A 144,179-nucleotide genomic window follows, 5' to 3' on the forward strand; every position below is an offset into this window, starting at 1 on the left:
AAAACCAGGTAATGGATTGGAAGAGAGGGACATACATCTTGATACAAAAATTAATTGGAAATAAGAGATTTGTAGATCAAACAAGACATGGGAACAGGACTTTATAAAATGATAATTCAGCCCACAGGGCTGCTCATGGAATTACCACCTGTGAGTGCAGAGCAGGAACCACTATTCCCAGGAAGCCCGCCCCCCAAAATAAAAGAGAGACTGCAAATGTGTGGCAAACTGAGTTCACACAGGAGAGATCTAGAATATAAGGTCCTCCACCTTTTTTGATTTCCTGCAAACAGAGGACACTGCAGCCTAGCAACAAATTTCTCTGGCACACAAAGGGGTGAGTGACTGCTCCCTCCCTGATGGGCAACTAGATTTTTGTTTTGTTTTGTTCATTTTTTTTCTTCCTCCTTTTCTTCTTCATTCTCTCTCAAGTACCACAGCTGCTAACTGGACCCTCTAATGACAACAAGGTTAGGGACCTGCCACGGCACTGAGGATTTCTAGTGAAAAAACACAACCCCTCCTGCCCTACAGCCAGCACAGTAGAAGGGCTTGGTCCACAGACACAGGTGCAAGCTGTGGCAGTAGGGACGAGGAGTGGGAAATTAGCTGTTCTGTACCTTTTGATCAGCAATGAGTGGCCCAAGCACTCTTGGGCAAGGAAGTCAGCAATCCCTCCAATTTGTAATCACCAGTCTGGGACAGACTTGTGAGCACTAGCACAGGACAAGGAGGGAAGCATGTGAAAAGAGCCAGTGGTATGCAAAGCGCAAGACGAACCAACTATATGTGGGACTGGGAGCAGCTTTGGATTGTCTCTTTGAAGGCACCACAGAAACCAAGAGAGTAACAGAGGCAAACAGGGTAAAGAGACTTGGGTAGGCCATACACAAAGCTGTGGACTACAGAGTGGCCACAGCCCCCACATCCGGAAGCCAAGATCAGCCCCACATCCAATCTGGCACTTACCCTACTGCAGGGTTGGTGGGACACTGATTTGGACACTAACACAGAAAAGTGGCCACCTGAGGAAATTTGTTTAATTTTTTCTTTGTGTGTATCATTTTCCTTCTACTGTCTGGTTAGGGCTTTTTTAGGTTTATACATATATTTTTGCTCTATTAACTTCATCGTCTTCCTCTCTATACTAAACTACCTCTCTTCAGTTTGCAATATCTTTATGTGAGTGAAAATTGTCTCTAGTCTTTCTGATTCAATTTGACAATCTTTGCTTTCTCCCTCATTCTTTCTCTCCTGCCCTTTTCTCCAGTTTCTCAAAGGTTACATGAGCATCTTTTGTCCTCCAGCATTGTTTCAGCTATATTTCTCTTCGGTTATCTCTCTGTTGTGTCCCCTATACCTCTTAAACTTACCCACTACAGGATAAATCATTCTACTAGGGGAAAACTCATTGCATACAACTTTCTGATCTATGCTGGATTCTATTATCTAACTGTAGATCTTCCCAAATGGCTAAAGATATCAACTCAAGACCTACCACAATTTTTCAGTTTCTAGGCCATGCTTGTTAATGTTGTTAGTTGTACAACTTTAGCCAGGAGGTCATACTTGTAATCAGTTGTTCTCTCTTCTATAGCAATACTGTGACTGTCTGGGGTTATAACCATTAACACAGTCCAGTATCACAGGACTGGGTGCTGAGCCAAATAGTAATATCTCATCCTTAATAAACTGGAAAGGTAAGATCTTGGGACAGACACAAAAACCAAGAACCTACACATAGAAGACACCTCTAAAGAACAGACATTTCCTAGGGAGGCCCCAGTACTAGTCATAAATCTATCTACTATAAGAAATTTATAGGCATCAACAGAGAAATCAAATTAAACTAAATTGAAAAGTAGAAAATAACAAGACATAGAAGTAAAACCCAACCCAGCACCTTTAGTCCACCCAGGAAAAGTCCAAGGAACAATGCAATGATAATAGCAAAAGTTGAAAAACAGGTTGAATGTAACTACAGAGGAAATCAGATCAGAAATAACATTCTAGGTTAAAAAAATATTAGATGATAAGCATAAGGAAGGATTACTCAGCAAGTCTAGAGTAAACACACATTTTTAGAAAATTAAAGAAACATAAGAAAATGATGGAAATCATGATTACCCAACATAGAATAAAAGTGGAATCCATGATACCTAAGAAATTAAAAATTCTATTGGAAGATTGCAAATTGCATGAATAAAAGTGAAGACAGAATGTCAGACCTAAAAGACAGGATTGTAGCTGTTAATCACAAAAAGAAACATCTCTTAAAAATAACAAGGGACCATGAAAAAACAATCCAACAGCTATAAGATAATGTAAAGAAGAATAATATTAAGATTGATCAGAGTCAATGAAAGAGCAGGAGTCAGCACAAATAACATAAAAAATGTTTACAGAAGTAATGGCAGAAAACTTCCCAAGTATGGAAAAAGAAATTGACATAGACTTATTTCAAAGTGAGGCATATAGAACTCCAATTAGTCATGATCAAACTGAATCTACATCAAGGCATACAATAATCAAGATTCCAGAAATTCAGTATAAACTCAGAATATTAAAAATGGTTAGAGAAGGGAAACAAATGACTAATAAAAGAAGGCCCTTCTGAATTACAGAAGACTTCTCAACACAAACCTATAAGTCAAGGAGAGATTGGTATGAAGTATTCCAAGTCTGGAAAGAAAATAACTTCCAACTCAGATTGACATAGGCTGCTAAGCTGTCTTTCAGAATCAGTGGAAAAATAAGATACTTCCCAAGACAAAGAACAGCTGAAGAAATTAATGATCTCCAAACCAACTCTACAATGTGTTCTGAAAGATACATAGAGATAACAATGTGCTCAAATCAAATGAGCATGAATAGAAAGAACAATGTGTGAGGCCAATGTGATAACCACTACACTATGGAAACTGATAGAACAATGTGCACAAATCCAATGAACATGAATAGAAATAATCCACTAGGCAGGAATAAACCAACACATTTTAGCTATAACCATCATGTGAATGGTCTCAATTTACCAATCAAAAGAAACAGACTTGGCAGAATGGATCAAGAAAGAAGATCTAACGGCATATTGCATATAAGAAATACATTTAACTCAAAAAAATTCATAGACTGAAAGTCAAAAGATGGAAAACAATGTACCATATGACATGACCTAGAAGCTATTCTATTTGTAGATAATGTGAACATCAAGCCAAGACAGATATAAAAAGATAAAGAAGGTCACAATACTCTTGTTAAGGAAAAACTCCAAGAAGAGATAACAACCATTAATACATATGCAACAAATACAGGAACAGCTAACTGCAGAAAATAAGTACTAATGGATATGAAAAATCAAATAATACTAACACAGTTGTAATGGGGGACTTTAACACACCATTGACACAAATGGATAGATCAACTATACCAAAAAAATCAACAGAGAAATATCAGAACTGAACCAAATGTGTGAACAAATGGATTTAGTAGCTGTCTACAGAGAATTTGATACCACAGCATCAGAATATATATTCTTCTCAGCTGTACACAAGATGTTTTCAAAATAGATCACATACTAATCCATAGAATATCTTTACTTATATAAATGCAAAGGAATTGAAATTATCCCGTGCATATTAACTGATCTTACTGCAACAAAATAGGAAGTCAACATCAGAAGAAATCACAAAATTTCCACAAACACAGGAAAATTAAATAACACCCTACTGAGCAACAAATGGGTCACAGGTCAAATTAAAGAAGAAATTTAATAATATCTACAACTAAATGATAATGCTAGCAAAACATACCAGAACTTATGTGACACGATAAAAGCAGTCCTAAGAGGGAAATTCATAGTGATGAATACCCATATCAGGAAAATAGAATGAGCTCATATAATCAACCTAATGTTGAATCTCAAAATTCTAGAGAAAGAAGAACATGCCAAGCTCAAAGCTCATACAAGGGAAGATATTATGAAGAGCTGAGCAGAAATTAATGTAAGTGAGACTAAACAAACAATACAAAGAATCCATAAACCAAAGACTTGGTTCTTTGAAAGATTTGGTTCTTTGAAAGATGAACCCTTAGCCAGCCTTTTCAAAAAAGGAAAGAAAAGACTCAAATTCAAGCACTTAGAAATACAAAGGGTGAAATCACAATAGATCCTGTAGAAATCCAGAAGATCATCAATATCTACTTTGAGAACCTTTACTCTAATAAAACAAAACACAGATGAAATGGAGAGATTCCTAGATATATGAACTACCAAAAATGAATCAAGAAGATGTAAAAATTCTAAATAAGCCAATATTAGTCAATAAAATTTAAAATGTAATTAAATTTTACCAACAGAGAAAACCCCAGGTCCTGATGGACTCAGTGCTGAATTCTACAAGAAATTTAAAGAAAACACAATACCATTACTTCACAAACTCCCTAGTAATATTGAAAGGGAAGCAATATACTCAAACTAATTTCTGGAAGCAAGTGTTACCCTGACACCTAAACTAGAAAAGGAACTCACCAACAAATAGAACTACAAGTCAATCTGCTTAATGAACATAGATGCAAAAGTCCTCAGTAAGATACTTGCAAACAGAGTACAGTAAATTATCAAGAAGATCATACACCATCATCAAGTAGTACTCATCCCAGGGATCCAGAGGTGATTTAACATATGCAAATCAACAAATGTAATACAGCATATCAACAGAGCTGAGGACAAAAAAATCACTTGATCATCTTTTTTTTTTTTCCAGTACCGGGAATCGAACTCATGACCTTGTGCTTGCTAGGCAGGCGCTGTGCTTCTGAGCTAAATGCCCAGCCCCTTGATCATCTTAATAGATGCAGAAAAAGCTTTCAACAAAGTCCAGCACCCATTCGTGATTTTTAAAAAACCTACAAACATCAGAATAGGTGGTCTTTATCTCAATCTGATAAAAAGACTTCTATGATGCACCAACAGCCAACATCATACTAAATGGACAAAAAGTAAAAGCTTCAAGTCTAAAATTAGGAAAAAGACAAGAATATTAACTATCACCAATCCTATTCAATATAGTTTTAGAAACATTAGCTGGAGCAATTAGACATGAGAAAGAAAAGAAATAAAGATAGGGAAGGAAGAAATTAAATTACCATTATTTGCAGATGACATAATACTGTACATAAAAGGTCTGAAAAACTCCACCAGACAACATCTAGGTTTAATAACCAGATTCAGTAGCACAGCTGGAAACAAAGTCAACACTCAAAAATCAGTAGCATTCCAGAACACAAATAACAAACTAAGAGAGAAATTAGAGAAACGATATCCTTCGTAATAGCATAAAAAATGAAATATTTAGTAATCAATCTAACAAAGGAAGTAAAAGAATTCTACATTGAAAACTATGGTACTCTGAAAAAGGAGATTGATGAGAACATTACAGAATAGAAAGATATGCCTTGCTTTGGACAGGAAGAACCAACATAGTGAAAATGGCCTTACTTCCAAAATTGCTCTACAGAATAATGCAACCCCAATCAAAATGCCATTAGCACAACTCACAGAAATAAAGAAAATGTTTGTAAAATTCCTTTGGCACCAAAAGAGACATAGAATACCAAAAATAATTATTGGCAATAAGGCAAGTCAGAGAGCATCCCAATCCCTGACTTGAAATTATACTACAGAGCTACTGTGATTTAAAAAGAAAAAAAGCATGATATTGGCAAGAAAAACAGACCTGAGGATCAGTGGAACAGATTAGGGGATGCAGAAACAACTTCATACACACTCAGACAACTGATCTTTGACAAAGAGGCCAAATATCTTCACTGGAAGAAGGATAGCCACTTTAATAAATGGTACTTAGGAAACTGAATTTCCACATGCTGAAGATTAAAAGTAGACCATATCTATCACCATGCACTAAACTAAATTCAAGGATCTAAATATTAAAACAGAAATATTAAATCTTCTGGAAGATGGAATAGGTAGAACTCTGGAAGACATAGGTGTAGGCAAAGACTTTATAAACAAAACCCCAGTCACCCAGGAATTATCACAAAATATCGACAACTAGGATTTCATCTTATTAAAAAATTTTGCCCAGCAAAAATATCACCAACAAAATGAAAAGACAACCCATAGAGTTGGAAAAAAATTTTGCCAACTGTTCCTCAGACAAAAGACTAATATCTATAACATATAAAGAACTCAAAAAAGTCAAACACTCCAAATTCAAAGACCTAATTTAAAAATGGGCATCTGAAATAATAGACACCAAGGCTAAACTTTCAGGGATCATTCTATAGTATTTAAAAGCATCATACCACAACAATATATGTGCACCCATGTATATAGCAGCACAATTTGTAATAGCTAAGTCTTAGAACCAACCCAAATGCCCAGAAACCAATAAATAGATAAAAAGATGTGTCTTTTTTCTATAATGGCATATTATTCAGCCATAATGAAAGATAAAACTTAGACATTTATAGCTCCATGGATGGACCTTGAGATCATAATCATAATGTGTGCCTGAAATAAATCAGACACACATATGTAAATATCACATCATCTCTCTGGTGTGAGAAACAAAAAATATCAATAAGAACTAAATTGCACAGTAGATATTCTGAAAAAGGAAAAATTTTTCAAAAGGAAAAGGGAACTAGGAAGGCAGAAGAGGAAAAGGAAGGATAGGAAAGAAAAAATAAGAAAATGATAAAATGAAAATTTTTAAAATGTGAAGGGGGAGCGGTGGGGGTTTGAAAGGAGGGGATGGAAATGGGGAAACAAAGGTAATCAAGGTATATCATTTACAGGTCCAAATTCCCTTGAATGAATTCGATCATTATGTATACCTAAATTGTACCAACAAATTTAAATAAACTAAAAACTAAAAAAAAAAATAGTAATTGCATGCTTTATCTAAAATAAAACTAGAAAGGAGAAAAACAATACATAAATAAGAAAAGCAAGCATTAAAATAACAGATTAAAACCTAAATGTGTCAAAAATACGTTAAACAGGAGTAGAAGAGTTACCTCAGTCTATGATTGTCATGCCATTAATTTGTTCATGAGATGCACAATGTACACAAAATCATATATATAATGAAAGTAAAAGATATACAAATATATACATGACACGCTGACCAAAAGAAGTAAAACTCTGCAACGTGGGCCGTGTAAAATCTGGCAACATAGGTGAGGCTCTTTAGGACCTGGACTCACAATACTTGGATAATGACAAATGAACAAAGACAAAAGAAAGAAAACTTGAAGAAAGAGCTGATGGGAAAACTAGAAATCACAGAGAAACTGAACACAGCATAGCAGAAAAACAGGGAAACAGGATGGACAGCTGACCCTGGCTCCTGGGGAGGGGACCCATTTCTGCAAAAGCATGGAAAACCCTGAGAAAATTGGCAGCCACAGAGAGAAAAAAATAGACCTGGCTGGCAGCCCCAGCCCTGAAAAAGCCCATGACTGTTATAGACAGCATATACACCATGGAATTTTACTCTGAGTATTTCACTGTGAGAGTGGCTAATTAAGAGTCATTTGGGGAAGTGGTTAATTATTTAAAACAAAACTACTCAAGGAATCAGAAACCAAACAAACTGACTTCAGGATTCCAGGGGATCTACCACAGGAACAGGAAGTGAGATGGCCACAGGAACAGGAAGTGAGATTGCCGCAGGAAGCTCTCATGGAATGGGGAAGTGTAGTCACAGATGTCCTGAGTTTAAGCAGTGATGAGTTCAGGCTAGTAAGGACATAATAATACTTCCTCTGTAGTGAGAGGCCAAGCTGGTCCTGTGTGATTTTTGGAGGCAGTTGAGACTAAAAGTACTACTCACCTCCTCTGCCCTCCTGCCTACATCTAACACAGAACTCAGTGATCTGTTTGTTTTCCTTATCTGTCAATATGATGGCATGAACACATCAGCTTGGATGACTGAAGCTTGGGGGTGTACAAGAGGGATAGCTCAAAAGCCAACAGGCCATAACACTTGGTATAGATAGCCATGACCTGGGGTGCACAGAGGAACAGGGACAGTGGGAGCAGCTAGAGTAAACCTAAGGCAGACACCACAACACTGATTGACCTCGTTCAGGAGGAGAGGTGGAGCAGGAGTCACCGTTTATATACACAAAAGTGAACATACAGGCCAGGCGCAGTGGGGCACACCTGTAAGCCCACACTCAGGAGGCTGAGGCAGAAGGATCGTTGCAAGTTTAAGGCCAGCCTAGGCTACAAAGTGAGTTCGAGGCAAGCCTGAACTGTATAGAGAGACCCTGTCTCAAGAAACAAAAGGTGAGCGTAAAAACAAAGTAGAATTTAGAAGTGAGTGATTCACTATTCCCCCAGTATCTCTGCTGGATTTCAACTGCACAGGCCCCCGAAAAAAACCACTCATTCAAACATACAGATAAATATTTTAGGCTCATTTCATTTTTTTTTCCTGTGTTGTCTGGAGTGTTTTGAGGGGATTTTTGCTTTAGTTTTCCTCTTTTTTTGATAATTTTCTTTTTCTCTTTTGATGTTTTTCATTACTTTAATCTAATTCTATTAATTTTCTCTTATTCTTCAGTTAGTTCATATCTCAATTTTCTCCCCACCTCCATTTTCCTTCCCCTTTATTTTTTCAAATATCCTTTAATTTTTTAGCTCCCACTCCCTGCATTTAGGATTATTATAAAATTTTATTAATTTGTATATATTTACTTGACATTAGGGTCTTATTGTTGAACTCTTCTGTGGTTACTGGTGATACAGTTGTTGCATTTAGTAGATATTTGCTGCATATCAATATTTGTTTGTCTTTGTGTCCATATTATTATAATAAATCTCTATTCAATTGTTAAGGCTGGTACAGTGGTAGCTTTTATTGGTTCTTGTACGTTAACATCCAGTTTACCTTTAACTCTATTACTGTTTCTGATTACTTTGCTATTGACAGTAATAGTGTAATTGTTACTATGTTTTACTATACACTAATATCTGGTTTGTCCTTCTGTTATCTCCATTACTGTAGTTTGTTTTCAAGAACTGGGTACTAATCCAATTTCACTATACTCTCCCCTCCCCAAAGTAACTGAGGTAGTCAGATCTTGGGATAGAGAGAAAGGCTTATGGTTAGCCATGTCCAGAGCATGGTTTGCAGCCAAGTGCAGGCCAGAGGACCATCTGGACTGACAAGCCTCCTTGCTCCTAGGCAGGTAACTGAGCAAGTCGTAGGAGTGACCAATTCAAAGAGCTGCAGTTAAACTCATGCCGTAACATACCTGGAACTGTGAAATCACTTAGATTCAGTGTTCTATCAACTGTGTGGGTGTTTTTGGTTTTTGATTTTTCTCTTTTTCCTTTTTTCCTCTTCTTTCTTCCCTCTTTCTCTTTCTTATCCCTTTACTGTCACTTTCTTCTATTTTCCCTTTCATCTGGTGACAGTATATGTGCAAAGAAGAAAAAGAATTTACCAGTGCTTTAACATGTTCCTGCCAGCTCGAACCACCAGAGGTACGAGCATGACTGTACCATGGGCTTGTTTGTACCACTGGAAGTACAAACAAATTTAATTACTTTTATTGACCTTTTTGTAAATAAAATTAATAAAAAGTCTGTAAGTGGACCAGATCTAGTTAGTTGCTTGAATTTGAATATTTACTGGTAAAATATAACTATTAATACTATTAATACCAATTAAAAATACAGCTATGGTTTGTGTCTGGATGTCCCCTCAAAGCCTCATACAGTTATGGGATGGGCTTCTAGAGTTTATGATTGATTCATGGTCCAATGCTGGGATTAAGGGTATGAGTGCTACATCTGCCCTGGGACAGATAGTTTGCATATGTAAGGGAGAGAAAGAGGCTGCTTGCTGCCACTCCTCCCTTTTGCTATTGCTGTTTTTGCTGTTTTCCGCCTGCCATGAACAGTTGTTCTCTGTCTTGTGCCACCCTGCCTTGGAGCCAGCTGTGTATAGACTGAAACCTCCACAGACTGTGAGCTAAATAATCCTTTCTTTCCTTAATATTGGGCATCAGGTATTTTGTCCCAGCAGTGAGAGAAAAGTAACTAAGACAAATACTATAGTAATAAAAAACAAATTTGTTTATTTCATTAAAGTAGCAAGTTCATGATGGGGCTGTAATTCTTGTCTTGCTGCTAAGCAACTGGAATCACTGGTGGCATATGCAGGATTGTCCCATTGGGTGGCTTTTTGTTAATATTATTAGTAAAACGACCAGTCAAAGCGATTAGGTAATTTGTACCACTAGTGGTACAAGCTGCTTAATGAGATAGTCCTGCACTGCTGTGGCATAAGCCAGTGGGGACATGTTAAAAGAAATTTGTGTATATTCATAAATTTCTTTAAAACATATTACACATTAAAAATGGCTGATTTGTACAGAGTGCACAAGATAACATAACATGTTTGGCCTTTTTTTGCAGCACACTTGAACTCATTTTCTTCAGATAATTTTTGAAAACATTCTCTGTATTGCTTATGGATCCTAAATGAGATTCTATAAAATGAATGTTTGTTTGAGTACTTCGAACCTTTGGCATTTCTTCACAGGTTAACAGTTTATCTATAACTAACTCTCTAAATTTTAACATAGACACACGAATACCCCGTTGCTGGTGTATATATAATACCTCAGTTTACAAACAATTTTTTATGGTTTTGGGGAAAATGGTTATATTTGTGTTTGTGTTTGTGTTTGTATTTGTGTGGGGAAGATGGCGGTAGTCATGTTTGTCACCTTGTACAGAGTTTGCAAACAGAAGCAAAATGTTACCAAATGCTGTTGTTTCTGAACTGAATTATTTGCAAACAAAGCATTCTTGGACAAAGGTATTACTGTAATGTGCATTATAACTGCTGTGTCTTCAAATTTGCTGTGTTATAATTTTTATACCATTTTAATGTTTACCTTAAGGAATGGTAATATGATGACATGTGGCTTGCTAAATCAACACTTTTCGTTGGATTATTGTAATCAAAGACAAGATCAAGTTTTATCTTTCCAGATTTTTCTTTGATCAATGTACATGTATGATTTTTACAAGTTGGTGTTGTAGTAACAGTTATTTTTTCACCAATTTATCAGTCCATTTAACAAATTTTACATCAGAATGATATTCAGAGTTTGTTATTCCACCATAGTTTTGTTTTGTCTTTGCTTTTACTGGTAAAAATTTTCTCTTTGGGGGCCAAGGATGTAGCTCAGTGGTACAAGCGCCTGCTTGGCAAGCACAAGGTCCTGAGTTCAATTCTCAGTACCCACAAAAATAAATAAATAAATAATAAAAATTTTCTCTTTGGCTGGCCTATGTGGCAAAAACACATTTCTTTTTGTAAAAGTTCTTGAGCTAGTGGCATACTGAATAATAAATACCTGCATATATTGTGCATTCTTCAAATAATAAGCCTTTCATGAATTACAAAACAACACCGTAAGAATGCCCATGCTTTAAAAGGTTTTCACTTTTCCTGATATAGACATGTAAATCATAGGTATAACTATTAGGTAAACACAATTTACATAATTTTACCTTGTATTTGTGCCTTTTTTAATTTATTGGCAAAAATAAAGACATCTTCAGCATAAAATTATACTTTCCCCTATCACTACATTTTTCCAGAATTTACCACAATCTTTAAAATGCTGATAATTTCTTCCACAATTCTAGATTTACTCAAGGGACCATCAGTTTTGCATGTGGTATTGCCGGGGAAATATAAACACTTCAAAACTATTTTTTAAAAAGTGTTGCATGGCATTCTTGATATGTCTGTTGGCATATATATTATTTTTAAATCAATAAAATCTAATATCTCATGCTACCTCTATAATTAATATACCTACAAAAATTATCATCTCAGTAATTGCAATTAAGTCTCACCATTGCTGATGTTTTCTTCATTGTCTCTAAAGCTCCATTCTATGACACGCTATTTATTTCTTCAACTATAATTTTGAGCATATTTTCAAATATAATTAATTTATACAATGAAAAGAATATAATTAATTTATACAGTGAAAAGAATTTATACAATGAAGTTAATTTATTACAATGAAAAGAATCATTTTGATTAATATTTCTTGCAGTTCTGTATTTTGCAGTTCCATCTGCTAATGTTCTATTACATTTCTTTCTGTTATCAGCTGGCCTTCTTCTTGATCTACATTCATATCCAGATCCACACTACTTTCTTTGAATGCATTGGCCACAAAATTACATGCATCCAACTCTAATGCCTCTTCACCTGAAGAATCATAGATAGGTCATAACCTTTTTCCTCTGATGAGATATGATTACAGATTCATCTGCTAAAACATCCATTTCTGTACTTGATACTAATGGGAAAAACTTTACAAGTTTAAAATACTCTTAAGATTTAAAAACAAATACGTTATAGTATACATATATGTATATAAAATTTATATATTTCTTAAAAATGAAAGTTGCACATGAAAATGAGAAGAACAGAACCACCAAGGAATAACAAACAAATGAGAAAGGAAAAATTTACCACTGACCTTATTAATAATCTACCTGTGAAATAATAATGTTTTGTTTTAGAGTCTTATATTAGCAAAAGAACATACCAAGGTTAGCTATATAACATTTAAATTCATTTAAACTGAATTTAAATCAGAACGCCTGGTAGCAAGACATATGAATTGAATCGGAACCATCCGGCAATGAGACGTCAATTATGCCTCCATCATGAATGTGTTCATATAAAGAGTACTATCAGGAGCAAGTAACGGTACCCTTAAAAATGGTCCATAGATGATCTAAATGTAAGCTAAGTACCAAACGCAGTGACAGGTTCTGACCCTCTCACACCATCCCTCAATCTCTAATTACATGTTCCTCCCTCTGCCTCTCCTTCCCTGCTTACAAAATATTGTCTCAAATCTCAACACTGACCCTTTACTCAGGCTATTAAAATTATTCCAAATGTCTTTTCAAAAACCTGCTGACAGTTCTCTCCTTCTCTTCTTAATGAATTATCCCCTTCCATTTGTCTTTGTTTTACCTTCTCCCACCCCCACATCCCATTGTACATGCTGATAGCAGTATATTTACAGTCTATATGGTGCAGTAATTAAAGGGTGAAATTGTTAAAATATGTTTTAGTGTACCTGATGTATGGTTGGATCTGTTGACACTGACATAATTGGTAGGGATTTTCTTTGAAGCACATTGACTCAGTCCAATCCTACTGAATTGAGTAGTTTGAAAAGGTTGACCAATACCAAAATAAAAAAAAAGAAAGCCAAGTCTATATCACTGGATAGAAGACACTAAGGAAATCACCACACTAACAAAAATAGCCATGCTAATCAAGCTTCAATGCTACACAGAGAAAAAGAGGGTCAGAGAGAGAGGGAGATGTGAAAAGAAGGCAACAAAACTTCTGAGAACTCCCAACTACCCAAAATTTGATCCAAGCAGTATCAATAGAGAGAAAATAATAACCAACTGAATTACATGAAGTGATAAAAGAAGACACAGGCACATACACACACACACACGCACACACACACAGATAAATAAGATGATTGCTGAGACCAAAGATGATGTGACCAAATAGATAATTTACTTAAACAAAACGATCAACATGTTTAAGGAAGAGATAAGGGCCCGGGGATACAGCTCAGTGGTATAAAGCCTGCCTGGCAAACACAACAAGGTCCTGAGTTCAATTCCTGACACAAAAAAAAAAAATTAAGGAAAAGACAAACAGCTAACTGATTCAACTGAAAGTATACAACATGAATGATCATTTTGGCAAAGAACCACCATCCATGAAAAAATTCCAAAGAGAAATCCAACAGATAAACAATTCTACGGAAAATATAGGAAGCAGAAGTCACTGATGTAAAGAGATGAAGTCAGAAGTGGAAGATAGGGCTGATGCAGGTGAAATTATATAATTTTAAAATTAAGAAGAGTTCATAGGAGATGGATCCAACATCTGCTTAATGCTGCAAAGAAGACTAAGCTAAAATAACTTAGAATTAATGACTGAAAGAAGATGGCACAAATAGCATTAAAAAGCTTGTTTACAAAAACTGTAGCAGAAAATTTTCCAAATACAGAGAATGAATTTAACATACCGGTAACCAAAGATTATAAAACACCAAATAGCCACAATCAAAAAATAACTTCACAACAAATCTTGTAAAAATCTCAGAAATCCAATACCAGAACAGAATCTTAAAAGCTTTTGAGAAAAAGCAATAAATCACTTATAAAGGTAAACTGTGAGAATTACAGCAGACTTTTCAACACAAACCTTCAAGGTCAGAAGAATTTAGAGTGAAGTGCTTTAAGCCTAAAAGAAAATAACTTTCAACTCACATTTTTATAACTTGCAGAATTATTAACATTGATGGATAAATAAAGCCTTTCCTTGACAAAGAGAATTTCAAGAAATTCAAATCCATCCAACCAGCAGTCAAAAAAATTCTTAAAGATATCCTAAAGCAAGAAAATGAGGCCATAAAGGATGAATACTTCATATAGGGCAAGCAGTTAAGTGAAAGAGGAGAAAAAAATCAATAACAGTAAAATAATGTAATAACAAGAACACATCCACATTTTTCAATAATAATTTCCAAGGTAAATGCCCTCAACTCCCCCTCAAAAAAAGACAGATTGGTAGAATAGACCAAAATAAGAAAACAAAGCACTATGCTGCATACAAAAAACACATATTTAATCCAAAAAGCTATTCACAAAGTAAAAATTAAAGGGTAGAAAATAATATTCCACATAATAGAATCCTTAAATAAAGCAGGAGTACATATTTTATTTTCAAAGAAAGTGGCCTTCAAGCCAAAACTAAGAAAAAAAGGAAAAGAAGAGTAGTACATATTGTCCAAAAGAACAATTCAAAAGGAAGAAATAACAAAAAGAAATACATGTGCACCAGTGCACATAACTTCCTAAAAGAAATGCTCATGGACCTAAAAGATCAGATACACACTAACAAAGTTACATTAGGGGACTTCAATACATCAATACAAAGCAGACCTATTAGGCAAAAACAAACAAAAAACAAAGAAATACCAAGTTGAACCAAACTTTGAACAAATGAGCTTAATAGATATCTACAAAGTTTTCCACTCAAAAACAGAAAGTACATTCTTCTCAGCAACACATGGAATTTTCTCCAAAATAGACCACACGTTAACCCATAAAGCATGCTTAAAAATACAAGAGAATAGAAAAATTGTGTCAAGAAATGAGAAATCATTTACAATCTTTACAGTCATTGTCTCTTGGACAAGGGACTAATATCTAGATTATACCAAGAATTCAGAAATTTAGACCACCATCCCAGGCTACTCCATCAAAAAATGGACAACTGAAACAAGTAGACACTTCTTAGAAGAAGAAGTACAAATGGCCCATAAATGCAGGAAAAAAAAATATTCAACATCTCTGACCACTATGCAAATTAAAATAACACCAAGATCACTTCTTACTCCAGAAAGAATGGCCATCTTCAAGAAATCAATGAATAACAGATGCTGGAGAGCCTACTGAGGAAAAGAAGTACTTCTACATGGTTGGTGGGAATGTAAACCAGTACAACCACTGGTGAAATCAGTATAGACAATCTTCAAAAAACTATAAATTTAATTCAATACAGCATTCCCTTTCTAAGTATCTTCCCAAAAGTGTCAAAGACATCCTATTACAGTAATACCTGCATACCCATGTGTACAGCACCAAAACTCATAACAGTTAAAATATGGAAGTGGTCCACATGTTTACCAATAGATTAGTGGATAAACAAAATGTGGTATTTATATACTTTGGAGTACTACTCTGCCATAAAGGATAAATTACAGTCATCTGTAACAGAATGGATGCACCTTGAGACCACAGTATTAAGTGAAATTAATCAAACACACAAGCTAAAATATCAAGTGGTTTCTCATAAGTAATTAATTTAAAAAATAAAGTAAACTACAGATAATAAGAAACAGGGAGATCTTTTGCAAATTCGAAAGGAATGAAGGGACAGAAGGAGGGAGGGAGGAAGGAGAGCAAAAGGACATGAAGGGCATATGTGTTACGTACAGACACCAACTCCTCACAAAGAACGTAATGTTCATGACAGTAATAAAAACTAAAAATAAATTTTAAAACATAGTAATGCTGGGCATGGTAGTGCACACCTGTAATCCCAGAACTCTGCAGGCTGAGGCAGTGAGATCACTGCAAGTTGGAGGCCAGCATGGGCTACAAAGTGAGTTCAAGGCCAGCCTGAACTGCATACTGAAACCCTGTCTCAAGAAGACAGAAAAAAAATACAGTCCTTACTGAAACAATATTTGAACTGTTATGCATTCTGGTATGAACATAAGTTGGTAGAGCCACTTTTAAAATGTTTGGGCATTTTTTATTAAATTTGAGTATTGATTTCAGCTAGTTAGCAATATACATATATGCATATATATATATATATATATATATATATATATATATATAAAGCATATTTAGGTCCACAAAATGCAAAAGAATCATCATAGAAGGATGAAAACAGTCATAATCTAAAAATTATATTTAGTGATAATAGAATTGTAAATATTTTGAATATATTCATATAATGAAATGCTTTCCTGCAACTGGGGTAAACAAACTAATGACGCATGCAATAACATGAAGAAATTTCTCTTTTATCTATTTTCCCCCTAGGGATATTATATGAATGCATATATTATTGGGAAAGTGAACAAATGCATGTTATAATTCAATGTAAGATCACTGAAGATAAATATTTTACTATGACTGTTCTATTGAGAATCACCTAGAAAGTAGGTTATAGTAGGTTATACTAGGTTATAGACTGTGAGTTATAGTACAGGGGCTGAAGGCCATTACCCAAGTACTGGGTGATGCTGACTTCTACCTGGTAGGTCTGTTTCTGCGTATGTTTTGACAAAAAAGAAGAGCGGATTTGTTGATCATCATGGAGGCCAAGATAGGATTCATAGATAATTCACAGTACTTGATTTTTTTTGGACATTAAGAAAGACTGAGATCTAAACTATAAGAGGGCAGGATGGTTTCACCCAATAAGAGAGTCGCTCAGTAGTAATAAGTGAGAAGATTGTTGATGACAGAGATCTGTGAAATATTCTCTTTAAAATATTTTGATTTTTCCAGAGAAATTGGAAGCAATTTCATCAGCAGAGAGCAAAGGCTAGGCAGGAGATGATGATGGTGCCTGGAAAGGGAGAGAGAGAGAGGAACAGCAATAGTTAGCTAACACAGTGATAGATGGGTAAAGATGTGAGAACCAAGTGTGATTGCTTAGCAGTGCTAAAGTCCTTTTCTGCTCACTCACATAAAAACAAAACTAATAAACATGGTAGCATATTTTTCTCCAGGAATTCAGCTGTAGACATCCAGTGCATAGAAACTGTAGAATAAGATCTACACTGTATACTGACTTTGACATGAAAGGGAAAATAGTCAAAGCGAGAGAGAGGAGGGCATCTACTAGAAGTACTTATTGTACTTAAATTGCAGAAATAACAAAAGGAGGGCAATGAAAATGTACTGAGATGAATGGATTATAAATCCAAGTGGGACTGTAAAATTTGGAAATTTAAATTTTTAATTATATGTTACACATTTAATGTATTACAAAAACATCATCATTGTTACTCTTTTTTGGGGTTCTTTATTGTAAGAGAATCAAAAATAAGAAAAAACCATAAAAACAATGAGAGATATCAATCATTGTTAGTCTTCCTCTATTCCACTTGCCTTCTAAACTAAATCTCTAGTCCCTGAAGGCATCTTTCAGGATGTTATCCATGAGTCTCTTGGTAGTAAACTCTGAGAATTTTCCTGAGAATAACATGGTTTTGTTCTTATTCTTGAAATATATTTTTTGCTGGAAATACAAGTTGACAGTTATTTTTTTCTCATTTCTTTGAACATACTATTCCTCTGTCTTTTAGCTACCAGAGCTATCATTCACAAATCATTCTTCATTCTAATTATGATTCATTTGTGGATAATTTCTCTTTTCTCTGGGATTTTTTAAAAAATCTTCTTTTATTTAACTTGTTCTATAAATTTAGTAGCATAGATCTAAGTATGGATTCACTTTTATTCAGCTTACTTTGGATTTATTGATCAATCTGAATCCAAAGATTGTTTTTGCCCAAGATATATTATAAGGACAAAGTTCTCTTTAAACATAATCTACTGCTTTTTCAAAGGGGATTAAAAAGCAGGGAGGGACTTCATACATAAGTGGAGTTGGTCTAGCTCTATTCATGAAACTCAAAAGCAACCTAACAACCCTCATTTTAATGTTGCCAAATATATATACAGCTTACTTGTGTCTATACCTATGTAAGTTAATATGAAGATTCTTAGAACCATGACTCACACAAGGCATGATTAGTTCGTACCACATTCATTTTTCTGAGTGTCTATCTTGCTTCATTTTTGGGGGTGGGTCAAGTTTAATCCTTTTCCTTGAAATGTTTTTCTAAGTTTATTACATCCAGAAATGTCGATCTGATAAGAGTAAATGAGTTTTAACTACAATGCTTTTTTCCTTACCATTTAAGCATTTGTTTACCTTTTGATCTTTTCTCTTCTAGGATTGAGAATACTTGCCACCAGTTAAAGGAACTCTGCTCAAATAGGTAAGGAGAGTTGGGGAGTGGATGGAAAAAGCAAATAGTACATGTGCTGATGTCTAAGAGGCTTTCCTGAAACCCTCATATGCATATAAATGTTAGATGATTCCTACCTTTTAGGATGAGTTAAAAATAGCTGTTCTTCCTGGCCTCACATTGCTGAAGAGTTGTTAAGAATGCAGATGTTTGTTGATTTCTGTGTTTCAGAGAAAGTTTGGTGCCCTAGGTCAGGTTCACCCGACAGAATTCCTTTTTCAAAACCTCCTTTAATCTTCATTCCTTTTCAATGTCTTCTCACTTCTATGTACATTTTATTATATTTTATTTATTTAAAGGACTAATGAATCACTATTTATACCTGGTAAGTTCAAATTCATAACTATTATTTTAGTCTTTTTTTTCTGGTACCAGGAATCGAACTCATAACCTTGAGTTTGACAGGCAGGTGTTGTGCCTCTGAGCCATGTACCCAGCCCTATAACTATTACTTTAAAGTACAATGACTCCATTAATATTTACTTAAAACTACACTTAAAATAAAAATTATAAATAAAATCTAACTTCTGAGTAACTGAGGTATTTATTTTATATTAAATTTTAGAGGTGTTACTCAAAGGTCTGTGTATGAGGATAACTTAGATTGCTGAATTATCATCATATAATTCACTTGTGAATTTTATTTTAATTAATGGCTATGGAGTTATTTTATTTCTGTGGATAGACATTACCACATAATTCAACTTATACAAAAAGGACAAAAATTCAATAAACAGGCAATCTACTCAATTGCTGGCATTGGCTATTGAAGAAAGCAGTGTGTTTAAAAAAAAATCCTGAATTCAAGGTTTGTAATTAGAGCTTTGTTAAAGTTCATGCGTGGACATGTGTTGTTTAGGAAAAGTTACACAATTCTCCTAAATTTTACTTTTCCTCATGAGTTTTGTGACAGTAATTACCCCACATTGCTCTGTAGGACACTATCTAAATCAATAGACAAGCACTTAGCCTAATAGTTAGGATACAATGGTAGTTATTTTTATTTTGAAACTTCTTATAAATAAGGACCAACTAAAAATTCCAATCAGGCTAAGCTTGACAGTCACAAATAGATAATACCTTTGTTTTATTGCAAAGAGAAAATTCTATTTCCGAGTTGGACTAATTATTTTAAGAATATTTTGGCTTGAATTTATACAAAGATGTGACTATTTGAAAGACTCTGGTTCTATACAAAAAGTTAAACTGTGTAACAAAATACAACTTTGTGAGTCAATACTATAATTTGGAAATAAAGAGAAGGAAATAGTATGGACCAGGAACACACGCAATGATAATTATCAGGAATACATTGCAATTCCTTTAACATTCTTTTGAAGTAGGAATAGTATTGTATCAGAGCTTTATTTGCTCAAAATCAAGGAGGAACATATTTTCTAACTGTGGCTCCAAATCATGTACTGCATGCACTGTAATAAAGGAAATGCTCTTGAACATGTTCCAGTCATCCTTATGGACAGTGTGGAATGTTGTATCCTGAGAAAGTAGAAAACTTCTCATGAGAATGTTTGAAATGTCACTCCGGTTCACTTTAGATCATAGTGCAGGTGGCTCTACAAAGTGTTTCCTGGAGGCTTCGTGTTTACACAGTTGTTGCTTCCAGGATGGTATTGATTGGTCAGGCAACTAATAAAACAAGCACCCGGCTTTCATCTACGATCATTGTGAGGCTTCTTAAAGATAGGAAAATGGTTTTAATTAAGATATGTTCCCTTCATGTATTTTACTTTTTAATTCTTTCCTCTTTATTTGACCATTCCATTCCAATATACACGCTTCTTGTATTTCAGGATCTCTGTGCCTGATCATGATTCCAAATTCCCAGATGCTTTAGAAGGCAGACAATCTGAGGAAAATATTCTTCCTGGGTCCTTCGGATGGGAAAAAAAAATTAACATCAATTAAAACAAAATACTTTATTTTCTCCATTTCTCTCATTTGCATTTAGGGTCATTCTCTTTACTTATATTTTGAAGTTATATGGATCAAAGTGTCTCACAAATGAACTGAAATTAATAATGAAATCTAAGAAAAATACTCAAAGACTATCTACAACTAATAACCGCATGGAACTCGTGTACTCTGAATTGACACACACACCCAATTCAGAAAGAACCTTAAATATATAAATTTGTATTTGGTTTTTAAAATCTTCCCTTTTATTTTCTATAGCTTTTATTCTTAATATATTTTCATATTTTCTCTCACTTTTCTGATTGCTTTCTATCGCCATGTTTAAGTCTCCTTTTACACTTCCCAGATATATTTTGTTTTTTTTTTTTAAAGGACGGACAAGGAAAATTAAGCACACCCCTAAGATATAATTCAGACAATATAAATAGAGCTTCTTATCAAATTCCTGTGCAGAATTTGTAGTGAAGGGAAAAATCAGTTGCTTTTGTCTAGGGAATTAAACTGAAAAATAAAAGAAGATGAAATATATTAAAATCTGACCACATAAACTAGCAAACAAACTGGATGTTAAAATTTTCAAAAGAGGAAGAGGAAATGTAAAAGTGATAGTGTGTGAATTAAATAACTGCAATCAGATTGGTATGAAGATGAATTAGCATATAATTACTGAGTCTTTGTCTCCAATAAGACAATTCCTTCACTTATAAGTAAAGTGGTTCAAGAATCTAAAACAAATGACAAGAATTCATTTTCACCGAAGTGAAGCTACACTTTAAAATATGAAGTTTGAATGTTGAAACATTTCTGGATGATGCGATTGAATTAATTCTAAAGGAATTCATAGATAATCAAAATCCTGGGGGAAAAGACAGTAGATAACACTCCAGTGTTTGTCACCGTGTGTACTCCCTGCACCAGCAACACTGGTCATACTGAAACACGACTTCTCCAGCACCATCTCAGACTTATTACATCAGACACTCTGGGGTAGGGCCTGAAATCTGTGCTTTTACCATCTCTAGAGGTGATTCTATTGCACTCAGTTTGCGAGTCACTAAGAAACTGATTAGTAGCTTTTCTAGAGCTAGACTGACAGTTCCAAATTCAACGTTCTTATCAGTTAGCTGAGTGGCATGGGTCAAGTGACCTTAACCTTGTTCTTCTTTAAAATGGAGCACAGCATCTATAATTTCATAACATTGTGAGAATTAATTACTACATAGAGAGAATCTTGGCCATTTTCTTGATGCAAAAGAGACACTCAGCTAATTTTGTTAATTGCCTTCATGTGTTGGAAAACAAGTCCCATTGAAATGAAATGGTTTTGTGAGTGCACACAGCTAGTGTCACAGTTTTCCTCACTTAGGTGTGATGTGCTTTCCACATCCTTGAAGCTTGTGAAAGTCATTAAATCTTATACAAATGATCAAATAATAATTAATCATTTAGGTACTCAGTATTTTTATAATATATATATGTGTTAGCCTTAATCTTCATTTGACATTTTTAATTATATGCTCTGATATAAAACTTTGAAGAAGTAGTAACTACTAGTTTCTTTTTACAACATATTGACAAACATAAAATTACCTTTACTTCATGATCAATGTGTGTGTGTGTAACAGAAATTGCATACTGGTTAGTAGGAGGAAAATAATATGATCAACACCTTAACACCAACTATTACAGCAAATAAAAAACTATGGCTTGTAAGTTATACCAGTAAAAAGAGAGTGAAGTGAGTTCTATGTTACAGAATGTGGGGAAAGAAGAAAAGAAAAAGGTGAAAAAAGTCTACATTCATGTAATACTAGATGCAAATATAAAAATGATACATTTCAAACACAGTGGAAATACATCTCTAGCCCATGCATTCACCCCAGCACTGTAGCTCTTAAATTTCTGAGAGATTGTCTCCATCCTAGAATTCAGTGAAAAATCTTCCTTCCTATATCTCCAGGGTCTCCAAAGGCCTTATTGTAATCTGTACTCTGTTCACAAACAGTGAATAAGTGGCCAAAGCCACTTTGAAAAGCCTCGTTGCAGAAATAATGCACTATCCGTTCTTGCACCCAGAATTCAGTCATCTGGTCAACCTTAACAATAAGGTCGCTAAAGCCGAAGGATCAGCTCTGTATACACCACAGTGCATTTACCTATCTGGTGCCGAATGTAGTGGCAGTTATTTGATAGGTAGATGATAAATTTAGAGAGGACAATCAGAAATATTCGCTCATTCATAGAGGTAAATACGATATGCTTAAAATTCTTCAGCTGGTAACACAAGAAGAAAAGCTTCCTTACCTCATACCAACATTGTGAGGCTTAACGGAGAAGTTGTAATATTTCATCTTAGTCTAGCATCTTCACTCATAAGTGGTTCACATATTTTATACATAAATTTCTTTTTAAAAAAAAGGAACAGAGGGAAAGAAAGAGAAAGTATACAAATTAATGTCTAAATTCAAGAATTTAAAGCACCTGGGCATGGTGATGCCTCTCACACCATAACTCCAGGAGACTACCGCAGAAGGATCCCAAGTTTGACCCCAGCTGGGAAACTTAGCATAAGATTCTGTCTAAATAATAAAAGATAAAAAAAGACAAAGGGCTGGAGATGTAGCCTGTTGCAAAAGTCCTTGGTTCAATTCCCTGTATTTCATACACATGCACACATTAAAGTAATAATTTGGACGTTTTAATATTTATCAACATTTTTTTAAATAATCACTTTAAATTACGAGCACTTTTAAGTTTTTGTTTCTTAAGGTACTCTCACTCAATTTCAACTTAGCACATACAGTATTCTTTCTCTGCTTTAGAAGCTACCTCTGGATTCAGAGTCTGATTCCATGACCAAAGACCCTGAATCCCAAAAAGAGCTTGTTTCTTTATTTCCAAATTGGAATGAGTTGAGGATGCACAGCACCAGTCACCTTCACCTTCATGAAAGGTGACACAAATCACCTTCATGAAAGGTATTTTTCAAAAGTAGTATGTTTAACTCAATTCAGTGACTTGCTATCTAAATATCTTTCTTCAAAAAAAAAAAAAACTTCAATTAAAGCACATGCACCAATAGATGTTTGAAATATAATTTTAAACTCTTTATCATTCAGACAGAATAAACAGAATATTAAGCCCGCATATTGAAAACATGCCACCTGGTCTACGCTAGTCAGTAAAGACCTCAACAGCTCATGCACTACATGAAATCTTCACAGAGCGTGAACATCAGTATCTGCAACCAGGTAACTTTCATCTGATCTTGAGTCAGATGCCTTGACCTTTGTACCAGAGAGCCCATTTATTATTAAATTATTAAAATATGCCTAGCAATGTCAACCCAACAGTAATTTTATAATTAAAAGTCAACGAGAAATAAAATTTAAAAAGAATGCTCTGACCTAGCTGCACAGTCTATATTCATAAAACAAGAAGTAACTAGAAAGTATTTTAAAATTCTACTGAAAGAAATCCCTGTTTAGAAAATCATGAGGCTGTGTTTGTTGTCTCTACTCATCTCAAATTGTGCCTCCAACCTCAAGAAAACATTCTCAAGAGAAAATAGGAAATAATGTAATATTTAAACTAAAATAGCACTTTGGAATACATTACTTCTTTTGCTATTCTGCAAGTTCAGTACATTTCCACATAGAATTTACTGACTAAAACATGCAGGACAGGACTGGGGATACAGCTCAGCAGCACAAGCAACTGCTTGGCAAGCGCAAGGTCCTGAGTTCGATTCTTGATACCAAAAAGAAAGAAAGAAAGAAAGAAAGAAAGAAAGAAAGAAAGAAAGAAAGAAACTAAAGCATGAAGGAGATGAAAATACCCCCAAGTACACCATGATGCAAAGCTTTACCCAGTGAGCGACCGGGACCAATGAGGAGCCGCTTGCGTCCCTCCATGGAGGCACTGGATTAGAAGAAGTGCCACTTCCACTCGGCCACTCCCGTCATGTGTGTGGACTGTGCTGTACCTACAAGAAGGTACAGAAATTATATATCACTGTCCCATGGGAACTCAGTGTTCTCAGATAAACAAAACCTCCAGGGAGTTACACACAGGACAAACCCAAGAAACCACTTCAGTTTTGATTTGGAATTTTCAGATCCCCTCCCAACACACACACACACACACACACACACACACACACACACACACACTTATACACTCAGGACTTATCTACTCTCTGCTAACATTTGCTCACTTCACCTCTAAATGGCCTTCAGGGTAGCTGAAATCTTTAGAGGCATCAAACTAACATTTTACAATATTATAGCAATAGATGCAAGAAATCAGCTCCCCCTTGTTCAACAAATGTGAGTTCATTACTTCCTTATCAGAAATAGTTACACTACTGTTTAAAAAATCTTAAATTTTGATCTTTTTAAAGTCTAATGCCCTAAAGAATAAAATTATGATGATAAAATCTGATTTTATAACAGGGGTTTGGGGAAAGATCCAGGTGTAGTCAGGGTCTGAAGAAATCAGATCTCATATAAATTGTCACCTTCTTATGCACAAAGATTTCTTCCAAAATCAGTGTTTCAGAAATCACTATTATGAAGAAGTGGGGGCTTCCTTTCAACCCCTACTAGAAGAATATCTTTGTTAAACATTATGGGGCTGGGGATTTAGCTCAGCGGCACAGCGCCTGCCTCGCAAGCGGAAGGTCCTAAGTTCGATTCCTGGTACTGGAAAAAAAAATAATAATAATGATAATATATTATGTCATGCACTCTCATGTATGATGCCTGATCTCTGTTCTTATCTCTTCCCAGAAGTCAAGGATAAGGTACCAGTACCCAACCATGTGAAACTAGCACTATCTGACATCCTTTCAATTCTATCAGCTTCCAGGATACTTCATGAGGAAATTAGTAGGCCCTGAACTTTTAATTATTCTTAATTGCATTGATTGTCAGCAGAAAGTAAATGTAGTGCCTGTGCTATTTTCAGTAACAGGGTTTGCAATTCCGCAAACAATAAAGTGGAATACATGAGCAGGCGGAGAAGAAACTCATTTTAAAAAGTGTTAGATGTCAGTTCTAATCAGAAGTGACCCACTCCTGCCTGCGTGCAGGCAGCTCACTCAATAGCCTGCCAATCCCGGAGACTTTCTTGACCAGATACAGCTATCGCTTCCAGAGTTCAAAAAATCAATATCCATTTTCTAAAGGGCAGGTAGAGTTGGAGTGGGAGATATCTGGATATTTCTATTCAGAAAACACTAAACTATAAATGTCTTATACTAATAATAATAGCCAGCGTTCTCAGTCTCATTTTATATGCCAATAACTTTTTATACTTGCCCTCATTAATACAAATGTGTAATTATTATTTTAATTTTACACATATAAAAACAGAAGATGTCTAACAATGAAATTTTATTTTTATTTTGATTAAATTTCTTCAGAAACATATGCACACAGAGGCATAAACAAATCCTGATTTCCACGCTGCTATGCCTGGGACAGAAACTATTCTCTTTGTCTCTTTCTGGAAGTATGCACCACGCAGTACAATGATTAAACTGCGTAAAGTAAAGTACAGTCTTCACGTTTGGCCCGTATCACAGAGTAAGCCACATTTTGTGATGCAGCCCTATGATTATATGGGGAGGCTGAGGCAGGATTACTGTGGGAGGCTGAGGCAGGATGATCACAAGTTTAAACCCAGCTTTGGGTAACTTAGCAACTAAGTGAGACACTGTTTCAAAACGTTTACTATATAAAGACAACCTACCTGTGCACTAAATATATGAAAATTAAACTTCATGTATTCAACTCTCTTCATAAAAGTCAGGCTCTACAATACTAACTTTTCAAAATAAGTAAACTTTCATGGGCCAGTGATCCCTTGCAGATGGGAATTGAGAAAAGTGTGGTGGAGAAACTATAAAAGGACAACAGGAAACTTTTGGGAGTGACAGATATGTTCACTACATATATCTCAAACATTATGTATTGTCTTGTGTATGTCGGTTAGGCCTTAACAAAGCTACAGAAAGAAAAAATGAAAGAAGAAAATAATAAGAGGAAGTAAGAGATAAAAGAAGGAAGGGAAGAAGGATTGAAGAGAAATTTCATGATTTTCTAAAGTGTAATCAACTCTGAATTTGAATAGGAATGAAAACAACAAAATGCCAAAATATTTATTCACTCGCTCTAACTTGTCTTCTTCCTTCTTGAAATACTGGGGATTGAGCACAAGGCCTTCTCAATAAGCAGTGCCCCTGTTCTGTTTATGTTTTTTATTTTTGAGACATGGCCTTAGTAAATTGTGGGGCTCAAGTGGGACTCAAACTTGTGATCCTCCTGCCTCAGCCTACTCTGTGTAGACATGATTATTTACACAGCACACAAATAAATGGGGCTGATAGAAATAAACTGTGTTTGTACTTTCTTGAGGTAAAGTTGAGGAGACATCCACATCAATAAACTCTGTATTTTAATGAATTGGAAAGTATCTGATGATTTGAGCTCTGCCCACCAACTTCATTTTTATTTTCAAAATAAAAATTAAATTAAGAAGGGGGAAATTGTAAAATGCTGTACACATGAACAAATCCCTACGAAGGGTCCAAGAGATTGAAAGAGATGGAGAAGAGGTGGGAATAGGCATTTTAAAAAGGATTAAGGAAGCTGGGCATGGTGGTGCACACCTGTATTCCCAGCACTCGGGTGGCTGAGGCAGGAGGATGATTTCCAATTTGAAACCAGCCTGGGCTACAAAGTGAGCTCAAAGCTAGCCTGAACTGCATAGTGAGACCCTGTCTTAAAAAGACATAAAAAAAAAAAAATTAAGGAATGTTGTGTACGTGTCCCAACTCCCCATGAAGAATATAATTATTGGGGCTGGGGATTTAGCTCAGCGGCAAAAGCGCCTGCCTGGCAAGCGCAAGGTCGTAAGTTCGGTTCCCAGTACCGGAGAAAAACAAACAAACAAAAAAAATTATTATATACCATAACCATGTACCAATAAAAAAAGAACCTTACCTACCACAATTGTAATTCAAATGTAAATTTCCATATACTCCTCACTTTCAGTTCTGAAATGTAAATAATACCTCATAGTATAATTCAGTTTCTTGATAAACTATGCCCAATAATTCTTATCATAAATATTTTATACAGGCTGTTGTTATTTGGTGATTATTATCTGAATGGATTATAAATTAAAAATCAGAATAAGCAAAAACGGTTAGCATTCTGTATGCTTTAGTATAAGCGGATGTTTTTCCTCATTCAGCTCTTAATTTCTTCCACAAACTTTCATTCATTTCTTCCATTAAATAAGACACCCACTGCCAATGAGACAAGTGGTGAATAAAAATAAAGCTTTTTGTGACTAATACAAAACATGACCCTAAAACATTCCAAGGTATTCTTGTTTATTTAATTCATAACAGGACATCACATCTGTTAAAATAATGGATTTTACTTCTATCAGTTCACTTTTAATTCTTTAGGATCCCTGTCTAGCTGTAACAACAGATGCCTAGGAAACAACGTGATCCAGTTTGTTTAACCGAACCAAATCCTCTAGTTCTAATGTTCTCTTCTCTCCACCCTGTGTACTTTGACGTTGTCCTTTTCTCCTACTTGATGAAATGTATACACTCAGAACTTTAAGTAAAATATGCACTGATATAGAATTTAAATCATTGCAAAGTTCTCTGGGCAAAAATAACATTAAATGCAAAGACTACTTACTAAGTTTCCAACAATTTTCTTGGTACTTTAGCAGTTGGGGATATTGGGATGAATAAAAAATAAGCCTAACATCCATATAGTCTTGCTGGGTGTTGAAACTATGTACATAAAACAAGTTCTCTCCCTGTTCTCTGAGCACTTTCCAATCACCCCAGCAGCCACGGAACTGGATTGACCCAAACTTCTCCCAAATCTAGCAACTATTCAGTTAGTGGGTACCACAAGCGAGGAGCTCCTGCCCTTCACTAGCAGATGTGGTAGTTATTAAATATGACTAATATCAATACTGGTCACCATGTGCATTCATTTGTAAGACGTGTTTTGGGAGACCCAAAGATGAGATGAATTCAAACTCTGAAGATTTGGGTAGCCTGAAGAAATCAGTTGAAATACGGGTTTGGTTGTCACGTGACAAAATAGACCTTTCTCCTCTTATATAGTCCTTTCATCTGTGATGTTTTGAATTGACTCTATGTTAGGAAATAGAGCTGTTATTTCATTTGTTTGTCTTTAAGAATGGTGAACTATAAGACAAGTGCACCTCTGATCATAAACTATGTCTGTGTGCAGCTTTGATCTTGAGGTCTGGAGCCAGGATCTGCTGTGGTACAGGGGCCATTTCATGGACTCACCCAGTCCTTCTCAGTCATTAGGCCAAAATCTGGAGCAGGGGACTTCAGGTAAGGAACCACATACCAAAGGCACTTGGAAAATGTTTTCAACATAAAGAGAATACCAACATCAGCTTTACAACATCATGATTAAACTCAAATTATATTTGACATCTATCTTTTTGATGCAACCGTACTTACTAAATTTAGGAATGCTAATAAAATAAAACCCAAGATTTTATCCAGTATTTCTATTAGTCGAAAATCTCCAAGGAGATTTTGCAGTTGTTACCCCTCATGCGTGCCTTGTAATAGGAAAACAATAGAGGAACATTTTCAGAAGAAAAGTAAAGAGACAAGTAATTTAAGCTTAGTACTTAAAAGCTCTGTTGGGTAGGAAAGTCCAGTATGAAAAAAAAAAGCGATATTTTTACACAATATTAAAACAAGAAATCTTCAATGATAGTTGCTTAAAATGTCTGCAATTATATAGAACTTGGAAGGGCCACCCCCCGCTGTTTTCCATTCAAATAAATGGGAAGCACATGGGTAAATTACTGCCTGCAGTGCATGATAGCGGACATTGTACGCAGCTGTCACTGTAGCCCTGTAATTATGCAAGTATCCTTCCACTATTATACAATTAGAAGGGCCTATCTTTCTTTTTTCCACTAGGTAATGTTTTTGTTGATGTCAAGAGCACGGAACCATCTCTACTTGTTCAGTCGCTTGTGTCTGGCTTGAACACAGCTAGTACAGTACACAGAGCTCATTGTTTTTCAACATCCGTTTTTGTGTCCTGTGAGAAATTTCTATCATAGTGAGAAAGCTGGTCTTATTCCAGTTACATCTTATAAAAACAAACTCAATTTCTATCTCCTTCATAGTCATGGGTGCTCTTGAACCCTGTTAGCGTGGGAGACAGGGAAGATCACACATTATGGAAAACTTTCAATGTCTTAAATAGATCAGAGGATGGAATAAAATTCTAAAGCACAACCACTGTTTTTTCTGTGTTACTTTTTAAATTAAAAAATAGATTTAAAAAATCTAGGGGTTCATAAACCTTTCAAATGGAAGTATTTCAAGAGGACTAAGGAATAGATATTTAACAGACTTAGATAATCCAAAATAAATTGTGAAATATCAAAAAGAAAAACATGAAACATATATCTAAAGGCACCTTAACTAAAAAGATCTATACTTTCATTTGCCTCAAAGTAACTTGAACAGAGAGCCACATAGAGACTAAGCATTCATGTGTCTGATTATAAGAAGAGAAGAGTTGTGTAGTTGGCTGTTTCTATATGGCATTCATTAGTAACACTGGCATATGTTTTGATTGCTATCATTATACTTCTAGTTTAGAGCCGAAAATACACATACAATTCCTAATTTCACTCACTATGCACTAGAATTTACACACCATTGCTAAATAAAACCTATTCAAGTGTCACATAAAAAAACCAGAAAGGGTCACTTTGAAATGCTGACTAGGTATTTAGGAATTTATACTTGGTATACTAGAAAAGTAAATTTCAAAACAAATTCAGGATCATGTGATTATAGAACTTGCATTGATCCCCCACATAATCAGTTTTAATTAGACAATATCAGTAAGACAACATCGTTAGCGCTTCCTCGATTTCTTAGCATAGATGAAGGATGCACAAAATTAAAACCAGCACACAAAGTTTAAAAGTGCATTGTTCCATTTTAGTAAGCTTCTGGCTTCAAAATGACATTTTCATTAAAATGACTACATTAGTGTTTGCATTGTAAAAATATAAAAATAAAAAATAATTTCAGAAACATTGAGAATCCCAGACTGTTTTAGTTTCTTAATCTGAAAAAATAATAAACTCCACAAAAATATAGTTCAAAATGATGCTTCTTTGTTATAAGGCACTCTTGCATGGTATTTCAGGGAAGAATATTATAAATTTAACACTGAGGGCTTTAAAATTCTTCTCAGAATTTAACAGTAACGTTCTTTAAGACTGAATCATTACAGTGATCTTAAAATTCTCTCTCTATTGGACACTGTCAATCCCCAGTTCTCCATAAGTAAATCTCCATAACAAACGAATAAGATAAATATTTTGTATCCCTACTTTTCAGAAGAAGACATCGTGGTTCAAGGACTGTAAGTAATGGGCACAAATCAAATAAATAATTAGTGGACAGGATAGAATTTCTGTCAATGTCTGTCTGACTTCCATCATCCTTTACATTGTACAACATAATTCAGAAGTCTACCTACCTGGGCCAAACTGCTTCACATTGCCTCAATAAAGCCTTATCAATAGCTTAATGGTATTTATATAAGTATTAACAACTTATTCATAAGATATCATTCTTACATTTTAGGTGAAAAGTAACTTTTTATGTTTTTACTTGCATTTTCGTCCAAACAGGACCATATTCATCAGGGTATGCCTTAGAGTTTAATATGCTAAGTCCCAGTGTCACACCTTTAGCTCCAGTCCTCAAATACCTCATGCCTTTGTTAGTGTCACGCCCCTATGCCCCCAAAAAAGTTTTTATTTTTTAAATAGTGGAAAATTTCCGGCTTTCTTCCTTCCCTTCCCCACTCTCTTCTTCCCTTTCTTTCTTGCGGTACTAGGAATCAAGCCCAGGGATTCTCTACCTATAAGTCACTGCCCCAGCTCTTTCTATTTTGTAGTCTGAAACAGATTCTTGCTAAATGGACCAAGCCAGCCTTGATCTTGCACTCTTCCTGCCTTAACTTCCTGAGTAGCTGGGATAAGTAGCAGGCACGGCACCATGTCTGGCTAAATAGAAGAAAATCTCAACCCCAACACATTTGAGCCTCCAAAGTCTTTACTTCCCAAGGTAAGTAAATTACCTAAACATAGGTTTGACATTATAAGTCCATTTCTCTTTACCTCTTGGCTCTGAATTCGCTTGTTGGCTTCATTTCAGACTGGGAATGTCTTCAAAGTACCTAGTAACATGACTAATACCAGTTATGGGCATTTAACTTAAAGCCAATGAAAAAGAAAGCTCTTCTTCCCCAAGCATTTGAGCTAAAATCTTGTGCCTTAACTCTGCCCCATTGAAATTGGGTCACATGACCTTCACTAAAGTGATGAAACCATCTGCCCATTAACCAAGTTCCACTCACTCACTGCCTAAGACCTGAAATGCCATCAAGAATCCCAGAACCGCAGAGGCCTCGAATAAAAAAGAGATTTTTTAAATAGAAAGAGAGCACTGTCTAGTGGGAATATAATGTGAGCTACATGTGTAATTTTAAATACTTTAGTAGGTGCCTTAAAAATAAGAAATATATGGGAAGTTAATATATTTCATGTAACCTAATGTATCTAAACTATTTCAATTTCAATATTTTCTTAATGTAAATATTTGTTGATGAGATATTGTTAAATATTCTTTAAATTTGGAGTAAGTCTAGTGTATGTTTTACTCTTCCAGAATCACCCAATTTATTCAGATATACAATTCTTTGATTGAACTGGTCTCAGTTCAACTGCCCAGTGTCAACACTGAATTCCATACAGCGTTTCATAATGGATTTCTTACTGCGCAGCACGTTCTAGAATCTAGAGGACACTTGAAGTGTAATGTCATCATATGGAACATAAATGCTATTGGTTGGTGTTATGGTTTGTGTCTGGATGTCCCCCCAAAGCCTCATGCAGTCACGGGGCAGGCTTCTCGAGTTTATGATTGATACATGGTCCAATGCTGGGATTATGGGTGTGAGCGCTACACCTGCCCTAGAGCAGGTATCCTGCATACAGTGTAACAGAGGGAACCTGGCTTGCTCTCTGGCATAGATTTTGTTGTTTTCTGCTGCTATGAACTGTTGCCTTCTGCCATGTGCCACTCTGCCTGGAGTCAGCCAAGTATGGACTGAAACCTCCACAGACTATGAGCTAAATGAACCTTTCCTTCCTTAATTCTGGGTATCAGGTATTTTATCTCAGCAATGAGAGAAAAGTAACCAAGACAGTTGGTAAATAACACAAACACACCAGAGCTTCCTAATTGGGTTGCTATTTTTGGTCTTTCAATATTCTGGTCATATTAATACACAGGCCAACAGTAAGACCAAGAAGTTCAAAAATGTAGACAATACTTTCAATCCCTTTACTGATTTGTCTCATTGATCTTCTGAAACTGACTCATCATACTTCTGTATCTATGTTTTGACCCAACCTGGAAGTTGGATATACTACATAGCTACATATTGCTTAGACATCTGTGTAGAAGTGGGTATCATTTACAAATATCTGCCTAGGAAAATTGTGTGCCAGCGAGCCAGTTTTTACTGAATTTAGCAATGAGGATTTGCTATTGGTCCTTAATGGTCAGGTTCCAAGGATGCTAAACATCTTGCAGTGTATAGGAAAACATTGCCCAAGGAAACTTTTCAGATCAAAAACTTTACTATTGTTGCCAGGTATGAAACATTGGTAAACTGGTAATAAGTATTATTGCTTATTTCCTAAATAAGAAAGCACTGCTCAAATTGGAAGAATTTGCCAGTTTCTATGGTGCAAATACTCCTATGATGGGTAATTTCAAGCTACCAAGCTAATTTTTAAAAATATAAATATAAAAATTGCCTGGTAAATGTAGATCTTAATACCTAGAAATATGCTTAAACAATATGTGATAGTCAACCTTACACAAATCCTTAAAAATTCTGAACATATAATATCTAACAAGAAGGGACTGACACTTGGAAAGCAAATTAAAAGTTGACTTTATTTTTTGTTTTGTCCTTTTGAGACAGGGTTTCACTACGCACTTCAGACTGGCCTTGAACTCACTTTGGAGCCCAGGCTGACCTCGCACTCATGGTGTTCCTCCTGCCTCAGCCTCCTGAGTGCTGAGATTACAGGCATGCACCAGCATGCCCTGCTATTATTTAATTTGATTTTAACCAAGAGTTAGTTTAGTAATGCAATACTTCTCCATGGAGATGAATGGAGGAAAATCATTTCAATAAAACTCTAAGGCACTAGCAATTGTTGCACTACTGTATATGGAAACAGAGACCATAGCTTTTACACCAGAGTTGGCCTAATCTCAGTTTCCTTATATTTGCTTGAAGAACTGCAAAAAAGATGTATCCCATTGCAAAATAGTCCATTCTTATCCAAAACTTTCAATTTTTAACTTAGACATTTAATTTACTAAATGTTTCATCCTATAATTGATCTGAATTTTAAATTCCATATACAATATTCAAACACTATACACTGGAAGAACACTATATTCAGAAAATCAAGTAAATATGAAAACACATTTGATTTTAAAAATTTATGCCACAGTTATTTAAAGATTTCACAGTTTTAGCGTATTATATATTTAGCTTATATTTATGCTAAATATATACTTTTGTGACTTTTCACCTTAAAAATTAACTCTAAAATACAGTATGTGGTATTCATGACAATGTATAGCTAAAAGATTGGGATTGCTTTAAAAATACTTTGGAATGGTGAAAAATTGCTCAGTTTTGTTTAGGACACAAGTCATGTTTTGAAAATAATATCTCAGAAAGAAGTATAATTCTTTGGATCTTTTATCAAATTATGAATGTGCACATATTTTGAAATAGCTATAAACTCATTTTCTCATGAGAAATTAAATCTCCCAAGATTACACAGTGAGGTTTATTTTCATTGCCAGTACTATCAAAATACAACAAATATGTTTAGAGAAGTATTCTTATTTAGAGAAGCATTTTTACCACGCAGAAAATCCACGTTTTTACTATGAAATGACACTTTCCATCAGAGAAAAACCAAAACATGGCATCACAATGCCCCCTATTGTTTGAAATGAGGCATGCGTTAAAATAATTTGCAAATTGCATACAAATAAAAGGAAATTTGGTAATTTACTGTGACGTTCAGAACATATATAAACATTTTAAAAGAGCCCCAGGCTTTTAAAAAGAACATTTTTAAAAAAATTTAAGGTTTGTAACTTGAGTAATTTGCCTATTAAAAGGAGAAATTCTAAGAGCTCCAGAAGAAACAGATTAAAAGCCAGTGAGGTCAATAACAGTAAACTTATTTTCATATCTATTTTGAATTAATGTATTTAAATATTTGTTATGTTATTAAATAATGACCCCCAACGGACACTATTCTTGCTTCAAACGTTCAAGCCATTCAAAAACAGGTGAAAATCAGTCTCTCCGAGAAAATGGTAAATTGTGATATACAAAGCAGCCACATGATGGCAGCATGTCACCATATAAATGCAAATCAGACAGTACTTAGAAAGGAAATCCCCAGAGACAGTGCTTAACCTATGAAATACTTTCTATAGTGCAGAAAATATTGCCTATGAGTGTTTTCTTATCATTTCACAATGTCTATCATACCTCCAAGTTTAAATTAACTCTTTCAGGTTTTACACCAGTGAGACAATGTGGTGCTTGCACATGCAGGTCTGATTTATTTCACTTATGGTCTCTGTTTGTGACCATTTACCTATAAAGGCCTCGAGTTTATCTTTATTTATAGCTGAGTAATATTCCATTCTATAAAAGTACCACAATTTTCTTATCCAACCCTCGGTGGATGGACAGTTGGGTTGCTTCCACAATTTAGCAATTACAAATTGTGCTGCTATGAACATAGTTGCACATACCTCACTGTGATACGATGTTTTTAGATCTTCTTGGAAAATACCCAGAAGGGGAATAGCTGGGTTGAATGGGACCTCTAAACCTAGTTTTCTGAGGAATCTCCAAGCTGATTTCCGTAGTAGGAAAACGCTCAAGGGTAAAGGGCAACTGGGATGTGGGAAAAGAGAAGGGAAAGAAGGAGAAATTTTGTATGTATGTATATACAGGATAGTTAACATAGTTGTTCTACTGTCTTCTATTTCTTTACTGAAAGAAACTGTCAATGAGTCCTTGATTGATCAATATTGCATGTCTCTATCTGTTTTCATGAGAAAACACTTTGAAGATATCAATATGTAATACAGCAAGCATTGTTAATTTCCTACCACTTTGCTTGTAACTCTGTATTGTCTGTACTGTTCTTTTGCTATTATGTAAAAGGTCGTCTGTCTGTTAATGTTTTCCTCCTTTTATTTTTAAAATAAAAAAGAAAGAAAATGTTGCCTAAATTCCTACACTTTAGTATGAGTATACTCTTGTTATCAATTTTGTTCTGTGGCCAAGTATATTGATTTCTGTATATGCTACTTTTTGTAATATGTACCATGAATATATGGTACATGTAAACTATGTGCCTTATTTTAACCTGTTATAATAGTCTATTACATCTAAAATTTCAGCGGATGAGGGATTTGAGCACTCCGTAAAAAGTTAGGAATTATGGAGCTCTGCGCTAGCTCTGCGCTCTCTCTCAAATATGTTCCTAACTGTGGTCCACCCGCTCCACCCTGCTCCTCACTGCCTTCCTCCCTGCACCTCCCTTCTTACTGGGAGAATCCTGAACGTCTTCTGGACTGGGCAGCTGTTCTCGGCATCAAAATTGCAAATAGCTTGAAGGTTAGAAGAAAATCTGATTATGCTCTCTTTGAAGTTACTAGAGTGTGGGGATAAGACATTCCAGGTTCTCCTGACAGCTGGACCCAAAGTGCTTTCCTAAGAAATTCTTCAACTGTTTATGGTATTGTTGACAATTAAACAATTAAATCCATAACATCTAAAAGAATCAAAGATAAATTTGATTACTCATTGTGCTAAAGATAAAAATAAGCAACCTATTTTTCCATGGAGTAGATATAAATGTCAAATTTTTAACTGTATCTAGGGGCCAAAAGACCTACTTTCTGAAGTTTTCTAATATATGTATTAGTAATTCATTCATATATTTATTAAGTGATGTTGGTGAAACCTCTGTATGCATTAGCACATAGTCCAGATCAAACATGCTATTTTCCTAGAAATTACCTCACATCGCCGTCATTCTATGAGCAGGGGTCAGGGTCCCTAACCTCTCACAAGTGGGTACCTTGTGTCAAAGAGTCAAGCAAGAAGACTAGTAATATCTGTACAAACCCATCACTATTGAAAGAATAATCCAAAAGTTGCATTTCCAAAATTGACTAATAGCAACATTTTAGCTCAAAGTACATGCATGTCATATCACTCAGAAAGGACTTACAAAACAATAAGTGATATACACATATATATGAGAATTTTTATATATAACATTTTGCATGACAGATTAGTAATGACTCAAGGGCATAGCAATAATGAACACTTCAAAGAAATCAACTTTGTCTAAAATATTTATGACACTTAAAAATCATTAATGTTTTTGTGTGTGCACATGTGTATACTTTGCATGGTTGAAATTATGGAGCAAAAATGAAAGAAAAGATACTGAATTATTCTTGAACATTTTTTGTTTGTACTCAAAATCCTAGAACTTGCTATCTCCTAAAAACAGATGACAAAAATAGTGCAAGAATTCAAACATATTAAAAGGCTACTAAATATATTTATAAAATAGTTACTCTTTCTTGATCACTTTTGCAGCAGAATATTCTTTAAAGAGAATTTATTTCATAAGGAAAACTTTGGTTAATAATTTCATTTTTATTTAGCACTTACACTGAACTTAGGATGCTGTGCCAATGTATGTCCATAGATCAGGGATCTGTTGAAATATCAAATTCTATAGGTTGGACAGCTGAGGTTTGAAAAGCTAAGGATTAAATTTTGTGCTACTGAACCATTTCAGAGAGAAAAGAGAAGCATCATTTTATAGGAAATTTCATAGAGAAATTTTGTTCCTTAGCAGTGAAAAGCATATACCCATAAACACTGATAATCACATTGCTTAATTATACAATATATACATATTCAAGTGATTATGTATGTAAATTTTTCATTTACTATTTAATGAGGATAAGGGAAAAGATTATCAGCTAGTAATTATCATCTGAGTCTTTAAAATTATTTCATAAATATCTTAAATATCAAAACAATATTTTTTGTTTCCATACCACATTCTCCTCACTAGATGGCTCTGCCATAAAAATTTTTCTGTTCTTAGTTTTGAACTTATATGTTGGAATTATGGATGTGAGTGCTACATCCACCCTAGGACGGACAGTTTGCCTACAATGTAAGGAAGGGAAAAAGGTTTGCTGTCTACCGCTCCTCCCTTTTGCTCTTCTTGCTTTTGCTATCTTCCATTGCCCTCTGCCATGTGCCACTCTGCCTTGGAGTCAACCAAGTACGGACTGAAACCTCCACAAACTATGTAATAAATAAATCTTTCCTTCCTTAATTGTGGGTGTCAGATGTTTTGTCTCAGCAATGAGAGAAAAGTAACCAAGACACCCCTCCTAACAGTTTGCTATAAACTCGTGAGTGGAATAATCCACTGGTCCCACAATCCAATCTACTCTTAAAAGTCTCACTTCCACACCCATGAGGCTTTGCAGGTGCATCAAGGTACAAGCCATGATGTATGCATATGTGTGTAAGTGTGTGTGAAGGAACACATTGCACAGGCATGTTATTAATCCAATTGATTCCTTTGATAAATACTACTTGGTCATGTCAAGCTTTCTAGCTTGACAAATAGTGGCTAGACTTCTGATGGAGACTAAGAGAAGGGTGTGAGTGAATCTGGGAGCTAGGCAGTGAAGGAAACCTGTAACGCATTGGAGGCCAAAGTAAGGAGCTTGAACATTTTCTCTAAGGACTTCCATAGCCATTAAAGGGTTTCAAGCAGAAAACTGACATCATATAAATTTGGATTTTTCTAAGACCATACAAACTGAAGAAGAAAGGTCTAGAGACGTGGTTATTGCATGAGTTGCAAAAGCAGATACAGTAATAGCTTGGTTTCACGAGCACTTCTGTTCACAAACAATTCAACTCATGAATAGAAATGTTCTGCAAAATTTTGCTCCTGTTCCTGAACTCTACATCCAGTGATGAACACATGACCTTGGCCATCTTCCCCAGAATCATGGAACGAATTAAGTTTGTGAACCAAGGTACCACTACATCTTTTAGTAAGAGCATTTATATTTATGAAGTATGTCCTTTGCATGCCTTAAAGACTGAAATTTGAAATAACTGTATAGAACAGATTGATCAGTCAATGAGTTAGCAAAACACTCCAAATAGGTTTCTATGAACAAAACCTGAAAATAGATTTCCACAGTATAATGCCAGTTCATGTGCACATATTTAATATTTTTAGAAGGTACAGAAACATCCAAGTTATGAGTTATTTAAGAAAAATGTAAGGATTTTTATGGATTTAAAAAGACTGAATAGTATGGTGGTCTGGTGCTCCATGATAATCTTGAAAATCATTTAGCTTTTCAGAATCTATAGTTTTCCAAACCCACATCAATAGCTTTCTCAGTGTGTAACTCTAATTCGCATTGAAGGTAACAATGTAATTATGGCTGGTAGTTAAACAGTGCATTATTTTATCTCCTAGAATCTCTTCTTCTCAGATGAATAGTCAATTTTATTTTGCGATCACATTGCAGCATCCTATTACCAATAAATCCAAGCCCTCAGTTTCAGCAAATGCCAGATTTATAATCAACTAAGGAAATTCTAACTGTACTGCTGATGTCTGATGGTATATTGAAAGGAAAAGTTAATGCTTAAATTTTTTTTATATTTTGACCAATTTTGCATGCTTATATCTGGTAATCTGAGCAACAGCTTTGAAGACAACAATATACAGTAGAACAACCATTGGTGAGTTCCTCCCATCTTGTCTAGTGAAATTCTGTATTGTCTCTAAAGTTTTATTTAATTATTATTTTATTTTTTTTTTATTCTTTTTAATGGTTTGAACAATCTTGCATTCTTACGTCTGGTAATCCGAGCAATGTAGTTGAAGATAACAATATGCAATTTAACAACCACTGTGAATTGCTATCATTTTGTTTTAAAACCCTGTGTCATTTTTAATATTCTTGCTTTGTTTTATTTATGTCTGTGATGTTGGTATGTTGTTATTGTTCTTTTTTTTTTTTACTACTGTCTTTAAAATAAAAAAAGGAAATTCTAAATTTCATAAAAGATATTTTATTCTAAAGTAAAATTCCTGTGTATGTTGCTTCAGGGGAAGATTCGGGGTTTTCTTCCTGGTCCTTTTTGTGTGATCGTGTGTGGCTTTCATTCTAATGTCAGGATGCCCAGACAACTCCGTATGCTGCCCATGCTTTTCCTCATCACTCCTTCTTTGAAGAAACTAACAACATCAATATCCAAATGTGCACCTGGAACTGAAAAAAAATTGAGAAGCAGTTTTGTTGGTGGTGTTGTACATTCATACTTACTTGTGCCAGTTAAAAGACAAGGGTAGTCATAGCTTTTAATTTTGTTCCTTTAACTTTACTCTTCTGATTTACTGTAGGATCATTTGACAGATTACAGGAAGTCAATTCCAAAATTATGTCAAGGCCAAGGGATACAGAATTTGGCAGTTTTACCTATTTCAGAATCCATCTGTACGAGGAGCTATGTTGCAGCATGCAGAACCCCGGACTGGCCTGAGATAATTCCGTTTGCTAAATGCCCACTTGAACTTTTTGGCCTCTCAGATTCCGTTGAGGCTTTACCTTTCTACCAACCTCCAGCCGCCTCTGGGGCTAGTGTCATAGTCTATGACACCTGTGCCTGTCTCACAAGAAAGATTTCATCCTAAGGAGGAAGAAAGGACAGGAACTTGGTTTAATAATGAGTTCATCTCAGATGCTCATTTCTGGATCGGGCCTTTGAATTTGGAGGGGAGCTGATGTTTTTTAATTCTTTATATGTTCTAGATAGAAGCCCTTTGTCGGAGGGACAGTCTGCTAAAATTTTCTCCCAATTTGTGGGTCTTCTTTTTACTCTGCTGGTGATTTCTTTAGATGTGCAGAAACTTCAGTAGGATGAGATCCCAGTTGTTGACTCTTTGAAGTATTTCACGTGTGATTTGGTTTTTGTTTATAAACTCTCTGCCTGCACCTATGTCTTCAAGATTTTTACCTACTTTCTCTTCCAATAGACTTAGTGTTTCTGTTTTAATATTGAGATCTGTGATCCATTTTGACTTCAGTTTGTTGCATAGTGATAGACTTGGGTCTATTTTCAGTCTTTGTCAGGTGGCAAGCCAATTTTTCCAGAAAGGAAGAGTTAATGATTAATTATTTGATCAGTCTAATATGTCTATATTTGTTTTCCTGAGTAACCCCTTTGAACAAATCAATATGTAATACAACAAACATTGTTAATTTCCTATCACCTTGTCTGAATTTCAGTATTGCTTGCATTGTTCTTGTGTTATTTTGAAAATGTGTGTGTGTTTGTTAATCTGTTTTCATTCTTTTATTTTTTTAAATTAAAAAAGTAATAATAATGGGTAGTTCAAATGATCAATGTAAATTGAATGTGAAGAGCATCTACACTGTAGGCACATTCATAAGTGGCCTTGAAAGACATTACAGAAGAAGAGTATTCTCAATGGGCTGAGCTACAAACAATGCCCTTGATCATCTATTTTGTGTGAAAGTATTACTGTGTTTTGGGGTGCTGGAGTCTCCTTCTTGAGGTGGTGTCTAGGTTCTATCTTGAGCAAGGAATTGGTCAAGTGCAAACGTTAGCAAAAGTTTGCATTTATGAAAGATAGGGAAAAAAGTAGCCTCTGCAGAGCAAGTTTGGGCCAAGCAAAAGCAGGAAAGTAAGTGCACTCTACAGGACAGAGTGCTTGCTGTGAGAGAGCACAGCAAAAATTCAATGTGCTTAACATCAGTTCTAGGTCATCCTCTCAGAACCCTGCTCGAGCTCTCGCAAGAAGACCAGGTGCAAGGCTTTGGTAATTGTACTGCACAGACTTCTTAGATTTTGCAATTAACAGGTCACACCTACTTTCCCAATCAGTGTTAGCACATTTTAATCACTTGCCTCAGAAGAAGTAGCCAAAGGTGAGAATATGTACAGATTCTTTGGTGGTGGCCAACTGCTTGGTCTGCCTTTCTGAAGACCAAAAGGGAAGAGATTGAGAGATCAGAGATGAACAAAAAGTTATATAGTCCTAGTTTGGACATATAGGGTAGAGAGAATCTGTGTATGCTTTTGAATCAGTTTTAATATCCATCAGGAAGCATACCTCCTGATAAAAGGGCTGGAAAATAGAATTTCTTGACCAATTGACAGTAAATGTCATCATCAGTAGCTCCTGATGTCGTATAGAAAGCACATTAAAGGAATGATCACATGTGCAGAGATGAAAGTGCCACATGACTCCATGGGGAGACACTCCCATTTACCAAGTTCCCTATGCTACTCTTGCTTCTGAACCTGTAACTTCTTCAACATCAGAAATCAACTGTGCACTGATGGTTGAAAAAAAATTCTCCAGTGTCTGAACATTTCACTAGCAGAAGCACTGGTTGCTTTTGTTGAGACATCTCTATTTGATGGTGGTTTTATAGCAAATACTCTTGATGGATCTTATCTCTTATTGGAACAAAGGGCTGGTTTGTATATTGTTCAGTGCCATAATGACGTCTTATTTACTTTTCTCTCATTGCTGAGACTAAATACCTGACGCCCAAAACCAAGGAATGAGAAGTTTATTTAGCTCACCATTTGTGGAGGGTTCAGTCCATAGTCAGCTGGCTCCAAAGCAGGGTGATGTGGCAGAGGGGTAAACTTTCATGGAGGCAGAAGACAGCCAAAGCAACAAGAGCACAAACATGAAGAGCAGAGAAAGCAAACCTCTTTCCCTTCCTTGTACTGTATGCAGGCTACCCGCTCTAGGGCGAGTGTAGCACCCACACCAATCTCAGCACTAGACAATGAACCAATCATAAACTGTAGATTCAGTTGCCTCCAAAAAGCCCACCCCCTCATGACCACATGAGGCTTGGGGGATATCCAGACACAAACCATAACAAATGATAACACCTCCCTCAGGAGAGATAAAAGCTTTGTCCCTTTCTGAAATATCTGGGTTCTGTAAGTTTGTCCTGCAACTCAATTCACTGCATGAGAATTTTTCATAAACCTCACTGAAAATTGGGGGTAAGGAAAGCAGAGCAAAACCAATAATGTGTTCAGAAGTAGCGAGTAGGATAACTATGCCAATTTTTGTAGCGAGGGAATAAACAGGAGACAAAAAGGGAAAAGGACATTGCCGTTCAAAGGAGGCACAATTTCAGTGAGACAAGCAGACTGTTTCAAAATTCATTACACAACAGGATTAATATAGCCGATAATAAGATATTGCATATTTCAAAATAACTGAGTGTAATTTCAATGTATCACCACAAAAGTGTTAAGTGAAATGAAAGGTATATTCATTACCTAGTTTTAATCACTCCCTGAGGTATACATACCCCAAAATATCACCTTGTACTTCATAAATGTAACACAAGCATAATTTCGCAATTGTCTTGGTTACTTTTCTCTCATTGCTGAGACAAAACACCCAACACCCAAAATTTAGGAAGGAAAGGTTTATTCAGCTCACAGTTTGTGAAGGCTTCAGTCTATAATCAGCTGGCTCCAAGGCAAGGTGGCAGGGCACAGGGGCAACACTTCAAGCTGGCACAAGGCGGCAAAAGCAGCAAGAGCAAAAAGAGGAGGAGGAGCAAGCCTCTTTTCCTCCTCATACTGTGTGCCTGTTACTCGCCCACACCCACACCATCTTGGTACCCTCTGCTTGCACAAGCTCACGATGCAGAACTACTGAGCCACTCAGTCAAGCCTCTAGACTCCTCAAGTTGACACAATGTATCAACCATAACACCAACTAAAAATAATTTTGTAAAACTGCAGACATTCTGGCTAGTACTATTGCAGTAGGTGATAAATGTTCATTGTCTCTAATCTGAGAATCTTCTATCATCAGCCAGCTTATAAGAAACAACAGGTGGATTCATTAGATTGCAAGTCAAGTAGAATGTTATATCCTTCATAATTCTTGACATCAATATGGCAATCTCAGTTAAGATCAACTGGCCACTTAGACGGAGGATGACAACTCTGATCCTTTTCATACAGAAAGACCATTAATACATTATTTTTAAAAGGACAGATGCCTCTTCAGTGTGTGTTTTTTCCATTCCTACCCTCCCAGTTTCAACCAGCACTGCCTTCTAAAGGTTTATTAAACTCCTGATCCAAAGCAAGGATTTCACATAACATAGCATCTGAACACAGGCCACATTTTTTGGCAGTGAGAAAGGTTTGAGTGGACTTATGACCACAGAACCCACTAGGAAAATGACATCCCAGCTGTCCAAAGGTATATAACTTCATGCAATGTTGAAACAGGTTTGCACAGCTTCAGAATCAGGCTGGTGACAATTCTCTTAAAGGATGAGATACCATTCTTTGGTATCTATTACAACCATTAAATCACAGTCCTCTGTATATTACTGTTTCTTCAGAAGTAAAAAATACATAATTTGAGAATGAAGGGGTAGAAGTAAGATTGAATGCGCTTACCATTCCTCTAAATGACCCACTGGAGGATTTCCCATAGTACAGGCTATGCAGGAATGGAGGTCCTGAAACCCAAAAAGGTATGCACTTTCCAAGCAAAATAACAATGTTTCTATTCAATTATAAAACATAGTGCCACCAGGGTACCTTGTCTTTCAGGGCTCTCTGTGTCTGGAGCCAGGGGAAAAGATATGAATCACCATGGTAACAGGGGTAATTTTCTGTGAAGCAGGAGAAGGTAGAGATGCTTTCTCAAATCACTGAAATGGGCTTCTCCTGTACTCCCTTGCCTCACTGAATGGTCACTTGCAGCAACTCAGACCTGAGAAGGGTGTGATCATTGAACAATCACGTCACCAGCAGCAAACTCTGTCACACTGTCAGGTAAGCAATAAGGATGTTCTAAGATGACAGCTCAACACAGCATGTTTGCGATGGATTGTGTAGGAGGAAAATCATGAATCCTCAGGCCAACCTGAGGTCAGCTGCAGTGACTGGGGTTAGAGTTCATCCAACATGTTTTTCTTGTCTGAGTTTCCTCTCAAGTAAGAACCATGAGAAGCTTCTCCCCAAAACAATGTGGCTAAGTACATATTTGAAGGAAGTGATACACTGAAGCAGCCATGAAAAAGTACTATTCAGCCCTCTTCCTGAAGGGTGCATGATTGATGGATGGTCCTACCTTTTGTACACGAACCTATTAGCACGATAGTGCTGAAGCCACCTTGAGATTCCTCTAATGAGTGATGGGTTTAAGAACTCCCCATTGGTTCGGCTGAAACTTTCTTCAAGTTGTGTTAAAATATCACATGCAATTTTTTTCCTTTGTCAGTAAAAACTAGCAGGTTGGCATGGTTGGTAGCACAGGACTGTGATCTCAGCTACTCAGGAGATTGAGGAAAGAGGATCACAAGTTTGAGGTCATCCTAGACAACTTGTCTCAAAACCTGTCTCAAAATAAAATAAAAAGGGGTGGTGTATACCTCCATCATACAGGGCTTAACTGGTGTCTTGGTTACTTTTCTCTCATTGCTGAGACAAAATACCCAACACCCAAAATTAAGGAAGGAAAGGTTTATTTAGCTGTTTGTGGAGGTTCCAGTCCATACTTGGCTGGCTCCAAGGCAGAGTGGCACATGGCAGAGGGCAACTGTTCATGGAGGCAGAACACAGCAAAAGCAGTCAGCAAAAAGGGAGGAGTGGTGGCAAACAGCCTCTTCCTCTCCCTTACATATGCAAAGTATCCACGCCAGGGAGGGCGTAGCCCTCACACCTGTAATCCCAGCATTTGACTATGAATCAATCAAACCCACCCTATGACTGCATGAGGATTTGGGGGAACATGCAGACACAAACCATAACACCTAGCTTACAAAGATCTGATTCAATGCTCAATACTGGGGGGAAAAAGACTATATCTAAAGACTTCTTCTTTACCTGTTTTACATGGGTCAGAACTACACTTTAGTCTGAAGGTTCTTCTCACATCCTTCGGCTCCTTCTCACTTTGTCCCTTTCGGATGATTTTCCAGATAGTTTTGCATTTCTGAATCCATCATGGGGTATGTTCTTGGGAGACTTGAATGAAGTTGGTGATTTATTGTCATTAAGTGGAACAAGAATCATGACTATATTAGATAAGTCACTTCTAAAGACCCCTATTGAACTGTGATCTTCAATGTCTTTTGTGGGTGAAATCATCAGTTCTGTTACTTTGTGCCCAAAAAATTCAGTCAGACACTAATTTTCTCTAATACACAAAAATTCTAAGGCTTAGCTGCAACAGAATTTGTGATTTTTTTTTTTTTAAGGTCAAGGCCTATACTGAAATTTTGTGAGGGGAAGAATTTTGTTTAATTTTCAATTGGAAGCAAATGATCTGAAATGCAATGACATGCCAAAAGGAAAACTACTAAAGAATCTAACAGAATTCTGTAAGCGTCTTCCACATGTTCATGAGTTCAAATCAGTACTTGTGTGAAAAGGTATTTTCAAAGATAAAATCTCTTTATAGGTCAGCAGTAAAGGCTGAACACTTGCAATTGATTTTGATTACAGGAAACACTAACTTTGAGCCTCAGTTGAGTAAATATTAATTCTAATGAGAATTTCATTCTTATTAGTGGATGAATTGTTATTAGTAGTACCAAAATTACTTGCAATTACTAATGTCTGCATATTTAATCGATAGTATTTTGAGAAGCCTGCTTTCTGACAAATAACATAATGAACTCCATAAAGATTGATGTTGCCTGTTGACCCTCGAAGCCAAGGCATTTCCTGCCTGATCCTTTATATATAATAATATTTAAAGGGAATGGGGATTTAGCTCAGAGGCAAAAGCACCTGCCTGGCAAGTGCAAGGTCGTGAGTTTGGTTCCCGGTACCGGAGAAAAACCAAAAAAGAAAAAAAAAAAGAATAATATTTAGAAGCAGAAATTATACACAATATCTTGATTCTTTGTATTTGATATTGATTGAATATTAGAGTTCTACTTGAGATTAATTTATGATACCTTTGAATAAAAACATGTTGACAACAAATCAATATGTAAATACAAAAATTCTATGAGGACTTTCAGAATTACTATTCAGGCTGGGCATGGTGTCTCATGCCTATAATCCCAGCACTTAGGAGGCTGCGGCAATGGATTGCCTGAATTCAAGGCTACATACTGAGTTCAAGACCAGCCTAACCTGCATGCAAGACCCTGTCTCAAAAACACCAAAAAAAAAAAAAAAAAAAAAAAAGAATTGCTATTCAGTTTTTCATAACCTAGTTCCTTTAAATTATAAACTCCCAAAAGCCATCATTTTTGGTTAGATACAAGGTAAAATTATTTCAAATGGCCACCATTTTCCGCTATATTAGTACTTTCTATATATCTAATCTGTTAATCTAGTCTGTTTGTTATGCTGTTGCCTAAAAATATTTTAGCTGCTATCAAGGTAAGCCTCAAAATAACAATATACAGAAAAAATATACGATTGTGCAGAAATTATACTTTTGAGCAGGGCAGGGACTTATTTGCACATTTCATCCCTATTGCTTCCTAGTTATACTAAGCAGTGCATCAGAAAGTTTAATAATACAATATATTAAATGAACTCATGCACACATTAATAATCTTTAAAAGATACAGTGTTAGAACTGTAATGTTACTAATAACGAGACTTTTGTAAAATGTCCATAGCCAAAATAGATCTTTAAATTAAAAATAATGGCTATTACTTATATTGCTCTTCAAAATAGAACATCAAGACTGTTATAAAATGTATAAAATAAATTAGACTGAGATTGTTAATGCTCTTTTTATTATGATAGGAGATAAATGCATTGTTAGAATTAAATTCATCTGATAGTTATTCCTTTAGCATGCTAATTAATAGGACAGGATCATGAATTTGTTAATTAATATAAGCTACCTCAAGGAATTGAAATTAATTTTGATGTCCTAATAGATACCTTTGTATCCACAAATCTCCCAGATGTTTTGTAAGCATTATATTGAACTGGATAAAGGCATTTTTAGCTTTACTTTGGCAAAAATAAGAGAGAATTATCCATTCTAGGCTAATCGCGATGCATGAGGTAGATTAATGTAGTTTTTCATTAAGACTAATCTCCATGGATATGTTAGAATTTTCACATAAGCTTCAAACACTATATATCTAAGTCGTTTGTTCAAATGCTATCCAGTTTAATAGTTACTGAAAGCTATAACCATCTGGCAGATGTTTTCTGGCCTATGTGAATGAGTTGAGGGGTTCATTTCTGCTTCTATTGAACACATGTCCAGGTCACCAGTAATACCACCACAATTTGCACCCTAATTAACAGTATCAAGCATGTTGTGGGCTGAATGGCAATGGAATATGGGCTCCCCTCCAAATCTGGAAATGAGTCTATTCACATACAAATAGAAATGCCCTCATGGGGTCACCATCTAGAAAGCTTGCATTTCTGTGTAGTATTAGCATCAAAACAATTCCTTTTTTGCTTCAGGTATTTATGTGGCATCTTTCTTGAAAATTTTTCTTCTTCAGTAATATTTTGAAAACTAAGAGCAAATAGTACCATCACCGACACTTGAAAAAAAAAAAAGGGCCCTATCAAAATTTAACAAGAGCTACAGAGGTTCTGTAAGATCAAGTTGGAAACCTTCACCAATGTTTGTATCAGACACTACACAGAACACCATTAGCCTAGTAGAAGTAAAAGTGACGTGAAATATGATCAATATTTTCACTGTGAATATGTGAAGGACAAGATGGCTAGTATCAATAAACAAACTTTCTCATTGTAATACTTATCCAGTAAAAGTACATGGCAAACCGGGCGTGGTGGTGCATGCCTGTAAATCCCAGCACTCGGAAGGCTGAGGCAAGAGGATCGCTGCGAGTTGGAGACCAGCCTGGGCTACAAAGTGAGCTCAAGGCCAGCCTGAACTGAAGAGTGAGACCCTGTCTCAAAACACCAAAAAAAAAAGCACATGGCAAAAATTTTTCGATTGAAAGATTCAATAAATTCTATGTCACTTCTTTCATATCTTAGAATGGCAACACGTACACACAAATTATTACAGGTGCTTTACAAAGTTGGTATTTTTTTTGAGATCAGAGGCCATATTTTTAAGTCTTTGATCATGCAAACCATACATTTACCAAAGCCACCCATATTCGGTACTTCCTCCGGTAGCCATATTTCCCTTATAGAGCCGTACTTTGAATGACCATATAAAATGGTGTTAAACTACTAGACAATTAATTGAAGAAGTACAAAAATGAAACTCAGGAGGTAAAATAATTTTCCTTTCCTATCAAATGTATCTAAGTGGGTGCTATGCTATGAATTCACATGTTAGAATTCATATGTTGAAACTCTAACCTTGAAAGTGATGGTACGAAGTGGGACTGTGAGCGGAAGATTGAGCCCTCACGAATGTGATTACTGCACTTAACAAAAAAGACTGAGAGACCCCTGGCCCTTTCCACTATGCTCAGCTCCAGAGAGAAAGCACCATCTATGAAGAAGGAAGAGGTCCTCGCCACCCATCAAATTTTCCAAGGCCTTGCTCGATCTTGGGTTTCTAAGCCTCCAGAACTTTGAGATGAAAATTTCTGTAGTTTATATACTACTGTTAGGATTTGTGTCTGAGTATCCCCCCAAATCCTCATGCAGTCATGAGGTGGGATTCTAGATTTTTGATTGATCCATAGTCCAATATTGGGATTATGGGTGTGAGTGCTATACCCGCCCTGTGGTGTGTAGTTTGCATACAGTGTAAGGGAGGGAAAGAGGCTGCTTGCTGCTGCAGTGTCCCCTTCTTTGGTCTGATTGCTTTTGCTATCTTCTGCCATGAAAAGTCGCCCTCTGCCACGTTCCACTCTGCCTTGGAGCCAGCCAAGTACGGACAGAAACCACTGCAAACTGTAAGCTAAATAAACTTTTCTTAATTTTGGGCATCAGATATTTTGTCCCAGAAATGAGAGAAAAGTAACCAAGAAAACTACCAAGCTTAAGGTATTTTTTATAGCAAATCAAACTAAAATAGGGAAGATGTGTGATCTGGGGAAAATCCATTCATTAACTGAACACTGAATTAGAATGAGACATAAACAAGCCAGGCATGGTGGTGCACACCTATAATCCTAGCACTCAGGAGGCTGAGACAGGAGGACTGCTGTGATTCTGCTCAGCTATATAGTGACTTTAAGGAAAGTCTGAACTGCATAGTGAGGACTCAAAACACCTCAGAAACAAAACCAAAAAAAAAAAAATAAGCATAAACAGAATAGAGGTAGTTTTTGTTATTTTAATGTTCTGTGTAATAGAAGTACATAAGGAAATACACAGTTAGACTATAACACAGTACAATCAATGATGGGGAAGGGAAAGATTATATGGTAATCTCTGAGAGGGCTCTAAAAGAGAAGTGAGGCTCTCTGGACCCAGGGAATATCACACGTATATTTCATTGGATTCCAAGTCCAGCATTGTGACTGTTCCACAGAAAAACGTATAACAGAAATTCAATGTTGTTGAAAGTACAATTAATCAAGAAATTGTTTTTGTGTTTGTTGATAGTGATGCGTAAATTTCTGTGTTATTGGTATGGATAGTAATATATGCATCTTAATGATAATTATTTACACAAATCTGAAGACCAGAAGAAAATCAGAATATTATGAATTTTGGAGATCCAATACAAAGATAAGATTTTTCAAGGACATAATACAGTGGTGCCTCGGTTTACAAACTTAATCTGTTCCACGATTCTGGGGAAGATGGCCACCACCGTAGTGTTTGTCACCTGACAAGGAGTGCACACATGGAAGCAAAAATTTGCCAAATGCTTCTGTTCATGAACCCAAATATTCACAAACAAAAGTGTTTATGAACCAAGGGATTACTGTAGATTATGACAAAATTTTAAAGACCAAGGTCACAGGATAAGTAACACCAAAATTAAAAGTCAAGAAAGCCGTTAGGACCATAATAAAAAAAAAAAAAAAAACTTTGAGGTAACAATGATGTCAATTAAGCCAAGTATTCCCAAAGTGTTTCAAAACAAAGAAGCTGTCAACAATCAAGTGCCGAGAGAGGTCAAGTGAACCGGGCTTTTAAAGTATATTTAGTTTAGGCACGAGAAGGCCAAATGTTACCTTGGAAACAGTAGTTTTTGAGAAGTGAAAGACCTGTGAATTAAGGAGTGAAAGCCAGATTGTATTTGTTTTAGAGTGAATAGGGGTGGATACAATGTAGAGAAAGGAAGTTGAACAGGCAAATATTGACATGTTTTAGGCAACGTCTATTCAAATGAGAGAGACAAAGGGTCTGGCACAGCAACAGACAGAGATATGAAAGAAATACTGCTTCATGTTTTCTTTCATGTGGCATTTGCATTCCTGCAAAAAAAAAGCATTTCACACAGATTTAAGGACTTCTTGCCATGAGGAGGAGGTCAATTACACCTTAAAATGAGTTACAAGAAATGGTTTGTGGAATCACCTTCTCTCTAGGTTCATCTGTTCAAATGAGCTGCTAAGCTTAAGGGTAATGAGATAAAGCACAGAGACCCAAGAGCTCCCTTACAGTCCTGCACAAAATCGTTGGGCTTTTTTTCTACTTTAATTAGCCTGTGAGGGACAACTTAGAAAAGCCAGTGCAATATTTTACAGACTGTTCCCGATCATCAAAAAAATAGAATATGTAGGAAAATATGAAACACAGATGCTATATAAACCTTTATCCCATCCTGCATCTGCAAATACATGCAACAAAATCAACTAGAGTTTTCACATTTTTTCCTTTGCCATTGTTTTATTTCTACTTGATTTTTAAAAAGATATATTTCTATGAGTTCTGCTGACTGCTAATATATAAATTAAATGAATTAAAACAAAAAGATAAATTAGATTAAATATGATGGAGTTTTCAGCTATATGTAATCTTTAAAACTGAAGACTCTCAAGTATAGATTTTTATTTGCTTTAAACTACTACACTGGCCAAGCATGGTGACACATGCCTGTAATCCCAGTACTCAGGAGGCTGAGGCAGGAGGATCGTTGCGAGTTTGAGACTAGCCTGGACTGCAAAGTCAGCTCAAGGGCAGCCTGAACTGCATAGCGAGACCCTGTCTCAAAAAAAAGACAAAAAAACAAAACAAAACAAAACAAAAAACTACTAAACTACTTGACACTTCATCTCTAGCACACAGATCCAGGCTTAGGTGAGATCTCTAGAGCCTCCTACTTTGATAATCATACTCTAGTTATAAGCAAAAGATAAAATTGCTTTGAATTATTGTCCCCTCACTCTTTCATCGAGTGTCCTGGTGGCAGTCACAAGTCACTTTGTGTAGAGGGACAGGCAGGTTTCTCACTTCTACCTGCTTGGCTAAAACTCCAGGTTGCTTCTAAATGCAGCAGCAGCTTCAAAATGCAGTATTCATACAAACCATGGAGAGATTATGGTTGCTTCTTAATTCAATGAATTTCTCCACACTGTTCTCTTGATAAATGTAATAGAGCAATCAACCAGAGAGCCTCAAAAAAATACGCAAGCCCTGGGGTTTAAGAAGAAACGTGAGGGAGCTGGGGATTTAGCTCAGCAGCACAGTGCCTGACTGCCAAGTGCAAGGTTGTGAGTTCTATTCCCGGTACCAGAAGAAAAAACAAAAAATCAAACAAAAAAAAGAAGGAATGTGAGAATGAACTTTATCCTGGGAGGTCACATTGTTCTGTTCGTCACTTTCGCTTTCTGAAGGAGCTGTTTTTATCCGATCACCTTTGCTTAATGCACTGTCTGGCTTTACATGAGTTAATGAACCTTTGTGACACAAAACAGGCAATAGTAGATTTCATGTGAGGGGCAAGATGATTACTGCTCTATTTCTACTTAACCTTAAGGTCATTTGAAAGCTTTTTTGCCATTGATACATTAGAGGAAACTTGAAGTGAATTTGAAGAAAGTGATCATACATGTTTTAGGCCTTGTATACTAGGGTTAAAAAAAAAAAAAAAAAAAAAAAAACTATAAGGCCGCGCGTGGTGGCATATGCCTGTAATCCCAGCACTTGGGAGGCTGAGGCAGGAGGACTGTTACAAGTTTGAGACCAGCCTGGGTTACAAAGTGAGCTCAAGGTCAACCTGAACTGCATAGTGAGACCCTGTCTCAAAAGGACCAAAAAAAAAAAAAGAAAAAGAAAAAGAAAAAGAAAAAGCAGATAAAATCAGAACTTCTCTGTTTAAAGAGAGGGAAGAGACTCCATACTGTAGTGTCAAATACTCGGGCTCCTTGGGCGCCAGTCTGTTCTCTGGGGCCTTCCTTGTGGGGAAGGATTTAGCAGGACACCTTGTCAAAGTCATTGACAAAGTCTACTACTTTCTTGCATTTCTTTCCTCTCCTAACTTGTATTACTTTATGGCTCAAATCACCTTCAACTGAGGAGCAATCAGCAAACATGATTGAAGCCAGCATTGCCGAAAACTGCATCAGATATAAAAAACAAAGACGAGGTCGCTCACCTTGACCATTTGCTGTAACTCACTAAAGTAAGTTAAATATCTGTATATCTAATCCTATAATGCAGCATCTGATGCAAAAGATATTAAGTACATGTGAATGTTCTTCCTCTTTCCTTCTTCAAGAACTTCCTTTCTAAAATGAACCAAGGCCTCCACAGCTGCCTTCAAGCTTTTTTTTAAAGTCTTCAAAGCCATTCATCTGTACTTAGCATACCTGTTTTCGTGCCTCACAAACCAGAGTTTTATGCCACCTAAAGCACAAAAGGCAATTGCAGAAAGGCAACTCACAGGAACTCTCCGGTGGTGGAATGAGACCTGCAGCAGTTTATGTGGTTAGTTCCCCAGCTTCTGACTGCCGTCACGGTGCCACTTTGATGTATGAAGACTGAAATTCACAGTAGCTCCGTCTTACTGGATAACGTGGCATTTTTCACTAGAAGACACAATATACAGGGTCAGGGCAAGTTTCACCATTCTGAGCTTTTGCCCACATGTGAGGCATGGCATTGCAGGTCACAGCACACAGCAGCATGTCATTGCAGCACACAGTTTTGCCACAGCTAAGAGGAGGCCATTAACATCATGAACGTGGTAGATGTGTGTATTAGTCACCATTTTCCTAGCAGATGAAATATTACAGTGCTCACAAAGTCATAAAACTCTCTTCCTTATGTTCTAAACATCCATCTTCCTCCCATCCCTACCCATCCCCACCCTGCTTTCTGGCCAGAGTAGCTGACTTCTTTCCTCCACAAGAGAAACTTCAGTTTCTCTGGCTTCCTGCCAGAGGTCAGCCATTGAGGACCTGGGAAACGGGAGGCTGGGAGTGGAGTGAGGTCATGCTAGCTCTTTCTCTGTTTTGCCCTCGCAAAGAAGCCAATCTCGGTGACTTTCTCTCTCTTTTGGTTCCCCGTTATTTATGTATGTTTCTCTGTGAGGCTGACTAGTACATTTGTCTGAAGAGTGTTTATCTCAGATCCCACACTAACAAATTGATAAGTAATCTCTTTGCCAACAGCATCCTTGATCTTCCATTGGAAGGCGTTGCCTAGTTTTTATGACACAAGGCCCCAGCTCTTTCGCACACAGGCGCTGAGGCTCTCTTCTCAGTGTGCAGACTCCATACGCAGGCCTTCTGTCTCATTATGTGCAGCCCTAATGGGAAGAAGGACACAAAGGACAGTATGAAAAGAAGCCGGAATAGCGGAATAGCAGCTTCTCAGAGAATCTGCCACATGTGCTTATGTTTTTCTTCAACCAGGAGAGAAAAAAGTTCTTACACATTTCCGTTCTGTGAAAGCCATCGCACCCAGCTATATAACAACAAAAATATTCATTTGAAGTTTATTTCCACAGATTAGTACTCAGAATATAAATGTCAAATCATACAAAAGCTATAAAATGAGTCTCATATCTGAATTTCCTACCTGTTTCCATTGTCTTTTTAAATAATTTATATTTTCCCCCAGTGGCTATGTAGCAAGAGATATTTAAAATATTCAAGTATTTATATTTTATAACTATCTGAAAATAACCAAGTCATTCTAAAGTATACTTCAGATTCCTGACTTATTACTTTAAACAATATGTTTTAACTCTCAATATTAGATTAGTTATTTAATGAAATCATATTTCATTTTATCATACTTTAAAATATATAAAGATATACAATTGCTCTCCTATTTTCATGGTTTCTATAATCTACCTTCTATTGTGCATTTAATACCAAGTCCTTTTTGTTCTGTCCACAGATTGATTACAAAAAATGAAAACTGATAACACCATTTATCATATTGTGGCATACAGTGCAGGAGAATGAAGTATAATGTGAAGGGAAAGCACACACACAAACAGGAAACTAACCATAATACTACCAAATATGCATTAAAGAATTAATTAATTCTCCTGTCAGACAATAAGTTGCTCAAAATAATGTTGCATGAGTGTGTTTCTGTCTTCAGCCTGAGCTATATATGAAGCTCTATGTATATTTTTATGTGGGACAGAATTTTTAAAATTACACCAATCTATACATTATATACAAATATTATTTTTGTTATTATTTCAGTGAATTTATAAATCAGTCCTAGGAAAAACTGATAATGAGACTGAAATGGTGGTTTCAAGAAGGTAACCTTGGTAACAGTTTGGCTTGGTTTCCATGGTTATAAAGAGTACTACTGAGAGGCTCAAAGAATCACAATTTTCTTTGATTGGTAGATTCTCAAAAATGATGATTTGGGGAGTGACAGGGGAGTTTAAAAAGGAAAAAGATTTCCCTCATGTGAAATGAGGCTTTAAGCATAATAACAGCATGTTGATGATTGGACACAAGACAAGCCTCTGAAATTTATTGAAATCGCCCTTTGTTCCGTCATTAAAAATTGGGTGGAATATCCCAATTTATAACAGCATGAATCTGAAGACTAAAATCTCTGCTTCTGATTAACGAGACAAAGTACATATATTAGATTATTTGTAACATATTCCTAAAATTAGCTTAAAAATCTATTAGTTGACTTAAATTGTGATCAAATTAAAAAATGTATTTTTGATGTAGCTGTAATGTTTTGTGAGATTTATAGTGAAAAAACATGGTAAAATGGAAAATGTTGTGAGAAGGCATTAAGAATTCTAAAGTCAGGGTACCTCTATAGTCAATTAGTTCAAGAATATCATTTATTTGCTACTTGCTTTTCTCTTCACTATTAGAACTTACTATCTGTCTTGGTTACTTTTCTCTCCTTGCTTAGACAGAATACCCAATGCCCAAAATGAAGGAAGGAAAGGTTTATTTAGCTTACAGTTCGTGGAGGTTTCAGTCCATACTTGGTTGGCTCCGAGGCAGAAGGTAGTAAAGCAACAAGAGCAAAGGGGGGAATGGCAGCCGAACAGCAATGCAGCCAGAGCAAAAGGGCAGAATCGTGCCAAGCAGCCTCTTTCCCTGTCTTACATTGTAAACAGGCTACCCCCATCTACGGGGCATGTAGTTCTCACATAATCTCCATGCCCTCCTCTTCCACAGGCTCAGGATGTATACAAAGTAAGCACCCTGGCTTCCTGCTGAGTCACTTAGCCAAGCCTCTAGACTCCCCAAGTTGACACAATGTATCAACCATAACACTATCAAAAGTAACACAGAATATTAATGACTACCTAAGCTATTGGTTAGAATCTGAAAACTGCATAAAGCCAGTGAAAGTGAATCTTTTAGAGACTAAGGGCTGAAACTACAACCCCGAACTCATTTATGTATCACAAAGCGCCAACACTGCAATTAAACCTGAATACTGAAGTTTTAGAATAGAAAAAACAACTTATGCACTTGGCTCTCATGCTTACAAAACAGCTCATGCACTTGGCTTTCATGTGGACAGAGGGCTCTGTGTGCCTGCTGCAGCACATGGTGTCATAGGTTTGCCACCACTGACCCAAACTGTTGGTCAGAATCTGAATACCTACCTAAACCACCTAGATGCTCCTGGACTTATGATGGATAAAATCCATATACATTGAAAGTATCGTAAGTGGAAAATAACTTAACCCACTAAACCTATCAAACACGATAGCTTAGCAACACAGCAGAGCATCATTTGTTTATCCTCACGATCATATGGTCCATGAGGAGCTGTGGTGTCTCCCAGTGGTTTGCTACTCTGGCCCACCATCTCAAATAAGTATGATACACATATCATGATCCCAGGAAAAGTCATATTAAATCTTATTTTTTAAAAATCGATTAGATGCATATCATTTTCTATCAGTAAGTTTTAAAAACCATCAGTGAAACTTTCATAAGTCAGAAAGACCTGTAACACATGAATTTAAGGATCTATTTTTACATCAAACTCTGTGAGTTTAAAATGTTTTTCCCAGATATGAAATAAACTAAAGGGATAGGCAAACAGGAAAAAATTTGCACAAAGCTCTAAATAGATAACCCATGCCTAGTGTAACTGTCTCAGAACAGAGAAGAGAACAGTAAAAGAAAAACCAAGGATTCTTCATGTACAATTTTCCAGAAGGATGGATGTTTAAAAGGAATGAGCAGTTTCTCAGTGAACTGTCCCAGCAGGTAGGCAAAGTAATTGAAGATAAAAAATTGAAAAACACACCACAAATCTTCTCAGAAGGAAAATAGGTGAATTGGATGAATTAACAGTTGTGTGACTAAGCACTCTACACACACTATTGAGCATACAACTAATAGAAAAAAAAAAATAAAAGAAAACTCCTTTACATAAAAGAGTGAGTTAAAAGAAGCAACCATTTATATTGTGGTACACTTCTTAAGTTACAAGGGGTAAAGTCTTCTTCAGCCATATAAGCGAGGAAAGCGAGACATTTATGAAGTGGAAAATGCCTGTTGTATTCAGAAATCCACATAAATACTCAAAGACAATAGCAGCAGGGTCTACTGAGATCTAAAGGAGATGAAATGTGATCCAGGTATACTTTACCCAGGCAACATGTCTAGCAAGTGTGATGGTGACAAGACTTTCAGACATGATGTGCCTGCACTAAGGGAACAAGCTGATGAGCCAGCCCTTCTGGAAAACAAAACATTATTACAACTCATGATATGGTGAAATTCTTACTAAAAAGCCAATGTTAAGTATTGACCTTTTAATAAATACAGTAGGCCTTAGATCAAATCTTGTTAACACACACAGTTATAGAAAATAATTTTAGAGTTATTTATACAAATATGTTCAATATATATAGTTAGGGTCTATAAGAATAGAAATATTATCTGTTCTAAGTCAAGAGAGGAAAAAAAATAAGAAAAAAATGAAATTCTTCTTATATTTAGTAGCAGACAAAAATAACTATAAAAAAAGGTAGTAGGTATAAACACATAGAAATAGAAATTGAAACTAATATAAAGCAAAAGTGTAGTGAAATACAGATACTAGATGAGATTGTGTACCAGTCCACTTAATGTTACCTTAATGAAATACCTGAGGCTAGGGCATTATAAAAAAAAAGAGGTTTACTTAGCTCACAGTTGTGAATGTCAAGGGCATAGTACTGACATTAGTTCAGCTCTAGTGAAGAGCTTGTGGCTTATGGCATCATGATGTAGGCCTCACATGTGAGAGGAAGAGGTCTCATTGTAATGCCAGAAGCCAAAGGGGCTTGAGGCTTATTCTTTGCAAACCCACAGGGTCTGATGACCTAAGTACCTCCCTGCAAGCCCCTACCAGTTAATCCTGTCACACTGCACACCAGATTTCCAGCACATGAAGTATGGCCAAACCTCAGCCCATGCTTCTAAAAAATTAGCCATACTCATTTTCTATTTTAATATTTTTGCCCTTGTGATCTAAAAGTTGATATCACAAAGTAGTTTAACACGATCAGGTCCATCAAGTTTACTTATATACTGATTTAGGCTAACATGCTTGATGCATATCTACCTTTAATAACCTTTAGAACTGTTCTACATTGTGTTTTAAGTTACACATTAAGAGATATTATTCTACATGTTCTTCAGGCAGTAAAGATTTGAGTTCCTAACTATCATACAGGTACTGTTTAGGTGCTTAGGATGTATGAATGAATCATAAAGATAAAAATTCCTGCTTTGTAAGATCTCACATTTTTGAGAAGGAAGAGAGCCAATGTATAATAAACACAATAAATAAATTGAGCATCTAAAGTGTTAGTGATATAGCCTAGCTGGGCGTGGTGGCACACGCCTGTAATCCTAGCACTTGGGAGGCTGAGGCAGGAGGATCATTGAGAGTTCAAGACCAACCTTGGCTACAAAGTGAGCTCAAGGGCAGCCTGAGCTGCATAGTGAAACCCTGTCTCAAAAAGAAAAAAAAATGAGAGTAATATAGCTCAATTAAAGAAAGAAAATTGAATAAGATAAGAGGGATCAATGGAACTCCTACAAGATATTAAACGGGTATTGTGTATGAGTATTAAATAAGGTGAATAGAAAAAACCTCACTCAAATTGTGGTTTCTAGGCAAAAATCTAGATGAAAGAATTAAATTACAAACATCTTTCACACTAGCATTCCAGAGGAAGGGAACAGTGAGAAGGAAGGTCCAAAGTATAAGAATCCTGGGGTTGTTTAAGGAAGACATATTTCATAGCAAAGCCATTCATTTAGCCTGTCATGTTCTTTTATAACTGTTTACAGACCAATTTTAGCATTTAGAAACAAGGGATAATATCTCATGTTTAAATAAGTTTTTAGAACACCAACATCAGTGAGAATTACTAATGTCTTCTTTATATAATGTGCTCTTTAAGGTAAACACACTTTAAAGAATATTTTATACATTGTGGTTTGCGTCATAATAACCTGTTTCAAAATATTTGTTAGGACACCTGCTCTTCCCTTGGATTGTTGCCTCATCCTCCTTTCACTGAACATTTTATGAAATCAGATAACAGGTCAGTACCTGCACTAGTCTCCATTAGGCAACCACAACAAGAAAAGGAATGCACGCAAACAGTAGAAATATGCCTCACTTTTCCACCAAACTTGAACCTCCTGTTCAGTGGAGCAGCATCCTATATGGTCACAGAGGACTCGTCTCACTTTTTCAGTTACTGTTTACCAAACCAGTCTTTCAACAGCAACAACATTTTTCAATGATTTCTCCTAGAAATAGTGTCAGAAGTAAACACTAGGCATCACTTAACTCTAATGTGTTTTGCTTACTTATTTAACGTATATTTACGGTAACAATTGCCTCAATTTCTTGGGAACCTTGCTCCTGGGTAATGGAAGCTCAGAGACACTTATTTTCAGAGCAGGAAATACGAGGAGCGTGTGCTGCGGAAAACAATTGGTGTACTCTAGCTGACGCTAAATTGCAGCTGCATCGGCCGTGCATGATATGGCTGCTGTCAGGAAAGTCAGTTGTGTACAGAACACTGCTGGGCTGGAGGCTGCAGGTACTGAAGAGTTTATTGCGGAATTCTGGTGATATGGTATCTGAAGATGCAGACAGACAGGAGGAGAAGGTGACCACACTGAATAAGGCACAAGGTAAATATTATTTAAATAATGGTAAAAATAAAGAAATTGCCAAAGTATTAAAGGGAGTTCTTTTGGGGTGTGTTGTAGTCTCTGAAGATTAATTCTTTTAATTCTCCTTCATCTAGTTAATAACTCCAGATTCACATTCTCTCTCTCTCCCTCTCTGTCTGTCTCTCTTCCTCTCTCTCATCTATCTTAATTTTCTCTCTGTGTCTCTTCTTTCCTTGCTTTCATCTCTATCAAACACATATATAAACACACACCCTAAAAGATATTTAAAGAAATAACCTTAACATATTGTGTTCCTGTAGTGTGCAGTTTTCTACTTGTAATTTCTCCATCTCTGTGTCTCTCTCTTGCTCTCATTTATATACATATGATTATACATAACATATACATAAATAGAAACTACTCCAATATTCTTTAAAATCTTTCCAGGGAAATGCCATTAGAAGCTATTAAAAGTTTTAATTGTTCATAACATAGCAGGTAAATGCCAGGAGATAGAGATACTATGAAAACAGGTGTACATAGGTCAAAGAATGCTCTTCAACTTACTTGATGTAGCAAGTCATACCTGAGGAAAATAAAAACTTTGGCCTCTCCCTTGGGCTTCACAATCTTCTGTTTATAGGATACCATTTGTTCCATGGAGTCTTTGTGCACAGAACTCCGAATTGAGTCTTTTCCACATCATCTTGGTGAATAGGGACCCTCTGGAGATATCTGTTCTAGGGCTATGTCTATGTCTCTCAGTCGGGAAGATTCTCCTGTGCATCCAGGACTCCTCTTTCTGATTCTTTTAACTGATGCTTTTCTACATAGAAAGAAAAAGAGAGGATACCAAATGTATTCCTTACTATCAGCTAAGAAAGGTAATCCAATTTACTCTCCTCATTACTCAAGAATGAATGTCTCAAGTTATTACTTACCTGTTGTAAAGTAACAGAGAGGAAAAATTTAACAAGTACTATGTAAGTGAAAAACTGGACAGTCAATTGGATGCCGCATTATGGATTCTAATTACTTTTGATTTTCAAAGAGAAGGTGATTTGTGCTGTTTTATTTTCAGAAGGTAAAAACTGTCTCGCAATTTTTAAAAAAGAAATAAAATATTGAATTTTATTTTGTGATAAAAGTACATGGAGCCCATGTCATTACTTCTCAGTATGTTCACCAATGCTATGAACATATTGAAAAGTTAGTGTTTATTAAATAAATAAATTAGTGGAGCAATATAAGAAAAGATCATGTTTAAGAATGGTAGTAAAGAAACACACTTGGATACAAGTTTATTCATCCATATAAACAAATGGCTAATGGGAGAATTGAAGAAATGTCACTTTACATTAAAATACTGCATTTTTCATGTTTAATAAGGTAGCATTAAATCAAATGACTAGAAAAAACAATAAGAATTATATTTCTCTATATTTTTGTTTTCCTTCCTTTGTATATTTATTTACACACCCCATATTATTTCACTATGGGTTTTAACATAAGAAATTGTAAGTGGAGGGATAAGACTTATGCTTAGAAATACATGCCTGAGGTGGTACGTGATTGGATTCTTAGGTAGATTCATATTTTAGTAGATCAAGCCACGAGTGAAAGGTGCTATTTTGTCACTGAAATATAATCCACTGATTTAGGATTTCCCATCTCTAGTAGTCATTTTTATAGTCAGCTATTCATAAAATTTGCTGTAATTATTATTATATGAAATGGTGTAATGGGAATAGAATAAAACATAAATGCACAAGAAAGTGTATACAGCACTCAGAGAGATGAAGGAGGCCAGTGGGGAGTTTCCTGGGAACAGACAAGACCATTGGCCCTCAATTTTATAACATTTAAGGTTCTTGTTTTTGTACTGCAATCCTATTGTGAGATTTTTAAATTTTGGGTTACGCCAAGTACATCGTGCCTGCTTTACACTGGAGTGGAATGGAAGGAGGAGACTAGTGGTAGTGCGGACCTGAGCGAATGGTGCAGCCATTTTGAGTGATAATGGCCGCCATAGTTCTGTGGAGGCAGCCTGTCCTACATGGCACTCACCATAAGCACTGTGAAGGTGAAGTGGGACTGCAGCGGTGACAGCGACAGGACAGAACGTGCAGCCAGCTTGTGTGCTATAAAACAGCATCACTCAGCTATCTGGTCACACGGGATTAGGATTCCTGAAACATCTGCGAGCTTCATTAAGGCGGGTCTCTGAACCTCTCCTTGAGAAAGTCTAAAAACAAGAATGGAGAGAAGGAAGACCCTAGCTAAGCAAAGGCCAAGCCTTTAAAAAGACAAGACCGGACCAATTTTAAATGTCATTGCCAGGTGGCCTGGGAAGTCTCTGTTTCATATTAAATAGTTGAAGATACCATTTGTCAGTCAGATGACCATGTCTAGATATAGGAGTGGCCTGCCTTCTACAGATTAAATGTTTAATTTGCTTAGATTTTTATTTTCATTTCAAAGTTGGTTGATGCCTTGCAGAACTGTCAAAACTAAATTGTCAATTATGAGGACAACTTAAAATATCTTCCATGATAGGTAAGTAATTCAATTGCTTTGTATTGAACTTTTTGCAAATGTCCAAAGAAAACATTAAGAAATTTAATTTAAAAATACAAATTGCCTGTTCATATCTTTTCTACGCATTGATGACTAACTTATACGATAACAGCTCGAACTTAAAAATCTCTCTTTGCCAAATAAGATAAGTATAAGCTTTTGACAGTTTGCAATCTAGGAGGCTGACTTTTAGTTTTTCGTTGTTAGACTTTCTATGGCCACTTAACTATTTTTACAAGTAGACAGTGTTACTGAAAAGACAATATCACCTGCAAGTCCACCCTCTCCAAAACAAGCCAACCAGGGCAACTGACAGAGTTAGCAAAGTTTCCATTGGCAGCTACATTTTGAAATTCCAGAGGTCTAGTCAAGTTTATGGTGATTCTTTTTACTATTCAATGCAGTTAAATGTCTGTATGTTTTGATAATGTGCAGGAGGTAATTAAATATTTGTTTCCAAAGTCCTCTGATTAATCAGATTTAATTTTAAAATGAAAATAAAGGTTTATTTATATGCATGAAGAGTAGGGAATACATTTTCCTTTTTGGGGAGGGTGGGTTTTTTCAAAAGAAAGTAATAATTATGTTCAAAAATTTTCCACATGTAAAGAAATGTATTGACAACTGTGACAATCTTAAATATTACAGGATTTTTTTTTTTAAATCAGAGCTTCAGGCATAGAAGACTTCTAGAAATTAAAAACAATTCCCAATGTAAAGGTGAATATAGACATGTATATTCTAAGAAGTATAAAATATCTGAGTGCAAATAAAACTCTTAAAATGAGTACTGTTTGCTTTCCTTTCTAGCTTATGTTATTTTTAAATAGTATCTTCCTCCACTACATGACAGGATGGTTTCCTACTAGTGTTTACCTTTGGGAATAACTTCATCTCCCCCTGTTGTCCAAACAGATAAAACCAAGCAGTCTTGAAAGAGCAAGGCACTCCTTCCCCCTGTTATTTGTAAGCTGACATGAGGCAAGCAGACACCTTCTGAAGTTTTATGCATGCTGTTTTCTGTCTGTGCTGCAACAAAAAAGCATTTTCTTTTAACCTGATTGCCTGGAGGAAGTGACTCAGACATCTTCATGGCCTCTAAAGGTAAGAAAAACTATAGCCAGCTAATAAATTTTGTCCTAAATTATGACTAAATATATACAGTTGTTAAAGGGTTATAATCAGTGATATTGATACTTTAAAAGCTATCATTTGTTTCTTTGGAACATTGGAATTTTAAAATTTCTAAAATTTTAACTCGAAGGAGAATGTGCATGAGTAAGCGCACGCATGCACACACACACACACACACACACACACACACTTTACCTGAGAGAATGTAAAAGTTCAGATGTAAAAATGTTTCAGTTGTCATGGATAAACCTAGTGCGTTAGTAAGAAAAAATGCATAGCAAAATAAGAACAGTAATACTGAATGTCAAACACAAGGACAAGACAAAATTACAAGCTTAAAGGGATCTAAAGAAAACATTTCACACAAAGATTTGTAAGTGTTAAGGAATAGTTCAAATGACTTAATTTCTCACTGTTGTTCAAAATGTTATATATCAAACTATTATAAATAACACCGTATATGTTAATGTTAGCCCTTAAATTTTAAGAATTAAAAATAAATGTTACTGGCTGACAAATCAAAAATCTTTCAAAAAATTTTGACAATAAATTAAATATAAGAATTCAAACAAAATATCTATTTAACCAAGCAAATCAACTAGGGAATTGAAAGGAGAGAGACTTGGTAAGATTTCCCTTAATTCCCTAGCCCTATAGAAATATCATTGCTACTGTCTTAAGCTTTCAAAAGATAAGACATGTTCTTTTTAAGGATTAAAATGTTGTATTTCCACTAAAAATACTTGTGAAATTTGTATAAAAATGAAATTATAACATGTTGCTATTCCATCATCAGACCAAATCATTACACACTAGGATGGAATGAACAGTTTAGCATAAAATTATGATTTGTATAATTAGCAGAAATTTTTAATCTAATTATAATAGGATGAGTTCAAAAATTTATAATATCCTAAAATAAATTGATGAACTACTCAAAGAAATGTGTATATTTACTTCATTTAACAAAACCCAATTTAAACACTATTTAATATTAAACAGATGAGGTGATCTTTTTCTTTTTCATCACCATTTAATTTAGCCAAGTCTCTGAGAATCACTGGGAAAGTTTACAGACAATATACACAAGAAATAACAAAATCATGAGTTTTGATATACTTATATTTTATATTTGATGATAAACAAAACCTTCACAAGTGTTTTCTTTCATTTAACTGACACTAACAGTCCAAAATGCTTCATTACTTTATAGAATAAGAGTTATACCAGCACAGCAGCCTGTAAGGTAGAGTTGCAGAGTGCATAAAATGTTTATAAGCTAGTTATACATTTTTAAAAGAGTAGATAGAAATTCAAAGCCAGATAGAAATTCAAAGGAGTTCCTTCTTCATCTGCTGGTCTGGGTCTTTGAGGGAACTTGTGACTAGAAAGCAATATTATGATCAAACTATGATTAATCTACCAAAAACACGGTAATACTCAGTAATAATAAAAGCTTAAGACTAAACTTAGAGGCAAAACTTTAGGTGGAAAATTAACACTCCTTCTGAGATCTACTCACAATACTTAACTTATGCTGTTGATAAAATACTTGTTACAGAACCTGTGCTACTTAAGAGAATAGAAGTGACAATGCAGCTCCCTTTGGAATTAGCACTCTTGTTTGAGAAGACAAGTCAAATTATCATCATTATTTACCTAAAACATTTTTAGGATAGTTTTCTTCAAGTATATTCAAAAAATCACTTGTAACTTTATGATGTTTTTTGCCCATGAAACTGTACTGTCAATTAACATCTTCCTGTATTTAAAAGGTACAGAAAAGTACCCTTCACACAAACTTCCATGAACTGTGTATCAAGGTTGAAGGAATACCACTGTAATCTATCGTTAATGATATATATGCCACTCCAATCTTAGTACATATATATTGAGAATATTTATTCAAATCTTTGTGTAGCTGCTATAAATTTCCCCTTTGTGTTAATCTAGCCTTAGTTTATTTATCTCTCCCATTCATGTGTCTTTAGAACATGAATTAAAGTCAAACATCATATTCTGTCATTGTAACCAATGGTGTACCTCAAGTATTATGGTGAGCCCATGTGATGCATGTCATAAACACATGTACACAACTCAGTCATTACTTTAGTCAAGTTGTTTACCTTTTTCTCAAGTTACTACTAGTATTCTCCCAAATTTCTTTTTATCCAAATTAAAGGTCAAATAACAGTGGCAACAAAAAATTGAGAGCCAGGAGTGGTGGCACACGCCTGTAATCCCAGCCCTTGGGAGGCTGAGGCAGGAGGATCGTTGCAAGTTCGAGACTAGCCTGGGCTACAAAGTGAGCTCAAGGTCAGCCTGAACTGCACAGTGAGACCCTGTCTCAAAAAGACAAAAAAAAAAAAAAAAGTTGAAAATATAGGAAAAGGCACTGCAGTAAAAGGAAGAATATAAACTATCATCTAAATCAAGAATTGGGAACTAGGGATGTAGCTCAGTGGACTGGGGATGTAGTTTAGTGGCTGAAGTACCTGCCTGGCAAGCACAAGGTCCTGAGTTTGATTCCCAGGACAAACAAAACAAAACAAAGAATTGACAAATATTTTAAGAGGCATTACATGAAATGGCCTTGGTGTAAATAGGTGTTGAGATTTTTTTTCTCTTGCAGATACACAGAACCAAAAAGGTAGACGCCTACCTCATTTTCTTCCTGGAACTCCAGACCCAGACCAAAGCTGTGTCATCTCGTCCTCCAATGCAGGGAACCAAGTATGGCAGCCAGGACCCCGTCCACCAAGCAGCTTCCTGCCAACAGTCAGTGTGGTTCCTGGTCTAGAATATTTAAACCAGGTGTTTATACCTTTTTATTTCCACAAATATTTTGCCTTAAAACTAACACAAGCTTAGATTTTTGTTTTTCAGCCAGTGTTTAAAGGCTTCAATAATTTAGTGAACCAAGAGAGGCCTTATAAATTATGAAATTATAAACTATCTGTTTTATTTAGGAAGAATTTGTTTTCTTTCATTGCTAATTGTATCTTCTCCATTTACTTAACAGACTGATGAAACTAAATATTTTCGATAGAGCTATTTAGCACATTTATCTACCTTCTGTTCTCTGTTCAGGTGCTGGCAAACTTATCCTAGGGGAATTGTCTAATATGTCTCAGTTGCCTACAGCTATTCAGTTAACTGAATATTTATTGAGTATTTGCTATACTTAAGGCATATAAGAAGCATGAGACATAGCCTCTCTCACCCAAAATCTTTGCATCCTAATTGGTAAAATAAAAATTGTTGATTAAAAGTGAAAGGATTTATACAAAAGCCCGGTTGCTATATGTAGTGGCACACATCTGCAATCCCAACTTCTTGGAAAATGCAGGCCAGAGGACTGCAAGTTCCCAAGTTCGATATGAGTCTAGGCAACTTAGCAAGACCCTATCTCAAACTAAAAAGTTTAAAACACCCCAAGATGTAGCTCCGCATTCTAGACTGCTTGCTTAGCATGTGAGAAGCCAAGGCTCAATCCCTATCTCACCCCCCGCAAAAGAAAGAAAACAAAGTACACAGTTCTAATATAGGCAGGTGTGTAAAGACAAGATTGTTAAAGCCCTAAACACTCAAGCAGACTTTTTCTGTGAGCTGAGAGTTCAACCAAATCTTCAAAGGAAGGTGAAAATACAAGGGAAAGCAAATTTCTGATTCACCATTCCTGCCTTCTGATAGTAGTGTATCTCCAGGTCAGTTTTCTTGAAAGATAACTACTATTAAGGACAGTCACTGCTCTAGTCATTGCAGAGTACACAGTAATCCAAGCTTTATAATAATTCAGTTAGCAAAGATCGTCACCTGAGTAATATCACAAATGTACAGCAATTGCAATATATACAGATGTATATAATTGGTTTTGTGTTTTGTTCTACAAATATTAGAAATGCACTTACACTAATATTGAGATGTCAGCACATCTGCTGCAATGTTCGGCTTGTCTGGCATTCTTTCAAACTATAAAGTCTGTCTCCTTTATCAAAATCAAACCTCTGTGTTAATTCCCTGAAGGTACAGGAGATTTCTGTTATGCCTGATAGGGTTTAAGCTGCACGCAGCATATGTTCCTGGGAAAATGTTTGTAATTGCAGATGCCTTCTCCAGAAACCCACTGGCAGACAAACGTACTTTAGAGACTGGAGTGCTCAGGGAGATATGTAAAAGAGCTGGAAACGCTAACCTACCGTCTTCCATCTGCAGGAAGGATCAGCTGTAATAGCTGACTAGAGTTGATTAACTGCTGCAAGCTGTTTGGGAATGTTGTCAGACAGGGTTTTGCCAAGTATAAAAGTGATATACCAGTGCCAGAGGGCTGAGGTTTGATGATCACATATGGTCATCCCATCTTCTTCCTCCACCCATGAATGATGACACACCCAGAGCCAGATGCCTGACATGAATACATTTTTTAACATTCAATGCATAGAAATCTGAACACATTGCATTCGATGCAAAATTGAGTACATTTTGCCAAAAATGTACCTCTCCAAACCTTCCCCAGAAAACAAAACATACCACACACTGTTGAACATTTTACTTCTAAAGGGAATAACTTAACTCACTTTAGACTAAAAGAACATTTATGTACTTTGAACCAGTACATGCATAAAGGAATGGATGAGCATTTCATGAGTATTATGCCATGAGCCTGGACATAAATTTTTAGTGTTAACTTTCAACTGAAAACTGAAGGAAACTATGAACACTTGGAAATTATACATTCTGCAACAAATATACAGGAAATCATATAGTAAAAATCTTCCTATGTAAAAACTTAGGCAATTATTTAAAATTTTACTTTATTATGAAGGAAGTTTATTGAATGACTACTGAGAAAAATATTTTCATAAACAAGTTGAAAAAAATACATATATAATTCAGGTTAAATCTAAGGATAAAGTTAATAGATTCCTTTTAGATTAGATTTACATATTTATAATAGTTAATAACATTTTATCTTGTAATATGAAGATAGAAAACTCATTATAATAACTAATTATAATTAGTGATAATTATGCAATAATGAATCATTAAAATTTGGTCCCCAATAGGTATGAGAAAAGTCACATGTAAATATCTAAACTATTTTCAAATATATATACAATATTAATGGAATCAATGATACCTGTAAACCACATTTAAAAGAAAAAAAGGATTCTTAAGCTGTATAGCCAAGGCTGTCATTATAATTTCATTTCTACAGCTTTCATGCTTAAGGAGTTCTTGCCCCGACACCTGAATATATAATTCAATCTGTTTAAAATTTCCATCAATTCCTAGTCCATCAACCAATAGAAAACAATGGAAAGGGTCCATTTGGACCATGGTTTATAAGTGGCTCAGAGCTACTTAAAGGAAACTACAAGAACATCAAAAATCAAGAACTTCAAATCCAGGAGATTTACCCACAAAGAGAAATCAGATCAAATATTATTACAGAGTATGAGGTACGTATTAAAGAAAATAGGAAATAAAGGCATTCACACTTCAGAGTGTTACTTAAGAATTATTTCTTCTAGTTCCTTAATTCAGTAGTGTCAGTAGCATGACAATTTAGGAGTCATATCAGAATTGGTGGTAATTGACATGCTTTATGAGCTTGGTAAATGCCTTAATCTCTCTAATACTATTTCCTTAGTCTAAAATTGATATCCACCTCTTTGAATTTTTGTAAGGATTGTACCAGACATTATATTAAAATATACAGCATAGTGATGGTAATCACTTGATCAACAACAGCTATTATTGAACATTATAAAGGTACAACTCTTTTCACTTTTGATCAATTGATAATCTCAGATCTTAAGAGTAGCATTAGTTCTGTAACACCAATATTCAGAGTTCCCAAGTTTAGATACCTTGGTCTTGACCTCCTATTTGTCCATTCCTAAGTTACTTCTATAGAGATATGCTGCTAAATAATCACGTGTGTCCGCTGTGAGGCTCAGGTCTTCTTTACCCACACGTCTCCATTTCCTCAAAAGAGCTCAAAACTAATGCAATACACTATAGAAGACTTGTTCTAATTTTTTAAAAAGTGTTTTGTTATAATTGTTAAAATGAATTTAGCATATCTCACATCAAATATCTGAAAAATTTGCCAAAACATTGTGAATCTTTAAAAGAATGATGCCATGTACTCTTTTATCAGTACTAACGTTTAAAAAAGAAAAAATAATATTGGTCTTAAACTTATATCAATATATTCAAGAAGAAAATAAAAGGAAATAATGAAGTTTCACCTTTTGTGTTTGTGGTATACAACCGATATCAAATTTTAGCAATTATTTGTTTGGTTTAACAATTCTTAGTGTGCTGACTAAGACAGAGAATGAAGTGAATGAAATATTAAGGCAAAATAAAAAGTGAAACTTTAGAAATATCAACAGTTGCAGCAGTGTTCAGGATTTTGCTTTAGTGGATCTTTAAGTAGTGAAGATCAAATTAAAAATATACATTACATTATTCCAAAAAAACATGCTTTGCATTTCCTTTTTAAAAGCAATATGCATTGCATATTTTAATAGTCATTTTGGACTACCTATGGACACTTAATCTCTGCAAGTCAATTCTCTTTTCAATTACAGAACATAAATGTCACATACTCTGTAGCAGAACTTTTATTTTGTTTATATTTTGTTGACCTCTACAGATTTTCCTAGCCTAAAGACAGTATGTCTGGGAAATATTGTTTTAAATAAATGTTTTCATTTTAAACAAAGATGTTTGATCCTTGACCAATATGAGTTACAGGCTTGCAGATTGACTCTGAGTTAGTGAATTTGGGTCGGGTGGCTAGACACTCATTCAAATCATTATTGCATTTCTTCATTTCTTTAAAAATAAATTGTAGGAAATTTTAAAACATCTTAGACTTGTTTCCAAATTGCCTCTTTTTCCTCATTATCACGAAAAAAAGCACAAAGTTAACCACTGTCATTATTTCTGATAAATCTACCTTGGAATTTTAAGAGTTAATGCACAGTTTTACTTGAATAAAACACATTTTATCCTTGTTTGCATCATAAGGTGTAACATCATTTCAACCAGTTTAGTAGAGAATGCCAAAATCAGCTGATTTCATGTAGTACCAGAAGTAGGTTACTGGCAATATCTCTAAAGATTTATGATATGTTGTGACATAATATTTATTTCCTTTCTGTCATCCTTTAACAGTTAGACCTGATAATTATACACCAGCAGGTGGAGCTTCTGGGAAGTAAGTACATTATATTCTGCATTTACTAAAACTGTTGAAAATGTTTTAATTTCAGAAGTTTCTTTACATCTAAAAATATTATAAACAATAATGTTAAACATATAGAGTAAAATTAGATCAAAAAGAGCATTTGACTGGTGTTTTAATAAAAACTAAAAGTAAAATGATTAGTGTGATTGAAATATAGCTAAAAGTACAGAATTCTCTGTCTTTGGTGCTACTGTAGGCCAAATTCTAAAATTATATTTGATCTTAAAATAACTAAAGGGACTTGCTCATTCCCATTCAAGCTAGTATTTAAATTTCTTAACAGTCTCAGAAATCAAAGATGAGATTAAATAATAAAAAACCATCAAATCAGATTGCCACTGTTTCATCATTTCATCAGTTATTAAGCAAACAGCTATATTATTTATGAGTATATAAATTTATGAGATTGACTGATTTCAATTTACTTAGGTATTTTATGCTCATAGTAATCTACATGATTTCTAAAATATGTCAAAATTTAAATATAGCGTTGGATAGTACACAGCTGCAGGTGTATTACCAGAGATTTTAACACAATCATTATCATCACTGTAAATGGTACCAATAACTTGCATAGTAATGATAGGATGAGTTGGAGTCATAGATTCTTCTTTGTAGTATTGGTTCTTTATTTGAAGAATGACACTAATATGTTTGGTCATATTTCTGAATCAAAATAAATTAATTACATAGCTTTACTTCAAGAGCTTACTGTATTTTTATGGCTGAGTCCTCCAAATTTAAAGCATGAAAGGGCATTTGTATGTAATCGTTAATCTCTTGCTTGTTTCCATTGACAAACACCTCCCCTTATTTAAAAGTGTTGGTACTAACTAAAGCATTGTGTTGTAAAATATGCTTTCTCTGTTAGTGATTCTTGGCACTGAAACCTCCAACAAATATGAGATTAAAAACGGCTTGGGACAACGAATTTACTTTGCAGTGGAGGAGAGCATCTGTTTTAATCGTACGTTCTGCTCCACGTTGCGATCCTGCACTCTGAAAATCACAGATAACTCAGGTCGAGAGGTGATTACAGTAAACCGGCCCTTAAGGTGTAACAGCTGCTGGTGTCCTTGTTACCTACAAGAGGTGAGTTACTGGCTCTGAGTGTCGTTTTATTTTTGAAGATCAGCAATTATTTCTTTAAGTCTTTTGTCAGAAGCTATGCGGCAATTAATTTTTCAATTGTTTGAATGTGTATCTTGTGTTCTAATATCAGAAAACTTGAGATTTGGTGAGTCACTAGAATTTATTCCTCTCCAACCAAAAACTGTGGTAGCTTCTATGATGCTAATTGATAAACACAGCCCCCGCGTCACGTAAATGAGACACATCCTCTGTAACCCTCGTATTAGCCATGTAGTTGTAATGTCTGCAAGTTCCACCATTCAACAAAACTACCCTTGGCTTCCCTAATAGCAACAAAGTCCATGGCACTAAACTCTGAGGTGTTCTCTTCATCAGGTGTCACATGACATGGGATTTCACATCCCGCTTGCCCGTTTATGACAAATTCCAAATAGAGATTAGCAAAGGCGATGTTATTGTTCTAGAGGCAATAGTAAATCATCTTATTTTAATAGATTTTCATCATTATGTAATAAACCTATTAAATAATTCTCATGAACATAAGCAACGATGTCATTGAATCAATGCAGAACTTTTGCTTATTTTACTTACTTTGATATGACAACTTTGTGAGGCAGAAAGAGCTGGTTTTATTATCTGCCTCTTGTAATCCAGGCAACCAGAGGAGGTACCTTGCCTATGATCACACACTCAGCAAAAGCCACTAAGGAAACTTGATCTACATGTCCCAACTTAACCCCAAGCTTCTCTGCTGAAGACCTGTGTATAAGCAATGTCCTTAGGACAGTGACAAATATTAATAGCAAAGGTGCTTATTTGAGGAAGCTTCTAACAATATCTATTGAAGTTAATTCTCCAACTATTTATAGGCAAGCAGTTAAGTGATGAAATGATTCAAGAACTCAGTCACAAAGCCTAAGAATTTTCATCCTCCTACTGAGCATATATGTAAGGTTAATGTACTGATAGTATAATCAATAATAACACATATATGCAACAATTTTTTAATTTCTGATAATCAATATATCTGTGTAGTAGCCTAGTGTCATATAAATAAAAATATAAGATGTGTCTTGACAGTCACTAATCTTTTTAATTTGTTCAAAATCAAACCAGTTGCTTTATTTTTTTTTTTTTTTTTGGTTTTTCTCCGGTACCGGGAACCGAACTCACGACTTTGCGCTTGCCAGGCAGGCGCTTTGCCGCTGAGCTAAATCCCCAGCCCCCAAACCAGTTGCTTTAGAAATCATCTCAGAACAAATATGTGTAATCCTAACCATCAAGTAAACCCACCTCTGCTTATCCAAGTACGCTACAGACATGAACACAGGACTGTGAGCTTAGGAAGAAAAGGGAAAAGAAGATTAAATGATGAAGAGCTGTTTTAATTTAAAAGCAAACAATATGTCTTATTTGTACCCACCCTGACTCACATTACTTAATGATTTGACTTGGTTTATATACATATGTAAATAATAGGGTCAAATGCTAAAATTATGCCTCAAATTGAAAAACTGCAAATATCTAGTGTTAATACTTTAAAAGATGTGAACCAACAATCAAATTGGTGTTTGTTCAATAACTGAAAATCTGCAAAAAATGTATTTGTTTCTTTTAAATTAAGTGCAAAGAATCTGAAAGTTGACAATTTGAATAGAAAAAAGATGAACACTTGGTAACTGGTAAAAGTGGGTTAAGAGGATAGATGTATGCTGTGACTACATCTCAGAAGAGGTTCTATGAGGTATAACACAGGGATTTCTGTGCTTGACCAAGAGTTATACTTGGAACAAAATGGTGAAGAAGCTATTGTAGTGCTCTAGGGCCAGACGATGGTCGTGGGGCAGTTCTCTTAAAGGAAGTACAAAATAAACTCTTATGCATTGTGCCAGACATATCTGTATAGTGAACTTCTTTGTGTCTGTAACAAAGGTGTTATATAAATGTAAAATAAACCTGCTTTATAATGGTTAGCAGTAATATTTAGAATAACTTGTACAAACCCAAGGGGGTGCTGTTTGGAGGTAAATTTTCATTATAATGCAATTAAAATATAATAAGCTTAGAAAATCTTGTTCTATTTTTATCTCTTCTTGCAGTTAGAAATACAAGCCCCTCCTGGTACTACGGTTGCTTATGTGGCACAGAAGTGGGACCCCTTTCAGCCTAAATTCACAATCCAAAATGCAGACAAAGAAGATATTTTGAAAATTGTTGGTCCTTGTGCAACATGTGGCTGTTTTGGTGATGTGGATTTTGAGGTATGACTGACAAAAATAAAGTTTGCATTAAGGTCTTCATTTTTGCAACAAAATTCAATTTCACAAAATGCATAAAACATCCCTGAAGTAAGTTTAGAAAGTTACAGTAAAATAACCTAGTAAGCTTATTATTTTGTGCCCATAATACAAATTTATTATTGAAGATGTTAAGTTCAAGAAATAAAAAAATATAATTTTACAAAAATATACTCCCTTGGCCATGATATCTCTAATAGACACCTTGGCAAAAATATTTGTTGTAGATTACAAGTTTTATTCAAAGTAATTTTTAAAAAATTAAAAGCACCTATGGCTATCAAAAAATATTTTAAAATATATTTAACTAACTGCAATGGATGAAAGTACTATAGTTTCTCATTTAAGATAACAAATGTCTTATTATTTTAAAATCTAAGCCTTTGAAAACCGAACTTTCATGTACATATAGTTCTGGCTTTTTCAGATTATCAGTATTTTCTGATTTCAAAAAATAGTGGTACATAATGTTTCTGATGGTTTGCAGTAGATGGAATGACACATACACACTTTATATAACTTAGAAATCAACAAATTATGTATCTTATTTCTTATAGACCTGGTGGTCACATAGCCTATGTTAGATCTCATTTCAGAAGTACAACCTGTTAAAATATTACTGATTTTAAAAGCTATATTTGAAAGATTTGCTAAATTTGTTCTGTAAGCCAATTCATTCAGTTTTCTATAATTGAAAGTTAAAATAAATAGTTGCAATTTCAATTCATAGCAATACAAAGTATCTAAACAGAGTTCCCTAGACATACATTTTAAGTAAAGGAGACAGTCTAAAGTTTACACATATTATCCATATATATATATATATATACACATGACATTCCATTTTCAAGACTCCAGGGAAAATAATTCACCTAGCATACATTACAAATTGTACAGTGTGAAATGTACTAGTTCCAAATATTCCAAAAGAATTTGTCATAATATTTTAAGAGCAATATGCTTACAGAAAACTTAACCTTAATAAATTTAGTATTTATGGTATTGAAATCCCCTAAATTACTTTCTCTAATTTCTATTTGTTACCACCATATGGAAAATTAAAATTTATATTAAATAACTTTCATCATTATAATGGGAAATGAAGGGTAGGAAAATGCTTTACTGATAAAACTGAATTGTAGACTCCTGAAAAAGACTGACAGACTTTGAGGTCAGATTGGTCTGAATTTCCCAGAGTGTTTTTTAGCTCAGAAAGTTTTTTAATGTTAAAATAAGACTAACCTTACAAAGGAATGGCTTGGGAACTGTCTTCAGAATAACATAAAAATCCAATTTAACAATTTATATTGTTTAATGATTTAATAATACTAAAATATTAGTTGATATATACACATGACTGGAGAATTCAGCTTTAAAATCTAGATCCCAGGAAAACGAATTCCTTCAGGCTTAGACTGTATAGTTGAATGGTGTACCTGCTGCCCTCTTGTGGTTCCTTGGCGTTTGTTATTTATTATCATTATATTCTCAATTTGCATACAAAAAAAAAGTTTTATGGTGGATTAGAAAATGGCCATAAAATCATAATTCCTGGAGCATGAACTGTAAAGTTAAATTTACAAACTTGTGCTTAAAGGAATCTGTAACATGGACTTGCTACTTAGTGATGGTGGATAAAATAATTGATCTCTTGTGACGTAAACATACTAAACTGTAAAACCATCCCTTTTTAACCTTCAAATTTTATACCTCTTATTTTTTTATTTCAAAGGTGAAAACCATGAATGAAAAGCTCACAGTTGGGAAGATTTCAAAGTACTGGTCTGGATTTGTAAATAATGTTTTCACAAACGCTGACAACTTTGGAATCCATGTGCCTGCAGACCTCGATGTGACAGTTAAAGCGGCGATGATTGGTGCCTGTTTCCTCTTTGTAAGTATGGTCTCCGCGAGTATGAGGGAATTTTCTACCTCTCGTCTGTCAGTTGCTACAGAGCCAACCCCAGGGTGGATCCGACTTTTGACCCACAGAGTACGTTTCATGCATGGAAGGCTAGTTTAAGGCCAATCTGTTTTTCTTCCTATTTTTCAAAAATCAGAATTTGGAGGCCTATATTTCTCCCAAGCATGGGGGCACATGCCTGTAATCCCATCACTCTGGGAGGCTGAGGCAGTGGGATTGAAAGTTGGAGGCCAGGCTGGGCAGCTTAGTAAATTAATAAGATCTCATCTCAAGAAAAAATAAGAAAAGGCTGAGACTGAGTGTGAAGAGCCTGAGTTCCAGCCCAAGTTCTACAAAAACACAAAAACAAAACCAGAAAAACTCTCCATTTCTAGCAGGCGGCCCCTCTCAAGGCAGCTCCATGAGATCCTTCTCATTATTTTCTCAAAAACTGAGTTTTGTTTCCTTTTCACTGTCAATTAAAAAATATGGAAACGTTAATATTACATGTTCATCTTGGGTAAAGATCAGGACTCTTTCATTGATTAACAGCGAGCCAGCTTATTTTCAGAGTATGAAGAGTACAGCCTTCTCGACCTTCCAATGTGAAGACTGACACATTGGATTCACAGATCAGTCAATAGCTTCCAGTTACCATTATCACTAAGGCAGATCCTGTGTTTTCTTTCCAACTTATAATTTTGTTTGAAACACCTTTTGGTAACTGGAGATTGGTGAAAAAAGAACAAAACACTTGCATAAAAACACTTGGATATCTCCTGTTCCTACTCACCCCTCTGACGTCTCCTTTTCAATGCATTCAAACAATATAATTATTAAATAATGACCATTTTTCCTCAGGTTTCACTCTTCAGGGTTTCAGGGTCTGAAGCCTTATGATATCATGGTGTGTTCTGCTCTTGAACAAAATCAGCCCTGCTCACTGAATCTCCTTTAAAGGCACTGTAAAAATAAACTAAAAATAATGCCCTAATGGTATCACTGATGAACATTCAGAGTGCAGTATAAAAATAGAGATATTTACCTACTAGAATTATTTCTTCAAGGCTGTAGAGGAGTTATTTTAACGTCCTGATTCCCTATCACTGGTAGAGTTAATAAATGAAGAGTGCTGTGTTTTTACACTTATTAGTCATTTAAACTCAATTTCCGTTTTCATTTATAAATAAAACAATTGCAATCCCCTAACCTGTCACCTAATATTTGTTCTATTTTTGAATCCCTCTATCCACATGAAAGTTTTTTATCACCTCCTGCTTACTCTTTCTATTTTTGATCATTCTGCACTTTATCAGCAACTTCTCCAAATACACACACACACACACACACACACACACACACACACACACACGCTTTGCTGCAAGACCTTCATTAGACTTTTCTGATTAATGCTCACATTTACTTTTCATATTAAAAATTACCCAGGCACAGTGGTACATGTTTGTAATCCCAGCACTTGGGAATCTGAGGAAGGAAGATCACTGAGAATTCGAGGCCAACCTGACTACGTAGTGAGTTCAAGGCCAGCCTGAACTACATATGGAGACCTTGTCTCAAAGCCCCAAAAGAAAATTGTTAAAGACAGATAATCTTCAATGTGATCTATTCTCCTACTTTATGTAGCAGATTGATTGCAAATATACACTTTCAAAAATGATAATATATTTTCTTTATCTTAAACCTTACTTGCTTTTCTTTAGTAAATTTTAAAATGTACTGACTTTCCCAAAGATTTCTAAATGTAGGTTCTCTTGAGCAAGTATATTTCCCTATTCTTTCTTCATAATCTTTGAAAGATTGACAAAATGTGTTTAATAAGTGTTGAGCTATGTTCCGCTCAGAACCTAGCAGAGGTGTAAAGTAGCTTGGAATCTTGTTGAAAGGTAAAATCTCAGACACCGGCTCACATGCATCAGAGCCAGAGTATGAACAAGAGGCCCAGCAGCTCCTCCATGCCGTATAAATTTGAGAAATATTGATTCCGGTAACATCTCAGTCTTTTTAAAGGATGACTATTAAACACCAGAAGCTAAAGGAGAGACCTATAAACTGAGAGTAGTTAATGGCACATATATGCTTCTTTCTTTTAAAAAAATATTAACATAGCACTTTTGGGTCAATGTAATTGTGTAACAATTTCTCACATGCATTTGCAAGAAGAATTACTTGCCTATGTACATACATAAATTTTGTTGGTTGTTTTTCAATATAACCTCCTATACTGACTGTGAATGTCTATAATCTAATTCTGCAGTTTGGATCCCCCAAAATTTTAATTAATAATAATGGTCTGATTTAACTAAGCTTTCCAAGTTACCAATACTGAGAATTTTAATATGTGCCATAAATCTTGAAGCTTTTCACTTTTTCTTTTATTGATGAGATGTTACTGGAACACCAGTGGGAAACATAATTACTTTATATAATCAAAGCTTACATGTCAGACTCTTGATTCTAATTGTTCCCTTTTTGTAAATGCACTCATATTCAGTTTATTTATTTGTAGGATTTTATGTTCTTTGAACATTCACTAGCTGGATTATAACAAGCAAGCTGACAAAAACAATAAAATATGCAGAACATATTTCAGTAAGTAAAAGGCAAGCTTACATGATTTCTCTCCCTTTGAAGATGTCCATATTTGACGCACTCTAATTCGTTTTCATTTTCTTCTAGACATCCCTTGGGCTCCAGATTTCATTTCTGATGGTTTGAGTGTTTATTTTTTTAAATTAATGTTAATTATAATATTTATTAAATCATAATCTAATGAGGCAATTATCTAGTTGTGAATGCATGATAGCTAAATACCCAATTACTGGCCTGAACACAAGGTTTCTTTGAGAGATTACCATCCTTTCATTTTATCCTTTTGAAGTTATTGCAATGGTAAGCATGAAAGATGAGAACGAAGGCTTGCAGTATCACTGATGAAAATTCAATGTTTAGAGAAGACTTTGAAGTTTTCCTGGTACTAAGGGTGGTTACTAATCAAAAGGACTGAATTTCTAAAGTATTTTTTTCAAAAACAGTCCCTTCTGAATTTCTTTATTAATTTCCTCTATTGTTGTGAGACGGTTTACTTTGTATTCGAAAAGTTAAAGGTTGAGTAAATCCTATGCTTATGAGGATTAAGATAGATGTTTTCAATCCACCGTAGTGGCAGGAAGCACAGTTATAGTCTATGAGTTAATCAATGTTTACATACATAGAAAAGTGCACTTAAATATCCCCTTATGTCAGAGATTTCAATAATCATGCATACAGACTTCTAGATTAGTAAACAGCAGTATTATCTACCAAGAATTTTGCAAGGAAATTTGCAAGGAAATTTCACCTAAGTAAGGTATCCAAGGCTCTGAAGATGAAAAACTGAAAAATTCTGGACCTTTAAAACAAGCAAATAAAAATCTGAATCCCTGAGACAAATGTGAAAATAAGAAAGCACATTAAATTAAACTAATTCTTAATTAAACGTTAAAACAATGTTTTTGGAGTATTCCCAATTACTATATCCTAGTTGTCTACACGTTTCCAAAGCTCATACAAAATGAAGGTTCTTCTTCATGAATAAGAACAATTATTCCCTTTTCAAAATTAGGGAAACTATTTCTTTTAAGCAAGGCACCATGCAGTAGTCATTTAGGCTATACTTTAGGATTACACAAATACTACCCAAATTTCCATTAAAATATGAAGGTAGTTGAAGAAATGTTGGACCATTCTCCACTAACAACCAGAAATGTATTCCGAGCATCTGTTTCTACGTCAATTGTTTGAAATGAGGAACTGATCATCTCCCAGAAATAACATTACAGGTGGTAATTATCTTACTCCAAGTAGTCCGCAAGATCCATTTACTTCTGGGTTCTGATATAAGGGCCTTATGTTGTATAAGATGGAACAATACAAAGCCTCTTTCTTACTTTCTGGTGCACTTTCTTAAACATTCGTTATGCTTACTTTAAGCCTTCACTTTTTCTGATAACCCTTTTAATTGACATGCAGAAAATACAAATGACCTTAATCAAGCAATCATAAAAGAACTTTTACATGAGCAAAATTCTTCAGGTACTAACCAACAAAAATAACCATGTTACACAATAGCACACAAGTTATCTCCAAGTCGTATGACGATCCATTTCATGAATTGGTGTCACTTGCATGTTGGGAGAGTGCAGTCACAGAAAGGAACATAAACCCTGTGTGCAATGGATACCACACTGAGTCTAGCTTTGCTGTTTCCTGGCCCTGCAACCTTAAAACCTATAGTCTTTCAGGATCTGCTCAGGATTCCCATACTATTTGCCATAAGGGGTACTTATAGGACAGTAAGGGGAGCTCAGCATCTTTCCCTTCGCCTTTACTTTATTTCAAAGAAAAGGTATGTGGTTTATATTCCTTTGCAGCCATTTAAGAAAACGACATTTTTAAGGTGATGCTTATTAACTAATAAGATAAAGGAAAAATAATTGCTATATTTTGAGTTTCAATTCCTTCCAAAATTTATGCAAATTTAGCTACTACTGTACCAGTATTAAGAGGTAGGAATTCTTGGTTTTTCTCCGGTACCGGGAACCGAACTCACGACCTTGCGCTTGCCAGGCAGGCGCTTTTGCCGCTGAGCTAAATCCCCAGCCCCGAGGTAGGAATTCTTGGATGATTTCATCATTGAGCTCCACTCTTGGGAGCAGATTTAATATCATAAATAATAGCTCTCACCCCTTCTGCTTTTCTACAATTCTGTCTCTAGAAGATGCAGTACTTATGGCACTATCTTGGAAGTAGAGACCTGCTTCTTATCAGGTACTGATACTACTGTGCCTTGATCTTTGACTTCCCAGGCTACAGCACAGTGAGAAATGTATTTCTATTCTTTATGAATTTCCCAGTCTTGGGTGTTTTGCTATACAAGCAAAAACAGATTTAGACAATAGCTCACTTTTCCTGAGAACTTACTACATTCTAGACCCATGCTGTATGGAAACTCCTGGTAGAATACAAAAATGAAATGATAAAGGGATAGTGGGCAGTAGGTGAAAAACTACTTGGGAACCTGTATTTCCCTCTCTTCATTCTACACTGCTGCTCCATGTTCAAACTTTCTGCCTAAAGTTGATTCTGCTTTCATATCCCTGATTGTTTTTTATTTTTTTATTTGTAACATGAAAGATTCTTGTAACCAATGTCACAACAAAAGTAACTAAGACTATCACTGTATTATTCAGTTGTCCCGTTATTGGGGAAAAATATTTGACCTCCAAATGTAAAGTAGAAGAGTTATAATTTGGCTGACAGTTTCAGAGGCTGGACTCCATGACAGGAATATCATGGTGGAAAGGTACAGCGGACCAAAGATATTTATTTCATGATAGCTAGGAAGCAGAGCCTGTGAAATATATATCCCCCAAAGGCACATCCCCAGTGACTCACCTCCAACTGGGCCATATCTCTTACTACCACATTAATCCGCGGATGTGTATAGTGCCGCATTGTCAAATCACTTTTCCAGGGTCCATTACTCCAGTCAAGTCAGCAATTAAGATTAACTGACACAAGCTCATCCCTTGACAATTTGACACCCAATCACATCTTGTTAAACACTACTTGATCACCAAATAAAAACAATAACAAGGTCACAATTCCACCTAACATGATATAACATGATGTAACTACAGCATGGCTCAAAACTCTAAATCAAAGCCACCTCTGGGACTAGTGGCAAACTCTAAGCTGCATGACCTATAAAAATCAAAACTTGTTAAATATTTCCCAGACATAAGGGCACAATATAAACATCCCTATTTCAAAAGAGAGAAATAGGGGGATAAAAAAGAAACCAATACAAGACCAAAACCCAGCAGGGCAAAACATTAACTCCTTTACATCCATATCCAGCATTCAGGGCACATGTTCATAGATGTGAGCTCCAAAGGGCTTGGACCCCACCCCTATGGTCTTACCAGTAACAATTCAAGCAGCCTCTCCCTTGGACTGGCTCTGCCCACAACCTGCAGTTTTTTCTCAGCAAATGTTCTCTGTTCCAGGCACCTCTACATTCCTAGGGTCTCCACTGTACCTTTGACTTCATTCCACATCTTCACACACTTCCCTCTTGGGGAACACTGCCCTTCCTGTGACCCTATTTCTCTTTGTGTGTGTGTGCGTGTGTGTGCATGCTACTGGAGATTGAACACAGAGTTTTTGTACTGAGCTATATATCCCCAGTCCATTTTATTTTTTACCTTATTTTACTTCAAGACAAGATCTTGCTAAGTTGCTTATTTGCCCTGGGTTTGAATTTATGATCCTCCTGGCTCAGCCTCCCAGAGTGCTGAGGCTAGTCATGCACCAACACACCTCACTGATGCTATAGTTCTTGCATTCCTCCTGCATGCATGATTAGCTTCATGTGAACAATGCCAAGTTCTGCCTCTACAATGAGCAGAAGCCAGACTCACATGAGCTATGGCTCCAGGGACCCCTGAATTCCTGAAAGTCTGAGTGTGGTGAAATGAATACCAGTGAATCAATTTCTAAGTGGCCCTTTTTTGAGCAAGGGGTTAAAGCTCTGTCTTCTCAAAAGAAGGGTTGACACATTTGTTCCCTTGAGGCATATGATGGTTCCCTTGAGGCATTTGCTGATTCCCGAGATGCCCTCAATGAATCTTTTTCCTTGTCTCAATTTAAAGTATTGGTTTCTTTTTAATGATGTTAATCTGTCTAGTAACTTCACTTCTGGCCCTAGCATTTACATGCTTCTATTCTAGCTAAAACTTAAATTTTTTCAATACTCTCTGATCTGCTTTTTTCCTAACAATTCTCACTATAAATCTAACTGAAAGCAGGCAGCAGTTCCCATGCCTTAGCCTGAATTTTTTTTTTGTTTTTTTTTTGTTTGTTTTTTGTTTTTTGTTTTTCTCCGGTACCGGGAACCAAACTCACGACCTTATGCTTGCCAGGCAGGCGCTTTGCCACTGAGCTAAATCCCCAGCCCCATATTTTTTTTTTTTTTTTTTTTTGGCCTTAGCCTGAATGTTAAGCCTTAAAATTTCCTCCACCAGATCTATTAGTCTGCTACCTTTAAGTTCAGCCTAGCACAAAGCTTTAGGACAACATTTAGACAATTTTTTGGCCAGAGTGTAACACTGACATCTCTAGTCCAATTCCCAAAGGAGTCTTTGTTCCCATTAGAAATCCCATGAGAACAGTTTTAACTGTCCTCATTCCTAGCAACATTCTGGTCTCCTGAGCTCCTACCAGAGTTACCCAACAAGATATACTTGCAGCTTTCTAGGTTTTCTCCCACCCAGTTTCCCAGATGTTTTCAAGTTCCTTTTGTAGAACCAATTCCAAATGCTTCTGAACAGCATGGTCAAATGCAGTCACGAAAATGGTCCCACATCTCTCTTCTGTATTAATTAAATTTTTCCACTGCTGGGAGAAAATACTTGACACTCACAAGTTAAAGCAGGGGTGGCTTAATTGGTCTCATTTTCAGAGGTTTCAGTTCATGGTTGGCTGGTTCCAAGGCAGGAACCTCATGGTGGAAGGGCACTGAAGAGCAGAACTGCCCCTTCACGGCGGCTCAGAAGCAGAACACAAGAGCAGAGGGCCAGCATGAGATGTACCCTCCAATGATATGGCCCCTGTGACCCACCTTCAACTGGGTCCTCCTCTGAACAACACATCTAGATAGAAGTATCAGTGGATTAATTCATGATGAATATAACACTCCCATGATCCTGTCACCTCTCCAGAAATCTTTTAATAGAGCTGAGGTGACAATTAAGATTAGCTTGAAAAAAAAAGATTACCTTGAACATTCACCATGGAGCAAGAATCAGAAAAACAAAACACCCTTTCTAAATTTTGCATTTTAATGTGACAACTATTTTGGAGCTTTTAAAAATACTTAAATGAATGAACTATTTTGGAGCTTTGGAAAATACTTAAATTCATACTATCAAAAAGAACTGTTCAGCATCCATCTAGGGAGAATCACTAAAAATACCCATCCTTCTTATAAGATAAGAGTCATTTGTAAAGAAGTTGGTTGCATTTAACTAAAACTGCCTAAGGTACTTTGTTCACAAGTTGGCAAATTATAACAATGATCTCAGTCTTTTCTTTCCTTCTTCATTAAAGATGAAATTAGTCTTTATGTTTCTTCTGTGTTCCTCATTTCTCTTTTCCACCAACAACAAGTCCATGAGACACTAGCAGGTCACTCTGACTTTCAAAGGCATACAGATGTAGGACAGTGTGGGTTCTAGATGCATCACTCTTTCTCTGGTTGATTACCAGTCCTTGACCATGATGCGCTTAGAACACTGGCTCTCACACTGTTTAGTGTGAGATGTCCTGGGAGAGATTGACCAAATCCAAGCACTTCTCTTTCGCTTATTCATTCTTCATTCATTTAAAAAAAATGTTGGAGCTGGGGGTTCAGCTCCCCAGCAGCACAGTGCCTGCCTGGCAAGCACAACGTTGTGAGTTTGATTCCCGGTACTGGAAAAAAAGAAATTGTTGACTAGTTTCTATATGCCAGAAATACAGTTGGTGTGAGCAGTCTAACTGAAAAGATTGTAATCAAATGACACAAAGAAAAATTTCAAACATAAGTTGTACTTAAAGGAGGTGCGCAAGGTCTAAGATGGATATAGTTGACCCATTCATGAAATGAGGCAATGTTGTTGGGCTTAATATATTTAAAATAAGTAGAAATAGAGGGAAACATATTCCAATCCTCAAAACTTCTGTGATGGGGAAGAGGAAGAGCTGACAATTTCAGTGATTTGAAGAAAGCCGGTGACTAAAATGAGACAATGAGATACAGTACCCTACAAGATGAGGATAAGTAAGATATTTGAAAGGTTTTAGACTTTAACCTATTGGCAAAGCATCTGTTAACTTTTTGAAAAGAGAGGTGATTAATTAAAAATTAGATTGAGGGGCTGGGGATTTAGCTCAGCGGCAAAGCGCCTGCCTGGCATGTGCAAGGTCGTGAGTTCGGTTCCTGGTACCGGAGAAAAACCAAAAAGAAAAAAAAAAAAAAAATTAGATTGATAAGGCTTGAGAGGATGCTGGTAGACAGTAGGTTCCTTCGGTAATTTAGGAAACAAGAAATGGAAGCTTGTATTTATGTGGCAATCATGGAGAGAGAGAGAAGTGAACAGGATTAAGATACATGCACAGGGCCGGGAACATAGCTCAGTGGCACCAGCACCTCCCTAGCAAGCACAAGTCCTGAGTTCGATTCCCGTTACAAAAAAAAAAGGATACAAGTATACACTAGCATCATTTTATGGTACCAGATTGAAAATGGAGTTGCGTTGGAGGTAGATTTTCTAATGTAGGCCATTTATTAAACAAGAAAGCATTACAAGAGGATCTGGGTTTGAGAGGAAGCACATAGGTATAATTTAAACACACTGCATTTTTAATATAGTTACATCTTTTGAAAGGATATATTAAATAGGCAGGTGGGCATCGTTTTACTCAGTATATTTCTAAAGAGAGAGATGAGTTTATGTGAACTACAATGGACCTATAGAGATGCAAATAATTTGTTATCATTTCAAGCATTGCCTGTTCTTTAAATACATAAACAATGAATTGTTGATTTGTCTGTTTATTTATATATGTTTGTGGTGCTGAGGATGCAACATATGCTAGACAAACACTTTCCCACTGAAAGAACTACATCCTTAGCCCACTGTTCATTTTCAAGGGACAAATACTTCATGCATTTATCATCTGCATATTATGCTTTCAAAGCTACATTGTAAGATGGCTAAATCAAGCTTATGGACATATCCCATATACTTATATATATATATATATATTTTTTTTTCTGGTGACAGTACTAGAAACTGCTGTCAAATACTTTCAAGAATACATAACACTTGTTAATTACAGCCACAGGTTTTACAACAGATCTCATAAATTTATCTCTATTCCTTTACTTAATATTTTATGGAACTATTTCTAAGTACTAGACCTTATCTTGGGCACTAGAAATATTATATCCAGTGGTACATTGTCCCTAATCTAATCGTTCTCTCAACAATTATTGGTGGAGGGCACACAGTGTGCCATGTACCCATGTGAACACTAGGTTACAACAGTCGCCAAAAACTGTAGACACCTGCCTTCCTAGAGCTTTTATCTATCTGATAAAGATTGATAGTAAAGTAATAGAACAATATAATGCAATCATTATATGAGCGTAATTACAGATAAAGCAACTCACATTTGAGCTGAATTTATTGCTTTCTCGAGCAAGACAAAGCTGGGCTTGTAAGAACGTACATAGCATCTTGGGAGAATGTGAAATTTATAAGCCAAAGTGTTGACTTTAACGAGCTTCAGCTATGTAAACTTCCTTAACGGAGTACAGCTGTAACTGATTGGCCGGCTACCAGAAATCTGTTCATTGCACTGAAGCTGTCGCATATTATCCAGCTTTCAGAAACTTTGTGAAGGAGATGTTGTTGGTTGTCTTTCGGAAATGTGTGTGATTATGTAAACAACCATTGATTTGAGAAGTGTAATTATTACAATGAGTTAACAATCAGTTCTCTCCTAGAAGGATAAGAGTTTTATATTCCCAAACACATGAAGAAAAATAATGCAGGATAAAGACATCAAGAATAACAGAGCTGTTGTTACATTTAAGCATAAGCCAGAAGAAAGAAGTAAGCAAGACATAAAAATTATTTGGGAAAAAGTATCCTAGACAATTGGAAGAGCAAGGTCAAACTCTGAGTCAAGAGTATGCTGGGGAAGTTTAAGAAACACAGGAAGCTTGCATGACTGTAATATAGTAAACAAGAGGGAGAGAGAGACGCACTGCAGTAAGAAAAATATCAAGAGCAAGATCACATAGAGCCCTCCAAGGGAAATTAAGGAAAAGGAACTGGCAAAATCTAGCACTTGGTTGGGTGTGGTACATAAGGGATATTAAGAATTCAGAAATAAAGCCCCCATTTCTACCCTGTCCTAATTTGTGTTTTGGGAAACTGCAGATGTAGCCGTGCCACTCCCCAAAGCAGTACAACCAAAGAGGGTGCAGTGACACATGCAAATCAGGTCTCCATTACAGGTGCTATATTAAAAAATATGCCACAAGGCACAAAAGAGGAAGCTTTCAGTGTCACTTAGAATGAGGTTTTAGAAGCCTTATGAAGTAAAGCAACATAATATGAGTTGTATGTGTCTTTCAGACCAGGTAGGGTCAAAGCTGTGCAAAATGTGTATGGGAGAATATTCCACCTCAACACATAGCACAAACAAAGGCAGGAAAGCAGAAAACACAGTACTTAGCACCAAAAATGTGGAGGCTCCATGATACTTAAAAACATGCCTAGTGATTAGGCTCTCTACTTGAGCAGGGAAACCAGACATTTGAAGAATATACCTTCCATTCAGGTGTGCCAAAGTGTGCCACAGTGAACAGTGCTTCCTCGTGATTCAAATGATACCTTCTGCATTTATGTGCTTTGTCTGTACCTCATCCAGACATCCAGCTTTGGAAATTTGGAAACTCATTTGAAAATTACAAATAGAGCATGAATAAATCAGCAAGTAAGGAAGAGATCAAATTAAATGTCCTTCCCAATCTATAATATCTTCAAAAAAGAAGCTACAATGTACTAGATAAATAACCAATATTCCTATATCAGAAATTTTGATAGATGATTAAAAGAATCAAATTGGGTTGCTGGGGATTTAGCTCAGCAGCACAGTACTTGCCTGGCAAGCGTGAGGTCATGAGTTCAATTCCCAGTACCAGAAAAAACAACAACAACAAAAAATAAATAAATAAATAAAAGAATTGAATTAAATCCCAGGCAGAATATATAGCAGCTCACTCAAACTCTGACTCAAGTACAGATTTGTATACACACCTTTCTATGTTTGTTATATTTTATGATCAAAATGAGACTAAGCAAAATCACATACCTTCTTATTATTTTTACAATTTTAATTTATTCTTTTTTTGTACTTCTAAATCATAATCCCTTTTATTGATAAAAGTAGGTGGGAATGAAATTATTGTTCATTATATATTTATTTCTCAAGGTTAAACAATTATTTCCTTTCCATAAACTTTGACTTCTATCCTTTTTCACTACATTTTGCTTTGGAAGCTGTGGCTTACTTCAGAAAAAAAATCCTTTTTAATAAAAACTCAGACTAATTCAAATAGAATTTTAGTGTGTTTTAGGTTCTATGACAGTTGTTATCATTAAAATCAAGTGAAGATTGTATGTAATGACATCTGTGATTCCTCCTGACTAGATTAGATGTAGATGTTACAGATTTGAATAATTTAAATTGAACTAGATATGCAGTCTACATATTTTTTAAAGAAAAAATAAGTTGATTAATGTCTTCTTAAAAGGGAAAAATCAAGTGGGGTTTTCTCATACAGGCACTATTTTATGACTGCCTGCCAAGTATTAGTATCATCATACTAACAACATTAAAATTCATTTTCTGGGAAATTTCCATTTAATTTCAGATATTTGGATTTCAAATATCAATTAAAATGGAACTATAAAAGATGATCACTGTTAAAAGTTGATGTTTTTCTTGAAGCAAAACTAAAACATAATGAAATTATTGGTTTTGTAAGTACACAAAAGCTAGCATTTGTCAACATCATGAGACTCCAGGCTAGACTTGCTTCACACATTTCTCAGCTAATATTAATGTACCCATTATGGTTTACATCTAGACAGCCCCCAAAGCCTCTTGTGTTCATTGGTAGGGCTTTGAGGAGGTTACTGATTTATGAGATTCTGACACTTACCAGTGGATTAGTTTATGGATGAGTTTATAGCTAAATATGATTTGCGAGGTGAAGCCTGGTTGGAGGAGGTGGGTCACTAGAGGAGTGCCCTGGAAGGGTCTAACTCCTTTCCTCCTCCCTTGATCCCTCTCTCCACATCTTGCCTGCCACACTATGAGCACTTGTCCTCTGCTATGCCCATTGGCCATGCTGCCCTGCCTCAAAACCAACTACAACCAATGAGCCATAATAAAAATGTCCTCCTGTCAATTGTGCGTGTTGGGTATTTTGTCTCAGTGAGAAGAAAGTAACTAAGACACGAACATTCAAAATTATTATAAGGCCAAAAGTATGAAGGCCAAAAAATTAGTGTTCAAATGGTTGTGTAACCTGGCTGATTTTGCAGAGGTTGCTAGCTTTTATACATCTTCAAGCATAGCAATATGAGTGGGCAGGTAATGGCAGAGGGAAAAGAATTTAAAATCCATAGAATGACCAGCATGGGAGCCAGGCAGAGCCCAGGACAGCTTCAGAGGCCTTGTAGGCCACTCCCCATGATACTCCACACCATCAGAGGAGCTGAGCTGAACCTCATACAGCTTCAGCAGCCTTGATGACTGTACCCACATCCCTCCCCCACTGGCATGGGAACTGAGCTGTGTCCCAGGTAGCCTCTGAAGCCTTGGTGACCACAACTGGACCCCCATCCTTGCACCTTTGCAGAAGCCAGGTTGAACACCAAACAGTTCGAGGAATGCTCATGAGCCACCCCTGTCCCCCACAAGCATGCAAGCCAGGTCAAACCCTGGATAGCTTTGGGGCCTGGATGAACACTACTGATCTGCCTACCCAGCACCCTCTTGGGAGCCAAGCAGAACATCGGACAGCCTCAGCATCCTAAGTGACTGCATGATCACCCCTCTGCCACTCTCGTGGGAAAGGGTCTGGGTGCTAGGCAGTGTATGGAGACTCAGTAACCATGATCCCCCAAGTCCAGCACCCTTGTGGAAGCAGGGTTGAAACCCAGACAGCTTTGGTAATGCTGCATGGGAACCAAGCTGAGCATAGGACAGCTGTGGAGCATTGGCAATTGCACCCCACCCACACACATCATCTCAGGAGCCACACTGAGCACCTGGAACCTTCCGGTCCTTGTCTCCCCACTCCCACATCACCCTGGAAGTGAGGCTGAACTCCAAGGAACCTCCGGATCTTCCAAAATGACAAACCAACGGAGAAAAATGCAATCTCAAACCTCCACCCCACACAGAACAAGTCCAAGAGACATCAACACAGAAGAACTTGAAAGGCATACACTTCACATTTCTCAAATGAGAGCAGCTGAAGTAAAGAAGCAACTCCATCATGCCACAGAAGACAACAGATCAAAAATAGTCTCTGAGGTAAAAAAATAAATGACAACCCTACTGAAAGAATTGCTTGGCACATCTAAAGAAGACATAGAAAAGAAATTAGAGGAACATAGAAAACTGACAGCAACCTTGAATAAACAATAAATAGGAAAGAACTAGAATGCATGAAACAGATTCAAATAGATATTTAGGAAATTAAAATTTCCATCAAAAGCTGGTAAAACTGTTTGAATGAAGCTGAAGATAGACTTTCAGACCTTGCAGATAGCATTGTCACTAATGACCATGAAATGAAGGATCCTTTAACAATAACAAGAAACCAGGAAATAATTTAACAGCTGCAAGATGGTGCAAAGAAAAATAATAATAAGATTGATAGGTGTGAAAGAAAGAGCAGGCATCAACACAAATGACTTAAAAAGACTATTTGCAGAAGTAATAGCAGAAAATTTCTCAAGCATGGAAAAAGAATCACACATACAAATAACTGAGGCATATAGAACTCCAAATAACCATACACAAACTAAATCTATAGAGAGACACATAGTGATTAAGATTCCAGAAATTCAACAAAAGAACAGAATACTAAAAGCTGTTACAGAAAAGAAACATCACCCATAAAGGAAAAACCATCAAAATCACAGCAGATTCTAAAAACAAATCAAGTCAAGAAGAGCTTGAAGTGAAGTATTTCAGGTACTGAAAGAAAACTTCAAACCCACATTGATATACCCTACAAAATTATCCTTCAAAATTAATGTAGAAATAAACTATTTCCATGATAAAGAACAACTGAAGAAATTTATGAGGGCCAAGCCAGTCCTACAAGGAATACTAAAAGATATTCTAGAAAGACATAAAAAAGACCACAACTTCAAGAACAGCAGAAAGGAACCACTAAGAAGAGTAAGCAATTATACAGAGGGAAGAAGGAGGAACCAACAGCAAGAAAGTCACATGGCAAAGATAAACCAATACATATCAGTTATAACCATCAATGTAAACAGCCTCAACTCACCAATCAAAAGAACCAGACTGACAGAGTGGATCAAGAAACAAAATCCAGCAATGTGCTGTATACCAGAAACACATTTAACTCAAAAGAAAATTTATAGACTGAAAAATCAAAGGATGGGAAGCAATATAACCTGTGACAGGAACCCAGAAAAAAGAGGGGGTAGCTATTCTGTTGGGAGACAATGGGAACTTCAAACCAAGAACAATCAAAAGACATTAAAGAAGGTCACTACAGGGGCTGGGGATTTAGCTCAATGGCACAGCACCTGCCTGGCAAGCGCAAGGTCATGGGTTCAATTCCAGGTATGGGAAGAAAAACAAAAACAAAAACAAAGAAGGTCACTACATACCTGTTAGTGGAAAACTTCAAGAGGAAGAGATAATAAACTTAAATATCTATGCACCAAATACAGGAGAATCCAACTATATAAGACAAATTTTAACAGCATGAAAAATCCAATCAGCAGTAACACAGTCATAACAGGGGACTTTAACACACCATTGTCACAAAGAGATAATCAGTTAGACAAAAAGCAAACAAATGACAGAACTAAAACAAACTTGTGAACAAATGGACTTAGTACACCTTTACAGAGTATTCGACCAAACAGCATCAGAATACACATTCTTCTGAGCTGCACATGGTATGTCCTCTAAAATAGACCATGTACTAACAGATAGGACATGCTTAAGTAAATGCAAAGGAACTGACATTATCTCATGCATACTAGCAGATGATAGTGCAATGAAACTGGAAATTAAAGACAAAAGAAATTACAAAAACTCAATAAAAATATGGAAGTTAAATAACACCCTCCTGAACAACCAATGGGTTACAGGTGAAATCAAAGAAGAAATTAAACAATAGTTACAATCAAACAAAAATATAGATACAAGTTACAGGAACCCGTGGGATGCAATGAAAGCAGTCCTCAGAGGGAAATTTATAACAGTGAATTCCCAACTAGGGAAAAAAGTATGAGAACAAATACACAATCTTATGCTGCACCTCAAGCTTCTAGAAAAAGAAGAGCAAGTCAAGCACAAAGTGCAAAGAAGGCAAGAAATTATAAATCTCAGGGCAGAATTGAACACATTGGAGAGTAAAAAAACAATATAAAAAAATTAATGAATAAGAGTTGGTTCTTTGAAAGAATAAATAAAATAGGTAAACCCCTAGCCAAGCTTATTTTAAAAAAGAAAGAAAAAACTGAAATACATGCAATAAGGAAAGAAAGGGATGAAATCACTACAGATCCTGTTGAAATTCAGAAGATCATCAATACCTATGTTGAAAATCTTTCCTCTCATAGGATGGAAAATACAGAGGAAATGGACAGATTCCTAGATACATATGAATTACCAAAGCTGAGTGAAGAAGATGTAAAACTCCTGAATAACTCAATATCAGCAAGTTAATTGAAAATGTAATAAAAACAACTTACCAACAAAGAAAAACCCAGGTACTGGTGGATTCATGCTGAATTCTGCGAGATATTTACAGAAGATTTCTTACCAATTCTTCTCAAACTTTTTAATGAAATTGAAAGGTAAGGAATTCTCCCCAACTCATTCCTAGGAGAAAGTATTATCCGGATACCAAAACCAGAGAAAGACCTAAGCAAAAAAGAGAACTATAGGCCAATCTCTCTGATGAACATAGATGCAAAAAATCCTCAACAAAATGCTAACAAACAGAATGCAACAAATCATCAAGAAGACTATACACCATGACCAAGTGGGATTCATCCCAGGAATGTGAGGATGGTTCAATATATGCAAATCAATTAACATAATGCACTATATCAGTAGAGGCAAAGACAAAAATCACATGATCATCTCAATTGATGCCAAAAAAGCTTTTGATAAAATCCAACACTTTTTCATGATTGAAAACCCTGTAGAAAATAGGAATGGATGGTCTTTACCTCAATGTGATAAAAAGCCATCTATGAACAGTCAACAGCTAACATCACACGAATGGTCAAAAATTGAAAGCTTTCACTTTAAAGTCAAGAACAATACAAGGATGTTCACAATGACCACTCTTATTCAATATAGTTCTGGAAATATTAGCAAGAGCAATAAACAGGAAGGAGAAATAAGAGCAATAAGGATAGGAAAGGAAGAAGTGAAATTATCATTGTTCACAGATGACATGATACTCCACGTAAAAGACCCCCAAAATATCAGAAGCCTGGTAGATTTAATAACCATATTAAATATCATAGGTCTATACAAAGTCAATACTCAAATATCAATATCATTCCTGTACACAAACAACAAACAGACTGAGAGAAATTAGGGAAACCACATATTTCATAATAGCATGTAAAAACATGAAATACCTAGGAATTAATTCAACAAAAGAAGTAAAAGATCTATACAGTGAATATTACAGTACTCTGAAGAAAGAGATTGAAGAGGATTTCTGAAAATGGAAAGATATTCCTTGCTCATGGATAGGAAGAACTAACACTGTGAAAATGGCCATATTCCAAAAATTATTGTACAGATTCAATGCAATCCCACTTAAAATACTATTAGTATACCTCACAGATCTAAAGAAAACATTCCTAAAATTTATCTGGAACTGGAAGAAGCCTTATAAAAGATGAGAATAACAAAAGTAGCCCTGGGAATAAAAGAAAAGGCAGGAGACATCACAATCCCTAACTTGAAATTATATTACAAAGCTACTGTGATAAAATCAGCATGACACTGGCAGAAGAAAGATCAATGAAACAGAAGATCAATGAAACAGATTAGAAGATGAAGACACAACTACAAACACATTCAACCACCTTATCTTTGACAAAGGGGCCAAACACTTCCACTAGAAGAAAGATAGCCTCTTTAATAAATGGTGCTGGAAAAACTGGCCCTCCGCATGCCATAGAATAAAGGGAACCCATGTCTATCACCATGCACTAAATTAAAGTCAAATTGGATCAAACTTCTAAATATTAAAACAGAAGCACTAAATCTACTGGAAGAGAAACTAGATAAAAATCTTGAAGACACAGAGCTAGGCAGAAAGTTCATGAACAAAAACCAAACTGCATGGGAAATACTTCAAAGAATGAACAATTGGGATCTCATCTTATTGAAAAGTTTGTGCACATCAAAAGAAATCACCAACAAGCAAAAAGAAAACCCATGAATTGAGAAAAAATTTTATTCAACTGCCCCTCAGGCAAAGGACTTCTATCTAGAACATATAGAGAATGAATAAAAAATCAGACCCCTAAAATTCAAAGACCCAATCCAAAAATGGGCATCTGAGATGAATACATACTTTTCAGATGAAGAAATATTAATGGCAAAGAAATATATGAAAAAAATGTCAACATCATTAGTCATTTGAGAAATGCAACTTAAAACAACACTGAGATTCCATCTCACCCCAGAAAGAATGGCTATTATTAAGAAATCAACCAATAACAAATGCTGGAGAGGCTGTGGGGAAAAAGGAACTCTTTTCTACCACCAGTGGGAGTGTAGACTGGTGAAACCACTGGGAAATCAGTTTGGGGATTCCTCACAAAATTAGGATTGGATGTCCCACCTAACCCAGCTGTCCTCCTTCTGGGTATTTTCCCAGAAGAATTAAAAACATCATACCATAGTGATATATGTTCATCCATGTTAACAGCAACACAATTTGTCATAGCTAAATCTTGGAAATAACCCAAATGCTCATCAATGGAGGAATGGATAAAAAAGATGTGGCACTTCTATACAATGGAGTATTATTCAGTTATGAGAAAACATAAACTCGAGGCCTTTGTAGGTAAGTGGATGCAACTTGAGACCATACTCAAAAGTGAAATAAATCAGACCAACATGTGTAAACATGGTATTGTCTCCCTAGTGTAAGAACATGAAAGAGTAAATAAAACCCAAAACGTACAATAGGTAATATGAAAGGAAAAAAAAATTGCTCAAAGGAAGGAACAACTGGGATGAGAGGAAGATATAAAAGAAAAATGAAGGCAATATATATGGATAGCTGGGATAACTGTACTACTGATGTCTGGTGGTTTATTGAAAGGAACAGTTAATGCTTAAATATTTTTATGTTTTGACCAATTTTGCATGCTTATATCTGGTAATCTGAGCAACTGGTTCATAGACAACAATATTCAATGTAACAACCATTAGTGAATTCCTACCCTCTTGTCTAGAGAAACTCTGTGTTGTCTCTAATTTTTTTTAATTATTATTTTCTTATTCCCTTTAATGGTTTGATCAATCTTGCATTCTTGCATCTGGTAATCTGAGCAACTTTGTTGAACATAACAATATGTAGTATAGCAACCACTGTTAATTCCTATTACTTGGTTTTAAAACCCTGTATCATTTTTAATATTCTTGTTTTGTTTTGTTTACATCTCTGATGTTGATATTCTGCTATTGTTCTTTTTTCACTATTCTCTTTAAAATAAAAAAAATACATAGAATGATACTATAAAGGCCTAAGGAAGAGGTGTCTCTTCCTTTGAATAGGTTAGCATTCTCAAAACTATTATATTATATACTATTCTAATTCTAAAAGCAACACATATCCAACAATATTAAATCTTTCATCTTCTGACAGTGTATCTATAATATTATTTCCATGGAGGTTTTTTGCATTTACTCTACTAGCAGGTAGGCAATATGTAAGCTTGAAATTTTCTCTTTAAAAAAGCTTAAATTATATAAAAATAAACTTTTTAAAACTGTAGTAAAATAAAAGAAATTTGGAAGATATTTCTGGGATTCTGTAGATAACAAAGGCTATTTTAGTATACTATTTCATTGTCCTTTCAAAAATTAATTTTAACATAACTAAAAAATCAATAAATACAATATCAGGATTTCAGCACTTAGATCATATTTCTGAATTATTTGAATATTTTAAAATGTATCATATATGTATGTTGAAAGATAGCATTAGCAAGTACATAGAAAAATATTAAATAGTTCTTACTTTTTACATAAAGAAGTCATTTAAAGTCCAGTGATGTGTTAGATGTGCCTTTATTAAGTTTTTAAGCCTAGGGATATAGCTCAGCAGCACAGTGCTTGCCTGGCAAGTGCAAGGTCCTGAGTTCAATTCCTAGCGCTAAAAAAAATAATAAAATAAAATAAAAAGTTTTCCATGCTGCAGATGGCAGCAAAACTTCACATTATGACCAGCACTTCACAGTCATATCAGGAGATTCATAAAAATAAAATTTCCAATGAATATTCACTTTGTTCTCTCTGTAATTTAGAAAAAAAAATACTAATTTTGTATGTAGGAGGGTAAACATTTATACCATTTTCCTTGTCAATCAAAAAAGACTTTTTATTGTTACACACTAGAAAAATTTTAGTAATTACTCTTTTATTGAGTAGATATAATGTAATTTAGTTCCTGCATATATTATTATTTTTCCATGGAAGCCAAGCAACACTGGTTTAACAAATAGCAAAACAAAAACCATTTTAAAACAGATTTTCAAAGCTGACTTTCTATTTTTCACTTAAGAACTAAACAATCCTTACACAAAAATTTGAAATTATTTAAAACTATGCAGAAAATCTCTTCACTTTGCTTATTTGTATGTCAGTTCATGGCCACTATACTGATATACATGTCAGGTGTGGTGGCACATGCCTATAATTTCAGCACTCAGGAGGCTGAGGTGGGAGTATCGTTGTGAGTTCAAGGCCAGTCTGGGCTACAAAGTGAGCTCAAGGCCAGTCTGAACTGCGTGGTGAGACCCTGTGTCAAAAAGACAAAAAAAAGAAAAAAAACAATAAAAACAATAAAAAAAAAAAAATAAGTTGGTGTACACACAAGTCGAACTTCCCATTTTGGTGACTGAAATTCATTAAGCCAGGCTGAGCAGGTCTGACCATGAATATAAATACACCACCATTTTTAAGTAGGCTTTCAAGATAATAACATTATAAGAACATAAAACCACGATGAATAGTCTATACAGAATTGTGGTATGAGGTCAGAACAAAGGAATAGCAGTATAAAATGCACAGAAATCAAATTATCCTGAATATGTGATTTTCAATACAAAATAAATTTTAAAGTCATATATTTTTAAGTCATAGTTTTCATATAAATTTCCAAGAATCATTCCAAACCAAATAAATCAAAATCTTTACAACTGGTTCCTGGACCACTGTATACTTTATTTAAAAATTGCCTATACAAATGTGCCACATAATTCTAATGCATAAGCAATGTCACTAATGACTTCCTTTCTAATGTTGACAAAATAACATAAACTTTATTATCAAATTTGCATCCCAAATTTGGCATTCTAAAGCTTCAGTGATGGGGCTCTAGTTTATTTGTGTAATTTTCCAATATGCTGAGCCTCTTACAGTACTTTCAGGTCGCTCTGGCATCTCTGTACCTATCTCTAGTTTATTCTCTTTAGCCCATATTTCAAATTAACTGAATGATTGTGAATCAACAATAACAATAGGACCATCATCTTCTATTTTTAGAATTCTTCAGAGTATGACAAAACACTTCCATAAACATTAATAAATCCAGTTAGCCCTCAGAAGAGTAACAGAAGATTTCAATTATCTCTGACATTAGAGGTGACCAGGTACAGTCTGCATGCATTGAAAGGTTAAAAAATGAGAAATATATAAGATACATGATACACCCTATGTCCACAAGGTTTTATTTTTAACTCTAAAAAGGTTTCTATAAAAAGACTTTATACACACCATCGAGGCAGCCACACGGAGCCCCAGACAGCTTCAAGAGGCTCAGTGAGCCACAGTTTGCCCTCTACATCATCATGGGAGTGACACGGAGCCCTGGGGAATCTCATAACTTTTGGTGAGCTGCCCAGGAGGGGAAAACCTGCACTCTGCCCCCTTCCTCTGCCACCATCATGACAGCAATGCTGACTCCTGGGGAAATTCAGGAGCTTTTTTGAGCTCCCTGCAAGGGGACAGACTCTAATCTCCACACTGCCCCACCATTAAAGCAGTGATGCTGAGCCCCAGGGAAGCTTGGGGAATTTGGTGAGCTGCCTGGGAGGGGGTAACACTGCAGCCACACCCCTCACTGTTGCAGGAGCAATGCTGAGCCCCAAGGAAGCTCAGGATCATCAAAAATGACAAAACAAAGGAGTAAAATGCAATCTCAGACCTCCGCCCCACCCAGAAGTCCAGTAGACACTGACATAGAAGAGCTGAGAAGAACATGTATTCTGATGTTGTTTGGTAGAACACTCTGTAAAGGTCTACTAAGTCCATTTGTTCACAAGTTTGGTTTAGTTCTGAAGATTTTTGTCTAGTTGATCTATCTCTTTGTGATAAAGAAGAGCCATCTATGACAAACCAAAAGCCAACATCATACTAAATGGACAAAAACTGAAAGCTTTCACTTTAAAATCAGGAACAAGATAAGAATGTCCATTGTCACCACCCCTATTCAATATAGTGCTAGGAACTTTAGCCAGAGCAATTAGACAAGAGAGAAAAATAAAAGGAATAAAGATAGGAAAGGAAGAAGTGAAATTCTCATTATTCACAGATGACGTGATATTCTGTGTAGAAGACACCAAAAACTCCACCAAAATGCTTCTAGAATTAATAAACATATTCAGTGGTGTAGCTGGATGTAAAGTAAACACTCAAAAATCTATAGTGTTCTTGTACACAAACAACAAATACACTGAGAGAGAATTGAAGGAAACCACACCTTGCACAATACTATATAGAAAATGAAGTATTTAGGAATCAGTCTAACAAAGAAAGTAAAAGATCTATACAGTGAAAATTATAGTACTCTGAAAAAAGAGATTGAAGAGGATTTCTGAAAATGGATATCCATTTCTACTCATGGTTAAGAAGAACTAACATTGTGAAAATGGCCACATTCCAAAAATTGTTGTACAGATTCAATGCAATCCCAATTAAAATACCATTAGTTTACCTCACAGATCTAGAGAAAATAGTCCTAAAATTCATCTGGAACCAGAAGAGGCCTAGAATAGCAAAAGCAATCCTGGGCAACAAAGGAAAAGCAGAAGACATCACAATCCCTGACTTGAAATTATATTACAAAGCTACTGTGGTAAAATCAGCATGGTACTGGCAAAAAAAAAAAAAACCTGACGATCAATGAAACAGATACGGCTACCAACATACTCACCCACCTCATATGTAACAAAGCGGCCAAACATGCTCACTAGAAGAAAGATAGCCTCTTTAATAAGTGGTGCTGAAAAACTGTCTTTCCACATGGTGAACACTAAAATTAGACCCATGTCTATCACCATGCACTAAACTAAAGTTAAAATGGATCAAAAATCTAAATATTGAAACAGAAACACTAAATCTACTGGAGGAGAAAGTAGGTAGAAGTCTTGATGATATAGAGCTAGGCAGAGAGTTAATGAAGAAAAGCTTAAGTGCATGGGAAATACTTCAAAGAATCAACAACTGGGATATCATCTTACTGAAAAGTTTTTGCACATCAAAAGAAATCACCAATGAGTAAAAAGAAAACCCATGAATTGGGAATTAAATTTAGCCAACTGCCTCTCAGACAAAGGACTTCTATCTAGAACATATAGAGAATGAAAAAAAAAAAATCAGGCCCCTCAAATTCAAAGACCCAATCCAAAAATGGGCATCTGAGATGACTACACACTTCTCACATGAAGAAAAACAAATAGCAAATAAGTATATGAAAACTGTTCAGCATCTTTGTTCATTCAAGAAATGCAAATTAAAACAATGCTGAGATTCCATGCTACCCCAGAGAGAATGGCTATCACCAAGAAATCAACCAATGGGGCTGGGGATTTAGCTCAGCGGCAAAGTGCCTGCCTGGCAAGCGCAAGGTCGTGAGTTCGATTCCTGGTACCGGAGAAAAAAAAAAAAAAAAAAAAAAAAAAAAAAAAAAAAAAGAAATCAACCAATAACAAATGCTGGAGAGGCTGTGGGAAAAAAGGAACCCTTCTCCACTGCTGATGGGAGTGTAGACTGGTCCAAACACTGTGCAAATCAGTTTGGAGATTCCTCACAAAACTAGGATTAGGGGTCCCAGTTAACCTAGGTCTTCCCTTTCTGGTTTATTAATATTTTTTATTATTCTTTATTCTCTTTAACTGTTTGATCAATCTTGCATTCTTACATCTGGTAATCTGAGCAACTTCACTGAAGATGACAACATGTAACACGAGAACCACTGTTAATTTCCTATGATCTTGTTTTGAAATTCTTTATCATTTTTATTATTTTTGGATTGTTTTGCTTTTGTCTTTGTTGCTATTTTGTTATTGTTTTTTCTCTTTAAAATAAAAAGAGACTTTATATACATATGTAAAATATTTGGCACTGTCAAATTATCTAATAAATTATGGTTCACCTAGGACATAGAATTCTCTTTTTTTAAATGAGATGGTTAGTCTGATGGCAGATGGAATACATAAGAAAACAGACAAGATGGAAGAAGGAACACATATGAAAGAAAGGCAAGTGAATTTGCATAAGTATTCAGAACTATGACCCACTTGTAAAATCAAAAATAACATGGTACACACGTGTGTGTAAGGAGGGGTCTAGAAAAGGCTAATTTCTTATTTGCTATAGCAGATGAACAAATATGCAAATTACTTACAAATCATATTAGTTTTCTTCAGATATCCATTTAGAAGAGTAACAGTAGGTTATGGATCAACTTCAAAATATTTTAAATGTATGAGGTACACTTCCACAAGCATGCGTTAATGTATCTGCTTCACAGTGGAATTTCAAATATTTGGCAAAGATGTGAAATTCCTTGACCTAGCTCTGAGGAAACCATATGATTGACACCAATTCAGAGTAAAACTTATATATTTCTTCTGGGAAAAAAAAAAACTTTCCTAGGGCTTTTTCTAGTTTATTAGTCAGGTCGGCCTAAAATGTACCATTCTAGCCAGAGGGATCTAGTCAGCAACACACAGTGAAAGACTAGACATACAATCAAATATAGGGATATGTATCTTTGTGATTCAGAACAACCAAGTCCCAGTACCACGGGTGAACTATTGGCTTCATAACATCTCAGAATGCATATAAAAGAACTGAAAGAACTAATACATTTTAGTTCTCAGTAGCAATTAAGAGAAACAAACGAAGGGGCTGGGGATTCAGCTCAGCGGCAAAGCGTCTGCCTGGCAAGCGCAAGGTCGTGAGTTCGGTTCCCGGTACCGGAGAAAAACCAAAAAAAAAAAAAAAAAAAAAGAGAAACAAACGAAACAATCCCAGAGGTATAATGATGCTTATTCTATATGGAAAGTCAGTTTTTGATTAAAAGATGTTCTCAAAGCAACATGATAATGAATAATTGAATATTTTATTCACTGAATAGTTATGTAATAAACTTGAAATTGAAAATGTTAGGCAGTATGGACTAGTCACTTTTCTTTGGTTCTTGTTTCCAAACGAGCCACTGACCATATTATTAACACCAAGGCTAAATTCATGGTCTCTGTCTATGTTACAGAGAGAAAAAATGGGGAAAAATATGAAAAGTTTAAATTTCCCATTTTTGATAACAGAAATAAATAAGCAATCGTGTATGTGCTTTATAGAACAATACCAGATACATATTTATAAGGCTGACAGTTAGATATAGGTCTGCTTAATAGGCCTAACTCTGCTACAACTAATTCCTTTCACAGCTATGTTGGACCTAGAGGACACCAAGTAAGTCATGTTTTGTTAATAACACATAACCCTCACTGTACTGGTGCATTCGGTAAAGCATTTTCTTGTCTGGAAAAAAAAGTGAATATATTGCTGGATCTATTTTTTTGCTTACTTCTTCCTGGAACATAATTTGCTACTTGGAATAATAGCAAATAACTTAACAGCAAGCCAATACATGAAGGAGAGCAACTCACAAATAATAAGAAGGAAAATGGGTCTAGGATGACATGCTAGAGAGTTTTACCAGTTCTGAGCTAGCTATCTCTAGTAATCTTTACTGAAATCATTGTTTTACTGCTTACAACACTAGTGATGAGATAAAAACAGTAACATGACAAAATATTGCTACTTAATAAAATCATTGAAAAACTTAAAATACAATTTCAAGCCACACATAAATGCAAACAAAAATATAAAATAAGACCATAATAACCAAGAAAATCAATGTTTTTTCTCATGCAAAACCTAACACGAGCTAGGATGAATGGGAGGAAATGAGGGAACGTGAAGTAAGACACTGGGATTAGGTGTGAGGAAAGAACTTTCACAAACATACAGGGTAACTATTTTAAAAGAGACCATACAAAACACATGAAAAAAATTTCACTAAAAATAAAGAATGAAAGGCCAGTAAAAATAAAATATGCTAAAATTATTAAGGAAATGCCACAGAAAAGTTTCAAAAGTTTGAATTATTCACTTTCATCAAAGGCTTAAGAAAGCAGTGCTCTCTATACACTCTTGGAAGAAGGAGAAATCAGTATAATTAATCAGGAGGGAACCTGTCTTCAAATGTAAAAACCATATTACATGCAAATGCTGAGCCAGCAGCTTTGTTTCTTGGGATTTACCCAGTTCATGCGGCTACATAACAGCAAAGGTTTTCAAAGATGTACATTCAGGGTGTTTGTCATGCCATTGTTTTAATATTCACAATATAATAAATAGAGAATCAAAATATTCATCAATTATGAATTAGTTGATAATGGTGCATATATAGAATAGAAATCTCTTTTTTAAAATTAAGATAGCCAAATAAAAGAGGGTCATGGAGGAAGAAGAAAATATAAAAATTGACAATATTGTATATTATATTGTATGTAAATGAAAAGCAAGTTACTTTTTAAAAACACATTGTTATGGTTTGTGTCTGAATATTCCCCCAAAGCCTCATGCAATCATGGGGCAGGCTTCTATGTTTATAATTGATTCATGGTCCAATGTTGAAATATGGATGTGGGTGCTACACCTGTCCTGGGATGGATAATTTGCATGCAAATAAGGGAGGAAAAGAAGCTTGCAGCTTTTGCTGTTTTCCACCGCCATGAACAGTTGCCCTCTGCCATGTGCCACTCTGCCTTGGAGCCAGCCAAGTGTGGACTGAAACCTCCACAAACTGTAAGCTAAATAAACCTTTCCTTCCTTCATTTTGGGCATCAGGTATTTTGTCTCAGCAATGACAGAAAAGTAACCAAGCCACATGCAAACTGTGATGAACAATTTAGAAAACAAAAATAACAAGCTATTTTTAGAAAATGAAGGTAAAAAGGCTATTCTTAACTTAAAAATCTAAAAGACTACATAGTGAAATAGCAACTATTCCAGAGTAGGGTCAGACATAACTTAGGGCACCACTTTGTAATATTTTATATATTTTTTTGCTTTATAATTTTTTTTAATTTGAATAATAATGTATTTGACAGATACATAAATAGATCTGTATATATAAACTATTACCACATTCTATATTTTTAAAATATTTGAACAATAAATCCATTTGATTAATATAGAGGTAGACATAGCTATTGACAGATAATTAAATTCTTACAGAGTTTGAATTGATTGCATGGGGAGAAATAAGTGTTCTGAGATTACTATAATGCTTCCTGTATAACCTGAGTAAAGCTCTACCTTAGAAGCTAGGTATTGTGATGCACACCTGGAATCTCGGCACTCTGGATGCTGAGGCAGGAGAATTTCTGTGAATTTGAGGCCAGCTTGGGCTACATAGCGAGTTCAAGGTCGGTCTGAACTACACAGCAAGATTCTATCTCAAATAGACAAGCAACACAAAATAAAAATGCTCCACCTTAGAATCCAAAAAAATAGTTTCCCCATCTGCTCCCTGGAATGGTGACAAACTTTGTACATATGTGATCTTCTATCACTAGAAGAGACCTATCACTAAAAGAGACCTAACAGAAAAATGAACACACACAGCAGAGAAAGCTGACAATTTTGTCACTCCCACTCTTAAAAATACATGTTTGTTTGTTTCTTATTTACTACTCTCTCAAATAAAATAAAAGAAAATAAAGAAAATAAAATACATGTAAACTAAAGACCACTACATAAATGAAGAGAAAAAAACAAAAGTCAGCAAAAGTGGCTGACCAAAGAAAAAACAAATACAAACCAGGGAATAGAAGAAAACATTGTAAACAAATTCCATTATAGAACTGAGATAATTGTAAAATTAATGTACTCATTAATGGAAAAAAAGAAAGCTATGAAAAAGAAAGAAAAAAGCAGACTACATTCCTGGAACAACAATGGCTTAGTGTCATAGCCAGTAGAAAATTTGATGTTTTTATTTAAGCTTATAGTTTTACCAGGCTTTCTAGAAAATAGCTCAATAATAATTAGAAGAGCTAGCAATCCAAATATTAATCTTTTAATTCTTCACAGAGGCAAATATTTGTAATAAAGATATCACCATAGAAAATGTGAGCAAATGCATGTTTTTTTTTTGTTTTTTTTTTTTTTTTTGGTTTTTCTCCGGTACCGGGAACCGAACTCATGACCTTGCGCTTACCAGGCAGGCGCTTTTTGCCACTGAGCTAAATCCCCAGCCCCAGCAAATGCATGTAGATTAGACAACAACAAATTATAGAAACACTTGGTGACTGTTTTGCATATATAAATTGAATGACTGTACTGCGCACTTTGCACTTTAGCCAAGAAGCAGGAGTCAAATTTGTATAATAGAAGAAATAAAAACCAGAGGCTTTTTCTCTATTTTATTCCATTGCACAATAAAAGAAAATTACTAATGTGTAACCCACATAAATGATCCACAAAACTGTGCTAAACAATTGACAAACTGCTGTTTTTTTCTTTGCATACAAATTTTACTATTTTTGAAACAAGTGGAACATTCTAACCAAAAAATACTCTAAAAAATTTTTTCAGTTTTGCAATCTGGCTTCCTGCCACACCAAGGAGTCCCTCTTGCACGTATCTTGGTCACGTTGGTGCTATCTGCCGTAGAGGCGCCACCGGGGTGTGGAAACTGGTGCAATGACTTGAATCTCCAGAAGTGCAAAGGAAAAGCTCCTCACCACAATGTTGAAACACCTAAGGGATAAGAGAGAGAGAAGAAAGGAAAAGGAATGTCCAGGGAGATGGGCTAAAATACTGTGCCTGACGGTGAGAGCTCCACAACCACCAGAGACCTGACGCAGAAACATTGTGGAAAGAGGATATGGAAAATTCAGAAAGAAAAAAAGCAAGCTATCCCCAAAGAGCATGAAAATAGTGTCGAGGTAGCTGACATTTTTAAAAAGTCAGAGCAAGGGTCTCCAAGGAATCCTGCCATTTGTGAAGAGCATTGTGACCGGAACAATAAGGGATTGTGATGGGAATAAGCATGTGATAGCAAACTATAAATGTCACTAAAGCAGTTGAGGCAAACCTTTCTCTAAAAAAGTTTTCAAGAAGATTTTAAAGACAAAGCTGAGGAGAAATGTGATAGATACTTTGTCACACTGATTCTTGGCCCTAGAGATTAATAACAAGAGTTGTGCCGGTCCAGAGTTGAAGAGCTGGGCATATGTGCTTGCAGAAACACTTTTATAAGAGGTTATGGCCACCTCCGTACCAGCCTGTGATTTTGGTAGAGATTTTTGTGATAATTACTGTCAGATAATCATGCCTGAGAACCTTTCTTCATATCCTCCTGGCTTTATCCAATCAGTGACTCCATTTTGATTATGACAACCTTCATATTTCTTTCAGGCTCAAGTAAAGCAAAAAACAAAAATGAAAAAAAAAAGAACTTTCAAATGTTAAGAAGCAAATCCTAACATTTAAATTCAGTTCTTTAGAACTACCACAAAATGTCTTGCATTGGAAAGTAAATAATGTAGAAACTTTCCAGCCCGAATTTCTCTTTCACCTGCATTGACAAGTGGATCCAAATCATGACAGTCCCAGAGGAGTACAGGTACAAAAGCTTAACTGCTTACACAACTTCCTGTCAAATAGTCAAGAAGTAGGCCAGTGGCGTCAAACCTGTGGCCCATGTGCCACAGCAGGCTGTAACACTGAAAGCTCTAAAAAGTTTGCCTTCAAAAAGCTGAGAGGGTAAAGAGATTCCAGCAGAGTGGATTTCTGTGCCACTTTGCAAATGCGACACTATACTGAGAGTCTTAATAAATGTTCTCTGCAAAACCTCAATACAGATATTTTCCTAAGACAGGGCTAGATCTTACTGAAAGCTAAATGTACACCTCCTCGCTCCCGTCTCTCCCTGCCCTGCCTTGCCAGAGTTCCAGGGAATAGTTATAACAGCATCATCAACAGCAGCTCCAGCAGTGCCTTAAAAAGAAGAAGACAAACGGAAACAAATGCAAATTAGCAAAAGCACCCTTGTCCTGGCAAGAATGACAGGCAGCCTCCATTGTAGTTGAGTTAGTACTGGATTCAAGAAACCAGATGGAAATAGCTCTGATAAAACTTCCACAAACAGATATTTCCAGGAATTTCAGCTTTTCTCATTTCCTGGTGACAGCTGATGACTCCGATAGCTCTGGTTGTGAAATCCCATCAGCAACACAGTATTACTGATTTCATAATTCTTACTTTGTCCTGCACTATTAGATGTTCTTGTAATCTAACTGCTGAAGTTTTCACCACACTCAGGATATCTAAATCATGTAATCAGTGAGGAGGTGGAATGACTTTATAATGATGTCTCACATCCGGGATATTTCAGCAATAAATCCCAACCCTTCCTGGCCAACCAGTTCCAGCTCTCAGATTCGTGGTCATTTCCATCCTTGGCAATACCAGCAGTGTGTTGTTCATTATTTCATTTAGCAACTGAATTTATCCCAACAACATCAAAGATGACCTTCCTTTTAACACTCTAGCTAAGGTTCGCTGTCAAGCGTTGGCGTCATACACACAAAACTGTCCCTTGCTCCTCACACTGTTTCTCACCCGGCCTTAGGCTTGGGAAATACAAGCTGGGGCAAATTTGGAGCCCTAAAACTGGAACAAAAAACTCTGATCTTGGCCTAATTTGCACGTTCCTCACGAAAATTGAAATTGGGAGCAGAAAGAGTTGCGGTTTCCTCATCTAGATCATGGTAGGCTAGTTTATAGAAAAATGTATCTTCCTATCCCCTGACATCTCTATTTCTTAAAATCAGACTAGGTAGAGCAGACTTATACTATTTCCCTCTTTTAGGTCTTTCCTTTAATCATAATAATATGACATTTGCTTATGGGCTTTTAGGAAAAAGTCTGGACTCAGTCACAATCTGAAAATCTTAACTGTTTCACCTCTCTACCATCTGTTTTCATCCATGTTTTATTTATCTATGTGCATACAAATCTGACATTACTGGAAAGGATTTATTTCTTTATTTCCAATGTTTGAGATCAACCCCATGTCTTCACATGGGCTAAGTAAGCCCTGTATCTCTGAACTATATCCCCAAAACTCTAAGGAAATTAATAGGAGAATGCAAAACCCTCTTCATATGATAACCCTATAAAATTATCAAATTTGGTTTGTTCTTTTTAGCAAGTTCACAGTATGATGTGTGAAGATCTAATTTGTGTGTGTGTGTTTGAGATAAGATTTCAGCACACAGTTCAGACTGGCCTAAAAGTCACTTCATAACCCAGGCTGGCCTCAAACTCAAGGGATCCTCCGACCTGAGCCCCCTGGAATTACAGGTGTGCATCACTACATCTGGCCTCTAGTTTTAAAAATATATGAGACCAGCATTTGGGAGGCTGAGGAAGGAGGATTACTGTGAGTGCAAGGTAAGCCTGGTCTACATAGTGAGTTCAAGGCCATCCTGAACTACACTGCAAGACACTGTTTCCAAATAAACATATAAAATGTATAAGAATTTGTCATGAAAATACAACTTTTTTAAAGATAAGGCTGCATTGGTTTAAAAGCAGATTATAGAAGTGCAAGTCAATTTAAGAACAGAAAATGAAGATAGAAACATTCAGTTGAAACCATATACTTTTTCTACTCTATTTGTACATGAGATAAGTAATATTTACCTACCTCAACTTATATAAATATGAGCTGGAGTACACATAGCTTCCAGGATAAGACTGAATGTATATTGTTTGAAAATACAGCTTTGTGTTGTGCTTTGAAATACAAATGGTGCTTTCTTCAAAAAAATTTGGTCTGTATTAAAGGACTGGCCTCTTCTTTTCTAGGATATTTAATACTACTATGAATGAACTATTCAACTATTACATGAGTCAAATATGTAAAATCATTGTAGCATTACTTTGCATTATAATCAACACACATTTTATAAACATCATGAATATCAAGAATAAAAAAGACAATAAAAATCGTGTATTTAATAATTGTAAAATGATATACAGTGATTGGTACTCAAAGTAAATCTGTACTAAAAAGACATGCATTTTCCCACTGGGAAAATAAACATATTTTTAATCTTTCTACATACTTTAGAACTCTATCCCTTTGTTCCAACCAAATAGTTTGGTTTGGTTTGTAGACCCCAAATAGGGTCTACTCTATGCCTTTATGAAATTGAAAGACATTTCGCAAGCACGTTAGTCACTAGCTTATGATTGTATGCAGAGAACATAGTACACAGAGAATGCCAATATGTGAATCTCTTTGCTTATGAGATATTTTAATTATTCAAAAAGCAAATAGGACATCCGTAAGAGATGAAGCTTCAACAATAATCACAGGCAAGATGCAGATTTTTGTTCCTGCCCAGGTATACACATGTTTACAAAAACAAAGCTAGGCCTGGTGGCACAGGCCTGTAATCCCAGCACTCTCAGAGACTGAGGCAGGGGCATCACAAATGGAAGCCTAGCCTGAGGAACTTAGAGATGAAACAACTTGCTGTCTCCAAATTTAAAAATTAAAAATGGTCTGGGGATGTAGCTCACTGTGAAGGCCCTGGCTTCAATCTCTAGAAACTAAAAAAAATTTTTTTTAAAGGTGAAACACACATATCTTAGACTAACAACACAGGAATGCAGTGACACCTTCATATCAAAAAGGCAAAACATCAGGACGAAACTTTAAATTTTTATTTTGAGCCAACAAGATAAAAATCTGCATTTTAAGTACTCATCATCTGAATTTATTTTTCAGAGAGACCTATCCTTGAGGCCCTTTGGATCCCTCACACTTCTGTATGCATTTCCCTCCTCCTCATGTTCTTCTGCCTGTCCAAACAACTGTCATTTAATGCCAAAATTATTCTTGCCTGAAAATTATTCTCTAATTTTAATTCAGCCTGCAGTACATTCTCTGTTCTCTTTATGCCACTAACACAATAGTAAGCTTATTGTAGAGGTTAAACATATTATAACTATTATCTTCTCTTTCTGATTCATCTTTTTTTTCACTAAACTGTGAGCTGATTCTGAACCATTACTGTATCTTTTTCCACAGAATACTATGTGTTTTTTGTATCTAATTTTAGTAAGTTTTTATTATTGTGGCACAAATAAAAATTGTAAGCAGATAGCTGTAACATCTCAAACTCAAATAAACATCAATTTCAAAATTTCAGAGTAGAGGATTTGTCAACATCCCATGTAACAGAAAAACACGTGTTGAATTAAAGCTCAAATAATTACTTTTTTTTTGTCTTTTTGAGACAGGGTCTCGCTATGCAGTTCAGGTTGGCTTTGAGCTCACCTTGTAGCCCAAGCTGGTCTGGAACTAGCAATGATCCTCCTGCCTCAGCCTCCCAAGTGCTAGATTACAGGCATGTGCCACCACTCTCAGCCTCAAATAATTACCTTTAAAATGGAGATTTCCTTGGAGTAGTGATAATGTACTTCATTTTGTATGTGTATATTGTACATATGTCTTAGCAAAGACACTGCAGAGAGCAGATGCATTTCCCACGTTAAAGTACGTAATACTTACTAAAAGAAATGAAATAGACTTACCATGCCTCTATGTAGCACTAAAACATGACCTCCAAGCAATTCCTCATAAAGAAAATATTCCATATGATAGGCTGACTGTTATATTACAGTCTTTAATCCCACTGAAATTACTCTGAAGCCGATCATCTCAAGTTAAGCAGTAATTTGCACAGGGTTTAATGTCAAACTATTGTTCTCACTGAACCTTTGTAAACATCAGAACTTTAAACTAGTTGTTAGTTTCAACATATAATAACAGAAATTTTCACTAAGTTAAACATCCGTGTACTAAATCACATACTTGAATGCATGAGACTTTGGGGGGATATCTCAGACATAAACCATAACAATGATTCTGACTATTTTTCAGATAGTGCTTTGGAGAACAATACAGTCAGGCCTCTGTCGGAAGCCTTCGTGATTTAGCCTTAAAGAGCATGTTTATGTAAAACTAAACAATCGCTGACAGCAAGCTGGGTTTCTTTTTGCTAAGCGGGAGACATTGTTTCTCAGATGACTACTTAGTACTTTCTAAAATTAAAATTATAATCTAGAATTGGTAACATGTTATTTGATTTTATTTACACTGACAATGGAAACTTCAAGTTAGTACCACTTATAATACTCTCTCTCTCTCATGTAATAAAGCTAAGTTTCAAAAAATAGTTTAGCTTCATCAGGCACTGTTGTGTGCTAAGAAAATTGGGCAATGAACAATAGGACTTTGCTTTCTTCAATATATTCTTCTTCTATATATTTCTTCTATATACTTTTTCTATTTCTGGTGATCACTTTAAAAGACAAAATATCTTCCTTTCCTAAAACATATTCTCTTTCTCCATCCACATACATACATTAAAAAGTCTTTATTTATTTATTTATTTATTTATTTATTTATTTTGAGACAGGGTGTTGCTATGCAGTTCAGGCTGGCTTTGAACTCATTATGTAGCCCAGGCTGGCCTCAAATTCACAGTGATCCTTTTGCTTCAGCCTCTTGAGTGCTGGGATTACAGACATGTACCACTACACTTGATTTTACTTAATTATTTTAAGTGAAATTGAAATAATTAGACAATATCTGTAAAAATAAAGGAAAATTTAAAACTCTCATATTCAATAAATTAAATGTGAGATAAATGAAAAACAAAAACGAAAAGGCCAAGTCATGCAAAATTAGAAAAAAAAAAATTATAAGACTATATGCAAGCTATGCTTGAAAAATGTAGTGAATGTTTAAAAGTTTTTTAAATGCATTACATTAAAAGCCACATTGCCATTAATCACCCTCAAAATACTACTTTCCCTCAGTTCAAACACATCCCATGGATTTTGCCACTTTCTGAAGCAGTTCTGGAAGTCTTCTTTAGTACTTGTCTTTAGCTGCACTGTAATGCCTACTTCAGTGTCCTGAATGGACTCAAATGCTTATTCTCTTGGTTATCTGACTTTGGAGAAGAGATAGAAGTCACACGGTGCCAGATCTAGTGAAGAAAGTGGATGAGGATGCACTAGAATATTCTTACATTCCTCACATGCCTCTCCATTGGAAAACAAAATCTACTGTATTTAAAACTAAACAAGAAAATTAGACTAACTTTCATGGCTTTTAAACATTGCTAAGATTTTAAAATAGAACTGTACATATGTGTTCAGTATAGATACACAAGTTTTATCATCCTACCACCAGACTCTGCAGTTGTATTGCAGTCTCAACCTGTATACAGAGAATCCAAATTTTATTGCCTTCTGAACAACACATTTCTTGATATAATAGAAAAGGTCTGATAAATATTCACTGAGTGAAATTCAATTCTAATTTCTGTTTCAGATCATACTTGTCGATTTTCTTTTTATATTTCCTCCCACAAACACAAACAAAATAAATCTCACATACATTTATCTGAATGACTTCAGACTGAATCATGTATCTTTAATTTTCATGTGATTCTGAATTCTAGTGAATGAAGTCTGATATTATCACTTACTATAGATACACAGACAGGTGTTAGGCATATGTGTAATTATACATCTATGATCCAAAGTAATTCTTAGGAACTTTAGAAACAGAGAAAAGCAATTTGGAGAAGTTCTAAACACACAGCCTGTTTTATTAAAGTTAGTCTTTCCTAGAAAATGATTTCTAAATTATACTAACAAATATGAAATAAATAAAAGAGTAGGAAACTTGCTGTTGTTTACCTCTTACAATTGCTAGATTTCATAAACTCTGTAAGAAATATTTCTTTAACAAAGAAATATGAGAAAACACAGGCAACAGTGAAATAGAAACACTACCCTCAGAGAGTAATCAAATGTCACACCTAAGTTTTCTAAACCTTTTAAGTTTCTAACAGGTGGAAATGAATATGTATTTCACAATTGTAAATAAATTTTCAACACTCAAGTCTACAAGTAATGTACTGAGGTTGTGGCTCAGTGATAGAACATGTGACTAGCATGTGTGAAGCCCTAGGTTCAGTGCCGAGCACGGAAAAAAGAAAATGCTGAGCATGATCACCCAAACCTAAAATACCAGGTATGTGGCAAGCTAAGGCAAGGGGATGACAAGCTCAAGACTGAACTAGACGACAACAACAACAATAGCAACAACAAAAAGACTGCAGGTTGTACAATTCAAATAATAATTAAAGAGCATAGCTACAATACTGTTGATATTTCAGTCATGTATGATATTTGTGTGCATGTATGTGTACCCATGTGTGGCCAAAGTCAGAAACTCGGAAAGATTTTTCAGTTTGAGAATGACAGTGGAAAAGGAACATAAATAATGCCACCTACTTGCAAAAAATAAGGTATCTATCAGCTTACTGGTCCTCTTCTGCCCCTTTCCCTCTGTGTATGATATGACCCATGTACCTTTGGAAAAGACAAAGCAGCTGCACTGAGATAATGAACTACATTTATTTCACAGAGATTATTTTTCTGAGTATACCATAAATAAAGATACCTTTATATTTTGTCACTGACTAAGCCTTTCAAGTTAAGATTTGTAAAATCTTAGTTTAATCTGGTATCATACCTTTTCACCTATAGCCCACCCTACACTGTAGGGTAGTAATAGCAAAACTTATAGAGATTGAGTGCCCAAACTGTAACCCAAAACCCACTTATTTATTGCAAAGTGACAACACTTCAATCAATCCTGAAAACTGAGATTTCAGTTTAGAGGAAACAATTCATATGTTAACATCTTTCGCTTTAAAAGAAAAACAAAATGACATAGTGTCTTAGTTACCTTTCTGATGGCTAAGACAAAATACCTGATGTCTAAAGTTAAAGAAGAAGAGGTTTACTTTGGCTCAAAGTTCATAGAGATTTCAGTCTATAATTTGTTGGCTCCAAGGCTGGTTGGCATGGCAAACGGGCATCACAGAGGAGAAAGAGTTCATGGTGGGAAGAAGGCAGCAAAGCAGTGAAGTAGCAAGCAGAAAATGATGCAGTAAAAAAATCAGCAAACAACAAGGGACCACAGAAGCCCTATTTCTGTCTCTTATATTCTATCTAGGCCTAGGGCAGGTAGCATTCACATCCAGAGAGGGCCTTCCTAGTATCCACTCCCAGGATAATGCCAAACCAATCAGTGCACCGATTTAGTAATCACACACCCTTGATCCAAGCATCACACACTCCAAAGATCCAGCCACCTCCAAAAGGCCCCACTTATCACTACATGAGACTTGGCAGGATGTAAGGGCATTGCATCTAGAGATGAACCATAACACCAGATTTCAAAGATACAAACAGCTTTTTCTTGAAAGGTACAAGTTTCCATCTGTTGTGCTTTTGCACAGTTTATGTGGTTTTTGCTGTTGTGTGCATGCTGATAATTTGTCAGACTTGGTTTGTACTTTGTTAGTTTGAAAGCAACACAAGCAGCACTCAGGTCATCTGTTAGTGTGTTTCTTCTATCAGATTTAATATAATTCAAAGCTGAAAACAGATGTTCACAAGAATAAGATGACTAAAAAAAAGTAAGAAATGCACCCTTAAGTGTTTTCATTGACTTAAACTTATTTGGACATCATCACCTGGCACTATTACTTCTTTCTGACCATGTCCATGGTCCCCATATGCACCGCTATCTGATGTTCAGCTGCTGGGATGGTGGGGCAACTTGGCTCACCTACTGACAGAAATGTAAAACTTTGCCATTCTTTATGCTTATTTTGATCAGTTCTTTCTTTGGCACCTGGAACCTAGAAATCACCTCCAGAAAGAGACTCCAGCACTCCAAAGTCTGGTAACATTACCAGTGAGAAAATAGTCACATTTAATATTTTAGGTATTCATATTTAAGGAACTGTTTACATCAAATTCACCTAGGTTTTGGACCAAACTCAAAATTAATGAGGTCAGTCAGGTATGGTGGCACACAGCTGTAATCCCAGCACTTAGGAGGCTGGGGCAAGAGGATCACCATAAATTCAAGACCAGCCTGGGCTAGTTAGTGAGTTCAAGACCAGTCTGTACTATATACCAAGACCTTATCTCAAAACAAAAACAAAAACAAACAGCAACAACAACAAACTAATGAGGCCATGTCTAGGGAAGTTAAAGTAATGAAAATCAGTGTTCAGAGGGTTCTGAACAGAGGGAAAGCCTGTATGCTACATCTTTTATCATCTAAGGAAGGTTCTGAAAAAGATGAATGCATTCACTATAAAACATACCTGAGAAGTTATCAAATATTATATCCATTAAAAATGATGGATTTATGTCAGCCTACATAAGTAAGGTTTTGGAAATGTAGGAAGAATTAAGCAGGCTACCTTTTATAAGACACTTTAATTTTTAATATTTAAAACTTTGCAATAAAAATGATTTTTCTGGGGCTGGGGATTTAGCTCAGTGGCAAAGTGCCTGCCTGGCAAGTGCAAGGTCGTGAGTTCGGTTCCCGGTACTGGAAAAAAAACAAACAAAAAAAAAAAAAAAAGATTTTTCTTAGCTGGCTTTAAAAATGTCATGGCCTGGGAATTTTCAACATTGAAATACGTCAAATTTTGCAATATTTCTATCTCAACAGAAAAATCTTAAATCTTGATTTTAGAATCTAAGGACACAAACAGTATGTACATTATAGAGCATAAGATGATTATGGGTAATATTAAAATATGAATGCTAATCTATAAATTATAATGTCTTAATATATTTAAACTACAAAATTTTATTTAAATGCAATAGATGAGTGAGATATAGCTTTACCTACTAGGAGATTAAATGATATGCATTTACTAATTTGATAATATTTCTAGGGGACAAGACTGGTGTCATGATGGTCCTCTTCTGACAAGCGAGGAGAATAACTTAGTAAGTTACTCTCCTCCCAGAGGGTGAGAAAGAAGACTTGAACTGAATCACCACTTATCAGTGTGTTCCTTTTCTTTATTACCTACTTTACCCTCTGCAAAATAAGTTATGAAACTTTGGACATCTTTAATCTGTGATTATAACTCTCCCAGAGACACATGCACATAACCCTCAATATAATGTAGATGGATGTAAATTCTTCTGCTTTGAATAAAAAAATCAACCTAGATTGAAGACATTAGGACAAATGCCTTGGAAAGGCTTCTTGAACAAATCTCAGCTGCACACAAAATAATACAAAAAAGTAACAAATGAGATTATGTTAAATGAAAATGCTGCACAAAGAAGAATACAACCAACAAAGAGACAACCTACAGAATGGGGCAAAGTTTTTACCAGCTATTCCTTGATGGCAGATTAATATGTTAAATATATACACAACTCAAAAAATTCAACCCCAAAACTAACCAGTCAGTCAAAAGCATGGGCGATCAAAATTAATAGCTACTTCATAAAAGAAAAATACAAATGGCCAATGAATACATCTTTAACCACCAGCAATATGCAAATTAAAACAACACAGAGATTCTGCCTGGTTGCAGTAAGACTGTTAATAAATACTCAAAAACAAGAAAGTTGACAAAGTTGTGAGGAAAAAGCAATTCTTATACACTCTTGTTGGAAATGTAAACTAGTACAACCACTTTGGAAATTTATATGGAAATTACTTTTTAAAAAACCTAAACATAGAAATTCATTTTGACCCAGCCATACCTCTCCCAGGTGTCTTCCCAGATGACCTAAAGTCATCCTACTACAGCGATATATGCATACTTGTGTTTATAACAACACAATTCATAGTAACTAAATCATGGAAGCAGCCTATATGCCTGTGTCTGTTTGGAGGATATTTTTGCAAGATGAAACAATGTAACACAGGACACATATTTTATAAGATTATTTATAATAGTCATCCAAAGAATGATACACAAAAGAGTGCAGAAAATCTGTCCACACACTAAGACCAAGAAATCTAGCCAAAGGCCTGGATCCCACAGAAATGTCCTACATGCGTCCAGATGAAGACCTAGAGCTCATAACGATGCCACCCACGAGTCCAGGTGGAGGACTAGAGCCCGTAACAATGTCTCATGCAGGTCTGTTTCATGGATCTGGGCTGAGAAGGCCTGAAGGTCAGTGGTGAAATCTAGGAAGTCTGTGCCAGTGAGATGAAGGATCTGTGCTAGGAGACTGAGGGATCTACACTGGAGTTAGGAAGCAATGCACAAAGTGAGAATCAGAGCTCCTCTGAAAAATACCACAGCCATGCTCAGCAAGAGTGAGGTCCCAAGCTCTTCCAATGATGAAGATGGCTGAGTTCCCATCAGGAAAACCAATGCAGTAAGCTTCTCCAGGAGACTGAGCTGTGGACCTTCTTCCCCTCCAGAGCCAGGAAGTGATCCTCAGAGGACCAATGCTCCCCCAAAGTGAACCAAAGCCATTCTCAGTTCCAGCAAGGCTCTGAGCTCCTCAGAGGATGAAAACAACCAAGTTCATCAGGAAAGCCAGCATGATGAGCTCCTCCAACAGAACCAACAGCTCCTACAGCTTCTACCAGCTCCAACAGCCTCCTCAGTTTCCAACAGCCTTCTCAGCTCCCAACAGCCTCACTTCTCCTTCTCCAGTTCTGCCTCTTAAACTGCTGGCAACAATTCCCAGGTGGACCTCCCACACCCAGCACCACACTCACTCAGTTCAGCTGGGGGTTATAAGTTGACCACCAGTTGTTAATCCACTACAATGCCCATCAACAGATAAAGGAATAAAGAAAATGTTGTAGGTATACACAAGGTAGTACATCTCAGCACTAAAAAGGATAATTTTGAGTCACTGGTAAGAATATGGATGAATCTTGATTTCATTTTCCTTTTTTCTTTTTTGATACTGGGAATTGAAGTCATGACCTCACGCTTGCATTTGTGCCATTGAGCTATATCCCCAGCAAGAATATGGATGAATCTTGAGACCATAATACTAAATGAAATAAATCAGTCACAAAAGGTTAAATATCCCATGAGATACACAAAATATAAAAAATTTAAGAAGCAAGATAAAAAGCCATGTTAAAAAATAGGGGGAAGGGCTGGGAATTTAGCTCAACGGCAAAAGCGCTTGCCTGGCAAGCGCAAGGTCGTGAGTTCGGTTCCTGGTACCGGAGAAAAACCCCAAAAAAAAAAAAAAAAAAAAATAGGGGGATATTCTTGGTATAGATGGGGAAGGGGATCTGTGAAGGGAAAAAGACAGGAGGTGGCATCCAAACTTAAGGGTATGGAGGAGCATGGTTAGGGAAGGATGCCCTTAGGGTGGTGCTTGAGCTCAACTAAGCAGATGGGCATGAATTCTTCAGCCCTTAAAATCTAATCTGCACAGCGAGTCCCTGACTTACAATGGAGTTCTAGGAGGAAGTTTGTAAATTGGATTCAGTCAGTCAGAAAGTGACCTTTGATACAATATGCAATGTCTATTGCTTTGCACTTCCTGGCAGTCTCCTTCACATTACCGCTGCTTTTCCTCTTTCTTCCGGACATCCTGGGCTCTGACTGAGCACAGTAATACTCTACAGTGTTGCACTGTACAGTAAGCACACAGCAGCACAACTGAGCCATGTGAACTCTTTCTGCAATTTGTCCAAATCTATGAATGTTTGTGATACCATGAGCTCCATTTGTATCTGTGAAAATTCACAACTCAAATGTTCGTAAATCAGGGACTCTCTGTACTAGTATGGCCATTTTCACCGTATTTACTCTCTCTATCCATGAATACTGGAGGTTTTTCCATTTTGTATTGTTTTGATTTCTTTTTTGAGTGCTTTATAATTTTCATCACAGAAATCTTTTGATTTCATGGCTAAGTTTATTCCTTTTTTCAGTATTTTTGTTAGATTATTTGAAGGTATTGGGAACAGAATCACTTTGCTGATATTTTGCCTCAGAGTTCATTATTAGTTCATAAGAAGGTTGTTGTTTTTTCATACATTAATTTTTATTGTGCTATTTTGATGAATTGTTTAACATTTCAAGGAGTCACTTTGTGGCATCTACAGAGTTCTCTAAGTATAAAAACATAAATGTTACCATGAGTGCTGGACTCCTGGTTTCACAAAACAAAGAGGAAGTTAGGAGTTTTCATTGGAAATAAAGAGAATAGTTCTTGGATTTTTACGAAGAATCCTGATTAGGGTGGCTGCATGGCCACGCATTCTAGAAACCCTTACAGGTAAAGTGGGACCCCAGAAGTGCTTAAAAGTTTGGTGGTCATCTTTGATGGGTGTTAGAGTTTGTGTCTGAATGTCCCCGCAAAGCATCATGCAGTCATGGGGTGGCTTCTAGGATTTGTGATTGATCCATGGTCCAATGTTGGAATTATGGGTGTGAGTGCTATACCCGCCCTGGCGCAGGTAGTTTGCATACAATGTAAGGGAGAGAAAAAGGCTGCTTGCCGCCACTCCTCCCTTTTGCTCTTGTTGCATTTGCTGTGTTCTGCCACCATGAACTATTGCCCTCTGCCATGTGCCACTCTGCCTTGGAGCCAGCCGAGTATGGACTGAAACCTCCACAAACAGTGAGCTAAATAACCCTTTCCTTCCATAATTCTGGGTGTCAGGTATTTTGTCTTAGCAACAAGAAAATATTAACTGAGACAATGGGTGTCCCTGTGAATCTGAAGACATGACCATTTGGAACTTAGGCTGATTACCTCAGTTCCTTTCACTTAGTGTTTACAGTAAACAGGGATCTTAGAAAGAACTGGTTATTTCACATATACTTTTCTTAGAACTCAGGAATTTAGCAGGGGGCCATTATCTACCACTATATTCCATGTTACCTGAGAAATGTTTATTCTTGGTCCAAAGTCCTAGTTTCTTATAAACATTTAAGTTTCCATTGGCATGGCTGACTATCTTGCCCTTTACCCTATCTAACTTACTGATAAGCTAACTAAATAAACTATCTTTCACATAAGCAAATAAGGTTAATTTGCCCGTTTCCTTTCTATTTGCACTTCTTTTATTTCTTTATCTTGCCTGAGGGGATGTGTACGATCAACTGCATATGTGACAGCCTACCACTTCTCACTAGTGTATGAAGTCAGAGGCATTCTTCTGTGACTGATCCCTCTGCCTGTAGGACATGACACTAACTCCAGTTAGATTGTATCAGTGTATTGGTCAGCTTTTCCGTTCTTGTTCAAAATACCCAACTCCCACAATTTAAAGGGTGAAAGGATTCCATTGGTTCTTCATTTCAGAGGTTTTCCTGTTTGGCTAGGTACACAGAACTAACATCACAGCAGATGGGCACAGTGGAGCAAAGCTGCTGTTTGTGGTAGCTGGGAAGCAGAACAGGGAAACCACCAAAGAGGAAGGGGCCAGGGACCCCAAAGTCACACCTCCATGACCCACCCAGGTGCACACAAAAGCATGCTTTACTAATTCCTAGGCAGCCCTCAAACCAGTCAAATTGATAATTGAGCCTAGCCATCACAATCAGAATTGAATTGAATTACGCTATTCCTAGCTTTTGTCCAATGGACAACTGCTCAGTATAGGAAGAAACACACACACACAAGACACACAACATACACACACCTCCCTTCCCTAATATGTAATGCTTCAAGCCTTTTGTTGTTTTTTCAGGTTCTATATATTACAGAAAGAATCCAATAATTGTGTTTGGCTTGTTTTGCCTAACATTGATATAGGGGAAAAAACTCCCAACCTGAAAGCTATCTGGGATGAGTTCGTGTTCTTTAAAATGAAAGAATGAATTTTAGGAGCAATGGAGGTTAAGAGCAGAATGTATTTATTGAGGGAAAAAAAGCTTCTGTCTCAGAAAGGGACAGAAGGGGACCCGAATGGTTCCCAGCAATCTGCCTCTTTTAGGGATTTTTATAGAACAAAACCACAAGGTGAGGCATGTCCAAGGTGGAAAACATGGGAACTTGCTAGGTGGGCATGAGATAAGACAAAATTATGATCAGCCAATAAGATTACAAGTACAATTATTCAAATAAAATTGATTAAATTGGGATCAAATGGGGAAGCAAGTCAGTAGCAAGGGGGCATGAATACAGAACAGGGGCCTTTCCTATAGAGGGTTGGGCTAGTGACTCTTCCTGATGGTGATTGATACCTGTTTAGAATATCAATCCCTGATGTCCATCCCTAGGGAAGTATGTGGGCCCATCTGTTTAATATTTGTCTTGAGGTCTGGCTCACAGCAGAAGTACCTGTCTCTCCATTTACAAGGTATCCCGTCTTCTGCACTAGCTCCTTTGAGGGCCTGGCCCTGTCTGACTGCCTGTAATATTTCTATCTAGCTCAGCTGCCTATAACAACATGATATATTTTCTCTTGTTTTGACAGTGATATTTCTGGAAAAGTTTGTATTTTCAAGTAAAAAATGTTTAGTTCAAAGAATATGTGATAAAATTATAATACTTTTTGAGTTTTCATTATATCTTCATGGCTAATGATCTTACTATTTAGTGATAATTACTTCTGAGTGAGGCTGGTTAGCAGTAATTGTGGTTTGTATCAGTTTTAGAAAAATTTAGCTGGCTCCAAGGCAGGGTGGCTTGGCAGAGAGGGATTGCAGAGGAAAAACAGTTCACAGCGGACAGAAGACAGCAAAAGCAGGAAAAGCAAGGGACCACAACAGTATCTTTTTGCCCCTTTTATATTATATCCAGGCTCCTGGGATTAGGGGTATGCCGAACCAGCCTGATGTAATAATCACACACTCTAGATCCAGCCCTTCTGAAAAAGTCACATCTATGACTCCATGAGGCTTTGGCAGGGACATCTAGACACAAGATATAGCAGTTTTTTAAAAATAAATTCTGAATTCATTGCTTTATTTCATTTCTTCCCCTTTTACCCTAAAAACCACTTCCATTCTAGTAAAACTATCCTTCCTAAGGGTAAAAAAGCCCTTTTAACTTTTAGAGTCCATGAAAACTTTAACTCTCACTGTAGACAACTAAAGTAGTAGTCAAACAGGGATAAGCCTTCAAAGGAGCCAGTGCAGAAGACAGGATACTCTGCAGCTGTGAGGGACACGGGCACCTCTCCTGAGGGTCAGACTCAAGACAAAAGATGAACTTCCCCTAAGGATAAACAACAGGGATTGATATTCTAAATAGGTATCAATCACCTTGACAAAGCCACAAAGAGCCAGCCTCCTACGGGAAGAACCCCAGTTCTGTTTCATGCCTGTTTCATGACTTGTTTCCCCATTTGATCTCCATTTAATCAATATTACCTGAGCAATTATGCTTGTAATCTTATTGGTTGACCATAGTTTTGTCCCACCCCTTGCCCACCTTGTGATTTCCCATTCTTTGCACCTTCGACCCACCTCACCTCATGTTTTTGCTGTATAAAAATCCGCCCAGGACCCCTTCTGTCTCTCTCTCAGAGAAGCTTTCTTTCCCTGGTAAATATACTCTGCTCTTAACCTCTGTTGTTTCTAGAATTCATTTTTCCATTTTAGAGAACAGGAACTCGTACCAGACATCTAGCAGCCTGGGAGTTTCTATCCCCTGTATCACTTTGAACAGAAGCTAGGCACAATGTGCACAATTTAACCCCAGCTACTTTGGAGGTTGAGCAAAGAGGATTTCAAATGTGAGCTCTTACCAAGTTGTCGTCTGAAAAAAAAGTTTTAAAAACCCCGGGGGTGCGAATCAGTGTTAAGAGTCCCTGCCTAGCATTTGAGAACTAGGTTCAATTCTCAGCACAGCAAAGAAGAAAAAAATTTGAATGGAAAAAACCTTTTTAGTCTTTTTTTGTGCTTTAATTTTCTGGCTTTTTCTCTTAAACCTACTGATATCCCTTTAGGCAGTGTGTGTGCGGTCCGCGGAGGAAATTGGAATAAGACACAGGAATAGAGAAGGAAGTTTTATTGGCGTGGAGGTGGCCGGCCAGTATCTTAGAGACCCCTCCCAGGGGCAAGGGAACTGGGTTTATATAGAGATACAGGGGCAGGACTGTTAGAAGTAGCGTGGGAAAATTTGGCAAGTAGGTGTGACTTTGGCGAGAGAGAGGCTTTGTTTGGGCAGACGGGACATTTTCGGGAGGGGTTGAATTTGTAGTTTCGCCATGGGGGTTGGGATTGAAATGGGCTCTAACGGTGTAAGGCTTGAATCTACCTGACTCTCACGGACCCCAACCTGCTTGCCCGCAGAAGCACTACTCTTCCGCAGGGAGTTCAGCTCAGTACCGAAGTTGCCACTGGCAAGCACAGGATGTAGCGGAGGAGATAAGACAGGGAATTTTTCAAGTCCTGGGGACATCTGGAGACACCAGAGAGTTTACACCAGACACTTCAAGGACTCTGCACGGAGAATTTTGAGCACAGATGTTTATTAAAATCTTCCCATTTAATGTCCCCTGCCGTCTCATCAACCCTATGGGAGGGACAGACACACTTCTCTTTGTTCAGGGCAGGTTTCAAGGGCTTGCTGCACCCAGGCACAAAAAATTCCTCTCCATGTTGCCTTTACACAAGCCTGCTGCTCTCTTTTGACCCTCCCCCCCCACCGCCGGTAAGTCACAGATGTTATAGGTAGTCAATCTGAAACAGGGAAATTGAACAACTGTTTTACATTTTAAAGGCCAGCTATTTCTCCATCTTTCTCAAGCTTAGTGAGAAGGAAACTTGCACTTCTGCAAGCCTTTGGGGCCAGACTATTTCAATGACCAGATTTTCAACATTTTTTCTGGGCCTGGTGATGATCCCACAGCCTGGCTGAATGTGGACATTTCCTGGCTTTTTTTTTCTGTCCCTGCTATTAAGTTGATGTGTTTCTGTGGGTTCCAAGAGGTGGACTAGCTGTCTCCTCAATTTGGGCAAATGGTACATAAACTCATTCTTCCTTTCTGTTTTGTGTTTGTGGTTGTTTGCTTTTTGTTTTGTTTTGTTCTCCTCTTGATGACTTGAAGAAATATGGGTACAGTGAGTTGGAGCCCAGATCAAGGCCTGTGGTAACAATTTGCCAATTCTACAAATAAGCAGAAACACTGGGGGTCTGGGGATTTAGTTCAGTGGTACAGCGCCTGCCTGGCAAGCGCAAGGTCGTGAGTTCGATTCCTGACACTGGGAAAAAAAAAAAAAAGAAACATCGCACCTTAAACTTACCCACTGTGTTTGACTTTGTGCATTTGAATTTTGAATAACAAAAATTGTTTGACTTGTGCAAAGTGAAGAACTACAATAATCAAGCTCATCAATCAGGCAATGTTGGCATGGAATGTGTCAATAGAATCCATGTTCTTTTCTATGACAAGTGAAGAATTGCAAGCACTCAATCTGAAAGTTAAGCAAATGGCAGATACGTTTACTGAAGATCATGAGAAGTTGTTTTCAGGGCAAGTCCGTGCTAACAAAAGTCAGGCACAGACAGAAAAGGTGCTAGGGTAACAGAAAAGGCTCAGCATATGGCAGAAGCAGCAGAGACACATGAATAAATCAAGCTTTTGGAATATAAAGTACAGGTACCTCAGTTTAGGTGCCTCATCCTGAATCTGGGTGTTACAGAGAGGAATGATTGACAGGGTGCTATTTTAGCTCAGGGCCTATCGGCACGCATGCTCATCCCAGAATTCCTACTGATCTTAATTAATGTAGTGTGTATTTATGAACTCTTAATGAAGTTGCAGTGGGCTGAAGGTAACTGAAGTTGAGGTTGGGAGATCCAAAGTGCAATTACTGTAGCCTAGAAAGCATCAGGGATCTCCAGAGCTTTTGTTATTTTATTTGCCACCTCCCTTAGGACTGTAGAAGGCAGAATGACCCTAGGGTGCTTGCTGTTCAAATATAAACAGCTCCATTGTTTCTAAGGATGCCTGATAATGGTGCACCTCACGGTGCCTGATAATATTAGAGCTACATCTTCTTGGTCTGAAAAAAGATTCAGCTCTGCACCTTCTCCTAGGGTGACTTCATTGAGCAGAAGGCCACCCTCACCTGCCCTTGAAACAAATTTTCTTGCTCTCCTTCCTGCCTGAAGAAAAAGTGAAAACTATATTTCTGGGACCTGAAGCCACAAAATGAGTCTACCTTCTTTCTATCCTAATATCATCCAACCCTTTAGGCTTCAAATTGTGACATAAATGGGCGTAGTGGCACATCCCTGCAATCCCAGCATTCCCAGGAGACTAGGGCAGAAGGATCACTGTGAGTTCAAGGCCAGCCTGAGCTACATAAACCTTGTCTCAAGAAGACAGAAAGAACAAAACACAAATTGTGGTATAAAATTGTGCAGTATGTCTTCTGCTTAGTGACCACCATGTGACACTGTGACCTGGAAAGGAACATGTGGTTAACACAGTCTCAAACCCTGTGACTTCCTCGTAGCTTGGAACCTCACTAATCATTTCCTCATGAGAAGTCTCTCATACCTTAGTTTCCACAAAAATAATGTTTTGTTTCTCTCGGGTAAATGGAGGCATGAGGCAACACCCAGAGACCGAGGCTGTGGAAAAGATCAGATTTTATGTACGTGCATACAGGCAGGCTGACATCGCAGTGATATCAGCAGCTATCTGGAGGGGAGGACTATAGAGAGAGTTCAGAGTTGGAGGTCACAGTATCACAGGATCTGGATGTAATGTTTAAAGTCAAAATTGCAGAGACAGTCAGCCCAGTGTGTAGACAGAACTGGTGCCAAGATGATTTCAAGTCCAGTCCTCAGGTCTTGTATGTCCTTTGACTCTTATTTGCAGAGGGAAAGCCACTGTCAGTGGTGGAGAGTCTGTCCTTTGTAGTGGGCAGCCCAGGCCTCTCTCAGGTCCCTCTCAGGCCAGGCCCTGCAGTTTTACACACCTCTCTGCTCTTCCTTCCCATCTTCTTTAAGCAAAGGATAAAGAACTCATGCTCTTTAAACATGTGTGTCCTAAATTTCCATACTTTACCTAGTCCTCACAAACTGCCATTTTAATAGTGTAGATCTGTTACTATGGTTTGAGGTATGTACTGTGCATATTGCTGGTTTACTCTTAAAATATGGGCAGGACAGTCTTAACCATCTCATTAGTTGTTCCCACTTTGAAGTCTGATAGTATCTCAAACCCAGTAATATAACTGCATCCCAAGTTTCCTTCCAAATGCCTGCACTATTGTTATGATTTATACCTAAAATATCCCCCATCAACTTCCACCTAGTTCTCAAGTTCTTGCCAGGTTCTTATTTCCCACAGCAAGCAGTGCGGAATGACCATATGAATGTCTAAAAGAAAGGTTGAAAGGTAGAGCTTCCCGATTGTTGGGCAGGGGTTCCATCAGGTGGATACCACACTTGTTTAAATCCCGGGGCCTTTTATACAGTTTCTGACACTCATGTACCTGACAGTATCCGGGGATGCTCCTGGTTGCAAGTAGACCTTTGGTGTCTGACTGCAAGCTGCTTCATTTGCATTTCACTTCCTCCAGGTTCTCTCCCACTTGTTTAGGGACTGTCTTTGTTCATTGCATTCCTTTAGGCCCTGATAGTCAGTTTGCTTAATTACTTGTGTGTTAACTCATGTAAGCCTGGACTTAGTTTACTTTAAGCTCACTCTTCAGGACCTGCTCCCATCTGCCTTACTTCCCCTATATCAGAGGTGGGGCTTTTGGAAGCTAACTGGATCACGGGAGCACTATCCTCATCAGTGAATGAAGCCATTGGCAAGTTCATAGCTGAATATAGTGCTGGGAGGTTGGGCATGGCTGGAAGTAGATCACTAGGAGTGTGACCTGGAAGGACAAGTTTTTGTTTCCTGTTCCTCCCTTTTCTCTCTGCTTCTGGCTGCCTTAAAGTGAGCAGATGCCTTCTATCACGCTGTTTGTGTCCTGCATTCAGCCAACCAGAGCCTGAATCACTGAAACTGTGACCTAAGTAAGTCATGGGTATTGGATCTTTTGTCCCAGCAATAGGGAAAATGATTCATTCAACTCTCAATAGCCTAAAGTGGAAACATTCTTAAAATACAGTAATCCCTTCCTTTCACCCCTCTAGCATCTATTTAGGCATCAAACACTGCCTAATATATATTTTTTGAACTTTGGTAAAACCTCCTCCTTTCTAATTTTACTAAACACTATGACAGTATGTCACTTGAAAATTGCACTAGTTTAGTCTTGAATTGTCACTAAAATAATTTCTTTGCCTGTCTCTCTGATCCTACAAGCCACTCTTTAAATTATTACTAATTTAGTCTCTCTAAACTAACCTTATGGTGTCTTTCATATACTTCACATTATATCTTACTTTATGTCATCCTCCATTATAAAATCTAACATCTTCTTCACGGTATGTGACTTCATACCAACGACTATTTTTCAACTATTCTTGGTGTGATCAGTTTGGGTAACACTAGTTGTTATAACATATTTTTCAGTAGAAAATTATTTTTGCCTTTTATTCATTCTCAAGGTGGTATTACTAAGGACCTAACCAGAAGCCTGAATCTGAGCCTTGATTATCTGAATTTGTTTACTTGCCTGCCATAAAGAGCAGAAGAAAAGCCCATAAAATAGGGAAATAAATTTATTTACAACTTGGCAAAGAAAGAGGAGTAGCTAATACTTTACCACATAAATGCAGACTTTGAGTTTGTGGTAGGCCAGCAATGGTTTATAATGCACCAAGATATTTTCTAAATATTTAGAAATATTAGATATTTTTAGAGATATTAGATATATTTCTAAATACTAGATATTTTCTAAAAAGACAGTACTTTTTCCAGACAATAAAATTAAAGTGAAAACACATAAGATAACAACGAATAAAAGCTGTAAAATGTCTCAAAAGCCATGCAAAAATGAAAATGTACTGTACATCAAGTAAGATTTCAACAGGAAAGGAAGCAAAAGGCAGATGTGAACTGATTTCGCAAGACACAGGAAGTTTGTAAAGAGAAATATGTCCCATTAAGGATATCCGGTATGTTCCAGAAACTCCAGGAAGAATGGGCATGTTGTCATGTCAAATAAAGGTGATAAGATGACAATTAAAATTAAAATGTTGAATGGCTGAAAATCTACATGCAGAAGCGAGTGATTCACCTTCAGTCACTTCTCCCATGGACACCACCCTAAGAAAGTGACTTGAGATTTCCTCTATGGAAAGGTGATCAGAAAAGTCTTTGGATTTAAAAAAAAAAAAACAACGCAATATTCATCCAGGAAGGAGAGGTTGTAAAATAATTGTGACAGTTGAAAGTGAAAGCTGCTGGATATCCAGTCTTCCTGCTTCTCTGAAACAGATGCTCAGGCCTGAAGTAAAAGTTCATGGTTTCCATACTAAACAGATGTTTTATTCCCATTTCCTTAAGCTTCATAAAAACCACATGAAGTGGATTGTATTACCACTCCCATGTAAATAGTAAAAAAATAAAAAGACCTACAGAGATCATCAGGTTTCACAAGGTCACAGACAGGGTGCGCTAAAGAGAAAGGATTTAAAACGGGCTGGCTTCTTTTTCATCTCGTTATTCCTTATTTACTATTTCTCTCTCCACCTCCGTCCTTCCCCATTCTCTCTGTAATCTCCTCCCCCCCTCAACTGTCTCTGTACACTTCAGATGTGTCCCTCGGTGAGCAGGATGTCGGGGAACAATCAGGAAGTGGAAAAAGTAGCTTTCGCTTCTTTTCAGCATGCATGGATGCATTGTTTGAAAGATCACCTGTTACTTTTGTAAAAAATTAATAATAATAATAATGAGTGAATAAGTATCTACTGAATGCTTCTGTTATATCTGAAGTAAATCTGGTCCATTAAACTTCTAAAATACACTTAAAACATCATGTGCTGGAAAAAGGAAGAGAGCAAGAAATAAAAGGCATCATAAAAAAAAAAAAAAGGAAACCTCAAGGACGGTTAGTCATTTGTATATTATCTAAGTCACATAAGTCTGAGGGATGGAGGTCAAGGTGAGATGAAGCAAGTTTTCTGACAAGGCTCCTCTGCAGCTGATGAGTCCCAGGACTGGGGAGACGCACGTCTCAATCCGTCTCTCACCACAGGACAGACGTCTCCGGGGACTCCCCAAGAGCAGGAGGGCAGGCAGGGACAGCAGCTCCTCCCCCTGACAGAGACCCCAGGCGCCCGTACGCCGGGAGGGAAGGAAGTGGACTCATCGCCCGGGATCCAGGAAACGAAAGGAAACCTAAGCCGCGGCAGCGTCGCCGCCAGTCCCTCAGAGGCTCCTCTCCAGTGGGGTGCGGATCTCGGTGCCTCCCGCGGGCTCAGGGGAGTGGATTCCCGGCCGCGGGTCTCAGGGGGCTGCGCGAGGACCGCGGGGGCAGCAGGTGAGCCAGCTGCGTTCTCTTCTCTCAGGGAAAGAACTGGGGGCCTCCGTGGGTCCCCAGGAGGAAGCTGGGGATGCAGGCAGCTCCTGAGCTGAGCAGGAGCCTGAGGATACTGTTTGCTGTGGAGGTGGCAGGTGTGTGGTGGACCTTGGGGCCAGGCGTCCTAGAGACTGGACAAGTGCCGGCTGTGGAGCGTGGACCCAGCGGGACACCTGGCCCACCTGGAAACCATGCTAGTGGCAAGGTGTGTCCTGCCTGGAAAGACGTGGCAGGGCTCTGCTTCCACTTAGCTATGGAGCTTTGGAGCTCAAAGGACAGCTCCAAATGCTGGGCGGAAGCTGGGCTCCCCGGTTTGTGCCCACACAGTAAGGTATTAGAAGAAACTAACAAAGCCTACTAGATGTCATTGAAAGTGAAGTATTAATTGGAATTACGATGGCAATACAAACTATGTGGGATCTGCTAGAATACCAGAGGTATAGGAAAGGCAGAGCAGGCAGAGGGCACAGTGATGAGGTGCTGGGTCCAGCTGCCTCAGTTTGGACTCTGTGTCCACTACTTGCCTTCTTTGCACCCTGACCAGGTGTCTACACAGCTTGCCTTATCTTTAAAATTGTGTAATTATTACAAGACAGAGAGGAGTTAAACCTGTGTGTAGTAAGTTAAGTTGTTAGCATAGTACCTGATAAGAAAGGAATTATTTAATGAAAGTTAAAAATGTTTATTTCATATATCGAAGGGCTTCCTGGCTGCTTCTAGCTCACCACCTGGTTATTGTGTGGTTTATTTTATGGACTGTTGCTCCTGATAATGTGAGTGTGGCCTCTCCCCAGTTCCAGAACAGTCATTTTTGCTTGCGGTTTAGCAACTGCAGATACCTGGTTAGTACAAGAGACACTCACACAGTGAGAAGGGTTATGCAGGTCAGGGTGCTACGCGTCTAGCCCAAATTTCCCTAACAGCACAGCATTCCCTTCAGGCCACCCTTGGGATGTAACAGTTGTAGGACCTGAACAACAGTAACACAAAGAAAAACTCACAGGGAAGTTAAAAAATTATTGAAAGACAAATGCAGTGAATTTCATAGAGAAGAGGCATGTAAAATGGGTGGGTTGTAAAAGACTTGTACAGTCTTAGCTTAGACGGGAAGAGACATTCAGATATGTGAACTGGCTACCCCATATCTCTCCAAGTTCATCTCTAGGGATCTCTCCTTCCTGTGCTCTGTAATCTCCAGATCGTTCCTTTTCTTCGCTGAATCAAGGTGTGTTTAGCCTCAGGACTCATACTTGTGAAGTTCTCCGCGTTTACATGCACTTCACAGGCCCTACAGCACGTACACCTCACTCTGTGTGGTCTTGCTGACTTTACACATTTTTCTATTGAGATCTGAGTATTCTGACAGCGCCACTGCCCCTACAGTCTCAGTCACTCTTCACAAAGTCCTTTCTTATTGCATAATTATTTTTACTTACAGTACTTAGGCATATTTTCAGAAATATATTTCATTGCGTTGTTTGTTTCCGGGAGTACCCTGCACAGTAGGGTGCTGCAGTATGTGATGGAGAGCCTTATCTGCACTGTATCTTCACTCCTTACAATCCACAAATGTTTTACTAAGTGAATATTTATACAAGCAGTATTTACATGGATGTGCACATGTGTACACGCTTACGAACACATACAAGACAGTTCTACACTGAATAGTTCTCAAATTAAAAGCCAGCACTTTAGCTAAGTACACACATTTCTCATTTAATGACTGAGTTCTGTTTCACAAGGAGGTCCTTAAATGAACTGGTTGCTAATTGAAGAATTGTATACAGGGTATACATTACAATACTCAGGACAAAGAAATGGTCCAAGGATGCTCCAATTTGAAGACTTTGCTTTTTTGTGCATAATTCTTACATACAGTGCTATAATGTATAAGAGAACATAAAACTCCAGTACTATACTGTACAATACAATCAGCAAAAATTACAGTATCATATAAACAATATATACTGTACAAAAAAGGATATTGAAGCTTTATAAACAAGATATGCAGAACTGCACAAATAAAATGACAGGTGGTAAGTTCCAAGGCTGGGTCCTAAGTCCAAACAGTCAGTAAGCAGATGGGTTATTAAATAAGGAATATCTGTAGTAACAATTGTTCTTTTAATTTTCCAAGTTTTGTCTTAATAAATGCTAGGAAAATCCAAGTGAAATAGGGACATGAATGTAAAAGATATGAATCATGAATTACCTTAATGCAGCTAGTTAGTGACCTGTGTGTTGTTAGATATCCATTTTATCTTATGCAGTACTTTTCTCATTTATGAGCTGAAAAAAAAACAACTTAAAATTGTGAAGGAGCCTTGGGTTGTCTATAAAGGCCTTTCAGAATACCACATCCTTCAAATGAGCACAGCTAACTTCCAAGATCAGCTTTCCAACTTTTGTCTCTTTGGTTTATTAGTTTGGTGAAATATATCACTACTACTTCATTTTATTCCAGTTGATGTATGATCTATACTTTTCCTCAGGTTCACTGTCCCATCCCAAACTGATTCTAAGTACATTTGTTTTTTATCTTCAACCTCAAGTACAGAAGCGTGTGATAATAGAAGACTTCCAGTTACAAGATACATTGTCTTTCTGTTCAGCCTCAGTCAGAGCACTCTCACTCATTTATTACAGGTATGCGCACTGGTCTGGTCAAAAGCTCACTTGCATCCATTTGTGTAAATGCAAATATTTTTACTGGGCTTGATGGTTATGGAAACCACAATCGAAGATGAAATGTTTTTTCTTTAGATAATAACTAAAGTGCACACAATTTACCTAAAAACATAATGGGAAATGCTTGAAAATTATTTGATTTGTAACAACACATATTGTCGTATCCCCTTGACTTACTCAAATTTCTTCTTAGTGTCTCAATTTACTTATTAGTAGGAAGTTAGAGACCTAGCATTATGGTGTTTGTTTCTAAAGCAGCAGTGTCTTGCTAAAATAGTTCAAAGTGTATATTTCTATTTGGGGGGGTTATGAAGAATGTGAACTAGTCTTTGGGATGAATAGGAAGGGAGGAGAGATTTGTTCTTCAAAAATTAATAAATTCTCATAAACAATGCAGATCTAGATAATGTTCCTTTAACATATAGTATAGTAGGTTTATGATCTCTGAGAAATACCTTTTGAAAGCAATGAGCAGAATCTTAGGATCTTGAGAGAGAGGTCAAACAGCTTTTACTGTCATATGAATTGTGAGGATGTAACTGGAAATTACCACACTATTTTTCTCCTAATAAGAATATTTTGCAATTATTACATAGCCTATGCCAGCAATTTAGTATTGTTGCAAGAGTAACTTTAACAGATGTACTTTTGAAGTACGTGATGCCTCAATTTTCTCCGAAGTTTTTGTGTAACATGGGAATAAAGATGTAAGAACTAGATTGTATTTTCTAGTTCCATGATTCCCATGTTACAATATATAGTATGACTATATTACAGACTGTCTTAGTTCCTTTACTCCCTCTGAGGCAAAATACCCAACACCCAAAGATAAAGGAAGAATGATTATTTGACTCACAGTTTTGAAGGTTTCCATCCATCACTGGGTGGATCCAAGCCAGGGTGAAATCACAGAGCCGAAACAGTTCATGGTAGACAGAAGGTAGCAAAACAACAAGAGACAACCACAGCTCTTTCTATCCCTTATATCTCATCTGGGCATTTAGGACAGGTAGCACTCACACCCTTAATCTTAGTGCTCTTGATCCTAGTGTTCCACCATGAATCAATACCATCATCACATATTTTATATCCATCCACCTCTGAAAAAGCCCCACCTATGACCACATGAAGCTTTGGGTGGACATCTAAACACAAGCCATAACATTCTACCCCTCATCCCCCATAGACTCATGCACATCCCTTTATGCAAAAGGCATTTAGTCCATCTCCAAGAGTTGCCAGAGTCCTAACAGTTTGAGCATTGCTGAAAAATCAAAGTCCAAAGTGTCCTCTGAGATTTACGGCAAACCCTTAGCCACAAGCCCCTGTACAAATGAAAAGAAAGTTAAACACTGCTGACTTTCAATGGAGCAAGCTGGACATATCTGTTCCAAAAGTTACAAACAGAGGGATAGCAAGGAATGGGAAAAAAGCAAGACCAAAATCCAGCAGGGTAAACATTAAATCCCACAGTTCCACTTCCAGCATCCTTGGCAATCCGTGGCAAATTGTTAACTCCGTGGCTGGGGTGGCTCTGCCTGTATACCACATCTGGTGGTGGTAGCTCCCCTGGCTTCTCTCTGGGGCTGGCTCTGCTCCCTCTTTGCAGTTTTCCTCAGACAATCCATCATCAACGTTCCTGGCTTCTCCAAACTTCTGAGTTCTCCACAGCACCTTTAACTTCACATTTGCAGCTTCACACACTGCTGCTTCAGGGTCACACTGTCTACCTCCCAAACTTCCTTCTGAAATCTGAGTGGAAACCTCCCTGACCCTACAGCTCTTGCATTCTGCATGCACCTAAAACCAGCACTACGTGGATGACACCAAGGTCTGCTGCCAGGTGGAGAAGTAGCCAGATTTTCTTCTCTCTTAGCTGTAGGGGTTTAGTGCCTATGAAGCAAATCCTGAGGAGCAACTTCCCTAGGCCACAGCCATTCTGGTACATGCTGCACTGGGGGCTCTCCTCTCAAAGCAAAATCTTTCACCTTTGCAACTCTGAGGCTGGAAATACTGGGGTCCTGTTTGTTCTTGTGTTGTCCTGAGACCATCTTTTTATGTTGTCTTCTTCTGAAAAACTCAGCTTTTTATTGCTAGTCTTTTCAGTAACCGATTTCTCATCTGTTCTGTCTTTGCAGGCTGCAACTTCACTGAAGCTTCCTTTCTGGCCAACCTCAAAACATTTTGAATCATTCTGCTAGGTTCTTGATTGTTGGTTCTCAACATAAATCTGGCTAAAAGCCCCAACAGTAGCTATGCCACCACCTCAGCACTGGACTGCCTTGAAATTTCTTTTGCCAGATTGATTTGTCTGCCACCCTTAATCTCAGTCTCAGGCAAAGTCTCTGAATATGATCAAAATATAGACAAACTTTCTGCCAAGGTACAACACATGTTGTGTGGAGTCCAACAGCCAATGCAAGAAGAAATCTCTTGAGCCCAGTGTTTACTGACAGAATTTCTATCAGCCTTCTTGTCTTCTGTACTAGTACTTGCCCATCAAGTACAACCAAAGGCATTCCAACTCCACTTTTTCAGCCAGTATCTCCAAATCTTTCCTAACTCTTCCCCTTCCCACAACCCAGTCCCAATGCTCTCAAGCCACATGGCTAGGTGATTTCATAGCAATGACCTCACTTCTCTGGTGCCAAACTCTGTCTTAGTTACTTTTCTTATTGCTGAGACAAAATACCTGACACTCAAAGTTAGAAGAGGAAAGATTTAATTGGCTCACAGGTAGTGGGGGTTTCCATCCATCATTGACTGGATCCAAGGCAGGGTGGTATCACAGAGGAGAAATGTAATGTCAGAATTCAGGTTGTATTCCACAAGAGACTGAGTCTATTGAGAACAAAACCAGAGTTTACTTAATTTTGAGGCTAGCCACCCTTCCTCCCATTTGCCAATCAGGGAAGTGGGCAAGTGGGCCTGCCTTTGTCCCACCTTATATACATTTTTGGTTTCCATGGTAACAGATTGGAATGTTGTAGCACTGGCCACACATTGTTTTCCTTGTGCCACGAGGCCAGATCAGGCTCCAGACATGAGCCCAAACACAATGATATATACTTTCTGTACTCTGTTCTAGATGTTCCCCTTTAGATTTCCTTTATGGTTACAATGTTTATCTAGGGCCAGGGAATGGATGAAACAACCCAGGCAGGGTCACAGGTGTTCTTTGTCCTTGGAGAAGCATTCCAGGGCTAAGTCAGGACTGCAAAGTTAACTTTTCACAACCCCTCAGGGATGTTTCTCAAGACACATTTTGAGGCTTACATTAAGACTAGAATTATTCTATCTTAAAATGATGTGCTAAGAGTTGCCATCCCCTACATTCCCCCATCTATGACATATTTTTCTTTCTAAGAAATGCAAAGTGTGTCATGTGATGGCAGCCTGGGCTCCAAAAATGGGGGCTTTTTATCTTACATATCGGAACAATGAATGCCATAGCTTGTTGGGCACAAGGAAGGTGTAGGGAAACAAGTGCGGCCTGGCTAATTCCAATAGAGTCCATCCAAGTGCTCTCCAGCGTGTAGTTGCAGAGGTGTTCTCTTTGTTCAGTCAGGCCGGAGGTCTTTCCTACTGTTGCAGCTGAAGTGTGACTAGCATTGTCAGAACAGAAGTAGAAGACACAACCAGGTTAATAGAATCAGTCCATTGTAGAATCCATGATGGGTCTGTTGGCAGCAGACTTTACCATGGGTTTGAATATCTCTCTTTTCATGGCACCATGTTCCATGATAGCATCCCTAAGGATGTTTTATGACCTGTTAATACACACAAACATAGCCTTGTCCCCATGTTACTAATTGTACTGGAACACCTTGTTATTGTTATTATTATTATTGTTATCATTTATCATTTATCTAATATCTTGTAGTTATGCTTTTCTGTGGGGTGTTCAAGACCAAGTTAAAGTGAGACCTGTATTAATTAAAATGAACTTCTTCCCATCAAGGCCAGTTAACTGTCCTCAGGATTTACCTTGGAACCATGTGCAGTGCCTCATAGTACTTCTGTCAGTGCCAGCCATCTGGATGAGTCACAGCCATTGCTTGTCCAAGTTGCTTTCTCTGAAAGCTTGGGAAACTTTTTTCTCCTGGTGACTCTCCTTAGGCACATTATACAATGTACAATCACTTTCCTCTGTGGTCCCATAAACTCCTTAATCAGAAAATCAGGGACTCAACCAAGTTGCGTGATGTAGCAGCAGAGGTTCTCTTATGTCCTGAGTCCTATTTGACCTTGGAGAGCTTTGGCCAAAATATTGGTGTCCTCTTAGCCTGATTCATCTCTCTAATTTTTGGTCTCCAAACCTCAGTTGTTAAATACCCAGCAGAAAAGATTAATGACATTACATTGTAATACGAGAGCAGTGAACTTAATTATTAAAATTTTATCTGAGTATTAAGCACCTTGAAATATAAAGTATTGCCAGAGAACTATTATTTCTTACCAATCATGGATGTTCTAGTAGTTGAATCCCTGCAGAATATTAACAGACAACAGTTATATAGTTTTACAAAGAAAAATTGAAATCAAAAGTCATATACAGTATTGTAGCGTAACAGAAATGGTGACATTTTTGAAAAACATTTAAATGTGTAACATTCAAACACATTTTTAAAAACAATAAAATCACATTTAAATATTGGAATAGATTAGCCCTTTCAGTCAATCATCCCTATCTAATACATAAGAAGCTTTTATCTAATTTGTTTTCTTCCAAAGGATGTCATTGAGGAAATTTGTAACATTCGGCTGTTTAACATCTAATCATCTCCAAATGTAGTGGCATATATATAGCATATATATCCAAAAATGCTTGTTAAAAAAAGTTATCCAAATATGACCCATGAACCTTTTATTACAAATATCTGGATCACAAGAGAAAAGGCAGGTGTCCAACATTATATAAACAATTTCAATTTCACATTTAGAATACTGTACTTTTTGAAAGCATGAATACATTTAATATACCATGAAATTAGGAATAACAAATTGTCACTATTTTGTTTTCTTAATTTAGTTGCATGCCAATAGCATCTTTTAATCAGAAAACCTTATTCTTATTGTCTTTTTTTTAACTTTCTGACAATGATCAATATAAACATATCACAATAATATGTTTTGAACAATATTTATTGCTGTGTCTCCCATAAGTCTATGGATATTATTGGGGCTCCTTATTAATGAATAAAAACTGGATAATGTTATTCCAGGCAGCTGCTTTTTTTTATTCATCAGTTGGAGCCCTGTGCAAAATTCTCTCTCCACCCCAAGGGATTTTTATTTAATTATTTAACCCATTTTTTTTACATCTTATGAATGTCCAATCATAATACTTGACACATCAGTTTTGAACAATGAGAGACTCTCAAGTTATAATACATAAACAACAATATTCATACATTTATAAAACCAATTTTAACATAATTTTGTCCAGCTGGCAACTTGGTAGAAACAAATCTTTAATTTAGATAATATTTATCTATAAGCCAAATTAGATTACACACAATTACCTCAAAAATCAAAAAATACAAAAAGAAATTTGTTGAGCTCAAATAAAACAGCTATTTATGGGTCTGACAAAGAGACAAACAAAACGTATACACAAGACAATTTGCTTATAAATTAAGTGCACTCAAATATAGTTTTGGCCATATTGAATCATAAGTTTGTAATTATAAGTCTAGTCAGAACTTTATTTTCTTTTTTTTTTTTTTGATAGGTCAATTAGCAGAGATCTTTTATAAAAAGAATTTGGAAGAAATAAAAAGCTTTTACCTGTAATGCATAGACTTTCAGTATTTTGTTCTGTCTTAAGAATACCAGCAACTTTCATGTCCCTTTCAGTAATTTCCAGCTTAGACATCTTCAAACACACTCTGTCACATACTCAGACCTTCTCTTTTAAGTGTTTCTGTGATCTCTGTCTGTAAGACTTACTATAATTTAGGTTAATGCTATCACTTTCGTAGACTTCTTTCCTCCCTTTTTTTGTTTAATAGCGTTCCTGGGATCTTTCTGTAAGACTTTACTTAGCATAACACCCAAACAGGCTCTTTGGTTTTCCATTGTAGCGGCAGAGCTGTTTTGGGAGGAAAAGTATCAGTAGCCCTTGTTAAAAAAAGACCTGTTGATGTCCGATACCATGCCCATCATTCTTAGGTGTATTCTGTGTAGGCTCTTTGATTCCTTGTAAGTTTTTTTTTTTTTTTTCCCTAGCCCTTTGTCTTTTTCAAATCCTGTTTAATTTTAGTATTGGAATTTGTTTATATTTAAAACCAGAATCAGAATTACTAGTCAATATTAATTTCCACTTTAGTAACAAATCTCTTCCCCACAAATTGACCTGAATAGGTGTCACATATAGTAAAAAGAAACTCTACAAGCTGCAGGTAGATGTAATCCTGCACTTTGTAATTTAACAGGCATATAAACAAAAAAACCTCATTATTAGCATTTCACTGAGTTCCTACTGGGAAGCAAGCAGGGGTGTTAGTTATTTCCCTTTTGTGGCTGCTTGTCCGTTTAAAACCTGTAAATTTCCAGACAGAGCCACATAGGGTGTTCTTTTTGAAAAGCTCCTGCTCCTGATAAACTTCCATTCTTTGTCCTCTCTGTCATGAAACGAATTTCTGCAAACTCTGTCAGTTGGGACAAGTTCATCCCTGTAATACCTTTTAATTTCTGTAGTTTGTGACACTTTTGCCACCTTATGTAGGTCAGTGGGATGATGAGCTGCAGAAAGAAGCCCTTTCTTTAAAGCCTGATTTTTCCTGTATTTAATTTCATTGATTTTTCAGTCACCTTTAAAAATCTTTTTTTTTTTTTTTTTGAAGAAAACAAAGTTAACATCTGATGACAATCACCCCAGGTGGGGCGGTGAATCTCAAACACTGCTTTTGGCAAACGAATCAATGCCCAAGTTGCTCAAAAGGTGTGGGGGGCGGGCAGTTTGAAGTTTTCCCATTGCAAAATAAGGGTTTCCTCCCAGCTTCATCACAGGAGCCTGCCAGAGAGGCAAGACTGGGATGAAACCTGAGGAGGAGACTCCTGCATCTGAGTCTGCTATAGGCGGGGGAAAGGCTGCCTGTAGGAGCAGTCCCAGTAACAGAAATAGTTTGACACAATAGCAGTGATTCTGCGCCAGTCAGGATCTTTTCAAGCTTCCCAGTAAACAACTACCAGGGGCAGAAAAGGCAGGAGGAGGGCGATCCGGGCTCCTCCCACCCAAGCAGCAGATTCAGTTGTAACCTGAGGACACTGGCGCAGCAAGGAAAGCAAGCATATAGAACGAACAATGCAAACAGACAAACAGACAGGACAAAATCCCGGGAAAGATAATTTCGTTTCCCTCCGACTCGTTCTGCCAATTCAAATTGGAGACTGGCTTGAAACACAACAAACGGAAAGCTGAATTCTTTCTCAACACTCGACAAGAAGACTAACTCGTCCCTCTCTCAACTCCCACTGAGAGGGTGATGGCTGAATTGCACCTGCAGTGCACCTGGAGAGGGTGGAAACCAAAACTTCCACCCATGCCTGGGGGCCTAACAAGCTAGAGATCCACGTCGGGGGAAATACAAACTAGAGGGCTAGCAATATAGCCCTTTCTGAGCCAAGCCCAATCTTGGAAAAAAGCCAATTAAAATTTTATCTAGTCGGAGCTGTAGAACTCTGTTTGCTCTTCCTGGCCGAGGCCTGCAGTCCTTAGCTGCTCTTGGATGGAAGCTGAAATCAGCTGGGGTGCCAAGCCATTTAGGAATGGCTAGGGGGTCCGGAGGCCAGGGCCCTCCTCAAAATGGGGGTCTGCCTATGGAATCTCCCAAGCGAGCCCCCAAATATAACGGCAGAATTTGGGTTGTATTCCACAAGAGACGGAATCTATTGAGAACAAAACCAGAGTTTATTTGATTTTGAGGCTAGCCACCCTTTCTCCCATTTGCCAATCAGGGAAGTGGGTGAGTGGGCGAGTGGGCCTGCCTTTGTCCCACCTTATATATATTTTTGGTTTCCATGGTAACAGATTGAAATGTTGTAGCCCTGGCCACACGTTGTTTTCCTTGTGCCACCTGACTGGGTCAGCCTTGGGTCATGAGCCCAACCACAATGATATATACTCTCTGTACTCTGTACTGTATCTCCCCCTCTAGATAACCATACATTTCCTTTATGGTTGCAATGTTTGTCTAGGGCCAGGTAAGGGATGAAACAACCCAGGCAGGGTCATAGGTGGTTATCTGGGCACAGGCGTTCTTTGTCCTTGGAGAAGCATTCCAGGGCTAAGGCAGGACTGCAAAGTTAACTTTTTACAACCCCTCCGGGATGTTTCTCAAGACACATTTTGAGGCTTGCATTAAGACAGAATTATTCTGTCTTAAAATGATATGCCTAAGAGTCACCATCCCCTACAGACACAGTTCATGGTGGGCAGAAGGTAGCAAAGCAAAAAGGAACAACCACAGCTCTTTCTATCCCTTACATCTTATCCAGAATGTTTAGGGCAGGCAGCACTCACACCCTTAATCCTAGGGCTCATGACCCTACCATTGCACCATGAATCAATTCCAGTGTCACTTACTCCAATACAGCCACCTTTGAAAAAGCCCCATGTATGAACACACAGGCTTTGGAGGAACATCTAATTATAAGCCATAACACAGATACTTTATTTTTCTTTGGGTCATAACTGTGATTTCCTCTTTTCCAAATGAAGTCTTTCTGGAACTTTTAACAGTTATCATGTTAAATTTATTGACTAATTGGTATAGCAAAGGATGTACTTAGTTATTTCCAAAACTGAGTCTTATACACCTTGGGTTAGATCTATTAAGGTTGTGAAAAGCTTAATTTTACTAGATTATGTGGGAAACTTTGTGTGCCAAATTGAAAATGATAATTAATAATTTTGAAATTGAGAAGAGGGAACTGGTTTCTTCTTGGAAACTGTAGACATAATCAGCTATGTAGAAAGACCAGCCACCTTGCACTTAGGATTACACAATAGAAGGAGTTAGTAAAAGAGCAGCCCACATTGGAGTGGGAATGGGAAGAGAAAGGACTGATTCAGCTTAGTCCGTGGTCCCAGATAAGACTGCTGGTCAGCAGAATTTGTACATGTGCCTCAATTGTAGTTAATAGACACTAAATGGATTGAGATTTACAGTAGAAAAAGTAGTGACTAAAAGTTAGGGTCAAAGTACCAGAAGGCAGAAAGGTACTGAATAAGATGTTTTGTTGCTACTCATGTTTTTGTAGAAATAATCAAATGCAAAAGTGCACTTAGATTGTGAAAGTTGCCTCAGCCGTGACAACCTTGAGTGGATTCTGTTTAAAAACAAACGAAAAGCTCTTCATTCACAGAATAGAATGTTAGGCCTTCTCTAATTTTCTGTTCACACGGGGCAGAACAAGTCCTGGCATGCCAGATATAATTACAGTAGCATAATCTGAGAGTTAATCTTTTTTGTTTTCCTTCTAGAATATTCCCGGATCTTAGGTAGGAAGGATGGAAACCTGACCACATACTCTCTTTGGGTGTGTGAATCATGAAGTCTGAAATGTTTAATTTGGTAGTTCCTGGGGGTCTTAGCTCACAGGGTTCCTTTATGACCTTACACACTATATATCATTGTTTATCTTCTCCAGAGGCTTTCAGGAAGTGTTAATCATCATGGACTTTCCAAAAACTTCTAAAGAACCCCTCAGAAACAGGGCATGGAGAATAAGCTCAAGGCCAAAAGGTTTAAGTGAAGCCTTCCTGGGAAGGCTGGATGAGACAAATAAATCTATTTGATGAGTGTGACCATAAAGTTCAAGAATATCTTGTCTAACTGGTCACATTTGACCTATAAATTTGTAGACACTGTGGTAATATCAGTTCTTCTTTTTCAGAACTGTGTAAGTCATGGTCAAGCGGAGTAATTTAAAGCATTTAGTTTTCTTCCCTAAAATGTTAAATATGCTTAATTGTTGTTTGCTGCAATATTTTAGTCACTCAATAAATCGCATAATTTATTTTGTGTTGCTCATGCTCCAGAATCCAATGCCATACAAATACCCATTGCCACTAATGTTTTTTCATTAATATTAAAAAAAAAAATTGTAGGGAAAGCTAAGCATTAGTCTTACTGGTAAATATATTATACAGTGTATCCTATATTTCAGCCAGAACATGTTTCTCTTTTCACTGTATGTAATATATACATAAGGACTAAAGTCACATTAACAAATAAGAAATTTAATATGCCAACTCATTGAAATAAATCCTTCAGATATATACCCTAACACATATTCTATAACATACATATGTGTGTGTCCATAGGTTGAAAAATATAAGTCAAAATATTTTCACTTTTTCTCTGAAGGTTCTAAATTGGGTATTTATCAAACATGTAATGAAAGATTTTGCCTTATTAAACACTTAAGTTTCCAAAGATAAAAATAATAAATATCAAGGAAAATACCAAAAAACAGATACTCTCTTTCTGAATAAATCTTTTTCGCTTTTCTCTTTGTTATGATACCCTCTAAAATAATTATCTCTTACTAAAATGTCAGTCTTGATCATTATATTAGATAATTTTCAGCACCAGAGCTCTTCCTTTTTTAAAATTTATTTCTAATTTTTAGTCCTGTTTACGGTACATAATGATTACATTCATTGTGGGGAGATGGTACATGTACATAACACATCTGAATTCTTTTCACGTCCCCTATTTCTCCTCGCACTTCTACCTCCATCCATCTCTTGCTCCCCTCCCCATCTGCAAGAGATCTATTTTCCTGGGATGGTTTTATTATTTCTCTTTTCTTTTGTTCTTTAAATTATTTATATGTTCTGGGCATGATGGTACACACCTTTAATCCCAACATTTGGGAGGCTGATATAGGAGGATTGCCGTGAGTTCATGGCCAACCTACACTACCTAGTGAGATCTTGTCTCAAAAAGCAAAAAAATATATATATATATAATTATATTTTTGGTTCATCATACTAGAGAAGTCATGCAATTTTTAAATTTGTGTAGACCCTTTATGTTCTACACACTGAGTTTTGTGATTTTAAAGAATGTTGCATTTACTTGATTTTATTTTTAAGACTCAAAGCTTTTTGATGATAAATTTATATAGAATTAAGCTGTTTTATGTGCTATAATCTTTCAACACTTAACGCAGTTTAATAAGATTTATGTGGTCATGTTCATATTTACCTTTTAACTCTTAGCTTCATATACATAATTATATGTGTACATATGTGCATACACATAAATAAAATGTGTTCATATATGTAAATAAATATACATTGAATATAAACAGTTTTATTCATGTATAAAAAGTAAAAATTGTGTATCTTTAACACTAGTGATAGTGCTGAGTTTTTTCTAAACTACTGTAATTCACATTTTAAAAATATAGAAATTGACTAATAAATGATTATGTTCTGTGTTCACTTAGGTCCTTGCATGAATTCCTGCTATAATTTCTTAAAGTAGGGTCATTTCTCTGATACCCCAAACTAGAAATTATGAGCTGTCAATTCCCTAAATCTTTTAGCGGTCCCTAAATGTATGTGTTTCATATTATTGAAATGTTGGTACCTGTTAAAGGGTGCTGGGAAGTAACATTGATACTGCCTGGTGGATCTGACGGATAGATTCTAGGCCCTTGTGTATAATGAACAAAAAATTGTAAGTGTACAACCAATGCTCAAAGAATAAATGGCTACATTTATTGAAGATACTGGGAAAGTGTGCTCAGGGCAGGTCCATGTAAGCAGAAACGGAAATGTGAATAAACAAAAATGTGGTGTCAGGATAACAGGAAATTAAAGAAGCACATTGTTGACTGGGTTTTTGGATTTTAAAA

At 36.5% G+C, this 144,179-nt stretch overlaps 2 protein-coding genes across 6 annotated transcripts in view; both read left to right on the forward strand.

Annotated features, from left to right (window-relative positions):
• The first annotated feature begins 31,710 nt into the window (after positions 1–31,710).
• Plscr5 (phospholipid scramblase family, member 5) lies at positions 31,711–79,554 on the forward strand. Of its 2 annotated transcripts, XM_013502715.1 has the most exons (10): positions 31,711–31,864; positions 60,282–60,521; positions 63,996–64,184; positions 66,847–67,028; positions 71,406–71,448; positions 72,350–72,570; positions 74,670–74,831; positions 76,600–76,761; positions 79,298–79,380; positions 79,468–79,554. In XM_013502715.1, exons 3-9 carry the CDS (start codon positions 64,172–64,174, stop codon positions 79,334–79,336), a joined length of 822 nt encoding a protein of 273 aa, XP_013358169.1. In that variant the 5' UTR covers positions 31,711–31,864; positions 60,282–60,521; positions 63,996–64,171; the 3' UTR covers positions 79,337–79,380; positions 79,468–79,554. The 2 variants fall into 2 exon arrangements, with proteins under 2 accessions (XP_013358169.1, XP_005401486.1); XM_005401429.2 differs by lacking the exon at positions 60,282–60,521.
• A 49,579-nt stretch (positions 79,555–129,133) lies between these two features.
• Positions 129,134–144,179, forward strand: part of Plscr1 (phospholipid scramblase 1) — a 35,720-nt gene continuing 20,674 nt past the window's right edge. The window contains exons 1-2 of one of the 4 annotated variants that reach the window (XM_013502784.1): positions 129,134–129,575; positions 132,107–132,260. The gene's annotated coding sequence lies outside the window, so the exon portion shown is untranslated. The remainder of the gene's footprint in view (positions 129,576–132,106; positions 132,261–144,179) is intronic. The other 3 variants (XM_005401432.2, XM_005401431.2, XM_005401430.2) reach the window with 3 other exon arrangements.

This window comes from Chinchilla lanigera, unplaced genomic scaffold (genome assembly GCF_000276665.1).
Source record: "Chinchilla lanigera isolate Chin_1 unplaced genomic scaffold, ChiLan1.0 scaffold00073, whole genome shotgun sequence".
Lineage (NCBI taxonomy): Eukaryota > Metazoa > Chordata > Mammalia > Rodentia > Chinchillidae > Chinchilla > Chinchilla lanigera.

Coding starts and splice junctions, on each gene's coding strand:
- Plscr5 (XM_013502715.1), top strand. Junction 71,449..72,349: donor GCAGGTGGAGCTTCTGGGAA/GTAAGTACATTA, acceptor TTTCTCTGTTAG/TGATTCTTGGCACTGAAACC. Junction 76,762..79,297: donor TTGGTGCCTGTTTCCTCTTT/GTAAGTATGGTC, acceptor ATTTATTTGTAG/GATTTTATGTTCTTTGAACA.